Genomic DNA, 115,868 nt, shown 5'->3' with positions numbered 1-115,868 from the left:
TGCGCTTCATTCTGCCTTCCACCAACATTAGCGTGTACGTGACAGTGGAAACTAAGCGATCGGAGAGGCTGCACAGTGACTGGCGCTGAGTGGTCGGTATATTTCTCAGAACTCTTATTGTTTGTCAAAAGGCAGAAGTGGCAATTTACAGCAGGACCAATAAAGTCCGTCTCATCTGATGGGATGGGGCCAATGCCCTTGTGTCATCCACCTTGTTAAATGATGGACGCTCACAGATGTGAAAGCTGAGGCGTTTTATTATAAAGAAAGCAGAAGACGATTCACAGGCCACCACTGGTCTCCCCCTAATAAATAGAGGCTGTAAATACACTTCTATATACAATGCAGGAACAATTTCACAACCTATTTTCAAATCGGTTTGTAGGAACACTGTTTCAACAAGGATGTTAAATTAATTCTATGCTCAAGAAAAGCTGTAAATTGGTTTTACTTCACAAGATGGGACTTTTTTTAAACTGGCTTAGAATCTATCAAACTATGAACACAACATAGTGAATGCATAACCTACAACTACCACACTTTTCACTCCACCAACAATCTATATTCTCAACTAATCTTCCATTCGGTCTTCTCCTGTCCATGATAGTCTCTCATCTGTCTTCATACAGTCTCCTCCACGATGAACTCAATGGTCTGCTGCGGCGACTGGCCCGTCCCCACCATGGTGATTTCATTTCCATCCATGGTGATAGTGGGCAGGATGACAACCTGTGAAGTTCCTGCCATGCCGAGCTGATCAGCCGGGATCATGACCGTCTCGGTTCCTCCTTCGCCCCCCTGCAGTAAGTAGATGGTTTGCACTGAACCAGAATCAACCTCCCCTGTGGCGGCCAGAGAAGAAAGAACCTTGGCCCCCTCCAGCACCTTCTGGACCTGGGCGGCCTCAGCGGCTTGCGCTGCCTCCTCCACGGTTTCCAAAGGCACGTCTCCGTGTTGCCGCATGTGTTTATCCAGGTTTGAGCGAGAGCGGAAGGCAGCTACGCAATGGGGACAGGAATAGGGCTTCTCACCACTGTGGGTGCGGGCGTGCTCAGTGAGACGCGCAGCCACGCTGAAAGTCTTGCCACAAAGCCAGCAGCAGAAAGGCCGCAGGCCACTGTGGATGCGCTCGTGGTCCCGCAGATGGGGCAGCTGGCGGAAACGCTTGCCACATGTGGTGCACTGGTGGAGAGAATTGGGATATGGGAAAAGGGGAAAGTGCAAAAAATATGAGAACGATAAAAGGTTGGCAGGAAAGTGCAGTTTTGTTCACAACAGTGCCAGTGCACAAACTCGACTGCAATTAATATTTTCAGAGACCTCTCTTTATGTTTTTTCTGCAGATGCAGCACTTCGTGCGGGGATAGAGGAAGAGCAGCAGAGAGAAGAGGATATGGGGAAAGACAGAGAGGGGAAAAGATACAGTGCAATAAACAACAATTTGTAAATTGTCAATAAATCTGCCGATGAATTTCAGAAATTAATCGATTGCTTGTCAAGAAAGCATCAGAAAATTGTTTAAATAATGTCCATTACAAAGTCCTTGAGATCAAGTTAAATACTTCAGATGTCATGGCAACTATCATTTACATTTAAGAAGCTGCAACCAAATTTTTGCTTGATAGATGACTTTCAACAAATGATTTTTAAAATACCATTATGTTGATCAACTAATAATCAACAATGGAAAACAAATGAGCAATAAAAACAAAGTGATTTCCAATCAATGTCCTGCAGCCCTGTTTAGTTGTAGTTCATATCTGCCCTCAGATTAGAACAAACAAAGCAGACACTTGATTAAACCTGACACACAACAAAATACTTTGACTCCCAACAGAGATGCTCAGATTGAAAGTGTAATTTCTGCACTTTCTCTGTGAAATAGAGTTTAGTCATATTTACCTTTCCTGTTGAGACTGAACTGACTGTGTTTATGATTTAAATTAAATTCCTTCCTATTACTGCCTCATAGTTTGAGCACCTCTGCTCCTTGAACCTCAATCTTTAGCATGGCTGGCAGATATAGCTCAAAGCAAAGCCACAAACATTAAATCAATTTCTGCAGCCCTACGTGCTGTGATGGGCTTGGGTGGGTCTATAGTTGATGTCCTGCCTCGTCACCAGAGCAGCAGAGAGAGGGAGAGAGTCCGAGAATAGTAACAGGCACAGAGGGGAGCTGACAGGCCCTAACTCAGCCCTGCCATTAATCACAGGTACACAGGGAGGAAAGAAACACCCATAGGACACACACTGCACAAATGGCCATGGTCCGGAACCAGAGAAATGGCCACAGCTATGAACGGGTGTGATCATGGGGGTGTGAGAAAATACAGGTGTTAGCTTGGTGTAAAAAGGACAAAATCCAATTCTGAGGACGGAGGAAAAACTCTCGTTAATGCGAGCACACACACCATCCTGTTTCTTACCTCAAACGGCCTTTCATCAGTGTGTGTCCTCATGTGAACAGTGAAGGTGGAATTGTAGGCAAATTCTTTTTGGCAAATCTGACAGCGGAAGCGGGGTCGGTTTTTGGACTTGCTGAGTGTTCCCTGGAAATGCGCCAGCACATGCTCCTCCAGGGCAAAGTTGGAGGTAAATCGGCGGCGGCAAGGCCTCACTGGGCATTTGAGCGGTGTCTGGCCCGTGTGGGACAACCGATGGAGGTCAAGGCCCTCTTGGGTCATGCAACGGTGACCACATAGGTCACACTCGAGCTGCGGGAGAAATAAAGACAGTAAGAAAAACAGGAAGATGGAGAGTGGAGTGGGGGAGTTAATGAAAGGAGAAAAGGTTGGTGTCTTTATGATCTAATTGTGACGTAACCATAAGGTCGCTGTTGGACTGGAGACCTTTCTTCAACTGGCCACTATCAGTCCAACCACCAACCATTGCTGACATAATCACACTGGTGAGTAATGTTTGATAACCTGTAATCCATGAAAACTGGCGTTTGTTAAAGCACACCTCTTTTTGAAATGAACAAATTGGCAGCGATAACATATTCTATTAAATAGTCAATGTTCATAACCACTCGCTGTGTTTGGTCGATTTCTTAAATTTGATTTATGAATTAAAGTTTGATGAATCACCAATCGATAGCCAACTAAAGATGGCTTAATTGTAATTTATTCACTGCTCTGGTTTGAGAAAGATCAAAATCAGTCCAATCACTCTACTCTACTCGCTTTATTCTCAACAAAACATGTAGTCACGTCATATTTTTCTATCTTTGGCTCTCTAAATTTGAAGTTGAAAAGGAAAACAGGCGTTGAAAACAGAAAAGTGACCATGTGTGTTGCTGACCTGTCCAGTGCAGCGTCCACGGCCCTGACCCCGTCCGCGGCCAGCATTCCTCTCCTCCTCTGTGGTCGGACAACGCTGCAGGTGGATCTCCAGAACCGACTGGTTCACAAACTGGGACAAGCAGTGAGGACACGACGCTGGCTGCTTGTCTGTAAGGGAGCAGAGTCAGGATCGAGACAGATGGTTGTATTATCTCCTCCATTTCACAAGGATTAGAGTTGGAAAAATGAAACAGATCTAAAATGTCTGTCTAAAGATTACTAATCTAACATCACAATACTGAGTGAAGTTAAGAAAGAAAACTTTGACATTTGTGTTCATACAATTTGATCTTGTTCCATCATAAGACAGATGAGTAGCCTTGTTTGCCTTGGCAGAGGTATGAGCTCTACTGAGTTTCATTCTATTTGTTTTTAGAACCAATTTTACCTTAAAAACATGAACACTCACAAAAGTCTGCTGACAAAGGTCTTTAAATGAATCCCAAAAAATTATTCATCATGAAAGATTTCAAAAGCAAAAGTGTGAATCATTTCCTGGTTGTTGCTTTTCAAGAGACATGATTTGCTGTTTTTGTAAAATAATGACTTTTGAAAATGTAACCTTGGGCTCTTGGCAATTTTTATGTTTTTTCACTGTCAATATTATCATTGACAGAAATCAATTATGCATAGATCCACAACTGTTATTTGGAGTTATTATATAATTTGGTTGGTCACATTCTTAGTTAACTGATTAGTTGTTTACTCCATGAGTCATTTTCTTGTCCAACCAACATTTCAAAACCACAAAATATTAACTTTAAAGTGAAATTAAAAAACAACTCTCAACTGTGACCACAGACGCGGCACATGTTGGGTCATTTTTGCTTGAAGGGATTTAAACCATTAATTGTTTGTCCAATAATTTTCTGTCACACTAATCAGTTCATCCATTTATCTTTTCAGCTCTGATCAGCCGGTGGATCAGTTGTATTTTGGCAAAGCAAACCTGGGTCAATCTTGAAAACCTGGCTGGGAAATCGCTGACACTGATGGTTCATCAGTATGTCCAGAGGTCGTCATGCCAACATCCTGCAATCTGCTAACCATCTGTGCCGTCTATCCCAGTGGGGGCGATCCACTCTACTCCCCATTGGGACCCTCTAATTAAACCTTTAATAAAGACAATCTCAGCCTATGGCCCTGGACTGATCAATGGATCAATCTCTTCAATCATCTCTCTCAGAGGAGCCACGTACCTCCGACCCCTGATGCACGCTGACTCTTCAGGCTTAAAGAATGCGGTTGCCGTGCCAACGCCCCCCCCTGATTAAGATGAAGTGTCAACATGTTGACCTAATTCATTTACCTCCACCTTCCTCTTCCATTCCACATGGGAGACAGATCAATGGAAAGTCATTGACCTAATGCATCAGAGGAACAATGTACACATAACTTGGAAGTATGTTTGGAAATAAGCAAGGAAGGCCACCCAGGCGAGCTGGTGACGGCATTTATCGCCAACTTTGCATCAATCAATAGTAGTTCACGGCAGGTTGTTCTGATATGAGCACCATATCTAATTAGTTTCCATAACAATGAGGCAAATGGGATTGCATCAGATTCCTTGATATGTTCATCACAATCTGTAACCTTGAACGCAGTGACACGTTCCTCAGAGAGAAGCAGATGAAAGACACAAAACAAGAAATAGTCACACGGCCAAGGAATGTGACTTAAAAACATCATTCATCCCACATAAGTCTCTTATCTTTAAGTTGCTCCTGCTGAACATCAAAGTACGGGGATGATAGATATATGCCGGGCTGAGCCCTGAAATCTCACCTTGATGAGTGAGCGAGTGCAGATCAAGATCTTTCCTGCGTGTGAAGGCCTGTCCACATTCTGGGCAAGGGAACGGGTGGCTGGTGTGGAACAGTCTATTTAAAACAAATAAAAATACATTTATGCACAAACACAAGAAAGATAATTTAACCATACACCTCTACAAATGCTTTATGCAACTATACATTTATATTTTAAAGCTGAAATTATAATGAAAAACAGGCCCAGATGGAAGAGAAGCAAAAAGCATGCCTCAGAAGTACTCAGGGATTACTGTGGGCGATGTACAATAACATACATATTTAATCAAATGACAATTAAACATAAACCCCAATATACCAAGATTTAAAATGTCCTTAATTAAAGACACATAATAAACCTAAATAAACGGGTGGAAAAAGGTCATGTTTTGGTTTTAAGCTGCTGCCCTGAATGTGACTTGTAGGCGGATTTCTAGAGAATATGTGCTTAGCTGTGCTTCAGGTTAAATAAGGGGTATTAGCTGAGTGTATAAGGGCTGGAGATAAAAGAACAGCAGTAAACTGGGAGGAGTCAGAGTGGAGACTATATTTATCCATTGCATAACGTTACGCTCAATACAACCTTAGGGGAGGAGAGAAGTGTTATGGTGTATTCACCTAATGCTGCATTAGACCTGCTTTCACAGCACGGTGAAAAAAAGAAAACATTGGTTCTTTGGCAGTTTCTAATAATCGGAACAAACACGAATTATGTAGAATGCTTCACTAAATGCTGAATTGTATAGTGTATGTATTATATATCATATCATACTAATACAGGCACTGTTGTAGCAAAATACCTCGTCACACAAGTCACTTAAAGTAAAGCAGAAGGCTAGAGATGATGTGCAAGGACATCTCAAGGCCCGTGTGAGAGTCCAGGCTATTTCTATTCCCTGTTAAATAGACAATTGAAATCAATATTTCAGAGACAGCTGACCCTGAGACAACTGAGAGAATTAAAATTTCTGTCAGGGTTACCTCTACTTCCAGCCAGATGTTCTATAATGAGTAGGGCTGGTGCTGTACGTACAGTATTAGTAGGTAGATAGGTGGGTAGATATACACTGTCTGTACAGTATAAGTACTACACATCGGCTGACACTGACTGGAGCTTAAACAAGTTGTTCATTTTGAGGTTGCAGCTTCTCAAATTTAAAAGACGCTTCTAAATAAACAAAACGAACCTAACTCAAGCCCTTCTACAGCAGATGAGCAACATATGAGCAAACACAATCTCCTCATGAGGACTGTGACATTAAAAACTAATTATCTTTGGAGGTTTTAAAAAAATAAATTCTACGGATGTCTTCTTGTGATGAACATATTCCTCTATTTTCTGACATTTTATAGATAATAAAAAATATAATGGGAAGAATGAACCATAACGTTTTAATGATTCCTGCTTTTTCCTTCTACATCAGAAATGGTCTAACCAGTTAAAGCTTGACCCTGATTATTAACACACATTATCGCTTTCAACTGATGTTTTATTTCGCACCCATGTGTTAACCTTGGTGAACTCGGTAGGACACGACCAGGCTCTTCCAACTTCCTGTGTTGTGATTGTATCTTAATTTCCTGGACCTCTGTCTGTCAATCATATGTAGCTGAGGCTCAAGGGCACCCAGACATCTCAGTTAGTGTGTGTGCTATGCAGCTTAAAGCTCTTGCTCAGTAGTCCGACACGGCTCAGCTACCACAGCTCCTAACAAAGGTGGGTTATCTAAATCCTGCCCGGAGATCTGTTAGGGTTCTGTTATTCTTTTGTATTTACACAACAAAAAGGGCTTGAAATTAAATACTGACAATCGTCTGACAAGTTTATGTCATTTCAACCCACACCAGCTTAAAAATTATGTTATTACTTGTGATCGTTGAGCTGCTCCTCCGTGTTGAACCGTGAGGGGCAGTTAGGACACGAGAAGAGACGAGGAGTGCCCTCGTTGTCCACAGTACACATCTGCATTGAAGGACACAGTCAAGGTCAATACAAAATTCACAGCAGATTATCTAAAAAGACATCATAACTATATGAACATGAAATTCAATGTTGTTAATAAATTATCTTTCTTTCACTTATTTCAGAAGAGCAATGCCAACCAACCAATTGACTTTTTCCCATATAAATATTATATTCATTACAATTGTGCCAAGTACAAAATGGTAGGAAGTGTACCGGTTTTCGTCCACGCCTGCGCCGAAGGTGTGTTGATGTGTGGATGCGTTGGTGTCTCTTTAGGGTGGCTGCCTGGGAGAAGTTTTTGCCACAGCGGTCGCAGCTGTAGGGCTTGTGGCCCGTGTGGCTCATGCTGTGGCGCAGCAGGCTCTGGGAGTTAGTGAAGGCCTTCGAGCACAACTTCAAAACAAGAATAATCAGAATTAGTGCAATGGATATACTTACAGCTCTATTAAGCACCTAGTACATTTTCATATGATTACATTTGATAAATTTGTAACTTTTCAAAGCAATTTCCACTAGGTGCAGAGACACTGGAGAGCCTGTCAAATATAATGAGGTTGGAGGCTGAAACTGTGTCTGCCTCCTCTTCAAAGCATTACATCATCTTGTCAATGTCAACTGCACAACATAAATGACATTTACCTCAAAGCAAATTATCTCTCAGTCTCAAGAAAGGACACATTTTGATTAATTTCGATTGGCACCTTGCACGTGAAGAGCTTTTCTCCAGTGTGGCTGTACACATGTGTGCGGAGGAAGACACGCCGGGTGAAGGTCTTGCCACAGTAAGGGCAAACATGGGGTAATGGTGTCCGGGACCAATCCTGCAGCAGCTTTGCAGGTGGAGGTTGGTTGGTTTTGTCCGAGTCTTCTACAGTGTTGTCCGAGTTATCCTCTTTAACGCCTGAAACCTTGTTTTCTGACAACAACAAAAAAGTGCATCAAGATCAGAGCACCCCACGATAAATGCTGTATGTTTTCAAAATGGGCAAAAGACATTCCACTTACCTTTGACTGCATAACCACCCCTCAGGGTCCTGTAAATGGGCCTACGTCTCTTAGGACTAGGTGAAACAGAATCACCAACAGAGGCAGACGGGGAAAGCAGCCGCTTTGAGGTCTGTGGGGTATCCTGAGTATTAGTTGCGGCTGTTTCATCGCCAGTTTCCGCTCCATCCGCCACCTCTGTCCCTGATGTGAGGCTATGTTCTCTGCGGTGATACAGGTACTTGGTGGTGTTCATGAAGGTAATGCCACAATGGGTGCAACTGTGTAGTGGCCCATTCAGGTTGTGCTTCTGCTTTCGATGGGCAGCCAGTCCTCCCTCATCGCTGAAGCTCTGCCCACACTCAGTGCACAGAAACAACTCAGGCTGAGGGAAAGGGGAGGAGACGCTGGTGGAGGGTAGAGTGACATCTTGCCCCTGCTCATCCGTCCCATTGTTCTGGGTACATATTTCTAGTGTTGGTTTCGCTTCAGGAATTACTATCATCTCTTCCTCACCTTTCTGTTTGTGTTGCTTTCGGTGGTAAAGAAAGAGTGTAGTGTTGAGAAAGCTTTCCCCGCACACAGAGCAGCGGTGGAGAGCTTCCTCAAAGCCGTGTTGGGTCCTGCGGTGGGCCACTAGTTCAGACACCAGGCCAAAGCATGAGCCGCAGTCAACACACAGGAGAACGGGTTCAGGTTTAGGCTTTTTGTTTGCGCCTCTCCTCTTGGGAGACCAATCCTCTACATTAGCGGTCGAAGACGCCGCTTCAGAAGGAGGAGGATCCGAGCTGTGAGCGGTTATCTCTGTAAAAACAGATGTACAGGTCTCTGTGACCTGCTCGATCTCTTCCTGTGATTCTGGTTTTAGGTTGGGAGAAGAACCATCTGGATCTAAATTTAAAGCGGTGCTCTGATCTAGGAAGGTCTCTGCCTCAGGTGTTAAATCAGGTTTTAACTCGGAGGCAGTCTGCTGACATGTCCCTTCTTTACGGTGTTGTTGCCAAAATTCCAGGCTATTGAAAAGCTCATCACAGTCCCCACATTGGTAGAGGATCCTAGGCTGGTCTGCTGTCACTGTTGCATCAGCTGCAGTCTGGCTGAGTTCACTTTTATCAATTTGAACAGAGGATGGTCCTTCTTGGACTTGAATCTGTTGAAGTGAAACTGTCCTTGATACATTTAATAGCTTTTGCTGCAAAGAGAAGGGAGGAAAGAGGAAAAACAGGGATTAGCTTCAATTTCTCTATGCAAAAATAAAACAACTCGGTAATATTAATCAAATACCTGTTAAGTCACTTCCACCTGCTGTGTTTTTCTTTAATTTTATCCTATCTGGCAGATAGGGAATGAGAATTGAGTGCCGGGGTACTGAGGTCAATTAGAGCAGCGTGTGTTTAGAGCCAAGGTTCCTCTGAGAGCTCCCGACTGCCAAGATAAGGCCTCAGACTGGATGATAACTATCAAAGGTTGAATGGGGTTTTACATTTGCTACTTTTATCCATTGGTATGATAAAAATTGAACGTCAAGGTCATGGTATAAGACAACTGAAACTGCATCAGACAACTGTTCAATGGGTTCAACTTGCTCTTGTGCTGTTGCTTTGCAAGCTGTGTTGGAAGGAAATCAAGAGTGGGGGTGGCAACCAAAACAGTTGAACCCAACAAACTTAAGACATTTGAAGGTCAGTCACAGTAAGGGAATACGGTTCGTTCTCAAATGTAGCTAGCACTAAGAAAGAGAGAGAGTTGGACCGTTTAGCAAATCAATCGCTTCTCACTCAGCCGTCAGTAACGGAGAAACTGCGACCACAGATGCCCCACAGCGGGGACAGAAACAAACCAAAAGACATCAGCAAAGATAATTTGATTCGTAAGCCTTGATCACAGTCCGTTGTCTTGTGTGGGAGTCAAAAGATTAAAAACACTCTAGTCATACTTGGATCTATGCTACACTCTACCAGAGTATAAATAACGAGTGATGTAAGCCTGTCACGTTTATATCAAACAATGTAGACACATGTCGACAGTTGTACATATAAATTCTGATTTGAATGGAGCAACTGTAATGTGACCCAATTTCCCCTTGAGGCTCAATTGAGTATTTCTGAAAATAAAATCTGTGATCCGTATCGGCCGATGCTCCTGCTAGCCCCATAAATCCTGCTCGGAGCACCCTTACACAAGACAGTGAAAGTTAAAGAGTGTGGTATTGTCCCGTTTAAGAAGCGGGATTTTTGACATATGTGATGAGTGCACGCGCTTTGTGTTTTTTACTGACTTGACAGCTTTTGTGCAAAGCTCAGACAAAATCCGGCTTCCCGTCTACCCGACACTATCATGACCTCTCTCTGCATTGTTGAGGCTTAAGTGGTAGATAATACCCTACACAAAAAAACACAACCACACACAATGAATAGTTTACACAAGTGCGGCAACAAGGCCCCAACTCTGTCCTGAAAGCTTTGTCTATTCTGCCCATTCCCCACTTTTGTATACAAATTTAAAATCATGAATAAAAAATATGATTAGCTACATTTTTAAAAACTAAGACAACTAAAGGATTTAAGCTTTCAAGCAGGACCTATCATTCATGGAGAGCTTGTAATGCTGCCATATGTGGAGTGCATACTTTTAGTATACTGATAAAGAAATCTGGAGATGTAGCAGCTGAGTCACACATTGGTCCAAAGAGGAAATGAAGGAGTGAATTTGTGAGCACTCTGCTGCAATTTGAGACATAACCAGCCATTGTTTTCCATCAGTGCCACATAATGTCCCAAAAAATCATAATACACTGGCTAATGAAATGGGGATGTTTGCAATAAACCAGCTTATGGCAAAGCAATGGCCCAGAAGCCATATATAAGGGTAATGTTTACCAAGCTGATTCATACAGGAGAAGGCCAATGAGCGATACATCAGGAGAAAAGCTGTCACTGACTGATTTCTCATGTTTCTCTTCTGGCTTGCGACTCAAGATGCAATCAGTCTGTCATGAGAGTCACGGTGCTTTATGGATGGGTGTGGAAGACTGAGAGGGATGATGTCTAGGCACAAGCTCAGACAGCCGTGCCCTACTGCCAGACAGGGGGCAATGACTGCTTTTAACCCGGGGGGCTTTCAGAAGTGGTCATGAGAGAGGCAAAAGAAAATATGTCAAAGTTAAACAGAATAAGTCGCCACATTATTCAACTTTCAAACTCTGCAATTCAGATAGCATCTTCAAAGAGCTCTGAATTAATAGAGCTCAGCATTTCGATGAAATGCATCCCAAAATAATAGATTCCAAAACAGGACACGCATTGTAAGAAAAACACTGAACACGATGCATTATGGAAACATCCACAGGCTTCTCGAATGCACTATGAGTCAAACAATAGAAATGCAAATAGATTAACATACTGAAGTATACATTCAGTAGACAGAGGGAATATGCAGGCAAATGACAAGTTGTAGACCTCACCCAAAAAGGGCAACAGGGTAACCCCATCACAGAGAGACAAAACATTTTTCCTATCCTCATGAAAACAAATTGTTCCCCAGTACTGAAGCATGAGGAACAATCCGGTGATTCAGCTGGATAACATGTAAATGTGGTGTTCTGGACGTCAGTTTACCCTTGGACCTTTATCTGGGGTGTTTCCTACCACTAAAAGACTTAGCCGTAGCATCTAAGCATATGTGTGCAGCACCTAAACCAACAAAACGATTAAAACTATGCTGAGGCTTCTCTACTACCCTGGAGAGAAAGAAACATACTGCAGTGTGTTCCCATTAATTCTCTAGACTGTGGCGGCCAGCCATATTCTAATTTGTTCCACCTCAGTTTCATAATGAACGGGGAAAAAATGTAACACTTCTCATAGTAACATAAAAGATCTCTAACTTGACGTGTTTTGTTCTGTTGCTGCATCACATAGCAGCACTATTTGCCTTATGATGGCTTGCACAATGGTCTTTAACGTTTTTACCATCCATGTCAGACCACATAGTTTCAGCTGAAGTTATGCGCATACCTGCAAGTAGCATTCAAGACTGTTCTCTCTTTCATGCATGAACCTTCACTCTTAAGCCTGTGTGCCTGTCATTCAGAATTTGTTGCTCGCAAGAGAGACCTTCATGAGTACACATACCGCCATAGATTGAATTAATTCTGTGGGAAACGCTGGTACTGGCTTCAGCAAAGGACATTTCTTTTCAGAGACGTTGGTAAAAAACTGGGCATCAATTTAACAGGACTAAAGAATTACATGTTGAACCATTACATTCATTATTTCTTTCTGAATAGATCCAAGTGTTGCATTATGGATTGCTTGTAGCCGTATTATGTTGCTAGGCTACTGAGTTTTTTCAGGTCAGTTTAGTGTCTGTCAAAGCTAATCAGCCTTAAAAGCGTTTGGATAGTCCAGTTTAAAGCGCAGGAGTTTCTGAAGGCGGCTGCAACATGTTCTGCTGCCACAGATCAGATAAATGAATGACGAGTGAACACAAGTTCTTAGGGTCACCTGATGTCTTTTCTGCAAAAATCAACCAAGGAGAAAATCTGAGAAAAAAGCCAGGAATTACACCTGTGATAGATGATGAATTCAAAAAGACCTAATTGTGAGATATGTTCAATTTCAGAGAAAATAACAGTGTGAGAGAGGAATTGACTCACTACACTAACTCAGTCAGCTGATCAGAGGTCACGGTGACAGTGAGCTGTCCAACTGAACAAAGATTTTGGAAAGTAGCCAAACACTGCTATGGTGTCAGATGGTTGTGGGAAGATTAGACAATTGCAGTTCAAAGCCATTCACTGAATTATTTTTTACTAATGTTATTTTGTTTGGCGCACAGTACATTCACTCACAGAAATGTGCTTCAGGACACAGCACTCACTCAGACATGGGAATCTGTTTAGGACTTTGTTCACTTAATTAGTAAAGTGAAGATCACTTTATTGATTGCTGATGTCGGAGTGTAGAGTGACAACAACTAACTGTTGTGTTTTTACAAGAATTATGATAGTGGGAAAAAAAGGAAATTTTCACAATGACGCCAAATCAAAAGGCAGGACTTACTTGTATCTCAGTACATTCATAACAGAGTTCAATCACGTACTATTTTCCTGTGACAGAGATGCCAGTTACACACACTGCGCTCTGCGCCAGAGGAGTTTTGTTAATCTGTTTTTGATAATTAGAATGTCTGGCTACTATTTCCCATTTAAATCAATGTTCACAGCAGCCCCACAGGTGTGTGATGATGTGTGAACCCTCATGCTCTATTGTTTTTTTTCACATGTAAAAATAAACCCCTAGTTATTAAAATTGTTTTGTTGGTGTTGTTTAATCTGTCACAGACACAGTTATTGGTCTGTAAACAAGCATCACCTATTAGTGAGAAAATAAATTTAGAGTCAACATCCAAACAGTGTATATGATATATGCCAGTTGAGAGCTTATTCAAAATATAAAATACACTCTGTCACATACTCTGAAACATAAAGCCAGATTAAAACAGCGTATGATCCACAATCAATCTACTTTTAGCACTGCCACAGTTTTTCCCATTCCACCTGTTTGCCTCACTAGTGACTCATTACTGATAGATGAAGTTCTAATGTGTTATTTTGTCATTACACTAGACAGAAAGTAAGCCCAGGTTGCACTTAGAAAAACACTGATGGCTGCACTTCCACTGTCTACTTAGTGTGATTAGAGTTCTGATAAATGAACAAGTAAGATGAGTTGGTGATCAATATGTGTCTGTATAGGTGGGAGTGCAAATAGGAAAAGGGAAAGATTAAAAGGTGATGTAAAGATTTCCACATCTTAATTAGAAATAGTCTATTTGTTTCCGTTGTTTATATTATCTTTTTAACAAAGTTTTAGTTTGGGTTCCTTACCTGGTAAAATAAAGATTGAAGTGATGCATGTCAGCATAAAAAGTCAGTAACGATCACAGTCTAATCAAAAAGAAACTATATATATATATATATATATATATAAATACACTGCAACACTTTGAAATGCATCAGTAAACTATTACAAACAACTTAATGTTCTGGTGAGTGCTCTGATGAAAATCACCATTACTATGATGAGCAGAAGAACATTGTCAATTTATGACTTATAAATTGTCGTCTCCATTTCATTTCCCATGTATAATTCAGAGGCTTTTATTCAATCACACAGCTGGCCATTTCAGGCCCGACCATCATAATATTGATTTTTTTCCCCCCGCCCAGTTCTATTTTTGGACTCAAAACATACCTGGTAAAAATGAAAGATTGTTGACTGTGCCAGTATTTACCTGAGCCTGTAGCACTGGAATAGTGACAGAGGTGGCTCCAGATGTGTTTGCCTGATCTTCTTCAGGGGTACATGTCAACTGGTGCTTGAGAACCTCTTCCAGAGTGTCGAACTCCTGGTAGCAGGGGAAGCACATGTACACTGACGAAGTCTCCATGGCTGCCAGGGGGGAGGGGAGAAATCAAAAACATTTCATAAGAGACGCAGCAATGCAAATGTGTTTCAGGTAAAAAAGGTGCAACAGTTCACAAAACTTAGCATGCTCTGAATATGAAAGTATGACCACAACGTGAGGCTTATACAGATGCCTTGCCCACCAGTGCATTACATTGAAGTTAGGTTGTGAACATTGCCCTCTCCTGATGAAAAGAAGTGCCTGCATATATTAAGATGACAACAGCTTGGACTCAAGTGCCAGGAGGCTAACTCTGGGGTTGCCAAGATGACTCACCACGCTATGAGCCCGGACAGATTGTAATTTTTGAGCTCATGCTTCTGCTAAAAGTTTTCAACAATCCATCCTACTCACTAGATAAGAATAACCAATCTTACGGCATCATTCACCGGCAAAGCTCTGTTATGAAAGAGGAACCGTACGAATCAAAGAAACATGCATCAGCATATTTGAAAAATATGATAGTAATTACAATTTTAGTTTAGCAGCAATGAATTTAACTTACAGACTAAGGACGGTGATAGTCTACATTTTGCTTATTGTTGAGAAAACCAACAACGCAATGTGAATAAGGCTGTGGAAGGTGGTTTTCTAAGAGTCTGTAGCACTCTGCAACACACTCATTTATTCCTACTTAAGATATAAATGGGTCACATGATTTTTAAAAAGGGCAACTAATATCCTATATTAGCTGATAATGTGTTACCAACAGTGGAGTAAATTGTGTATTTAATGCTTCTTTGCTGCAGATGTGATTTAGAGAGTATTTATAGCAGGACAATTATTGTTGGATCAACCTGAAAAACTACAGTAACCCTATTTGTTGTAATGTATTAACATCTCACTAAGTGCAACAGTGTGACCCCCTGATGTGTTTAATCTGTGTTCGTAGAACAATGAAGGTCTGTGACACAACGGAATACGCTTTACAAGGCTGATGCTTCACAGACATTACTCCTTTGTCAAATCGATTCATTGTAGAGCCGCAACTACCAACTGCTCTCATTATTGATTGATGTGCAGATCACTTATCTGGGTTAATTGTTTTATCCAACATGCTGAAAATAGGGTCATAATTATCCACAGACCCAGGTGACGTCAAAATGTCAATCCAGACTACAAAAATATTCAGTTTACTTTCACTTTCTCGTTATTTAGAATCTGGAAACAGCAATATTTAGTTTTGTATAAAAACTAATAACACAAGTATTCAGTTATAAAAATAGTTTCTGGATTTAGGCTTGGGGTTTTAGAGAGGTTGTGACTCAACTGATGATAATTTTGGAGGATGTAATTGTCCTGTTGAACAGTATTATATTATACAAAGAGACTTAGCCACCCCTGGTTCACATGAATAGGGTTATTATAAATAGAGAGGCCTGTCCGTGTAAGCACTCAACAATTCAACAGCGGCACAAGCTTAAATGTAAAATAGGCATCCAAGTCGAAAAGCTTTTTCAAAAGCAAATCCTGAAAATTACACTCATAACAAATACCTGTCTTATCTGTTAAATCTCTATTGTCATCTTCTGCTGCCAGCAGCACTTTGTCCCCACCAGGTTACAACTCTGTGGAATAAATGCATGATGAGAATGTAATCTAAAAACGGCTGGATTTCCAAAATGCATCATCTATTAATGAAATTCAAAATCTGCCAAAGAATGTGGTCCAGTGGACTACACTGAATAAAAAACAAGTGTTAAACTCCTCGTATCACCGCTCGGAGGTCACACTAAGCCAGATACATTCACAGAAGCATCTCTTCTCTCCGCTCTGGCTCTGAATCCAGACTGTGGTTTTTTTTTTTTGTCCCTAAAATCTGAGCTTTTCCAAAACAGCCGCCCAAAGTGTGAAATCTGAAAACACCAGCTTGGCATTTTAGTGTGTACAGGAAAAACGTGGCTTTGGAGAAACTCCATTATATTGATGACCAAACAGATGGTGGCGGTAGTTAGGCACTTCAATGCTTTATTGGAATAAATCTGGAAATAAAAATAGTGTTCTCATTACTAGGCCATTTCCAGTCAAGAGAATTACCCATTTTGGTATTTTAAGTGAACATAGCCAATTGCTGAAACTCCTGGTGTGGACACATGTCGTTTTAGCACGAGAGCAGCATTAGAGAGTTTAGCTGGATTAATGTGGATGTAGCCTCAGGCCATTTCACTGCTGCTGCTGTGTTTTAAAAGATGAATGTTCCCTGTCACACATTAATCTCTCTGGCTCCACTGGATTAACATGGAGGGCTCTGCTCTTTATTTAACCATCTCTATAATGAATTGCACAATTGCATGTCCATTGACAATAGCTTTTTTAAAATGCCCTGTTAATCACACGACTCGGACAGAGCTGATTGTCATATGCTCATGTTCCATCTCAGGATCCCTCAGCTCAAAGTGCGCTGACCCTGCTCTGTCAAATGGCTGTCAGGTGAAAGCATGACACTGCAAAGTGTGGACGGGTCAGACGAGGCCGAATTACAAACATCCAACCCCAGTCACGATCTGCGTCTACCTGCGAGCACCGGCGGAAGTGACTCCCCTCAAAACAACGTGATTTCTAATTAATATTTCTGCGCCACGAATGTTAATCCATGACATGCAAAATGGAGGATGACCTAACGCTAGCCGGCACACTGTGTTTACTGCAGGGGGGGGCGACCTGACTCATGAGTGGACAAGTGTCATGTTAGTCAGCATCGTCTTCAGCCTCCTCGTCTTTAGCCCGAGGTCTGACCCGCACTGGAATGAACGACAGCTGCTCCGTTAGCCGTTAGCAGCCAGCTAGCTGTTATCTCTGACCATTACAGCCTTGCTAACATAGCCATCTTTTTTTCCTAGCGACAAATGCTAACGTGTCCGCGGCGTGGTAGCTTAGCTCCGTCGCTAGCTCGAAAAGCTAACACAACGACCGTGGGAGCATCCCTCGATTGAAGCCGCCTCCGCCGGGTTAGCTTGTGTCTACACCCGGTTTACCACTTGGGCCAGTCGTGCTTACTTTCTTCTGCCAAGGAGAAGAAGAAGAAAAGACCCAAGAAGGCGGGCGGGATACGCTTCTTCGGTGGTATAATGGCGGCGACAGACTTAAGTTCGTATTATCTGTCTCCCCCCGTTGAAATACTCCATACATTGATACCAGCGTCTCGTGTCTCGAGGAAAACGCCGCATTCGTGTGAAATAAGTGAAATTTAATGAGAAAAACTCACCTCGCGCGGACGTTTGTTCGTTTGAGGAAACAGCAGAACAACTTCTGGGTTTCCTGCATGTTTGGGAGGCCCGCTCTGATTGGCTGCACCGGTCACTTCCTGGACCAATAGGAGTCAAGTACACATTCCACTAGAGGAGTTTGTACCGGAAAAACGCGCGAGAGCTGCAGCAGTGAGATCAGAAAGTAAAACTACAATACTGTGTGTTTTTATACTTTACTGTCATAATAAACTGCAGCAGTGAGATCAGAACGTAAATCTGTAATACTGTGTGTTTTTATACTTTACTGTCATAATAAACTGCAGCAGTGAGATCAGACAGTAAAACTGTAGTACTGTGTGTTTTTATACTTTACTGTCATAATAAACTGCAGCAGTGAGATCAGAACGTAAATCTGTAATACTGTGTGTTTTTATACTTTACTGTCATAATAAACTACAGCAGTGAGATCAGAAAGTAAAACTACAATACTGTGTGTTTTTATACTTTACTGTCATAATAAACTGCAGCAGTGAGATCAGAAAGTAAAACTGCAATACTGTGTGTTTTTATACTTTACTGTCATAATAAACTGCAGCAGTGAGATCAGAACGTAAAACTGTAATACTGTGTGTTTTTACACTTTACTGTCATAATAAACTGCAGCAGTGAGATCAGAACGTAAATCTGTAATACTGTGTGTTTTTATACTTTACTGTCATAATAAACTGCAGCAGTGAGGTCAGAACGTAAAACTGTAATACCTTGTGTTTTTATACTTTCCGATAATAAACTACAGCAGTGAGGTCCGAACGTAAAACTGTAATACTGTGTTTCTATATTTTACTGTAATAATAAACTGCAGCAGTGAGATCAGACAGTAAAACTGTAGTACTGTGTGTTTTTATACTTTACTGTCATAATAAACAGCAGCAGTGAGATCAGAACGTAAAACTGTAATACTGTGTGTTTTTATACTTTACTGTCATAATAAACTGCAGCAGTGAGGTCAGAACGTAAAACTGTAATACCTTGTGTTTTTATACTTTCCGATAATAATAAACTACAGCAGTGAGGTCCGAACGTAAAACTGTAATACTGTGTTTTTATATTTTACTGTAATAATAAACTGCAGCAGTGAGATTAGAACGTAAAACTGTAATACTGTGTGTTTTTATAGGATGTTACAAGAAAGATATGTAACAGTTTATTAGGCCTATTTGTACTGTTTTTGAACCATTATTCTTCTTTCAGCCACATTTTATGCCACAAAGACATTTTCAGCAGGACTCTCAGCTTGACTTCAGAATGGAGTTTCAGTTTTTGAAGTGTCCCATATGACTTCCCTTGAATACCCATCTACAAAGTATAACTCCTATCAGATGTCTGAGAACAGGCGGCTGAATGGTGCTTCTCCATTGTGCCACCACCAACTATTATATTCAGAGGTCAGTGCAAGTATAGACTGGCCCACCCCACTCATTTCTGAGAATTACAAAGTGCCCGGCTGTGCCCCACTGACTCATTGGAAAGATGAGCGGCTCCTCCAGACTGCTTAACGTGACTCCAAATGGTATTAAAGAGCCGGCCGGGCGTTCAGCCAGAGGGGCCGCAGCCACTCAAGCTCCACAGAAAGTGTACAATCTGAAAACACAGCGGAATAACATTACTCAACCTTGACATATCATATCACCATGATGAAGTCCTCGCAGACATGTTCTTCATTGAAGGTTGCGGTTCAGAGACTGCAGGTCCCCGGAGAGGACGCCTGTGTTGTCACGCGGCATTGATTACTCAGGATCTCTACATGCACCTTCTTCCTCTTCTTCATTTCTCTTCCTCTCATCTACTTCCTCTGTTGCTGTGACATTTGCTCGGGTCCTCTCGTTCTTCAAATTTGCAGTTGTTGTGAGCAGGTGGAAAAAAAGGTTAATGATCATGAATGAAAAAAGAGAAACAATCTCACTGTAAGGTCCGTTAAGCAGCTGATTTTTATTTTGGGTCTTTTAGAGATTATGAGAATATACCTCAGGCTTCTTATGAATTATATATTTTTCAACACTTGCACTCGATATTCATCTTTGCTATAGTTCCCCCTAAAATGAAAAAAGGACATTATGAAACTCTAACATCTATTTATCCCACTAGGGTTTGGTTACCTCAGTCAGTTTTTAGCCCTGTCTGTTGATTTGTTTGTCAGAGGAACTACTGGGCAGATATTTTAATGCAGAATCCAGGAATTTCTTTTTTAATGTTGTAAGATTATTTGACATTTTCTCTCAGATTTTCCAGGGAATAATTGATGGATCAAGATGAACAAATCAGGCATTTTTAGGGAACAGATGTTTATAGGTGTGTGCATTTTGGTGCAGCTTGATTGTATTTGAGAGAACTAGGCCCCCGGCAGAATATGCCCTCTTCTGAGTGCCATCCTAATACATACAAAATATATTCAGTTTTAAATATGTAACTGAACATTTCTGGATGACCATGAACATTGGATTATCTTTAAAGACTGACAATGTCCAATTTCTATTCACAATTCACATCATATTCTTTTTAGACACTCATCCATCTAATATGTCTGCTTTGGTTGAAATGGTCATAATGACTCATCAAATTATTTCAAAATTCATAATAGGTTTGCAAAGTTTTCCCTCGTGTGTCATGCAAAATTTTATGTAAAATGTCTCCCTTATGCCAATCACATATTTTAAGTGAAAAAAGGACAAAAGTCCAGCAAAGAAGAATTTCAAATTCCAAAATTAAAAGTAGTTCACGAATCAATGAAAATGTGTGGGTGGAATTTAAATGTGCTGTTCATACAGGACAACCTGAAATAACTAAGAATTTGAAGAACTAAATGTGTTTTCAAGAGATAATGGAAATTCATCCAATTGATATGTCCTGCTACAATTTTTAAATGAATGAAATACAACTTAAATGTATTTCATTAATTATATTTGAAGTATTTTCAATATTTGAAGTGTTTTACTTTTTGTTTGTAGAGGTTACGATGCGTTACAAGGGACTTTGGGGGCCTCAGCCACAGGGGACCTAAGCCAAACTGATCCCTACACCACCCCCCACCCCACTGCTAAAATCACAAAGCTTTTGGCAGAGAATGTGGAATGGGGCCTCGTCAGGTGGTTTCAAACCATGATGTCGTTGCAGTGTCGTACCGATCATAGAATTTAAAGGAGTTCTCACAAACTTGTCATCGCTATGGTGTAATTTAATCTCACCGAATTCTCTAGGGCCCCCCCCTCAGCTCGGGGGCCTCAGGCAATTGCTTGCTTTTCCTACCCTGTTGCAATACCCTTGTTTACTTACACTATATTTATCAATAAAACATGTAATTTGCCCGGGGCTGCTCAATGTGAAAAATTTAAAGGAAGCCGAAGCAGGATCTGTACTCGCTGTGCAGGTACACTTTGGGATAGTTATCAGGAGCTGTGGGACTCTTCAGCACATTTCCTTCATTGCCTTCTTTATAGGCAGCACTAGATCAATTGAAAGCAAGCTCTAGGTAAAGCTAAGTTATTGATCTTTAAAGGACGTAAACTGACATTTTGGTAACTAAGATTATTTCAAGAAAATGAAACAAGCCAGCGGCTGAAGCTGTTCATGCAGGAGGAAAATAAAAGCTATTACTAAAGGTAGCTGGAAAGTTGAGAATTGATCATATTGGACCAGGTCATACGAGGATAAAGCTGAGCTGAACCTGAGGGGCAGGCTTCAGGTAACCAACAAGATTTAGTTAAAGTGCCGGGCAGCCAAGGTTCTGCCAGAGCCTATAAATATTTTCTACTGAACACAGAGAAAGACGAAAGACGAAAGTTCATGGACACCCTGAGACTTCATTAAATCCTGCTCTTCTTCTGCAGCAGCGAACAGCAGCTTCTCCTCTGAATGAGAAATCACCAGCGCTCTGAGACAGTTTGTGTGGGAGAAACTTTCTTGGTCCTTGTTAAGGCAGCAGCGAAGAAACTCGGCCATGTTTGAGATGTGTGAGCTGAAAGTCATGGAGCCAAATGAGACATGAATTCAATCTAATGCTCGGACACTTTGGAATAAAGCGAGCGAGACTTGACGTAGAGTGTTACTGAACGAAACAGTACAAATACCAGCGTGTTAGATGTTCATGTACCCACGTCAAACTGTGGAAGATCTCATCAGTCAAGGTCAAAAACATTTTCACTGACATTTGCGATAGCGCGGTTCCCATAACAACGGTTCTGATTTCATCATTCTCCAACTGGTCCTTCCCAGAGTTCACCGCTCCAGCCGACTCCACCGCCGAGCACACAGAGCGCCTGGCTTCATCCATTCCTTCATGAAAAGGTTTCACACAATCCTGAAGCTGATCCCAGGACTGATAAGCAAGTTTATAATGTTCTGCACATTCAAAATTACACCCAGTGAATTGATATCAGTATGAACGATAACACTGGGAGAAACTGGGTTAAGGTAAAGTACAACAGAGTAAGAAGAAACAGCTCTTCTTCAAGAAAAGATAAATGACTCCGCTCCCACCGGCTGAAAACAAACATTTGTTCTGAGCCTCATCACACCTCTGTTTATGGTGATATATGACTGAAAACAGATCGCACCCTGCCAGCAAGAGAGTCGCCAGCATGAGGAGGAAACTGCAGGAATCAGTCATTTGCACTCCACCTTCTGAAGGATGGCTGTTGTTTTCAGCCGGAATCACACAACAATATATCAAGGCACCTTTGTCCCAACTCACTAACATGAAGCAGTCAAATGCTTTACTTACATAAAAGTACCAATACCATCATGTGAATGTGTTTATTAAATCCTGTTATATGAATCTCTACTGGATTCCTGCCTGGACTTAGAGATGCTGTGTGGTTCTTTGACTGCGTCAATGTGTCTCAAGATCAGTTAAGGTTAAACCCTCGTAAAGTGTCCTAATATTCTACTTAGTATCCTCAAAAACATCTATTAAATTAGGACAACCCTGCATTTTTGAGAGCATTTGCCCATTTTATCTGATTGTTATTCCATTCATGTTTTTATCATTATAACCTGAAGCAGAATTTGGTTAATTTAATTTGACATTCTCTTCCTTTGTAAGCTCAGGATAAGTGAGATGTAATTAAACACGCTGTTATACTATCATTTTGACTTGTAAACCTTGATGCGATCATGTAAACACGGCTCAATTATTCCGGTATGATTCAATCATGAATGTAACACAGGGACAGTTTCATCACTTTATTAATGAGTTTAATTATTTATACCAACAAACAAAAACTGTCTCTCTCCCTTCATCCCTCACTGTTCATCATCTCCTTTATCCAACCATTCTGTTCCCAACAAGGACATTCCCCCCCCCCTTCAGACAAGGATGATAAAAGAGCAGGGTCACAGCAAATTAAAAACTAAGTGTGACAGATCCGACAATGGAGACAAAAATAAAATAAAATAGCTCATTGAGTCAGCTCTTCATTTAGGAAAATATAGAGAACAATGTTCATGGTTTGCCAACACATACACGCACACACACAAATACTCCAACACTCACCAAGTATCTGTGAAACATACATACCATTAACAGGACGAACCTGTTGCATTCGTGCGACACAGTGAGGGAAAACAAGACAGTCAGACACAGGAGATGATACATGTCAATGGACGATTCATTTTTCTCCTCCACACACACACACACACACACGCACACGGTGATCGACGCTCCCTCCTAACACCACAACCCCCTCCGTTCAGAGGTTTGTAACATTCCCTTCACATTGAAGTTAAGTGAAAACTTCCAAGTTCCATCTGTTGACTAACATGTGCAGCTATAGACACACTGATTGAACACCTCACTCCAACATCTGGATCTGTGTACAGTATCTTGGATGTCAAATTGTTTTGCATGTGACATTGCTGGACTAAAAATTGGATAAAAACAAACAAAAAAAGAATATCAAAAAAACCAAATCCCTTAATTTTTACCACCTCAGAGGAAAAGAAAAGATTCCCCCACTCCCACCCCCTCAAAAAACACAATACAATAAATAAAACACTTATGACAACATTTATGGGGGTAAAAGGGGAAAATATGACGAGAGAAATGGAGGGAGAGAGAATAAAAATGAAACATTTTGTTCTGTTTTTCCCCTCGTGAACCAGGGACTGAAATGAAATCGTATTTACAGACTGCGACTGAGGATAAACAGTCCGGCTGCGGCTGCGCCGGTCTACTAGAGAAAAAAAAATTACAAGAACAATATAATAACAATAATAACAAAAATAATAAAATAAAAGGTACTTGATATTTACAGTTTAGCAGTGAAAAAAAGGAGGAGAAAAGAGGGGAAGCAGAAGGCAAAGGGTGAGGGTGAGGAGGAATCAGGGGGAGGCTCCAAAAGCTGTTGGGTTTCTGGGGTTTGAGCAACATTTCTGGTCAGATTATTACCGTGATTAGTGGAAGTAATATAACGTGGTCAACATGGGTTGAACATGCACATTTGCGTGGCAGAAGAAAGAAAGTAGTCCGTGCCAACGGTGGACCATTCGGCTGCGTGGATGAGTCGAGATCAGCTCCTCTCATCAGTACAGAACAAGAAGAAGACGATATGAGCGTCGCAGGCTGTTTGGGAAGGGACGAAGAGGGTTTCAACAAATCTCTCACACACACACAGCAAAACAACTAAATCCTCCTCCTGCTCACACAGTCATTGTCTACACAAGCTGAAATAACAATGACGAACCAGGTGAGCAGTGAACACAGACAGTATTCTCCCTGTACCTTCTACACCTGATGCCTTTCTTCAACGTAATCAAGCCGATATGAAACTTAACACCGTAAGAGTGACACAATAAATTAGGTGACTATTCACGCTACAGTGCTAGGCGACTGTGTTTATGACACTTAAAACATTGAGACTTGTGTTTTAGATGAAAGCGGAGCCCCACACCAACTCCCTCTGTGTGACGTAATGCTCACTGCTGGACAGTCCACATTACTCCCCCCTTTGCTTCCCCTCTGCTCCCGGTGGAGATGTGCAATACTCACTTGAGAGTCGACATGAAACGCAGGGTTTCCAGCTTAACCAATGACAACATGAGCTTATACAAAAGAAACTGAAGATGTGCACTCTGCTCGCATAAAGCTCCCACTCATTCACATAAAAAAAGACAGTTGAGGAGCCAATATTCAAAAAGAAACAGTAAGACGGGCTGCGGTGCCCTGCTATAATAAAATTTAAAACCACCTCTCATCTAAAATGACATGGACAAAAATCAGCCAATATGTTCCGTCTGGTATCAAACTGGGAGATTAAAAATAAATTTGTCACATTTGTGAACTGATAATATTTGAGTAGAGTTCAGGGTAGAAAATGACAGAACAGCTACTCGTCTACAAGTCTGACATTTTTCAACCCTGCTAAGATGATTGTCAATATCAGTCAGGCCTTACACACGGCCCTCATTCTCTACTCCAAAGCCAGTCACGACCCCATCCAGTGGCACCACGGCCACACTTAAAATGAGCTAATACAAATAAAAAAAAGAGCAAAAAAGGGATAAAAGTCAACTGTCAATTATAATACAGATAATCCACACATGTACAACCTTCCTCCTCATCTCCCAAACATCCCAACCAATGTAATGTGTGTTTATTCTAATAGGCCAGACAAGGACTGAGAACAGCAGCTTTTATTAAGCGTGGCTACTTAACTGTCCTTAAAACAACGCATATCGTCCTAAAGCTCGCAGCAGCCATGGATATCTCCTTCTATTGGAAATGGATAACATTCAGGGTAAATAGCAACGCAGGGTGTTGATGTGGGTCTGTATAGTTTTTTTTTTTGTATTTGAAGGGTTTGGAGCCAGGACGAAAGTTGAGAGGGAGAGGAGCAGAGATGAGAAAAGGAAAACGGGGGAAGACAAAAAAAAGAAAGGATGGCAGAGGGATGGATGCTCAGGTGCTGTTGTTGATGGATCCAGGTGCTGAGCTGGGCTGGGCGGTACTGTCTGGGACACTGCCCTCTGCAGGGATAGAGGGGGAATAACAATTGTCACAGTTACAGTCACAGGAAGAGTTCAGTCAAGTATTTTGATAAATAATTAAGTTGTCATTGTTTGAAACTATCCATAATGTGATAACAAGGTGTTTCTGAAGTCTTTTTTAACTGGGCTAAATGTAATACATGTATAATACAGTACATATAGGTTGGATTCTAAAAATAGGTCAGGGTTAGACTGGCAATAAGGTTTATTCAGCTCAGCAACAAAAAAAGATATTGCATTTTAAAATCAAAATTTCTAATACCAGAAACAATAGAGCCACTTCTCAGTATCAAAGAAAACTGTAGCATCAAAAAGAATGCTGATTCATTTTTTACAGCCAAACATACCATGTGAGGCAGGCGATGTCTGTGCACGAGCGTGAGGAGGAATGAGTGTGGAGTTCAACTGGGGCTGAATAGACAGCTCTGCGAGAGCAGAAAAGTAAATACTTAATTACACATAAAACACTACAGGTGAAATGGCATGACATGTGAAGGTAATCAAAAGTTAAAAAGGAGAAAATAAGCATGCAGTCAAATGAAATGGGGGCAAACTGACCAACAGGACTGAAGTTGAAGAGCAGCGGCAGTTCTCGTCCGCTGGGCAGACGGGTGTTGGGCTGGCGCAGCTCGTCAAAGAAGGCGTGTGCACATGCCTCCAGAGGAGAGAGTCTAGTCACTGGCGTGTATTCCAGCAGTCGAGAGCAGAGGGCAATGGCCTCTGGTGGAGTACGAGGCTTAAACACCTGAAGGGAGAGAAAGACAGATATTTAGGGTTCACTACTGATACCCGGAGAAAAGTTAGTCCTACCAGGAATAAAAGATTTTATAGAAACATTTATTTATGCGAAAAGCTCTATTCCTGCAAAAATGTGAGTCGTCCAAGTCTACAACCATCAAATTTTGGTTTTGTACAACCTAAGTGGCATATTTTCCCATTCATTGAAGAACAAAAAAGCTGTTTCAGAGACACATAAATACTAGAATCTCACACAGACAGCATGTGGTTAACTGCTGTCTGGCATTAATGTATTCCAGAAGTAGAAACATACCTTTGTCCAAGGGTGTGCTTTGATTTGTGGGAATTTGAACTCTGTGTAGTTCGGGTTCATCTCCCGGATTTGCTCCCTTGTTGGTGTCCCCAGAACCTGACAAACGAGGGTAAAAATCAATATTCATTCATATTAATCACAAGTAGGGGAATGTCCTCTGTGTCTGTGCACAAACAGGGAGGAGGACAGGTTGTCAGTGCAGCTGATAACCAAAATATCATGTTGTCATAATGTCTCCATTTAAAAACACTATAAAAACACATTTCAGAATACATGTTTAGTTGTCAGGTGGGATTTGCTAAACCAAGCTCAGAAAGGATTTTTAATTCTTAAAAACACAGTTTTTTTATTTTAAAAATCTACACTAACAGCAATATTGAATGGTCAAACTCTGCTTAAACTAGCGTAAACTCCAAACTTAAAACCACTTCCTGTGCCATCATTTGGCTTTCCTCCAGTTTGCAGCATCCTCACTGTACCTTGATGATCTCTACTAGCTGGTCCACACCACTATCCCCGGGGAAGATGGGCTGGCCCAGCAGCAGCTCAGCCAGCACGCAGCCCGCCGACCAGATGTCGATGTTGGACGTGTAGTCGGTGGCACCAAAGATGAGCTCTGGGGCACGATAGTACCGTGAGCAGATATAGGACACATTGGGCTCCCCGCGCACTAGCTGCTTAGCACTAGAAGGTGGTGGGTGGGAGATGAAGCAGAAAAAAAAAGGAGTGTCAGTCAACATAAACGTTTCATTTCTCCATGCGTTTGTTTCACAAAACTGCAGCATGTAAGCGAACAAGACAGGGAGGGAGGGAGGTAAGACTGTTTGACGGATACAAGTCAGGACTGAGAAACAGATGGCAACGCAAACAGACAGCAAAATACACATGCATGCGGATAGACAGACAGTTAACACAATGCAAAGAGTGATGGAGACAGACAGACATGTCCAGAGGCAGTGTCAGCTACTGACCTGCCAAAGTCACAGAGTTTGAGGATGGCCGTCTCCGGGTCCACCAGGAGGTTCTGGGGCTTGATGTCTCTGTGACACACACCCTGGGAATGGATATAAGCCAGACTGCGGAACAGCTGGTACATGTACACCTGGGGGGGGACAGGGAGGGTTGGCATGATGCCCGTCAGTGTTTAACAACAGAATCATACACATATTCTAAGATGAAGCCCAACTATTGTCATTCCCCCTGATCTCCTGCTTACTCAGGTGTCCTATCTCCAATGCTTTATCAGGATTTGTGCATAGTTTATTTTCAATTTCTATTATGTAATTTCAACATAATGCAAGCCAAATTAAAAGGATGATGGAAAATTAGCAGGGGCAAATATCCTAGTATTATCGAATGTTTCCAGTACTGTCCAGCTGTATGATACATTACAGTGATTCCTAATTAAATGAATTCAGCCTGGGCAGAAATTGGATGGATGGTTTAACTAATTAATAGTGACAGTGTTGACAATGTGACTGTCTGAAACTCCACAGAAGTGACTTAGCAGCCTCCTGCATCGCAATCCAATGTCACAACACTTTTAGTTTATAGATGTAAATCTCTTGACAGCCTGCAATCACACACAATAACACTTTAACTTAGAAGGCAATAGAAAATACTAAAGAATATTGAAGTTTCATGATTACATTTAATATTTTCTAAGATTAATAGCTCCACCTTCTTTTTTGGGAATCCAATGTTTAACTTGTAGTTGCCCTGTCAATTAACTGCACAGTATAAATCCTGGTATGTTTTTGTGACCTCAAATGACCTGAGCTAAGCTTGAGGCCAACAAAGCTGTTTTCAGACCTAAATTCCTGAAAATAACCTGAAAATTTGGTTTGAACATTCTCCAGACTTTTCCTTTCACAAGGGTGAAAAGTGATCCCTGCAGACGAGTAACCATCCTCATCCAACCCGTTTGACATTTGTCTACACATTCTACTCTGCAGTCATTTGATGTGTGTGTGGAATTCAGATGGTAAGTGTCTTCATATGAAATCACTGTCATCATCACCATTATTACCCACAGGATGCAGTGACAGCAGGATGGTCACAGATTACAAAATCATTAAAGACAAGATGGCTGAGGGAGGATGGTCAAAAAGGGAGGCAGAGATAGAGAGAGAGAAATAAGAGGAGAGGGGTGAGGGTGAGGGTGACAATGGTGAAAACTTGAGACCCAGACATGCTGTGATGAAAGTGTGTCGCTGAAGGAAGGAGAGATGACAGAGGAGAAAGAAAATGGGAGAAATCAGTCTGCATCTCAAAGCCACAGGGGAGCAGCAGGCTGAGGAAGGGAAATGGGCCATGAGACAGCTATAATGTCCTCTGTGCTGCTACAGACAGTAAACAAACAAACACTCTCCCTAAAATGAGCACCCTTTTAGACAGGGAACCAAGTGTATTGCAAACACATTAATTCCCATGGGGCTATCTTTTCCTTTCTGCTTTTGTAATCCTTAAACAGTGAATTGTCTGTGAAATACAAACAGGGAAATACTTGGTTGGTCATTACATGGAGATGATTATTGGAAAAAAAGACTTTACTTTCCGTTCCCACCAAATTTCAGCAAACATTTGCTCAAATAACTGATGACATTAAATCCAAAAGACTGAAATAAAATATTCAAAGCTAACCTATTTTTATATCTGACACATGAGACAGAAAATTACCAGTTAGTCATGAAAACCAGCAACTAAGTATGAATTTAAAAAAGGTACAAATGAGGCCCATTAATCAAAATCAAAATATCAACTATACAGCATGTCGGAGCTGCAGATTATGACTTTAAGTCTATTTGTTTATCTTCTGCGTGTTGTTACCATCGCAGCACATGATGCTGTTTGGCAGAGTGGATGTCAGGGTTTCACAAAAAAAAAAACTAATGCAGCATTTAAAGTTACAGCTAAAGATGCATTAATCCCACATCACTGCCAAAATGAGATAAAGTCAACTTCATTTGCAGCTTTGAGATAAACAGACTGGGATGAAACATGATCTCTACCAAAATTGTGATCATAACAAGTAGAATTTAGATTGACCAGACAGTAATTGCTAAAAGGATGTAGTGTAGTTTTAACCTCTTGATACAGACAGAAATGAAGAGTGTGATGCCTGAATAACTGGACTTGATTTAACATTTATTTAGTAGTGTGATGAAGACAGTGAAGAGAAAACATCCAGCTGTGTGTGTATGTGCTTAGTGTCTACTCACCTTAACATAGATGATGGGGATGGTCGTCTTGGCCTTGTTGAAGTGCCGAGCCACCCTGTACACTGTCTCTGGGACGAAGTCCAGCACCAGATTCAAATACACTTCATCTTTCTGGAAAGGACGACAAATGGAAGAACAAGGATTGTATGGTTAGAAGTGGAAAGTGGCATCTAAATCCATTCCAGACAATAAATACCACAACCACTGCTATGAGCATGACCTGCTCAACAAACCAGTCTGAAAGATATGCTGGATTAGATATGCAATAAGTGAGTAAACAAAAAAATATTACTATAGCCATAAGCAGCAATTAACTATAATAAGAAATTAAATATTTAGTTTAGGCTTTGCACAAATTATCTTAACTAAATATTTGCTACAAACAACGACTAATTAAACTGTTGCATTAGGGCTCATTCATATTACACTTGAGCTTTATAAGCAATGAAACGCATCCATCATTAAGAATGTAAACATGATTGATAAGCCTCCTGTTGCAAAGGGGAGAATATTTAGGCTCGCTGACACCAACGCAGTATTTTACTCATAAACCATCAAATCTTTCATTATAAAAAAAGATACATGAATTTCTACCCTTGAAAGAGGTGAATTTTAAATGAATTTGTCATCCAGGGATTCTATGGCAATGAAAATTATGTGCTATGCCTGCTATGTCAGATAGAATGTAGTGCATGTCAAGGTGCATCATTTGCATATAAAGACCCATCGTGTTCAGAGGAACTCAAGGACTCAAATATTTAGTTTCTAAAGCATACCGATCAGAATTTAGGGACCAAAAGGTAATACTGCTTGTCAGTGTTTCACAAATTCATCAGCTCTTGTATTTGGTTCTCAGGTTTTAAGTGAGACAATAAATAAACCTTTCTTTTCTCAAGATTAGATTATATAGCTAGTGTTTCTAGCTAATAAAATCACACTTAGGGTAAAACCACAAAAATAACCGGAGACGTATAATTAAAACTGTGAATTCATGCTACAATAAAGACCAAGTTCTACTAGTCTTGAACATGTCTATTACTCATCCTTGATGCATGCACTACATAAATGGCAGGGCGTGGTGGCTGTGTTTCTTCCGGGAACTTGATTCCTAAAAGACAAAAGTCAGAGCATACACACCTTCTCGCCACTGGAGTAGAAGAAGTAACGTAGCCTCACAATATTGCAGTGGTCCAACTTCCTCATTATTTGCAGCTCCCTATTCTACAATGAAGAAAGGTAAAATGGAAGAACAATACAGAATGTGAATTGTGCAAAACATGTATATGACAAAGTTAATCCAGGACAGTTACTGGAGTTGTTCATATTCTAATCCAGGCAGGGAAAGAGTAGTGTTTATAATAAAATAAAATAAGCTTTTTTTTCACTGTAATTATCAACAGTATTTAAACAAACCTTAAACCTCTTGTCTTGGAGAACTTTCTTAATTGCCACCATCTCCTGGCTGTCGATGAGGCGAGCTTGGTAGACCACGCCAAAGGAGCCATTTCCTATAACCTTTATGTCTGTGTAGGACACTTCCTGAGGGCGATCGGGGCCCTGGCCCGGTGTAGCTACCACCGTCGTCACTTTGCCACTGTCTCCTATGGATAAAAGCACAAATACACCTTGTTAGAGAGATAAAGATTCATCCTCATCACCTGCTTCAGTTTCCCTTTAAACCAACGTCACTTATGAAGCTACATGTCAAGCAGCTCTCCCGCCATCTTTTCTCCCTTCTTTGAATGGTTGTGACCGACGTGGTGCCTCCATAGACACACTACACAGGCTGGTAATGAGCTCCTGAAACCTTTCACAACACTATCTTTTGCTCCCACGGGCAAAACTAGAAGGAAACCAGGGTTTTTGCCTCGCCGGAAATTAGGTGGCGGTGTACCAGGCCTGGGGCCGACAAAGCTCCACTGCCCCAGGCAGAGCGCACGATGCCGGGGCACGGACCCGGGGACCCACAACGCCGCAGACACCCAGGGAGCCCTGCACAGTGTTCATTTTGGTTCTTTTCATACATGTTTGGACTGAAAAAACAGTTATGTTTTCTCAGCTCAGTCAGATTCACGCACTGTCAACCGATTTAAGATAGAGAGAGAGAAAAGAGAGAAGCAGCGGTGTCAGTGTGCGCGCGCGCCGTTACCTTTCCCTCAAGTTCTGGTACTCACAATTCTCTATGCAGGTAAAACCTTGGAAACCCTTTCCTACTGGAGACATGGATATGATGCAGGTCAACTTGGGTTTAACTAGAGCTTGACCCACACTGTCTTAAAGTTAATAAATCGTTAACAGTCTACAACTGTTTTCCAAACATATCACAGCTAAACTACAATATCACTAATATAATTACAGAATAAATGAACCAATAAAAATTATTTTAGTTCCCCCTGAAGCAAACTCCTTTGCTTCACTTACTTTAATCTCAATTAACTCAATGTCCCAATTCCAATAATAAACATAACCCCCCAGGACGAGTTGATACAGTCCCTGTTGGAGAATCAGCAAAGCAAATGATTTTGTTTGGTGCATTTATTTTGGTATTATTACATTATCGTTTAACAGTTTATTTGTATATTGTGAATAGGATATTGTAATAAAAAATCTACAAACACTAGAATCAACACAAGCAGATGAAAATGTGTTTGTGTGAGATGAAACGTTCGGGTAAGAATCACCTGCCGTGATGTTGTGATCCAAACCTAAACTTGCCCAACAGTGTCACTGTCAGGCCAATGTTTGACCTTGGAAATCAAGCAGTGAGATGCTCGAGATCTAGCAGTCAATGACAGCTCGAGTTAGGGTCAAGTAACTGCTCAGTGTTTTCCCTGCGTGCACGTGTTGGGTCACGACTGATTTGACAAATCAGCACCAGAAGCAATGACACTGGGATGGGAAGAACATCCGAAAAGAGGCCTGTTGCCAAAAGGCTTGTCAGAGCCTGTGATAAAAAATTGCGTGGACAATAGCACACCCAGAAGTGCTACCATTTCCTGGGCTTGCTCACTTCGCCTGTCTCAACAGGACCCCTCCTGATCTCTAGTTGGTCTCGGGTCTCAAAATGGAGTCAGACAATTACTAAGAAAACGAAGGCAGAAATTAGGCTTCGTTACGCACTGTTTCCGTCTGTATAATTATCTGCAGTAATATTTGGTTATTCAATAAATTCTAAATTAGATGAGTATCTGCAATTTATCCTCAATGTCATTTGAAAACTATTCTTTTCTGTTTTGGCTGTTTTTCACCAACAACTTTGTCAAGGTTAAAAGTAAACAGCAGCCGACAGCGTATCCACATGATTGGCCTAGATCTGATCTCTACCCTGAGGTCAGCAGGAAATATTTAGCCATTGAGATCAGCCACTGTGTGGTTCCTTTAAATTCGTGTATTGTAGCCCCACAATACACTGCTCCTCTGTTTCCTTTTAGCGTCACTTTCACACACTTTTTAAACAATTTAGGACAGAGGGGAGCAAATTAAATATGAAGCAGCTGTGGCATGATAGTCCCCTGAATAATGAATACACAGATGAGCACTCCGCCCAGCTGTCAGTGAATGGCTTTGGTTTCCGATACTTCAGTGCATGATGACTAAGAGGAAAAGGATGAGCAAAGTGACTTTCGTCGCACCCACACTCAAGTAATTAGCTTGAAGCTTGTTTGCAAGTGTAAAGACTAAGTGCACTTTTAACTTGATACAACGATCAGCAATTGCTGGATGAATTACAACTACTGGTTTACACCTTCAATGGCCAGTGGGAATTATAACAGCACCATGACTGATTTACACAGGGTTTAGCTGTTAACCCAGTCACCACACATTTGCCCAAGGTCTGAACAATGTAAAAAAATTATATCAATATAAAAGTATTTATATCAGGCGATATTAATAATTATCACAATAATGTCACATTAATATTTATTTTAGGTTTTAAGACTGAGTTTTGGCTCCAGAGGCAAGGTTGTGGTATTTCAATTGACCTAATCACAGTAAATCAGTCGGGACCCTATGAAACACTTGAATGAGGATTGGACACGTCTGAAGTGGGGGACGCTGGATTAGTATTGGTGCATCCCTCCCTTGATCATTTAGTATGCTGCTAATAATACAGGTGTGCGTCTGTGGGTTCAAGGACTGTAGCCTGGTTGGAGGTGACTGATACAACAGGATGCAATGACGTGTTATAAACCCAGAGTTAAGTAAAATAAATTATTATATTTGAAATGGCGAGAGATATAAGGTCAAACCAGTGACTTCAACGTGTTCTCTCGTGCACTGGAACAAAAACTAACAGGCAATAGCACCAAGTATTGATAACCCAAGCAATGAAAGATACTTGCTCAGACTTATTGTTTGATCAGACCGTTTCTGATTTTAGACATTATTTTGGTTAAGAGTTGTTTTCGACTACATTTAAAATTTGAGAGGTAGGAAAGAATGTGCATCTGCCAAATGTAATCACTTTACATCTGTCATGACGCCATCCCTAAGCCTTTGATCAGCCAAAATGGATAGATATTCCCCCCCCTTACAGTCACTCTCAGCTCGTCCGTCAACTCCTCTTCTCAGTGATTACATACCGTTATTCAGTATTGCTGAAGATGACATTTAGTTGTTCTCACTGACATGTTTTGTTTACGGTGTCAAACAACTGAATGAGCATCAAGTACTAGTGATTTAATCCAGGCTTTCAATGCTACCTGTTAAGGAGGAACAGTTATTCCTTCACTGCTGCACTAAAACCATTGATCAAATCACCATTATATGCTGACAAGTGGTTTAACAACGGTGAATAGAGGTTAATGGCCACATTTGTATTGTGTGACTGGTAGTATTGGCAGAATCACAAAGTGTAGATTTAGCAGATAGTAGCCTTCAATGCAACAACTTAGGTTTACCTGAAGGGCAATACAAATTGAAGAGGTTTTGGAGAGCTTATTTTTGGGTGTGAAACTGTTTGGTTTATTTAGACAAAAGGTACAGATAGAGAGACACTTTCTATTTGAACCAGGCTGGGGCTGTGATGACTGTTGTTCACTGTAAATGGGACATAGCTTTGCAGCCTTGTGAGCTCGACAGACACAAAGCAGCCAGCTACACAACAAGGGAAAGTGGAGAAAGCTTGACTTTTTATTATTGCAAATTTGTCAGTCAATTATTTATGATGCGCCTTTAAGGAATAACTGAAACATAAAAGAGGTAAAAGGCACTTCGAACGAAAACCATGGACCTTGTTGATGCTTCTTGCAGCAGCAGATGCGTAAAAGATCTATTATTCAGTTACAGTAGAGTATGTATATATAGTATTTGCTCAAAACAACACAGCCCCAGATCTACAGATTCATGGAAGGCCAGATTTTATGTACTGGCCCCTACTTTAAATCCATGTATACATACACGGTCATGCAGTGTCTATTTTGTGTAAAACAGCAGGTTTGTTTGGGTTCCTGTAGGGTCCCGGCACCTATGTCACAAAAACAATGCTCTCGGTGAGTTCAGCAGAAAGTGAAGACTCAGGGCCCGGTCACACATATGCAAATAGGCAATGACGGTTCTGACGAACCTTCCTTCATGATTCAAAGTGAAGAAAAGAGTGAGGAGGCGGATAAAATATTTGCTTCCTGTGGCGAGGCAAATCTCAGTGCAGCTTGGCATCGCATTCAACTTCGGTGAACTTTGAGACCTGCGATATTCGCTTCGCATATGTGACTGTGCCCTTAGAGGAAAAGTCATCATGCATGTAAAAGCAGCAAATGTGAATGAACCAAATGACTTGGTGAAGATCTGCAGATCGGCTGCCGTACAACTTCTGTGAAGACTTAAAACACAACAGCTTGGTTCAGCTTTAATCTTCACGTGCGTTAATTTTCTCTGAGTCATCAAACTTCGTATGGACTTCTTATCAATTCTTGAACAACTCAGGTTATGGTTTCTTGTTATGAGGTTGTTCTGTGACATAGGAGCCATTTCCTGCAGTCTCTTGCAGACTGTCGCTCTGCACACCTCTGTTAGACCCCTACAGATCTTCAACCGACTGCTGCTGCTGCTGCAAAGCGACACGACCCCTGTGCATTCTGCATGTTCTTGTCATCACACCACCAAAACCAACTAGAGAGACTTTACAATTGTTTCCACAACACTCAGCCAAAAGCTTCCCACTTCCCTGATATCTAAAGATTTCCCATGATGAGCTTATGTATGAGATCAGCTGCCTGTGGTGACCTTATGTATGCATAGGTGTATGGGTCCAGGGAAGCAGTTAGATAACATAAATGTAGGGTCAACATCTGCTGGTTAATAAGCAGCTTGAACTTGGACATTTGGGGAATTTGTCATTTTTAGTGAATTTCCACGTATTCAGGCCAGATCTTTACCAAACTCTGGTACGAGTGATAAGTGCAGGATCAGACTGGAGAGAGGACGACGCCTTTAAACATATACCTGATCATTTTCAGCCTGCTCTTTACAAGCGTTAGCAAGCTAGCTAGCTCCCACATTTGATATTAATGACGGATACATTAGAGCGCCTGCTAACACTAGCCCTCTTCTTGGGTTACAGTCCAGTAATAGTGGTTTGGTGATGACGGAAAAAAATGGCACATCGTTATTTAATAACCGGCAACACATCAGCGGTTAGGTTGTTGGTTGGCCACCGGCAGCTAACGATAGCATTAGCTGTGCGATAAAAGCCCTTGATCCCAATGGTTCCTTAATGAAAAAACACAGCTAGCGTTAGCCGGGCAGCTAGCTCAAGTTAGCTAACCAGCTAAGGTTAGCACCGCGACAAAGATCGACATTAAAGCAAACTCGGGCACATTTCTTCCAGAATAGCGCACGACCCGAACCCCCGTATCCGCACGGACCACCGGGCGTATCGTAGAAATGCCAAATAAATACTCACTGGGCAGTTTCAAATTGCCAAAGCTCGTCGAGCTGCTCCCAGTGGCTTGTGGAGCCCCAGTTTTTCCTGTCGAGCTTCCCCCGGCTACTGCTGATCCGGCGCCGGCTGCAGCGGATCCGGGAGCTCCGGGAGGCTCAGCGAATGAGCTGGCCCTGGCCCGCCCGCTGCCGCTCATATTTGTGACAACTAAAGCCGGGGCAAGGTTGAGCGTTAGTAGCGACCAGGCCCACACAGACTGGAGCTCTATCTATATGTCTTCTAATGCTTCATACAAATAAAAACTACACTTACAGCGTTCTGTACGGGCTGCCCGTCTCCCCCTTTCTTCCTCTGTACAGCGATGATGGTGGGGGACTGGGGAGTTGACGCACGACGACGTAGCGCTCGCAAGGGTTGACGGGAAACTGAGTTGTTGAGAGTCCACCTTACAGTACCAAAATAACTCTCAGTGTATTGTGCAGCTAGTTTAAAGGGATAGTTCACCCCAAAAAATTAAAATTCACTCATCATTGTGGCTTGAGTCCACAAAACACTTTAGGAGTTTCAACAGCGTTGCAGCCAAATCCAACACAACTGAAGTAACTGGTGACCCCTTCTTCAAACGGAAAAAAAACAGCAGATAAAAACATAAAATGCCTCCATACTGTTCCTATGGTGTCAGCCAAGTGTCCATAAGCCCCGATGTTCAAATTCCACTCGAATTTGGCGTCATTTACACCATGTTTTTGGCCTTTAAATTAAATATTTTCTAGAATTGATCATGCTTTTACTCTGAAATGGAAAGTATCTTGCTTGGACACAGAAACAATGTCGAACCAGATCAATCTACCTGATCAATCTTATCAGGCTTTTGGTCCATTTTTGAAATTTTCAATATATGTAAACACTCCACTTCCTGATCTGCTTAATGCAATGAAAAAAAGCTTATGTATTATTTTATATTTCTATTTCATACATTATGGATAGAAAATACGTCAAAATGTGTAATAATTGTACTCTATGTTTATGTTTGTCTTTCAGTTTGGCTATTGGCATGTAACCAACATAATATTCACAGGGTCATATATTATAAGCTATATATACATACTATATATACTATATGTAGATATACTATTTATAAGCATAAATACTTCAGGCATCCACATAAGCACACGACTTACAATACAAATGTTGTTTTCACACTTTATTTCTATATATTTTTACACCAATAGATAGATAGATAGGTATGCCTTGGAAAGGTACCTGTGTACAATGACAAGAAATAACATGAATAATAATTTAAAAAACTACAACTCCCATCAGTAAAGCACAGTCTATGACTGACAGCGAGCCCGTCCAATCACAGCATCTGAAATGTTGAAACTACCGCATTGGGCGGTGCTTCACAGCACAAGAATGGAGGCAATCGGCGGGCAAACGTTTCTCTACACGTTTTGAAATGTGATCGTCCGAGGACTCTGTTCACTTTTTTAATTTCCCTGTGACGGAGGGTGACGAGGGACCGAGAGAAGACCCAGGCCCGCGGGAGGCGACCGCACGAGGGATTGGAACAACGACAGCGGCCCGAGAGGTAAGGGGGAAAGAAGGGCCCGCCGTCGTAGCCGGAAAGCTACGGGTAAAAGTGTGTAGCGCCGCCTGACGGACCGCCCGACGAACCGGGCAGCCGCTGTCAGGAAACCGCGGTGTCGGGAAAAGGTCTGCAGTATCTGAGGGAGCGCCGCCAACAGCTCTCCATACGCCATCACACTGTGGACTAAGAAGTGGATCCCATCTGAGGGGAGAAGCCACACTCATGTAGTTGGTGTGGAGCAGGGGTCGTGTCGGGAGCAGGGGAGGGCCTTCATCCAGCTAACGCCTGGAAATGACGTTTGTCCTGGGGCTTGTTCCATCATTTCTCTGTGTAAACACCGACATATTTGAGTCCTTTTTCATTGTAAACACACGACGTGCTGCCGCTGCTCTGTGTCACGTGTTGTCACTTTCATGTTGTCTCCACCACAGGTGAGATCTCACACCGGAGCCCTGGATGGAAACAAGCAGATCAGTCATATGACACAACAGTGGAGTTTCACTTCAGCACTCACCGACCTCATCACCTGTCACAGATCCTCCTCCATGACACGCCCGCAGTCCCCATAGGACCCCCCCACACACACACACATCATGGAGGAGCAGCAGGAGGAGTCGGAGGGCGTTTACGTGGAGCACCAGTACATGTGCAGCGAGTGCCACCAGCTCTTCAACACCCTGGACGATGTGCTGATCCACCAGCAGATCCACACTGGCTCCGAGGGAGAAGTGGATGTGGAGTTGAGTGAGGCCATGATGGGGCAGACCCAGCACTACCAGTGTCTGGAGTGTGGGAGCCTCCTGGTGAACCCGGAGGAGCTGCTGCGGCACCAGGAGATGCACATGAGGGAGGCTGGGTTGGAGATGGAGCACCAAGGTGACATTGGTTTCCGTGAGTTTTGAATGAGTTTAAGAAATTGGGAGTGGGAGAGGTGTTGATCATGTACTACTCTGTGGAAGTGAATGGATGTGATCTGTTTGTGCAAAATACTATGTAGAGCACGTCCCTCCAGCAAGGCCCAACACATCCAGATCTTTATCCAGATCTTTATCCAGATCTGCACACACCCATGCATATCACCTCAGATTTTCTTGAATTATTCTCTGAGAAATCAACTAAAATGTTTAAATCTCACACTGTTGAAGAAAGTGTTCCTGGATCTGCTGCATCATTCCATCAAGTTTCGTGTGAATCCCTCCCAATAGTTTTGGTGCCATTGTGCTTAAAACCAAAAAACAACCAACCAATGAACAAACGGACGGGGGTGAAAACATAACCTCCTGGGTGGAGGTAATAATACAGTCGTATAAAAGGAAACAAACAGTTCTCAGTGACGCTACCTACAGACTCCTTATACTGTTTTACTCCATAGCCAGGTTGTTGGTTCAGAATAAATCTTATTTTTAAAGTGGACATTTGGCCTCTGGTCATTAAGAACCAACTCACTCTGTGTGTTTGTGTCCGTCAGAGCTGTGCGAGGTCATGGAGACGGAGGAAGGCGGGTCAGAGGCCCAGGGGTCGGGGCCGGTTCAGTACCAGTGTCTGGACTGTCTGGCTCTGTTCGAGTCCCCTGAGACCTGGTTGGAGCACCGGCGGACGCACAGCAGGAGCAGCACACACAGCAACGCAGAGCCCACGGTGAGCAGACGGACACAGTGTTAAAAGACTAATCCGTTTTTTATTGTTTTCAATTATCAGGTAATAAATCAAAATAATATGTAATTTAATAACTGATTTTGCAGTTGCAGTTTTGCAATTGCAGTTCTCATTAGGGTGGAAGCGGCTGAACATAATATGAAATTGATGTTCTTGCTCTTACACCATGTAATTATGCACAGAGATGGATGAAGCAGGAACCTTGAGCAGAAGATCACATCCTCTTACGATGTTTCGTTGTTGATCATCAGCTGAATTGTAATTTTATTTTTGATTCAAATCTCACACTGTAGAGTAGCAAGTTACACATCTGAAATGAAAGCTGTTAGACCATGTTACAGTGGCTCCCTGTTTGTTTTAGTGAAAACCTTCAAGGCGTCCTGGTCATGTTTTAGACTTGATCCCATATGAACCTTGACATCTCAGGCAGAGGTCTTCTTTCAAATCCAGATTCCAGGCTGGAAAAAAAAGCTCCTTCCTGAATTTGTCTGAGTTGTTTTTAAACTTGAAATTGTTTTATTTATCAACAGCTTAATTTACACTGGTAGAAGTACCTGAGAAAGAGCTTCTTGATTTAATCTGACATATTATCTTATTTGAATTAGTTGTTCTTATCTATTGATCACAGCAGTAATTTACCAGGACATAGTTTACACTGTGCTGAGTCATTCATGTGTGTGTAAACAGTTTCTGGTCATATTTTTGTATAAATCCAAAGCGAGCACTTCAGGGAAATCTCTCCTTGATGGTTTCACTGTTAGAAAAATATTCCTAAAATTTGAAATTAGGCTCTCACAACTGTTTCTGATATTGAATTCATGAATCTTTGGTGATGACCACGTTCTGTAGACTATTCAAATTGCAGCACTATCAAAATGTATTTGAGTGACTCTGATTTGGGTTGTGGTGCTGAGATTATACCTGAATGTGTTTGTCATGATCAAACCACAGACATCCATTCTTCAAAGCGCCGGATAATCTACTAGAATAAATGAGTTTTAAATTGTTTAAGCAACTTTGCTGTTCTAAAACTGCAATTATCTGACATCACTTATTTATTTAGTAACATTGCATCAACGTTTTGTTGCCCTTGTAAACAGGAGTATGTGCTGCAGCCTGATGGCACCGTCACTCCACTGACCAGTATGCAGAATTATGTGCTGAGTGAGCAGCAGGCTGGGGAGATCTTGGCCCAGGTACTTTGGTTCGTAAACATTTCACAACAGATGCATGGATAGTTTCACAGTCTTGAGTTACTCTCTGTACATTGTTCTGTGTATTTACCAGGTACTCGCTCAGCAGCAGCTGCAGCAACAACAGAGGAAACGTCATTCTGTGTCTAAATCTGCTGCACCCTCCCGCTTCGCCCTGCTCCCCCCCGTGACGGCGACCCCCGGCTCCGCCACCATGCATCTGCAGATTCTCACGGCTCAAGTCCTGGCTGACAACTCCACTGCTACCAGCCAGCGGCGCTCCAAGCTGCCCGCTCTGCTGCCCGCTGTGGGCCGAGGCACCTCCGCAAAGCTGGGAGTCCTGGAGAACGGCGTCCAGAGACTGGAGTTGAGGTTGGCCCCCGCCGTGCAGGAGCTGCAGCAGCAAGCTGAGGTGTTAGTCATCCACCCTTACGAGTGCTCAGAGTGCTCCCTGCTATTCCAAACTCCAGAGGATTTCCTCCAGCACCAGGGGGAGCACTTCCTGGGCCAGGACAAGGAGAGCGGAGAGTCCGGGGTCATGAGTGGCTTCGAGGAGGTGCGAGGGAGGGAGGAGGCCACAGAGAAGGTGGAGGACATGAGGATCAGAGTGGCAGAGAAGAGAGATGCCTGCTGGACCAAACCTCAACAGTGTGAGCTCTGCCACCGCACCTTCACCTCAATCAACCGGCTGGCCGCTCACAAGCGTGTGCACGAGCAGGGCACGCACGAGTGCCCAGAGTGCGGGAAAGTGTTCAAGAAGGTGACATCGCTGCAGACGCACATGCGAACACACTCTGGTGTGGCCAGGTACTTATGTGTAGACTGTGGCAATGGCTACACCACTGAGATGACTCTAATCATGCACAGGTAAGTGGCTCGGACAGCGTCACATCCCAGATAATAATGAACGGCCGACTAACTCGACCTTTTGATTTTTTTCTGTTGCACCTTTTCTTGCAGGAAGTCCCACACGGCAGACCCACTGCACAAGTGTCAGTTCTGCAACAAAACCTTCACCAACATGACCAAATACCTCTACCACCGTCGAACCCACCTCAACCGGGACACTTCTGGCACACCTGCCACTGCCTCTATGGTAGGACAGTAACACCTGGGCCACACTGGGTGCAGCGTGTGACGGCCGCGTCGCTGATCTGCTGCATCTCGTGCGCGTCTGTTGTTCATACGGGGAGTGCGTCTGCTGCGGCTCCGCGATGTGAGGTTTCTGGTATGACTACTGAATTTCCTCGAATAAAAGAAGTCCTATGAACTCAACTAAATGCAAGGACTCAACAGTATGAAGCCGCGCATCTTCTGGCTTTTACTTTGAAATGTGTACAGGAAGTGTTTCAAATATTTGAGACATATTCAACAGATAGACATTAAAAATGTGGTGGAAGCTCGTTCTCGCTTTCACTTAGAAAGAATTTGAGACCCCGACTCACGAGAGGAGCACTGCGGCTCCTCGCAGGCAATCTGGCCGCTTTAACCTGATAATATGGTCGCCAAAATGAAAAGCAAAACGTTCCGCGACACACGCACGTCACTCACGCATCCAGTGTGGCCCCGGTAAGAATATCCAAAACCTCACGTTATATTGGTGTAACATATGATTGTTGTCGTATTTAGCTCTCAGCTCCAAGAAGAGCGTCTCGTTCTGCCCTTGCCATCCTAGAGCGAGCAAGAGAAAAGAGAAATTCTCACACTACAAAAACCAGCCTGCTGGCCCCTCTCACAGAAGAAGAGATGGAAAATCTGGAAGAAAATCCAGAACAAAGTTCTCAGACAGAAGTGGAAGGAGATGAAGTGGAGAAAAAGGCAGAGGACAACATCATGGAGGCCCCCCCCCCACTTGAAGATAACAATGATGTGCCCGAGCAGGTGGAGGATGCCACCAAGTCTGATTTAGCTACAGACCCGGTTTCTCTGGATGACACCGATGCCGGCATCCCGTCGAGCTCCACTGGCTCAACAGAAGCTGCCTCTGCTGAGTCATCAGAGAAAGGGCCTTTTTCTTGCCGTTCCTGCAGTAAGACCTTTCCCTCCCAGCTGCAGTTAGTTCAGCACCGACACAAGTCCCATGTCACCGAGCGCAGCTTTGTCTGTGGAATCTGTGGCAAGTCCTTTAAGAAGCAGATCCACGTACGCAACCACATCCGGACACACACGGGCGAGAAGCCCTTTCAGTGCTCCGACTGCGGAAAAACCTTCTCATCTCTAGCCAATCTGATGAGGCACAACCTCATCCACTCTGGAGTGCGCCCGTACCGCTGTGATGTTTGCCACCGCTCCTTCTCACAGTCCTCCAACCTCCGTCAGCACAGCCTGCTGCACTCCAACGCTGCCACTCTGTGCTGCCCGGACTGCCCCGCCACCTTTCGCTGGCCCACCAAGTTAGCAGCACATCGCTACACCCAGCACCCCGGGTCTCCAGCCCCCTTCTCCTGTTCTCACTGTGGGGCTGGCTTCCTGAGCAGGAGGCAACGAGACAACCACTGTCTGGAGCAGCACCCCACCCTGGTGCAGGCTGCTGCAGGGAGAGAAGTAGACAAGGAGACACACAACCAATCACAGCTGGCCAGAGACCTGAGCTCAGAGCCATCCACCTCCGCAGAATCAGGGGATTCAACCAGTTATGTGCGGGGGGGTCTAGATTGCAACATTTGTGGGAAGAAGCTCAACTCTCCTGCCAATCTGCGACTTCACAGACTGAGCCACCTTGCCTTAGGCCCCGGGCGGCCGCGGTCCACACCAGGGAAGCGGCCTAAAGCTCACCAGTGTCCCATCTGTGGTAAACAGTTCGTGTCTTCCTCCGGAGTCGCACTTCACCAGCGGGTCCACACCGGCGAGCGCCCGTTTCCCTGCCAAGTGTGCGGCAAGCGCTTCCGTCAGAACACGCACCTGCGAGAGCACCTGCGCACACACTCGGGTGAACGTCCCTTCCGCTGCGAGGTGTGCGGAAAGGGTTTCATCCAGAGCATGCACCTGGCTGAGCACCGGCGAACGCACACGGGCGAGCGGCCGCATGTTTGTGCGCTGTGTGGCAAAGCCTTCAAGACCTTCTCCAACCTGAGGAACCACAAAAAGACCCACGCCAGGCAGCAGAGGCTGGACGAGGAGGCTGCTGCTCAGGCTGCCATGGAGACCGGCTCCGCTGTGACAGTGGTGGACGCTTCAGCAGTGGAGCTCGCCAACAGGCAGCCTCAGCTCATCCAGATCCAAGCCTCAGATCTTCAGCAGGTCTGAACTGATTTGAACTCATTACAGAAAATACACAAAACTGTTTTCAGCCCTGCATTAAAGGACAAACTCGGTTAATCATAGTGTAAAACTTTAATAAACTATTGCTGAAAGAACAAGATGACATTTAATCATCACATGTACATTTTATTGTGTACCTGTTGTTTGCGGTTAGTTGAAACTTATTCTGAGTTCTGTTTCCCCCTCTCAGACACAAGGAACTCCTACCATCATGTGTAACGAGTTTGGGGAAACCATCGCCATCATTGAGACGAGCGAGGGTGGAGCGCTGCCTCTGGAGCAGGCCTTGGAGATCTATCACACGGCTCTGGAGAACGGCCTTGCCATGGACACGGTTGCTGTGGACGGACTCCAGCTCATCTGAGGACTAGTACCAGTCCGACAAACTCAACTCTATCCCTTTTGAGCTTTTGCTGAACTGATGAATCAAATGCTGGTCTTAATACCAACTGAAACAAAGGCTGACTGATTAATGTGAGATTGAGAGCTCAGTTCAAAATGCATGTTACGTTCAGCAAATACACCAAAGTTTGTCTATACTCCCCCGAAGCAGTGAGAGGGATCAGCTCTGAAATTATATAAATTAAAGAATATGGCATTCATTACGAATAAGGACCACAGGTTTGTGCCTCACGAAATTGGTATGATTTTATCATTAAATAAGATGTGACTTTTGTTTAAAGTTTTGGTCTAAGTATTCTGTTGTAAATAATTGAAATCAATAAATGTTTTTTCAAGATCAACATTTCCAGTCTGTTTACATTCATTTGAACACACCCAGTCAACACTGTAGAAATGATGTGAAGCTTGTTTTCATGAGGTAGATAAATACCTTCAGGAACAGGACAAAAATACAACTCTTGAACCACTCCCCTCTTTTTATGTCTACTTAAGGAAAACCCATTTCTCACATTTCCAGCAATAAAATCACTTTAATCGAACACCTATTTTTATTTGCATACTGAAAGATACAGATACAAACCTTAAATTATTCATATAAATTCCTCTCCTGCATACTGGAACAGCAAAACAAGGAGTATAACACAAAAACATTAATAGTCATATTTATTATTGTTTTTTCCATGTCATGTGTTTTTACCGTCTGTAATAGGTGTCTTAAAAGTCAACGTATGTTCCTTATCAATAATATAACGAGTCTACTGACTCTACAGTAATTATTTACAGCACAACCAAGTCTTGCACCGACACAACCAGTAGAAGGTCCTACCAGTTCTCTTTTTGATTCGTTACCCTCCTCTCACTTACTGCAGTTCATTCTCTCCACCTGTCTATGAAGGAGGTCTGGAGAGAGAAATAAAGTGACAAAGGGAAGGAAAGAGGTGGAGGAAGGGTGTGTACAAATGTTGAGGCTATAGAGCGTGGGACAGAGAGGCATACAAGGCTGTCTAAAACATACGGCTTATTACTGTTGAACGAATTTAAAGGTCTGCGTCGAGTTTGTCTTCCTCTTTGAAATGAACCATAAAAAATAACTGCACCACAGGTCCTTGCTGAGGCGAGAGGCCGGTCAAGGGAAGACTACAACGGAGGATAAGCATCCTTCACCTGTTTCCAGAAGTATTAAAAGAAAACTAGTACAAGAAATCAACAACCGGCAGAAATGAAGGAAATGTCTGCCAGCAATGTGAATAGAACCAAGGAGCAGGATCCACTATAATGATAGGAGGAATAACAATAACCATAAGAATAGTACGACAACAAACTGAATATGACCATGTTAAATACAAATCATTAAAAAAATTCATAAAACTGCTTGGCAATAGAGGGTTAAGGCTGTAGCAGCCGGACCTCTACAACAAAGAGCCAAGATGTGCCCGTTGATTCTAACCCACCTCCTTCCTTCATGGTTCACAAATGAGGCACAGGAATGCTCGCTTCCTTCTCCCTAGCATGTGCTCCGGGGTCGGTCGAGAGAAGGGAGGACTTGGCCAGACAGGTACTTGCAGGAATGATGGCACTGCCAGAAGCCCACTTAACGTTTGAGTCCATGTATCAGTCTGTCCTGTGTAGACCTCCCCTGAAGGTCCACGTGTGAACAGGAAAATGGGGGGAAAAGATCTTTCCAGGTCCGTAGCAACGAGTGCTCTTTGTCAAATCAAATGGTTTCAAGCTGTTGGAGGCCCAGCCCCCGAAAGTCAGCAGAAACAAGACACAGGCTTACAACTGTTAAGTCTACATACAGGTTGAACAGATACGTTACTGCTTCTACTCCCCTGACCCTATTAAAACAAATAACAAAACATAAAATGTCCTATTTTTATTTTTTTTTAACAGCTGACTTTCCACCACCTCTGAAAGGGCTAAGCAGATCTCCATCCAAAACAAGAACCCTTTCTTCCTTCGAGGCAAATGAGCGCAGCTGTACACAATGGTCCTTCGTTCACTGGCATCAATGGGAGCTTCCTCCAAGGTGGTTAATACAGAGTGCTAATTCAAGTGTGGGATGTAAGAGTTTGCCGGGTGTGTGTGTGTGTGTGTGTAAGTTTTTGTGCCACTAGGTTTTTCACTTGTCCTTTTTTTGGTACAAGGGTCACACATAAAAAAAAAAAAACTCCCAATGTTGCATAAAACACCTCTCACTCAAAAGATCATCTGAAGAGAATACAAAGGAAAAAAATGATCTCATCAGAGTAGAGCAAAACGTGGATTTGAAAAAAAAGGTGTGAAAGCGCGTAGGGGTGGAAATGTGTGACAGCAACAGTCACTGATTGGTCAATCTCAATGAGTCAACTTCCCTCATCTACAAGAGTCCTGCGAGTCACGAGGATCCTCTGGGCTCGCCTCTGTCCCTTGCTCCCCTTCTTCGTCCTGCAGGTCGCCTCCTCCTCCTCTCGCAGAGCCTTCTCCTGACTGAGAGCCGGAGGGTCCAGGGAGGGAGCCGGCGGAGTCAGGGAAGCCTAAGACAGAGGCATCGGAGGGGGTAGCCGTCTGCATGATCTTCTGCCGGACCTCCCTGATCTTCAGCTGTAGACAAACCTTGGTGGGAAAGATGTCCGAGTATCTTGTCTGGAAGGCTGCAGTGGCCTGAGCTGGAAGCAAAACAACAAAATGAATAAAAAAAAACTTGTGTCTGCAAGTGGAAGCTCACTCTGATCAATTGTGTTAACAGTACAGAGTGTGTTTTTGTTTTACCTGAGGGGAAGAAGCCCTGCTCCTGGAACAGCTGCATGACCAGTGCTCTCCTCTGGTCCAGCGTTCGACGCAGAGACGAGTACGGCACTTTGTCAAACTCCAGTTCTGTCAGGATGTCTTCTCCATCTGTGGCTGGGAGTGGGGACAAATAGGTGGAGTGGTTGAGACTCCGGGAATCTGGTTACAATGATGAACATGTTTGTTTATGTCTCTTCACAACAAATATCAGGCATATTTGATACAGTCCAACAGAAACAAATTCAGTTGAGAGCAAAATACTTTGCTACACTAGGGACTACACTAGAGCGTGAATTTCACGCTCACATTTTTTAGTAAAAAAATAATATTAATGTAATTATTTTATCATTATTTTTACTCATTGAAATAATCACTTTTGAAATCGCATGTAGGTCAAAGTAATTAAGAGAATCAATAAACCATCTTCAAGACACAAATGATTACAATTCAAACAACCCAGATCCCTTATTCTACATTACTATGACAAATCCTGCCCAGAACAAACATTTTAGAGAAACCAGAGTCTGAGTGTTAAACTCTTGTTTTTCTTTGGTGTGTTACCTGCTCTGTCAAAGGTGAAGATGTCTCCCTCACACTTGGCCGCACTTTTAGGTGTGTTGGGCTCGGAGCTGCAGCTGGAGCGCCGCCGGCTCTTTCTCTTAGGAGAGACTTGATCGTCAGTGGCTGAGTCCAAATCTAGGAGAACAAGCAGGAAGCAATCTTTAAAAAAATGACACAGGTACTTAAAAACCACTACACACAATGTGCAGCCTTCATCAAAGAGGGAACTAGAAATTCAACATTCAGAAAGTAGTTTTACTGATGAATTACACTAATATCACACATACAAAGAAACAGTAATTATCAGCAGAATTTAAATCTCCCCGTTTTTCAGGATCCATATCATATCAGATTATCATATTATCTAAAATCAATAAGCACTGGAGAGACAGTTCTACCTCTGCATTTATAAACACAGTGAAGATCTGCTTTTCTATACACTTACTCAATCATGACGAGTAACTGCAATGACCCAAAAGATCAGGGCTGCAACAGTTTTTTCATTATGAATTAATCTGCCTATTATTGTCTTGGTTGTTAGATTCATCTTTTAGTTTATGAAACATCAGAAAACACAGAAAATCTTAAAAAATAACTTATATAATATAGAAGTTTAAAGAAGTCATTCACACTATCATAAAATGCTCTTGAAACCTGTAGAGTTCTTTCTCTTGCGGCGGTAGCTGCCCAGAATGGCGCGGGGTGACGTGGCCAGACTCTGCAGGGTGGGTGAAGGCAGAACCTCCTCGGGGCGAAACTCTGGCAGCTCGGCAAAGCGCTCCTCAAAATACACCTCTGACAGCACCCTGCCACACCAACAAAGACACACACACACAAAACAAACAGTATATATACACTCTCCAACAATCATTTCTGCGACAATACGTACAAGATCCTCGAAGGTGTTAACTCACTTGTCCACAGAGTCAAAGGTCTTCTTCAGAGGAGGTGGACGGGCTTTGACCTTTTTGGGTGCGGGGCCTTCTTTTTCAGTCTGTGGGGGTGGTAGTACAGGTTCAGTGGCTGTTGGAGGAGGGAGAGGAGAGGAGGGGTGGGTCTCCTTCCATCCAGTCTGCATAGAAAGAAATATTTCATAGAAAAGTCACATAGATGTAACGTGATTGTGTTTGAGCTGAGAGTCAGTGTGTGATGCTCCTCTCACCTCTTTGGCGGTTGTGCTTTCCCTGATCCGTGAGTCAGACGAGTCCGCTGCACTGGAGCCGTCCAGGCCTCTGTCAGAGGATGGTGGCTCTTCGGCAGGATGTGTTGATTGAGGACCCGTCTGCCCCACCGGCTCGAGATCAAATGAGAAGTGACAGTTGGCTGCATCTTCCCGCTCCCTCTCCCTCTCTTTTTCCCGCTCTCGCTCCCTGTCCTTCTCCCGTTCTCTCTCTTTTCCTCTCCCTCCTCCTTCATAGCTGCCCACAGGAATGTTTGCCACGGTTGCCTTCACTTTCTGAGGGGCCCTGACTGGAAGCTGGGTTAGTTTGGATGTACCTGGAATGCTGCCTGCAAAGCAGAAAGAAATAATAAATAAATAAAATAAATTCACTACAAATTACAACCATGCCAGAATTAGTATTGGATAAAAATATATATGCAGCTGTACCAGGTATTTGGATTTGAAGTGAAGGACTGCAGGGCCTTATGGACACAGCTGAGCCACTGGGAGGTGCCACTGAGCTGCTATGGCTGGAGGTCTGCATCTGCCTCTCGAGCTGTCTGTCTGCATGTGTCAGCAGCTCAGCCTGTCTCTCAGCCTGCCGGTCAGCTTGTCGCTCTGCGGGTCTGTCTGGAGGCAGGTGCCGGTCTGCCTGTCTGTCTGGATGCGGGTGTGTAATTGTGACGGGGGAGGCTATGTGCTTGGGCAGGATGTGAGGGGAAGCGCTGGAAGGGCTGGAGACAGAGTAGACCACACTGGGGGGCATTGCTGTCATGGAGACCACCCCCATTGCCATGGTGACACTAGGTGACTGAGGGTAGATGGCGGTCACTATCTGCCCCCCGGAGCCGGAAGCAGGGGCTGACAAGGGGGGCTGTTGAGACTGAGTTGTGGCGATGAGTGGTGGCTGACCTGGATCAAGGAGACAAGAGGCCCAATATTATTTTCTTTTCTTTAACACTTACAGTGATAAGACACAAATAAATATCTTCTCCATTAGTAATTAACATAACAAATCTGTTCCTGTGATTGAGGTTTTAACAAGGTGTCAGGTGTGTGACTAGTCTTTCTGTCACAGTGTTGGGTCTATTCAAAATTACTCGTTAATAAATTAGCATGTAGTTAGATCAACCCCTCTATTTTATTTATTGCTGAATCAATATTTTTGCCACTTTCATTTTTAGTAATAGTAGTAATTGTAGTAGTAACACATTTTTTATTGTTCTCCATTTTAACTATAATGTTTAACGTGTTATTTATCCTTATTCTACTTCATTTATTTACAATTTACTTAACTATTACAAGTTTACTTATGTCATATATTTGTTGTGTATCTGCCTATTATCTTGAAGCACATCAAGTCTATAGTTGTCTATATAAATAAACTTGACTTGACTATAAACACTATATAACTGGTATCCCCTATATAAGTAAAAATCTGGATGTTGGTGCTGTATTAAATATTATGCGATCATATACACTGAGATTTTAATGAGCCTTGTATTTACATTGGTATCAAAATAACTATCTTCAACATTTGACAGGAGGCCAAATATATCTTTGTTGGAGAGCCAGATTTTTCCCAAAGGCCTTTCATTAAGCACATTTTATACAATACCTTCAAAGCAAACACTTCACATATAAAGAACAGAAGCTGTGAAGTCATCATTCAGAGGCACTGACCTGCAATCAGTGGCTGAACCAATGTCTGTCCAGGTTGTGCAATGGCTGTAAACCCAGGTGTTGCTAAGGACGAGGGAACATATGCAGATCCAGGCACTGGCATAGCTTGCTGGGAGGGAGAGGAGCCTGTTGTTGTGGAGACCAGAGGAAGAGTGGATGGGACCCCTGGAGTGGACTGGACATAGGTGATCCTGAACCGGAGCAGGAGAGGTGATTAGAGGAGAGAGAAAAATGAAGGCAGCAAAGAGAGATGGAGGAGGGAGAAGATGACGTTTTTGTAATGAAAAATGTCGAGAGGTGTAGTAGCAGTGACAGAAGGTGTTGGAGTACAATAACGAGGCAGAATAGAGAGGACGGGAACAGAGACATGATTAGAAAGAAAGAGGAGGACAAAAAGAGAAGTGCTGCAGTGGGGTCAGTGGGTGAGTGTACAGCACAGCGAGCAGCTCCCAATGACTAGTGCTATAGGTTCTGTGTGTGTGTGTGTGTGTGTGTGTGTGTGTGTGTGTGTGTGTGTGTGTGTGTGTGTGTGTGTGTGTGTGTGTGTGTGTGTGTGTGTGTGTGTGTGTGTGTGTGTGTGTGTGTGTGTGTGTGTGTGTGTGTGTGTGTGTGAGAGAAGCTGAGAGGTAGTGTGGGGGTGGCAGTCAGAGGCAAACTTGGGCCACCAGCGCCATGACTAACACATCTAGAATAGAGCTGCACCGCTACAGCTGCACCCCTGCTGGAGTTTTTGTTTCTCACATTGTCTGCTCGCTATGCTTTAAGAAGTCCGGACCACCGCCGCGACAACTTCCTGCTGTTTGGATTCATTAATGCCAACTAAACTCAGTCAAGTACCAGAATGTGGCTGAACTTAATCCATGAACCACAAAGAACAGACAACTGAGAGGGACTCCTGTTGAACAGCAATTAGCAAAAAGCTTCTATTATCTGTTTAAATTGACCTTTTTATTCCATTTAGAACCTCAGTAAAAAATGAAGTGACCCAGTTGAAAACGATTTGAAATGAGTGCTTTCTATTTTTGGACACACTTCATTAAAGATTGTTTCAAGGGAATTGTCAATATTTACTAGTTCTTTGGATAATCTAAACCATTCTGTTCTCTTATCTTATGACTGCACCTTACAAGTCAAGTTGCAGTTAACATCCACGTCTGTCCAGACTCATATGTAACAAAGGCTTGAAGGAATTTAACAAAAAAGGTAGTTAGAGTATTTAGTCATAATAAATGGATAAATTCTTCACTTATGGCCACTTAGACTCAAAGTTGACAGATTCCTAACAACACATTTATATGTGAATCTTTTGGCCAAATTTGAAGACTTTCACTCAAAGCAATCTTGATATATCACATTAAATAGTCCCCAAAAATATTGTGTGAAATCACAAGCAACCTTGACCTGAGACCCCAAGAATGAAATGACAGACAGATGCATGGACAACGTGAAAACACAATAAAAATTTAAGAGACATGAACTAACTATTTGGCTCAGTGCAGATCCAACTTTGCCCATGAGTTGAAATACTTTTTCTAAATGCAGAAGGGTTTATAGAACATGTACACAGGATAAGATAAACGCTGTAGCATAACCGTTATATTCTGAAGTGTTATGTACTTGTGTGTCTGTTAGTCAGGGCTGAGTCAACCTTTACTGGCACACTGTCATTTGTTAATAGCCCCGTTCAGACATTGGAGCTGTAAGAGTGTTTTGGGTTCATCTGTATTTCATCTGTCTGCCTAAAGGAGATAGCTTTTAAACATCGGACTCCATTATAGGATGTAATATGTGGACTTAAACATAAGTGTAATAAAGAGAGCTCTTGTGTCCAGACGTTAATGGAACTTGAAAACCCTTTTTCCTGCTCTTCGTCAGAACATAGCAAAACTGGAAAACAGAGGTCAGTAAGTAAATTTAGCTATTGAGGAAGACGAGCCAAAATACACACTGACTCATTAAACTCATTTTACCATTGACAGTTTATCCTCACTGCTCCTCACACAAGAGTAACTTTTATCCATTTCATTAGTCAGGATTACACACATGTATAAGACAAACTTGAGGCATCAAAGCTGTTACAGGGAGGTTTGTAAAAAGGAAAACAGATCTAGCTTAAATTCTGGCTTTCAACAAATTCATCATACACAGCCAATTTTGACTACTTGATTGAAAACATACCCGTACTGTTTTGTTTATTATGGAGTACCAAAGTAGTGTGTTTGTCTGTTGCTGGCTATCATATTTTTTTTAATTAGCACCAGATATGATAAGTGCAAAATGACAATTCCATAGTGGTGGTGTCGTAGGATAAAGAGCTAAAGGATCCATATTAATTCTCTCAGTGGAGTTTTTCTCACGTGTTTCCTACCTGGTGGATGCTGGTGGCAGGAGTACAGTCTGGGAGGGGGCTGATCCTGGAGCCATCACAGCAGCTGTGCCCATTGCTACAGGGAAGGGGCTGGCAGAGTGCACTGCCCCCCCCTGTTGGAGCTGGGACTGGACTACTGGCATTGGTGCAATCTGAATGATCTGCAGAGGCATCGAGAGAGAAAGCCATGAAGGAAGGACAAATACAAAAGTGTGAATAGGCAGTGTCAGTGATGAGCAATAATTTGAACAAAATGGACACAATTCTAAAGTACTCATGCCAGTGTTTCCAGTAAAGTGCTCACTGACCTTGCTTCCGGTCTGAGCGCCGTTCTGGACAGGAAGAGGCGGAGCCACAATGGGATACTGCTGGGCAGGGGCTGGTGCAGTCCGTACTGTTGCCATGGGAACAAGCATTTTACCCTGGAGCCCCGGAGACTGTGTTTGCACTGAGGCAAGTACAGAGAGAGAGAAAGGGGATGAGCATTTTATCAGGAGTCACCACAATAACCTATGTAATTGATTACCAATGTGCGCCTGAGGCATCGTCATGAGTGATGATTTAAAGCTCTCACCTCGGGGTCCAGGGCTGACCACTCCCATTGCAGGGCTGGACGTATATCCTGTCAGTGAACCTGTACCCTGCTGCTTTCCATTGGCCAGGGACATGTGTGTGGGTGGAGCTGTGGGCAGGTTGAAGATACTGGTTGGCTGGCTGAGCTGCTGAGGTGGACTCTTGGGGTTGGTGTTGGCAGGTAGAGTGGGCAGGATGTACTGAACTTGTGTGATGGCTTTACCCCCAGGGGGTGCCAGGGAGGAAGCAGGAAGGAACTGGGGCTGAAGCATGGGCACAGACAGGGGCCCATTGGTTTGGCTATGCAGAGCTGAAATAGTAGAGGTATGGGCCTGATGATGCAGGGAATGCGGGTGGGGGGAGGGGGTGATGAGCTGGACAGTGGGTTGAGCAGACAAAGCCCCTCCTAACACCAAATTAGTCACTACACCACCTGGGCCTATGCCTCCACCTACAGGATTAGGTGATGAAGAAGAGTAGTACCCACCCCCTGGTCCTGAACCAATCAGAAGGTGCGGCTGCTGATGGGGAGTCAGGGACCTCCTCTCCACCAGATGAGGGCTGGATGAAGAGCCTCCATCTCTGGGTTTACTGGCGATGGGGAGAGGTGTGCTGATAACAGGACGCATTACATTGGTCACCACCGTAGACGCCACCCTCACAGCGCCAATGCCCAGTAGTGGGTTCCCACCCAGTGAACCAACTGACGACAGATGCCCTCCAGCCGGAGAAGTGGAAATGACTGACTGGCCAGAAGAGAGGGACAGAGAGGAGGCTTGTATTCCTCTTCCTCCTCCCTCTCCCCCATATATGTCTTTACCCTCTCCTTCTCCTCTTTCCTTCCTCCTGTGATCTGAAAACCCACCCCCACCTGATCTCCCCTCATCATAACGCCTGCTGGTGGGGTAAGAGGACAGTGAGACACTCCTGACATGAGGTGTGTGGTGTGAGGAGGAGGATGACGCAGTGGAGCAGATGACTGGGGCAAAAACTCTCTGAGAAGAAAGGCAGATGGACAGAAAAATATTTAGAGCAAAGAAAGATACCATAGAAGGCAACAACTTTTAAATGACAAATTAATAATGTTACCTTTCGATCGCCTTCGTCTGCAGAACCATTATCACTGTCGCTGTCAGTCACCCGCTCCTTACACTTGAGGTCTATGGAAGTGCTAGGATAGGGGTCCTCTGTGAACAATAAAACATACACTAATGCTGCATTCATGCAATGTGTACATAGTGAGAAGAACAGGAACAAATATATCTCTAATAAACCAAATTATGAGTGGAGTAGGTCTGATTTCTCACCGATGACATCATCATCTCCCTCCTCCTCACAGATGACCATGCGCTCCTCGTCACTAGTCATGTCCTCACTGACCCCCCGCTGGGACTGCGGCAGGGGTGGGGCATGACTGGAAAACTGGCTGCCACCATCCCCACACATCTGAAATCATTAAATAAAAGACCTAATCAGATTCTTGATAACAGATTTAAGAGACTAGGATTTACTACTTGTTTGTATTTTCTTATTCATATGAAGCAAATTTGTTTGTGTTTTCGATATTTTGATATAAAATATAAAATGTACTAATTTAATATTACTGTCACGGTTGCCACACTGTTAAAATGTTGAAATCTTTGTAAAGAGCAAATCCATCTCGAAAAAAAAAAAAGTATGCTATAGCTGCAAGCTAAAAGGCTGTTTATCTCCAGCAGTGAAGACTGACACTATTTTGTTGTTTGCAAAATGGCAGATTGCATGTTACACAATCAACTTTCTAGGTCCACATGCTGATCTAATGTCTTCTTACCTGTGCCAGTTCTGCCAGAGCCTGTGTGTTACCCCTGTCATTCCGCTCCAGGCTGTGCATGGCACTTTGAGAGAAGGCTCGGGGTCGGGTTAGTTGGCCCACATGACCTTCTCCTGTACTCCTCTCAGCAACCAGACTTGGACCAACTCCCTTCAGCTCCACAGAATGGGGCTCTATTAGGAGGTGAGAGGAGGACTGTTAAAGGGCTGGAGAAAATAACGTTATTGTAAAAGTATACTGTGTGTGTGTGTGTGTTGGTCTAATCATGAAAGGTCATTGAAACTACCAACCTGTGGACTCAGACATGCTCCTCTCTCTGATATCTTTGCCCCCTGGGACTCCCCTGCCTTCGGAGCTGGACTTCTTCCTGTCTTTGTTGCACCACTTCCAGTCTGGGTGCGCCTTAAAGTGGGCCTCTTTTACCTGGGGGAAGTAGAGGGCACAAGAAGGAGGGCGTAAGTGGAAGTAGGGGGCAAAATATAGGACATTAAATATTGGTTAATTCAGAAGCATTTGTACCTGGAAAGCCAAATCATGGTACTTCTGTTTCTCCTTGGGTCCTAGGGCATACCACCATTCACCAAGAATCTTGCTGACTGTCCTGTTGTCCTGGTTTGGGTGCCGCTGGTGCACCAATGCTCGATGGCGCTTACTGAAAATCATGAATGCATTCATCGGTCGCCGGATGTGGTCCTTCTCCCTCTGAGAAAGTGAACAATAAAGACAGGCAGGCATTACATTACATATTTTACTCAAAGGAACATTGAGAATTTTGATGTTCTGGTAAAAGCAGTGGAAGAGCTACCTTTCCAGGGCTGCTCTTGTCTCCATCTTTGGGCAGCGCACTGAGGGACTGAGTGCGCCTCTTTACCGGTGATATAGCAAGAGGCGGTTCTGGTACAACTCCTGGAAGGAAGCTGAAAGGAGACAAGAAACCATCTGTGTTTATAACCTTCACTAGATATCAATACAAAACATGTAGCCTTCCACAAAAAACAGCTTTCTCTCTTTTACTCTTTAATATTAATAACTGAGCAGTTTTCTACTTCAAATCAGGTTTTACATACTGTCTATTGGATGTAGACATGGAGCACAAATAGTTCATCTCCCATGAGATACATCAGCAGATTCAGCAGATAGCTCATCCATTTCAATGGCTGACAGCCTGGCCACTTCCTTTCATATAGTGATAGAGCACAGAGATGGAATGCTTTTGTTCCCATCTGCTTTGTTCTGGCACTGAGCTCTTCTGCCCAAATTAGTGCGAGGATAGAGAAAATATCACACTCCCCAACTGTATGTGTGGGTACACAATGCCACACAGAAAATTATTATGATGGCTGCTTTGGACAAATACATAACTGCTCTTATATACTGAAAACACATGAGGGTGCATGTGCAGTGTCTGTATATGTTCATGTAACCTCATAGCTTTTCAAACAAAAACACTATATTAAAAAAAAACTGCACTAACAGATCATCAACATCACTCTCTGTCTCGCTGTCAGGCCTCTCCCTCTCTGCCTCTCCTTTCTCCTTCTCTGGAGGCGGCTCATCAGAGGAGGGGGGAGGTCGGGGCGGGGGACCTCTTTCAACAGTGGGAGGTGCCTCTGCAGGCTCCTGTGACAGCACTGCCACCCCCTGACATTCTGAGGAAAAACAACAAAGAGAGGCATACTTGTTTATGGGGAAAGAAAGCAATATTTTTTTACCCAAAACAGTATTAAATCTCCCAAAATATTACATAAAACTGATGGTGGGACATGTTCTACTGCCAGTAGGTCAGCAAAGATATTCAGTACCTGACTTCAGACTGGCTGCTTGGGGGTGGTTAACTGGATGCTGGCCCTCCCCTGGCAGAGAAGGAGCATCTGATTGGGTTGGGGCCAGGAAAGGGACCAATGAATGCCAGGGGAAGACTGGAACTGACCGGGGCTCTACATTGGTCCACACTGCAGAGGAAAACAGTATTATTTGTTATTAACAACCAGCACCATCTGAGGTCTATAACTTCCTGATCCCTGCTCAGATATCACATTCAAGAGAGTCTATTTCCTTATTTAGGGAATCAGGACCCTCAATGCATCACTCCCACATAAACTATTATTTACTCAAATCACAAGCTCTGATCATTTTTAAAACAAGTCTTATCAAGCATTCTTTTATTATCTCAAATTGATGGAAGCACAAATAAACAAATGAAAACGAAGACATAGCCTAGAGCCAGGCAGTGTGGAGTATACACAACTCACCAGGGACTATTTAACGTTGTATATACAAAGTAAATATTATTAATCACCAGGCAGAAAAGATCCATATCAGTTTTTGAGATCTATTGATCATTTCAGTACTACCACAGTAGGACACCTCCACCGACTTCAGTGGTTAAATAATCCAACAGCAGCAAATGTACCAAAGGACTCTTTGTTCTCAAAACACACTGGACAGAGACCAGAAGATGTTACATTTTGAAACCTCTTAAATGAATGAGAGGTCTGTTTAAGTGATATAATCTTTATTTCCATTATTGAAAACTTTCCAGCAATGGTATCGATCCCCTTTAGGTCCCCAAAAGCATTAAGTTGCTTCAACACTGAGGGATTGTTTTGTGATACGAGTAAACAATAATAACACACGTGTACAGTTTTGACAAAAAGGACAGTGTAGGTAAGTGACATGGACTAACCAAACATGCTTAATCCTTGGCGGAGATACTGAGGATTCTCTGATGAGAACATGGTGCAATGAAATCCTTGATGTTTCTCCAAAAAAAGATGCAGTGATATGTCCTTTAAAAAAATCTGTCCTCTACAACACACAGGGATCCAGGTAAGGCAACATGATTAATCCAAAAACCTCGAGCTGATATAAACTCACAGATGACGACAAGTGCTCAGAGGTGTCTGTATCCGTCTCATCCCTACAGGTTGCAGTCATCATTCACGATTATTACTGCATCACCCCGATGCACCATGAGGGTTTTAACATGTGGCATAAAGAGGCGTCCTTTCTTTATTCCAACGCGAATAAAAAATGAAATGTGTGTCAGGCAGACTCCGTATCGCAGAATGCCGCAATCTTACATCGCACTCGTTACAAAACACAAGACACCGGACACAATGTACAACAAACGATCCCAATAACACAGGAATCTCAAGCTAAATTTGTAATAACGAAACAGTGTTTAGACGACGCACTGACAAGATGATTATTATCGAAGGCAACGATCCTCCTCCCTTTGGTCTAATTACCCCCGATGCCCTCTCTCCCTGTTTGTTTACATTAGTACAGCAGCTTGGCAATGAGGGGGTTAACAGGGCCTCGAGCCCATCCACGGCCTGGATTAACACACGCGACCGGTAACTGCGCAGTGCTCCTGGGCCATGTCAAACCTTGGTCTGTGGTGAAAGGAGAGCTACAGGCAGGTGGGCTGGGCGGGTATCGAGGAGCTCATGAAGCATCGGAGTCGAACAGCTGAAGGGCAGCGGCAGGAGGGCACAGTATCGATCAGGCTGGACCGCACTGCAACAAGCAAATTGGGGCGATCACAGCCAAAGTGCTGCATCTAACTTGGTGGCGTGGCGGGGGAGTGGGTGGGGGTCTGGTTATTACATTAGAGTGCACACTGTGTGGTTATGAAACACAAGCTGAATCATATAATAAAGCACATTGGGTGTGATTTAACCGTCTCTTGCAACAACCGGAGCCTCAAGTGCACCGCTCCAAATTGGACCAACCTCTCGGGAACGCCCCTGGTCGTGCAGCACTCGCACACACACACAGGCAAAAGAAACGCAATTGTTCTCATGTCTCAACTACAAAAGCGTATTCACACGCACTGGCTGCCAAAATATTCCCACCAGGACTGTTTGACAAGTGCATTTCACCAAATGCTAACTTGTTTTCCCCCCTTTTCTTAACGCGGGATTTGAACCATGCACCTGCCAAGACGCAGAATCAACAATTAAAGGAAATCGATCAACTTAGGTTTGTCCCTGTTTACTACGCATAAGCAGATGTGGTTGACTGTAAATCTGGTGCATTCATCCATCACCCAGTGCTTATACACCAGGCTGCTTACCGAGGGAGCAAACACACACACACACGCGCTATCGTCCCTCCTACTAGCTTAAAGGGTTTTAGCTCATCCCAGTACAAAATAACATAAAACCACCAGCTTCCTTTTCCTACCTGGCCGATCTGACCACCAACCTGACGCTTAGCTAGCGACTGAGACGAGACTACAGCGCGGCGGCGAGGAACGCGAGCACGGTGCGGAGGACTCTTAGCTCCGGTCGGCGATAGAGGAGAAAATGGGGATAGATCGCAGTTCTCTGTTCTCCTCCTCCTCGGTCAAGCTCGTTAGGAAGCGGACTGGGTGAAGAAGATGCCCGAACACAGCACCCGACGCGGGGGTAATGGGGTTAAAGAAGCCGTCGGTGAGGTCCGTCCGTCCGCAGCAGCGGGTTAGCTAGCCGCAACTTGGTGCGGACTACATCGGCGCGCTCACAGCGTCCAGCCGCGGTGTCGCACCCGGAGTTATGCGCGTTGTTCGGCTCCACAAAACTCCTCGCACCGCATCTCCACAACTCCCGCTACCGAGTGTACTCCGGTGTTTTGGCCCGGTGGTCCCTCGCTGAGCCTCGGCCCTTTTCTTTCTCTTTCCCTCCCTCTTCCTCTTGTTGTAAACTGGGCTGCTTGCTGCCACCCCCCACCCCCCTTCCCCCTCTACTCTTCGCCCCCCCTCCTCCTCCTCCTCCTCGTCCTGTCAACCTCGCCCAGCCTCGTCCCGCCCTCCCTCCGCGCCTGCCGCTCGGCGATTGGCCAGCGAGGCCTCCCGTCACGAGCCCGCCGCGGACGCTCATTGGTCGGCGTGTGCGCTGGAATGCCAGTCATATGCAAATGTGTATGGGGGCGGGGGTGGCGCGAGCAGCTCCTCCTGTCAACACAAAAACTGAAGTTATCTCAAAAACGAACAGCTGATCGATACAAACCACACGTGACTTCACTGCGAATACACGAAAAACACAAGTTGGCCTTAAAGTACTACCTCAAAAGTGTGTATTTTTTGTGTTTCTTCAACTTAATCCCACCCCGGTTTTATGCCATAGGTGCAGGGCTCGTAGTAAACCGTGAATGACACATTAAAAGGACCAATGGAAAGCGGACACTCAGATGTAGGCCAACCAATGGCTTAACAGAAGTCAGATAAAATCCCTCCCCCTTACAAATGCTCAACATTCAATACCCGCAGAGACCATCCGATGCGGAGTGGCACTAGTGAGCTACCTGCAGATTCCCTGCCACGCTGCTTTTGGTCTCTGTGCAGTCTAGATGTTGATGAGGCCCTGAGGTCAAGATGACAGCGCACATCCACACCCATTACACCCATAGGAGTCTGCACGGTCATCCTGTCTGCTACGTGAGTGTTTTCACAAAGTTGTTCCAAGCAAGAGCAAACACTAGCTGGATTATATATCAGCAGTATTTCCACTTCTGAGAAGGATTAGAAACCTTTTCTCCGGTAATGCGATATATCTTCGCGTTTAGGGAGCGCTGCTGACAGTAGGGAGGCAAAGTGATGTCATTTTACCACCACAAAAAGCCCATTCAAATCCACAACTCTTTTTTTTCCATCTCTCCATCATGCAAATGCCTCCTTCAGAAAGAAGTTAAAATGTTTTGATGCAACACTGGTGTGGGGAGCAGAGAGAGAGAGAGAGAGAGAGAGAGAGAGAGAGAGAGAGAGAGAGAGAGAGAGAGAGAGAGAGAGAGAGAGAGAGAGAGACGCAGAACAGAAGAGAAGTCAACAACAGGAGAGTAGGGGTAGTCAGAAAAGAGAGGGAAAATGGGTGGAACAGGCAAAGAGTGGAGAGAAGGGTAAAAATAGACTGAGAGTCATTTTCAGCAGGAGAGGCCGGCGAGCAGGGAGGGAGGGATGTATGGAGGAGGGTAGTTAGGTGGGTGGGTGGGTGGGTGGAGAGAAAACAACTTATGAAAACAGAGCTTCTCTTAAAGGGAGGAAGGGTGTGGGGGGCCAGAGATGGGGGGGGACAGAGGCAGAGACAAAGGGAAAACATATAAAGATACTTATGTTGGGTAAGTATAACACAACTAAGACTCAAAGAGGGAGGACTGGCACATGTGATGTGGTTTCTCCTCATGCTGTAAGAGTCAAGAAGACATTCTCACCCAAAGTCATGAGACAAACACAAAACTGTCTGACTTAATTACTACTACAAGCCAGTAGTAACAAAAAGTGAACCCCTTCAGTCGGAGATTACAAACCTTAAAAGAACACATACACATTTGAATTGGGATCAGTGCAATCATACACCCACATTACAAGTGAGTTAACAAAGAAATGATCTGACATCTCAAACAAAAAGATTTCTTTGCTATGTGCCTGAGCTCCACCTCAATACGCCACTTAACTCTCACGTGCCCTTTCTCTATCTCAGCTGGCTGGCATCAGTGAAGCAACTTGCGTCATGTGAAAATATGGTGTGACTGTTTGTTCCTGTTTTTAAAGCCAGAGGGTTTTTAGGAAAGGGTTAAACTCTTAGGCATAAGTGACAAGGAGAAAGAGAGAGAGTAGGAGATTAAGGCAACTGCACCGAGCTCTCAACAAGTCAATCCAGCAAACCCAGCGTGTCGAGGGGAGGGAGTTGGACAACTTGGCAGAGAGGAAAAGAGGTTGAAAGAGGGCAGGGGTGGAGATGACGGATGACTGCGGCTGCTCAGTGGTTTCAACCACAGATAAACATTACAGTAATGAACTACTTCTGACCTATTATTCAGAGCAGATTAATAAGCTTTCCCTTTAGCTGTTTGAATACGCCTAAATTCTTGATTGACTTGCAAGCAATATACCCGTTTGTGTAAAATTATTATTGTCAGTTCAGTATGGTGGTCACGAAGTGCAAACCACAAAACACAACAATGCACCGGAAAAGGTAAGTTCCCACTATTGTCAAAGCTCGTCGCTGATTGGATTGACGCACTGTCCACATGTTTTAAGATGTTGTTGTGCTGGCTTTTTTGTCATGGTGCAGAGAAGGCGAGGTAGACACAAGATGATGGTGGGAAACCACCGATTTTTTTGCGCTTAGTCAGATAAAATAGAGATAAGTGGTGAAAACTGGCAAGAGTAAGAGAAAAGGTTTGGAAAAAAACAGTCGAAGAGAAATCCCTCCCCTAGCTGAGCTTAACTATCTCTCCCTGCTGCCTTGCTGGCAGTGCAGTATCTGTGTAGGTGTTCAGCAGCTTTCATTGGCTGTCTCCTCTTACAGGTTTCATGCTTTTAATGTGCGTATGAATGCACGTCTCTACCTCCCAATTAAATCTGTCAAACGCCATGTGACCTCACTCAAGAAACTTTTTCTTCTCCTCCCCCTCTGTTACCTATGCCTGCACAATGCAGAGCGGAGCACCGCCTTCACTCACTCTCACATGCGATCTCTCTCATCCCCCAATTCATCTTCCACCCCTGTGCTCCGTGTCTCTCCCTCCCACAACCCACCATTTGCTCCGTCCAATTATAACTCGATCCACAGTTCCTTTGCAGTTACCATAGCAACAGCTGTGTTGGGCACAGGTCCCCGTGTCGCTCGTGGTCACCAGGCTGCCACTGACCATCACTATCTATAAGCTTAACCAATCATTTTTACACAGCTTGAAACCCAGAGGAAGCACTTTGTGGGATCCAAAGAGGAGATTTTTAAGACTCTGGACCTGCCTTTGGCCTTGTTATGCTTTCATTTTAAGTTAAATGAAACTGGTACCTTTTATTTATCGTTCAATGTTGCAATAAGACATCGTGATTACTGAGTACGAAGAGGAATTAAACAGTAATTAATGGGTATCAGTCATCTCCATGATGCAATACACACTTTACAATCTGCGGGTTCATGAGCAGATTTAACTCTCTCTTCCCAACAGTGAATAATTACCATCCAGCAGAATACATCAAACACAAACTTGAGAGATTAGTGTTTGAAGATCCAGATCCCTCCACCCACTGTGGAGGAACTTGTAATGTATATGTTTGGCCATCTGGGGGCACTACTACTCTGCAGATAAATGGCTGAGAAACAGGCAGCTCGAGTAAACCAGTGCAAAGACTAAGGGAGTAGAGATGAAGAGAAAGTAAAAGAGGAGAGTGGGATGAAGGAGAGAAAAATAAATTCCTAGGCAAGATTCACTCCAAACTTTGGGATGTGAGGAACACGTGACAACTGTGATCTTCAGAACAATGAATGTGTGTTCGACGGAGACTCAGAAGAAGCTGAATCTTGTTCTAACTTCACATGCATGCAGTCAAAGTCTTGGAGCCTCCTAAGGACTAAGGAGTCCCTCTGCACCAGTGCATTTTGAGAATCTCCCTAACGTACGCTCTGCCCAATAGGAAACAGGATTATTGTTGCACATGACTTTTGTGGTAAGTCTTGAGGGCTTCACGTGTGCTTCGGTGCCAGTCTAGATGGCTGCGTGATCCAGATGTGGTTGTTGCCATGGCCAGGGAGGATATGCAGCGCTTTAAGCATTACGTAAAGCAGGGGCGGGAGGGAGTGGGGATGTTATTCCCGGGTATCCGTATCCGGGTAGACCAGGATGAAGAGAGGAGGGGAAGCAAAGCCACTGCAATGCGATGGAGCGAAGGGTTAAAACAAATCTGTCATAATGTTTTTGAAAGAAAATTTCAAAAAGAAGATGGAGGCAGACGAGAAAGCGGGGAGCAAAAAACGTATTCAAGTGCGAAATAACAGTGCAGAAAAGTGTATTCACGTGTACTTAAGAGAGTGTGACATGTTTACTCAGTGTTGCAAAAACTGCATGTTTGTGTGGGTGAGCGACATAGACTAAATTTGCAACTTTGGTTTCAATCATTTCTAACTGGGCAGCATCAACATATACGAGATGTATTGAAACATATTCTGTGTCTTTAAATGTTGACTGAAGGTAAAAAAAATTGCATATTATTTTCAGATGATATAGGTGTAGGATTAGATGCTCTGTTCAAGGATTAATCTCGCTAATATCAATGTGCTCACAGGCATGGTCCTGCAGAACAAAACAAGAGATGCTGAGCATGTATCACTATGTAGTCAAACAGAGAACGCATGAGTTTCTACTGAAACCAGTCAAACAAATGAAGGAATCATTTAGGACTTTCACAACGACAAAGTCATCAAAGTCCTCTATGAAAAGGACACAGTATGCACTTTCCTCACTAACTTCAGAGTGATGACAATGAAGAGTGCTACACTCTTATCTCACTGTAAAAAGGAAAATATGTTCTAAAAAAATGCTTGTGATGGGAGTTGTATTTTTCAAAATGGTCGTAAATATGAGTGTGTCACTGATATTTGACCTGGAGGAAATCCTCCGATTATAAAGTAACGATGAGTGAAACACCCAGGATGGAGTAAGAAAGAGCTACCAGTGGTGTGTCGGAGTGAAAACACATATGAACATGCGGAAGTTTGTACACACTCACATACACCTACACAAGCATGCAAGCACAGATGCATAAACACACACACACAAGGGGGTTGCCATTTCTATGATACATACAGGCTACACCAGTGTGATGTTTGCTTTGTTGCCATGGCAACAGACGTTTGGCGCTCACGCATCATATCCGGTAGTCAATGATTGACGCTTGGTTACTCTCTCTCACTTACACACACACACACACACACACACACACACACACACACACACACACACACACACACACACACACACACACACACACACACACACACACACACACACACACACACACACACACACACACACACACACACACAGAATGCAACATACACGTGACACCATGAAAACAGTCTCATCCTTCACCTTGTCGCTGCCTGATCTCTTCAACAGTTTTATTTTACAAGAAGTTGCAGCGAGAGCTTAAAAAAGATGTTTCATTTTCTATCGCATCAGCACGTCTCAGGTGGGGAAGCACATGCACACAGAGCACACATACGCAGGTTTGTCTGTAAAGTGTGCGGCCGTCAGCTGCGGCACTGAACTGAGCCAGGGGAATGTTGTCTGATTTCTGAGTGAATAAATGAAAAGTAAACCGCATATCAGTGTGTATCTGTTGGATTTTACTGTGTGTGTAACATAGACAAGAGCAGAGGAACTCACCAACTACATATTCCTGAACTGTATGAAATTTTATTTAACCTGTTCCATATTAGATGGTCTCTATTTTCTTTACATTTTAAATCAACACTTTACTATATGATCTATAAGGTGTTAGAACTATATTACTTTAAAACCTTACTTTATAAAAATAATTTTTACATATTATTTACTAATCTAATTTTTCGGTTTAAAAATAAGAATACAATTTTAAAGCCTGATATTCCAGAGAGATTTTCTTTTCCTTGAAAAGGTGCAATGTGTCATCACATGAGTTGATAAATCACTTTTTTTATGAGAATTTTTTTCTACCCTCATCGAATGTGTGAACCTTTTGGCATAAACATTATCAAATTTATACTGATAATGAACGTGTACGCTAAATAATATTATTTCAATTTATTACAAAGATGAACATATTTATCAAGAAGTGTCAATGTTATTTCAACTTTATTCCCATAGACCAGGGAGAATAACATTTTGCCAACATTTCTTGAACTATAATTTTAGAATAAAATATTGTGACGCAAACTATATCTAAAGTAATTTTAACAACAGTAATTCACCTTAAAATATTTACAGTTTACCGTCTGTTCATTTCTCACAAGCTGATATGAAAACACCAACACCTACACAAACGTACAAATCACAAACACTGCAAATGTGTAAATGCACAAACATACACGCACATGCACACACTGTGATTCTTACTTTCCCTTGTATTTCACACTCTCCTACGTCCATATGCAAGAACTCACACACACATGCTTTTTCTATCATCACAGAAAACACCCACATGTGCTCCTTACTCAAAGATCTTCAGAATAAATGTTCACAGGCAAGTGTGCATGCTCTCACACAAAAAGCTGCTATTCATTCATTCATTCAGCGTCTTTTCAGCTGCAAAAAAGAGAGGGGGGGTCTGAGGAGGGACCGTACACTCAAAACGACAGCCCTCCCTTTCTTGTCCACTTCTCTGTCACACTCAGAAAGTCCAAAGCACAAACACACAGAGAGCTGGTGAAGTGAATTATACCAACTGATATTATATGTCTATAGTATATATCAAAAAGTGAAAAGTGGGCTCTAATTTTCAGCTGATTATGAATTCTGTCTCTCACACATGAACACACACTATAGTACAATATATTCCCACACAGGAGCTTGAGAAACAAATACTTCACACACCCACTTGATACGCTGACACAATATATAGCTAAGACACACATTTCAAATCAACCCACCTATACTGGCCAAGAGTGCAGCTCACAGCTTGTTTCGATATATTTTCACTTTTCAACCAACACCTGTAGTGTGCATGACGATAATAGTTGCCCAGGTCAGGAAGTCTCACTCACACACACACACACACACACACACACACACACACACACACACACACACACACACACACACACACACACACACACACACACACACACACACACACACACACACACACACACATAGAATAAATACGTCGGTCAGAGTTTTTCCTAGAAATTAATTTAAGATTTAGATAAAACCTGCTTTTGAATTGTCCTTCTTCCTGTCTTTTTTTTTTTACCATCCTGTCTAAAGATATTCCTAATTCGCTTTCTGATCCAACCCCCATTTTTTCTATCTCTCTATCACACAAAAATAAACACAACTTGGTGGAAACAGTCCATACCTGGCCTACATATTGTAAATCTAGCCCACACGTTACATTACCACTTTTGCTTCTTCGTCTTAAAGTGTTAATTTCTCTCGTAGCTCCAGAGACAATATCAGGGCGTCTATAAGAACTTCTTTGGTAACACTGAATGTGCCTCCATTGCTTTCCTTCAAAGTGTTTATTTTCTCTTATTGAACTTTCCTTTCTATGATAAGTCCATGTGTCGTGTCTATGTGGTGTTGGACTGATTGCCACCACTCAGCCACAAAGTTTCTGTCTATAAGGACTGGGAATATAAGAGGTAGTCTCCGACATGGACAAAGCTAATCCTGCGTAACATACAGTCAAATCCCTATAGAAAATACAAAACACCAAAGCATGCATGCTCATGCATACATTTTCTCCTATTGCACTTTCTCTCTCTCTCTCTAACACACTCTCAGATGCATACACACACATACACCATCATATTTTTGCATTCATCTCATGTGTCCCTTTTCCTTTACAAATGAAATCCAAACCAACAAAGAATTAATTAATGCTTTTGTAATTCTGTCTTTCTAATAATAGCATTTGGCTCTTAAATATTGTATGATCCACGACAGAAAATATTCCTCTTCCACAAATCATCAGATAAACCCAACTCCCTTTGCTCTGAGTTACCGACATGAGCGGCACGGCTTATTCCCACTTTAATGTGAGCTGACGTGTGAATTTACTGATTGTTTTGTCATCAGCAGTGATTTCAATAAGACCAGACCTGACATGGTCAATCACAGGAGCCCGGTCCACAGCTTACGTGGGTCACATGACGAGCAGTTCAGTTGACAAGCGGACATGAGGACGGTGGACAGACGATTAGAGGAGGCCATATGGGACAACAGCATGTTGGCCAACAGGCGCTTCTTTCACAGGGCATCGACTCTCTCACACACACACGCGCGCGCGCACACACACATACACACATACACGTTGCGGCACATTCACGTGAATCCATCCCTCTTTCACTTTGAGTGTTATTTGTTCTTGGACAAGTTATACAGAATACATCATTATACATTAGTTTTATATATATTTTTGTTCAAAACAACCTTGATGAATGAATGATTGTTTGAATGAATGTTTGATTAGATTTATTTATTTGATGAACAAAATACAACAGATTTTATTAATGTTTTAGTTGGTTGATTTGATAATACAAAAAAAAAATAAGTGAAAAAAATCACTTTGTATTTAATATTACCAGGAAAATGTTGATTTAATATTAAAACCTCTATAAAGCTCTGTATTTTTCTCTATCTTTCTCAATCTGTGCATGTTTGCACATATGTGTGTGTGTGTGTGTGTGTGTGTGTGTGTGTGTGTGTGTGTGTGTGTGTGTGTGTGTGTGTGTGTGTGTGTGTGTGTGTGTGTGTGAGTATGTATAAAATAAAAAATGTTAAAACTTGTAAAGCTACATTTCGAGCCTTCTCATTTTTTATTATTAATGCCTTTTGCTGTAGCTTCAACTAAAGTCACGTAAATGAATATAATTTTTCTTCTCTCTCTCCAATGATATTTACTGTCAATACGTAGCTGCACTATCTTTGCATTTCTCTGTGGATTCTCAGTGTCTGAGGAAAATAATTGTTCCATTATATCCTTAAAAAATGCAAATTAAGCTACTAGATCAAGGCCTTTGAACAGAGTTTCCTCTGTCCATGCAAAAATGACAATGTGTGTGTCACTACAGGTCAAAGAGATAACAAACATATAGCAGTTATAAGGTTATACTAATAAAATTGAAATTAGTGAGTATATACTCTATGGATGACATGTAATTAAACTGCAAAAATAACCTGAAAGATATTTAATACACAGAAAAGGAAAAAAAATGTGTGGCTTCATGTGACTTCATGCCACACCAACAGAACTATTTAGTGTGGCACTATTTTTTTCATTTGCAAATATCGAGCTGGATTATATTAAAAGTGTAAAGAATGCTATACAGAGAGAGTCTAACTTCAAATAATTATTTGCTATTCTTAATTTTTATATACATTTTCAACATATTGTCTCTGAACAATAACCTATTAAAATCTATATTCTATTAAATTTAAAAAGTTGATTTCGATGTTGGATTTTTGCTTTATTTAATTATTTTTGTTTGGTTTAGTGATTGGAGAATATACCACTTTTACATTTAATAATACAATTGAATTGCACATAGGTCCTGTTTTGTGCTTTTCTTGAAATAACCGCAGTCCAATTCATAAATTTCCACGAAAGTTTCACCTCATTCCTTCAAAGTCACTGGCATCATGTACATAAATAGACCCATATGGACCAATCCTCACCTGTGCCAGGACGTCCCATGATGATTTCCTTTCGTGGGATGGGGTGAAGGCTTTGCGCTGGGAGGATCAAGGGCAGCAGTGCAGTGGGAGAAGGGTGACAGGGAACTGGCTGCTGGACCTCACCCCCAAATACCGTCCCCCTGTTCTCCTCTCGCTCCCCGGAGCTGTCTGTGATACTCGGAGCGGGAGCTGTGGCTGTTGTGCTGACAGTAACTGACAGAGCCTGCAGGGGGGTGGCAGGGGTGTCAGCGGTGGGCAGCGAGGAAGGTGTTGGGGACAAAAGCACCAGAGTTTGGGCTGGGCTTCGCAAAAGGACGGTGCCATTGGGTACTGTGGCTGTAGCAGCATTAATGGGGACGGGAATCTGGAGTCCAGAAATTGGCTGAGGGGTAAGGGGTGTTGGGTTAATGTCTTTAGATGAAGTGTGATCTGTCCCTCCCTCATTTCCACTTCCTCCTCTTCCTATGGGACATTCTGTAAATTTTGCCAGTGGGACTTCAGGATTCCTCACTATGACAGGGGAATCCCGCAAGGCCTGTTGGGATACAGGAACCAAGCGACGAGGCCCCCCGTCATGAGTGAGAGGAGAAGGAGGAGTTGGAGACACCAGCAGAGGAGGAGGGGAGACAGTAGTAGAGGGCTTACTGGAGGAGGGGGTGCTTACTCCCCTGGGTCGGGAGAAGGTGGGTGTGTGCGTGTGGGAATGTGAAGCTGGTGTCTGGGGGGACAACACCCTGAAAGAGTTTAGTTCCCCCTGGTCCAACTCAGTCTTGGGTGTGTAATCGTGGTGGTGTGAGGGAACGGGTGGAGGAGGAGGTGCATCTGGCTTTCGTTTGCTGGGGCTCATGGGGACCGTAAACGTCAGGTTACTGTGGAAGGAAGGCTGGATGCCTGAAGTGTGTCTCTCCCTTTCTGCTCCTCCAGCTGAGGTTGCTGCTTTGCTGCCCCCTCCCCCTCCTCCCCCCGTACCACTGGGTTGCCTGTGCCTCCGGTGTTGCAGAACTGGGGAGGCGGTAATCGGGGAGAAGTTGGCCGGCCTGAAGCCAAAAAGTGGGGAGGGTGAGGGAGAGAGGGCAGGGGAGAAGGGCGACTGGTTGGAGATGGGAGAAAAGGAAGGGGTGCCGGAGCGGGAGCTCCCTAACGATACAAGCATGGTGGCGGCCTCACACTCATCAAAATCAAAGCGTGAGGACAGTTCATGGGGGAGGATGGAAGGGAGGACCAGGCGGGGTCGGGAGTCTCCTCTGCTACTGGTCTCACTACTCTCTCTTGATGTGTCATCCCACTCAAACTCACTACTGGCTCTGCCTCGCAGGTCAGAGGGGGTGACGGTCCCTGAGCTGCTGCCTCCCCCCCTCTCTCCCCCTGCCGCCTCCATCTCTTTGGTCCTCATGGATAAGTGTCTGGAGCAGTATCCCCGACGCTGAGACTCCTTCATACAGCCCTCCCTGGAGCACAGCCTTCTCCACTGCTTACCATTGAACTTTTTACGGATACCATTTGGGGTACACACCACATCACCCTTCTTGTATTTTTGCTGTGCCAATGAGAGGGGAGTCCTGGAACGAGAGGAGGTAGAGGAGGACCCCCCACCAGAAGTGGGAGTAGGGGTCTGGGTGGGAGAGGTCTTGGTTGGAGGTAGGTTTGGAGTGCTGTTGTTCATTTCTGACCCCAGTAGGGCAGGGGAAGGGGGTGGCTGAGGACCAGCGAGGGGGGAGAGGTGTGGGGCTCCCAGACCCAGTACAACAGAGAGGTGGGGGGAGGAGGGAGGGTACCCACTGGACTTAGAGATGATGTTTCTCTGCTGAGACGTCCCAGCATGTGGCTTGGGACCAGCTGCGAGGCCCAAGTTAAAATGAGAAACCTCAACATCTTCTTCTGGAGTGTTGGGCTCTTTTTGTCTCTCTCTGTCGGAGAAGTTCCCTTCACCCTGATGAGGTGTGCTGGCTCCTGCACCAGAGGCCACAGTGGAAGAGCGGGGGGATGGATGTACGTTTACATAGGGATGCCCTCCTGCAACCCCTTCATGCGCAAGACCATGGCCTAATCTCGCTCCCCCTCCCAGCACCCCCATTCCAATACTCAACTGGCACACTTCCCTCTCTACCTCCATCTCCTCCATCCGCTCCCTCTCTTCCCTTTCCCTCTCCCGTTCTCTCTCTATCGCCTTCCCACCATCCAAATGTGGGACCTCCCAGGGAGTGGTGAGGAGTCTCAGGCTCTGTCGGGACACCCACACAGCTTTCCTTTTCTCTTTCTCCTCTGCCACCCCATCATTACCCAGAGTTTCTCTGTCCTCACTCAGGAGCACCTGGTAAGGAAATGAGACTCCGGGATGGGGGTCCACCTGAGTGACAATCCCCTGTCTGTACAGGAGAGGACCCCCATCCTCTCCAGCAAAGGGCACACACACTCGGGTCCCGACAGCCACGGGTGCCATGCCAGGTGGTGGGGCATCTAAAATGAAGTCCACAGTGGTGTCGGCCCCCGACAATGATGATGATGTCATCATGGATCCACCATGGAAAGGGAATTTAACAAAGGTGTCCTCTCCCTGGAGCTGGACTTCGACAGTACCTCCACTCACCCGACGCACCACCCCTGGCCTGAACAAAGGTGACGGGGAGCATGAGTCTCTCTCCTTAAGCCCTCTGTTCATTGCAGCCCCCACCCCACTCTCCATGGCCCTCTTTATCTGACGAGCCAGGACTCTCTGGTTCTTCATGCCTTTGGCCAGAGCCTCAGCCAGCCCCTTGTTAAGGCCAGCCTCTTCAGGGTGTGAGTTATGGGGGGGAGCTGGGATGTGGGAGGCTTTTTGATGAGGGCCAGGTCCTGTTGCTTCCATCGCATCCACGTCAGCTGAGTGCTCGCTGGCTGTATCAGTGGACGAGGAGCGCACTGAGTTAGGGGCCCCCTCTGACTCATTTTCACCAGCTTGAGGCTCTTTTTCCTGGGAGTCTGCTGTCCTGAGGGCCCTATCCTCCATGGGGACAAAATGGTTTTCTTCTGTAGCTTTACTATCCACAGTTAGCACTGATGGCTGATTACCTGAGCAATTATTACTTCTACTATTACTGCTATTAATAAAAGTATTATGGCTCCCAGCACTACTATTACTGCTAATCATGTTGTTAATACTACTTGTAGAGTTACTGTTAGTACTATGGATACTAACATAAATGCTCCTATTAATGCTATTATTACTAATAGTGTTATAACTCTTGGAGTTATTGTTGGGCGTATTCACATTATCATTAATTTTGCTGTTGATATTGCAGTAACTGTTGTGTATGAGTGCAGGGCTGGAGGTAGGAATGGTAGTCAGGGCATTTGCATTGTTAGCAAAGTGCTCATATGTGTATTTCTTCTTCGGGACACGAGCCTTAAATGTAGCCGTTTTCCTGCTGGAGACCGAGCCTATACTAGGGCTGTGATTAGTGATCGGAGGGGGAGTAGCTGTGGACAGTGGCGCTAGGGCAGAGGTAGGAAACACTAAAGTATCAGTGGACATGGTGCTCTTCGTGCCCACTGTCTTGTCTTGTTCTGTCTTTTCTACTGCTTTCTTTCCATCGGCTGATTCCACAGGTTTCCTCGGCTCGGTCAACTCCTCCCTCTTGCTGTTTGTGACTGGTGCTTCGTTTGACTTGATGGCTGTGGGCGGACTCTGTTTGCGTGCGGAGGGAGTGTTGGGTGTGTGCTGTGCGGTTTTGACGAGTGTCTCCCTCTTAACTCTTTTGGGGTCTTTCTCTTGGAGGGGCTGAGAGCCTCCCCTCCTTTTCCCCCCTCTGCCTCGAGTTAACGGCGGGGATCGTCCTCTGTGCTTCTTCATTGGTCTCATCTCTTCTTCACTGTTCACAAAGTGCTGTAGATTGTGCGTCGCTCCTCTTTTTCCCCACTTCTAAGGCACTCCTTGTAGTTTGTTTTGGCTCTCTCTCTCGTTTTCCGTCCTCTGTGCTGCAGTCTGAAAAGGAAGAGGGAGACGCAGAAGACAGGTGGTCATTTATTATCTTCATAATCAAAAATTGCTGAGAACAAGAATGATGTCATACCTGGAAGCGTGTATCTCTGCACTGGCTATCACACTGGCTCAATAAATGACATATGGTCTCATTCATGCTTCCATGTCTACAGAGTGCATGCACGTGTGTGTGTGTGTGTGCATGTCGGTAAATAAAAAAAAAATTGAAAATCTTAATTGAAAAATAGTTGTCCACCATTTTAAAACCTGACAACATTTTAAAAAATCTACCGCTTCATGAAAAAGAAAGACATAATTAATTTTCTTTAAAAAAAATATCAGTATTCTTATCAATATTAAAATTTCACAAAAGCATGAATAAACAGCAGGTTGATGTTGTGGTTATCATGAAATATTGATTAACTGAGACTGAGTTTTAAGAAGGAAAGAAAGACAGCAAGACAAAAAGACAGATAGAAAGAAAAAAAGGAAAAAAGAAAGACAGATAGAAAGAGAGAAAGATTCAAGGTCACTCACTACAATTTGTCTCAATCTGCCTTTAATGAGGCCTCCATCTCTTTAAATGCATGCAGAGACAAACATGCTTTCCCCTTATCTGTCTATGTAACACACAAACACACACACGCACACATACACACAAACACACAAACACACACACACACATGAGTCACATACTAAGGTCGCCTGATCTCTCCACTGTACTCCCTCCAGCTACTCCGACATGCGTCAGGGTAGCTTTCTCATGCTATGCATAATAGACTTGATACTCCGTGTTCAACGTGGGATTGCAACAACACAGCATTTATTTTGACTTCCATTGGGAGGAGAAGGGCTGGCAGTTGCGCGGGTGAGGTCAGCCTCCAACATAAGTGTAAAAGAGAGTGAGACAGAGAGGGAGAGGTTGAGAGAGGTAGGGGTATGCGGCTGTTTGGCTGTTTGTTCAAATAGGCTGTTCTTGTGTAGTCACTGGGAATTTCCACAGTCATTCTAGCACTCGCTGGCCCTCTCTCACTCTGTCTTTCCCAGCCGTCTTTTGTTTTTGTTTCTCACACTGACACACACACACACACACACACACACACACACACACACACACACACACACACACACACACACACACACACACACACATACACACAAACACACGCATTTATAAAAAATAAAAAAAAGACAATATAATTGGAATAATCTGCCTCGGTAAGATACGCCCAAAATGAGAGAAATTAAAAGGCTGGCACAGGATCAGGCACACTCACTGATGCAAGATTACAGGCTAAATACAATCACACACACACACACGCACACACACTTATGTGCACAAGTGTGCGGTTAGGCTCAGCAACTCACCAACACATGCAAATGCCTTCATTCCTACAACTCAAATACACTCAAACTAATTCGACACACATACTCTCACGTCGTGGCCTGCAGTCGCTGGAAAAGTTCATCTCTCTCACACACACACACACACACACACACACACACACACACACACACACACACACACACACACACACACACACACACACACACACACACACACACACACACACACACACACACACACACACACACACACACACACACACACACACACACAACTGCCTTTCCATCTTGACCTCTGCCCTCGAAACAAAATTTACTGCATTAACACACAACCAGGCTTTTGTTTTCATTACTAATCATCATTCTTAGCTCCTGTTTTTCTGTAGTTTATTATTACTGTTCCTGATGATTAAAGCACAATATTCATTTTCTTACCGATATTATTCAACTGATCTCTTCCATTGTAAATTCTGCCCACCCCCATACCTACTGTGATAATGATGTTTGGCATTTCATTGCATTGACACCATGTGTGTAGATTCACATCTGGAGTTTACCCACTGTGCTGTTACTGCGATGCTTCTTACAAATGCTGACATTTGACAAACTGGAATGGCACTCATGGCTCCACCAAGGCCCAACAGTCTCATTTAGGTCAATCAAGCTGCACCAGATTTCCCACACTCATAGAAATCAGTCTTCTAAATATGCCAGATTTTCTTTCATCAAGATCCATGAAATATTCAATGAATTGTTCCCTGGTGAAAATGTGGAAAAAATGACCAATCTCACAATGTTAAAGAAAGTGAAAGAAAATTCCTGGATCCTCCCCTTTTTCCAGATCCACTCCAAAATTGGATTCTTGGCCCATGTCCCATGCTTCCACCAAATTTCATGGAAATCTCTCCCATAGTTATTGCGTAACCTTGCTTACAAACGAACCAAACAACAAACAAATGGACAGTGACTCTCTCTGTATCTGTGCTGTGCTTATTAACTATTAACAGTCCGCTGTTGAAGATCATTTACTTCATCCTAAATATATGCGGATAAAAGATACAAATACACGATGCAAATGTTTTCTGATCTTTTCAGAGCAGTTTGACCTTTGAAAGCTTCCCTGTGAAATGAGTCACAAAATCAATCCAAAGTATCAGCCACACTTTTCATATTATTGCTAATAAGAAACTATATTTCAAAACCAATATTGCTCGGCAACCAAAGAGCAGACAAACATAAATTGAACCTCCACATATAGTAGCCTACAGTACTCACTCTCTGATTCCAGTATACGTGTGAATTATTTGTTCCAGCCAAAGCGAAAAAAGAAACTAAAACTCTGACTCCAGGAATGTGCACCCAGTACCAGGCCGAGTACCCCTTCATTAGAGAAGACACGGAGGCCTCGGCTTGGATCGTCGGTCCTGTGGAGCCGCTGGGAAAGACAGGAAGGAGTCAGGGCCACTTGGCCGACTGACTGGTTGGCTGAATGACTCGCGAGGATCTGATCTTAGCAAAGAAAAATGCATTGGTCATGCTCACAGCCTCCCCAAATGCTCCGGGCTTCGGCTGATAAGCCAGCGGCAGCAGGCATGTGTGTGTGTATTCATGTTCTGTAACTTTGAATGAACTGGACAGTGCAACACACTGTGAACAACATGCAGATACCCGAGGAGGCTCGGGATCAGACACTGACCTGCGTGTCTTTATTCTCAGAACTGAGTGCAGGTTTATAACCAAACTAAACAGATCTATTCATCGAAAACATTTTAACTACTCAACCACATGTGCTCATTTCTGAGTCCTTAGAAACACATGTTATATAGACAAGCAATAATCGTACCCACAGGATTTTATTAGAAATTCCGGACAAAATACCAAGATATATTCAACTAAATTACAGGGATAAGTTTATGAATTCATGCATGAAGCATCTATAATTGTGCTGTCAGTGCTGTCATATAATAAATGGCATAGGATTTTATCATTGCACATATAGTCCTAATGTGAGTCCATAATTCTTCCATTAAAAAAAAAATCACAAGCATTACAGTGTGTGCTCAACAAAATAGCCCTAATATGAATTTAACCGCAGACCTATGACTCTCAGTATATTGTTAGCTGCAATCCAGGATGTTGAGAGCTGGTTTAAACCATGTTGATCAAAAATTGGGAAAAAAGAGGAAACAAAATTGTTGAAAAATCCAGATTTTGCTCTGGGGTGAATCCAAAGCAGAGAGGCACACAGTCATAATTTTGGTAATTCAAGACGTCCACACATTCAAGAATTAGTGTCGGTTAAGAGCCAGACATTTGCTTTTCTGGTCGAAAGCTACAGTAAATCCTGAAGAGACAGATAATCGACGGCTAACGTCTCCATGGTGTTTGGACTGTACTCCTCCTTAAAAAAGCAAAAAGATGCTGTTTCGCCCAATAAACACGCAGCAGCACACAATGTGTCCCCTCAACACAGCATAGCAACATCAACTTTTACACACATACTAAATGCTCGAGTCGGAATTTACAGTGTATTCATGCATACACTGTTAAAGTCTCCCTTGGACTCATATATTGTCTCACACACATACACACACACAGTCATTGTGCCACAAACACTTCACCACACATACGCACGAGCTCTCACTGTGACCAGTATCAGTTTTGCATCACTGCAAAAAGGAGCATAAAAATTACATTTATCATTCTTGAATTTTGGAATTATAAATATCATTTTCATGCAAAAAGCATCTCAGGTTGATTTCTTAGCAAGGGTGCATGTATGTGCCAAAATCCCACCCACACATACATGAGCACAAAACAGTCATTCATAAGGAAATCTCATCTCAATGTCAACATTACAACAAGTTGTACAGTTTTTTATTACTGGACTGTACAACCCCTCTAATCCTCCACCTTGATGCCAGTGTATTCAGTCAGTCGTAGAAAATGTAGCCTTTGCCCCACCGCAACATGGCACAGGATGGGTGTGTGAGTGTGTGTGTGGGGGGGCATTTGAGCTGCCAATAGTGCACAAGGTATATGACTGTATACGGCTGTCTTTAGGTTGTACCTTGCTCAACGCTGCATTTGCACAAATGTCAATGTGAATGTGTACGTAGTTACCAGGCACACTGCAGCTCATCCCTCTCCTAAAAGCATTTTATGGGTGTCTGCATGGGCACAGGGCTGCAGTGATGAGGACAGGGATGGAGGGTGAAGAACGTGCAATGGCACAACACGGGTAGACAGGCAGTAGTACGGCAGCGATAGTGAAGTCTGCTGTGGCCCTCGTACACTCCAGCATGGCAGGGCGGCTTTGCCCTTAACTGGGTCACCAGGGAGCATGCTCATACATGAAACAGCTAAAAAATTTTAAAATAAATAGAACATGCTCTCTATTACACTCTTTGATTTGTGCTGTAGTGAGTGGGATATGATGATCGCACAGGCAACGTAACACAAGTGAAGGAAAATATTTTGTTGGGGTATTTTAGGTGCAGCAAGAGGGCGAGCTGAAGTGTGTATGTCTGAGCAATGAACAGTGTGCGCACTTTTATGAAGAGCAGCCATTGTGAGTTAGTATGAATACTGGCAGCTGCTTAGTGGATGGCATATTATTATATCAATAAAAAGAAAAACATTGAGGCCAGGAATTTGTGCATTCTGGCCCATATTGATCAGGAGGCTGGGGCATAGATCAGAGGTGGCTGCTCCTGTTTGGGACCAAATGGCAGAACTGCCAATGCCACATCAATGGCCAACAAGCTATGCAAAGATGCCTCCAACATCGGGGTTTGTCCTCTGCGTAAACTAGTGGAACAAACGAGAAAATCTTCATGACAGGGGAGAGACAATTTCCAGATGTCACAAAAAAGAAGCCTATCACTTAAAAAATGCACACAGGGAGAGGTATGACAGGAGTGTTTTCAAACTGCCCAGTCAGAGATGTCACTGATTGCAGTGCAGAAAAGTGTGTGTGTGTGATGGTGTGTGTGTGTTGGTGATGGGAACAGCCGAGAAAACACCGAATGCATCCCGGCTCCTCTGCGCCGATCTGTGCGAGTACTACGAGAAGCGCTGCACAATGTCAGAGGAGTATTATGACTGGAGGCAGACAGCCGGGCTGCTGCTCTGGACGGTGCTCGGTAACAAACAAAAACAACCGGTTTCAAGTGACGTTTTATAATCATCCACTTACACTACACGGGCCTATTTTTTTTCCCATTCTCCCCCGTTCAACGCTGTTTGGCATTCAAACATCCACCGGAGTCCGGGGAAGCGTCTATAACCGCGGCTGCACGGTGACACTCCGCCTGTAGGATTTTTACAAACTTGGGGGGGAAAGCAGGGATATTCAGGGATCCGCTCTAGTAAGCAGCTCAGTAACGTTAGTAGTAGTAGTGGTGGTTGTAGTAGTCGTAGTACGCAACGGTAGCAGAGTACTAGTCCCCACATAAGGACACCGTCCGCCTCAGCACAAGGAAACAAGCTCTCCTGATGTTTTCCTCCATTTTCCTTTTATAAACACATACTAACCTTGCGTAGCTGGTTCGTAAACATGTCGAAGCTGCGATGCTGCAAATGGGTCGATTTTTTTCTGCTTTTTTTTTTTTACTACGCTAGCGTAAAAAAAAAAAAAAACTCCACGGCGAAGGAAAAAGTGCTCAACAGTAACTGCGTGTTTGTGATTTCAGGTCGGAGCGTTCCTCCGTCGCGTGCGGAGACTGCGGGGAAACATTTGGGAAAGTTTTGCGGCTGTTACACCCGCACCCCTCCCCTCTCTCTCCCTCGGCGCTTCCTCGGCTCCTCGGCCGCGTCGCTCCGCTTCTCCGGACGAGGTCGGAACCAGCGGAACCACGGGCTGGCAGCTCGTCCGGGTCTCGTGCTAAAGGTGGAAATAGCTCCTCTGCTAACTTTAAGTTTCAACTCACCCGAAACAAGAGCTTTTCCCTTCGCCACGGGAGGATTCACAGTCTCATTCCGCAGCCGAGGAGGCTCGCACAACTCTCAGTAACATCCCCCGGCTGTCGGCGTTGACGTCCGTGCGTTGCAGCCTCACTCTTCACTTTTCCTCCGCAAAACATGTCTCTCCCCCCCGCAGCAGAAAGTCAAACACGGCTGTAGAAAACTATCGCTCTTCTTTTTCCCACTACAGTCACAAAATGGTGAATGAACCACTTACAGCTGGGCGAGCCGACCAATCAGAGGTTGCTGACAGGTACAGTAGCCAATGGGCGGCGGCGCCACGGACCGAGGGGCGTGGCGGGCTGTCAAAGTGCGGCTGACGGACGTGCGCGCGCAGCCAATGGCGGCGCGTATGCGGTGTCCTGTCCCAAAGTTTACAGTAGCCAATGAGAGCGCTGGGAACCATAGGAACAGCACGGGGGAGGGCCGAGAGGAGGGAGCTAACCCCCAGGAGCCAATAGAAAGGCACACATGCTGAGGAGGCGGGTGTTTGCCATGATTGACAGGTGCAGTGTCGCTGAGCGTGATAAAGCATCAGCTGCAGCTCGGTGTTTTAAACAGAACATTATGAGAACTGTGTAGACTCAGCCGGCTAACAGCTGTTAGCATGTAGCTACACTCAGTAACACAGGAGAGACACAGCCGCGGCGAGTCACACGTTTGATCCCGGAGCCGGAGCACGACTCCTCCGCGCCGCAGCCGGACACGCGCGGCCCCTCCGCTCCGTCTCTCTCTCCCTTTTTCTCTCAGCAACAGACGCTCGCTTTCACCGCCCTCAGCCAATCGCGGCGCAGCGCTCCCCGCTCGCTCTGACGTCGCCTGCGTCTCCGCCCCGCCCACTCCGCTGCGAGTGAACGGGACCGGTCTCCGCTGACGTCACCGCAGCGGCAGGCGATTGGGCGAGCAAGCGACGTCCCAAGACCAATGGGCGCGCGCGGCGGTGATGTCATCACGAGTGTTGCCACCAGCTGGACCGAGGGGGCGTGGTTTGGCGAACTCGGCTAACCCCGCGTTTGTAAGCGGCAGCGGTGATGGAGGAGGTGATGGAGGAGGTGATGGAGGCTGAGTCCTGAAAGATGGAGGAGATGTGCGTGTGCAGGTGCGTGTTGGGCGCGTGACAGGGCCTCATGCACACGTGATTACACACTGCACACACATATGCACCGTGACCTTTAACCCCTGCACAGAAGAAGTGGAGCCAAGCACCGTGCACACCATGAAGAGCCATAATAGTAAACATTACATAATCTCGTGTGTTCACCACACTCACGCTGAGACAGACGGCCACGCGGGGATCTGGTGGCAGCAGCGACCCCTGTCGGTGTGATCTGATCCTGATGCACGCACGCTGAGCTTGTGCGCAGTGATGGGAGAGAGGAGAGGCGTGGATCTAAAAACAGAGGGAAGCACTGATTGGTTGAAATGAGCTGTAGATATTGTTGAGAGTGTGTGTGTGTGTGTGTGTGTGTGTGTGTGTGTGTGTGTGTGTGTGTGTGTGTGTGTGTGTGTGTGTGTGTGGGTAGGTAGGGAAAGAGGGAGACAGACAGAGACAACGCTGGATGATCAAATGTTGATGTAGGGTGACATCTAGTTGTCATACCTCAGTACTGCGGCTGCAGGATTGTCAAAACATTGTGTGAACTGGGACTTTAATTCTCTGTTTGGTGTGTTGAATTATTTTTGAGGTCGACATCAACACATTTCTACACAGGCTTTAAAAAAAGGGTAAAACACAGTGGGAGCTATTCATATTTTAAAAAGCCCACAGGATAATGATTGAAATTGAAATGTGGTTGTTAGAGAGCTGAGGCCAGCCTCTGCACACAGGGACACATTTTACAGATTGAAATATGTGTTAGTGCTCTCTGGTGGACAAACACTGTTTCTGAGTTTAAAAAAAAGTTTGGCATTGCTTACTTATTATAAAATGCTGTTATAACAAGCTTGTATCAAGGAGGAGTCCAGGCCAATGTTATTTCTCCAGGAACCCAGAAACCAGCCATCGCTGAAAGATCAGCTGATTAATGGATTCATCCATTTACAGGAAGTCAGTGGGCAGCAGTTCCAATGACTGATTAACTATTAAAGTGCCAACAATTCACTGGAAAGATTGAAAAAAGGGATTTGTGTAACAGTAAACTCAACATTGTTTTGGTCTTTGACTGAGGGTCGGACACATTTTGGGCTTCAGGGAATAAAGACCATGTTCTATTTTCTGATATTTTATCCATCCATCCATTGTCGATACCACTTATCCTTTAAAAAAGTTGGATCGAATCCCAGCTGACATTGGGCGAGAGGCAGAGGACATCCTGGACCTAACCCCAATCTGTCAAAATGTCTTTTTATGTGGGAGGAATCTGAGGTACCCAAAGAAAACCCACAGGGACACAGGGAGATCATGCAAACTCCACACAGAAACCAGGGTTCAAACAAAGAACCTTCTTGCTGTGAGGCGAGAGTGCTGACCGCTGGTCCACTATGCCACTCCTGACAAGTTATATCATGAAGTGTGTCTGTGTGTCTGCAGTTGCTCCATAGTAGTGATATTAGGAACTGAAATACAACTTTTCTTAGGCTGTAATTAACATCATTTTCTTTCAAATTTCTCATTTGTAAAACATAAATAAGATTCTATATTCTAAATATTTTTCACATTTTGGTTTATCATGCTTTGGTTATCACACATGGCACCCCGATAACACGTTGGACAAAACAGGGTGAAGGTTTTCACCACCTTCTCTCGTCCTCAGCACAAGGAGTTTGACTGGTTGTAAAGTTCTAATGTCCTCACCTGACTCGTTGTAAAAGTTTAGGTTATAGGTGGAAAAAGTTTGTCCAAATCTTTAATAACTTTATTATAAATATATTCCTGCTTCCTCTGTTGTTCCCCCTTTGCTCCACTAGAGGATCAATAATCAATAAAGTCTCATCCCATCATCTTCAGTATTTTAGGTTTTCCGCTCTTTTCCTGTCATGCGTCCGCACCGACCACCCCTCCTTGTTAGCAGACCCCCCCCCTGTCTGTTTCCCCAGCTCTGCTCTCCCCCACTCCATGGGATTCCGACCTCTGACCTCCACCCCTCACCCCCTCTGTGTGCGCTCATCACTGGCCTGTCAGTCAAACACCCGAGACCCTCCTCTCCTGCTGGGCTCTGTCGTCGGCCCCCGGCCTCAGGTACAGACAGCAGCCGAGGACAACTGAGCGGAGGGAGAGGTGGAAGACGAAATGCTGTGACAGAGGAGATTGTTCATGTTTACACTTTGGCAACAGCAGTAAATGAGTTTGGATTAACGAGTCAGACGCTCAGCAGCAGCCTCGTCTTTGTTGTTCCCCCGTCCACTTGACTGTAAACTAACCATAACTCCACACAAAGCCAGCAGCAGAGATGTCTCACACTTTCAGAGTCTTAAAGCTCACAGTAGCATGACCTCTGACCTCCGACCCTCACCTCAGCCTCTCACCCAGCCCAGTCCGACCTCATCACACCCCATCAGAGGGGAATAAAAGCTTCTCAAAACGAGCGCTGTGCCGTCATGGAAATGCTGCGTTCCAATAAAACAATGAAAAGCAACAATCGAACAGCGATTGCGAGGGTTCAGAGAGGATTTAATATGTTGCACCGTGATGTCACACGGCCACTTTGAGTCCCTGTGTCTTCTGTGATCCCCCGACTTTTCCTCTTGTGCCACCGCGATACTGAAATTTGTGTTTGGGGGTAAAATGTCTCCACTTATGGAAGATTGCTTTTAAATTTGCTACAGATCCTGTGCACCTCTGCCAAGGAGGTTGTGTTTCCATTGCTGTTTGTCTGTCTGTCTGTCAGCAGGATTATGCAAAAATTACAGAACTGAATTTCTTGGAACTTGCTGGTAGGATGGAACATGGGACAAAAAAGACGTAATTTAATTTTGGACTGGATCTGCACCCAGAGGCGGATACAGAAATGTCTTTATCACATTCTTTAACATTGTGAGATAGGGCTTTTAGGTGCAGCTTGTTTGAAAGTAAGGGGACGGTTGGGACTTGGCGTATTCCTCTCATGGTGATTTTAAAATACTGGTGATCACTAAACCTACGGCCACCATCGGGTCACATTTTTTAAATTGTCCAGCACTTATGGTTTATGACCAATTATATGTAAAGCTGTTGACGTTCCCATCAGCCTGAAACTCTGCTTTGTGTTTAGTGTGAGTAGTTAACTTTTCTACTTGAGTAAAAGTAATTTAGTACTTGCTTTTAAATATATATATACATATATATATATATACAGTGCCTTGCATAAGTATTCAACCCCTTTGGACTTTTCTACATTTTGTCATGGTATAACCACAGATTAAAATTTATTTCATCGTGAGTTTATGTAATGGACCAACACAAAATAGTGCATCATTTGGAAGTGGGGGAAATATTACATGGATTTCACAATTATTTACAAATAAAAATCTGAAAAGTGTTGAGTGCATATGTATTCACCCCTTTACTGTGAAACCCTAACAAAGACTCTGCGACTAATTGCATTCACAAGTCACATTTGCAAGTCACATAATTAGTAAATAGGGTCCACCTGTCTGCAATTTAATCTCAGTATAAATACACCTGTTCTGTGACGGACTCAGAGTTTGTTGGAGATCATTACTGAACAAACAGCATCATGAAGACCAAGGAGCTCACCAAACAGGTCAGGGATAAAGTTGTGAGAAAGAAGTGAAGTTAGGTTATAAAAAATATCCAGAGCTTTGAACATCTCTCTGAGCACCATAAAATCCATCATCAGAAAATGGAAAGAATATGGCACAACCGCAAACCTACCAAGAGGAGGCCGTCCACCCAAACTGAAGAGTCGGACAAGGAGAAAATTAATCAGAGAAGCAACCAGGAGGCCCATGGTTACTCTGGAGGAGTTGCAGAGATCCACAGCTGAGGTGGGAGAATCTGTCCACAGGACAACTATTAGTCGTCTACTCCACAAATCTGGCCTTTATGGAAGAGTGGCAAGAAGAAAGCCATTGTTGAAAGGGATCCATAAAAATCCCGTTGGAGTTTGCCAGAAGCCATGTGGGAGACACAGCAAACATGTGGAAGAAGGTGCTCTGGTCAGATGAGACCAAAATTGAACTATTTGGCCTCAATGCAAAACGCTATGTGATGTGGCGAAAACCCAACACTGCCCATCACCCTGAGCACACCATCCCAACAGTGAAATATGGTGGTGGTAGCATCATGCTGTGGGGATGCTTCTCTTCAGCAGGTACAGGGAAACTGGTCAGAATAGAGGGAAAGATGGATGGAGCCAAATACAGGGAAATCCTTGAAGAAAATCTGATGCAGTCTGCAAAAGGCTTGAGACTGGGGCGGAGGTTCATCTTCCAGCAGGACAATGACCCTAAACATACAGCCAGAGCTACAAAGGAATGGTTTGGATTAAAGAATGTTAATGTCTTAAAATGGCCCAGTCAAAGCCCAGACCTCAATCCAATAGAGAATCTATGGCAAGACTTGAAGATTGCGGTTCACAGACGGTCTCCATCCAATCTGACTGAGCTTCATCTTTTTTGCCAAGAAGAATGGACAAACCTTTCCATCTCTAGATGTGCAAAGCTGGTAGAGACATACCCCAAAAGACTTGCAGCTGTAATTGCAGCGAAAGGGGTTCTACCAAGTATTGACACAGGGGGTGAATACTTATGCACCCAACAGATGTCAACTTTTTGTTCTCATTATTGTTTGTGTCACAATAAAATTTATTTTGCACCTCCAAAGTACTATGCATGTTTTGTTGATCAAACGGGAAAAAGTTTATTTAAGTCTATTTGAATTCCAGTTAGTAACAGTACATAATGGGAAAAAGTCCAAGGGGGGGGAATACTTATGCAAGGCACTGTATATATTTAAAGGTGGGGTCTGATGTTACCTGTCCACTCTGATTGGATCAATTCCCCTCTTGCTATTAATTACTTCAAAAAAAATAAATAAACCAATGTAAATATATATCACAATGCTTTGTAAAAGTATATTAGAGTAGAAAGTACAGGTATCTGCTGATATATGTTGTGGATTTAAAGTGAGAAGTACCAGAGCATAATTATAATTGAGTAAAGTACAGATACATGAAAACTGTACTGTACATACTTAGTTACATCCCACCCCTGAGTGTAGTAAACATGCTAACATGCTAAACGTAGACAGTTAACACAGTCTATCTGCTGAGCATCACTGAATCACGACGCCTGGTTTCTGCTTCTTCTGAGTCTTTACAACTTCATCTAATCGCATTTTGGTTTCTTCTTCTGCCGGCGGCTGAGGCAAACTCAACCTTACATAAGAGTCTGTGAATAGATTTGTACTTTCTTTCCACTGAACCTGTGCTCTCTTTACCTTGGGCTTTTAGGGATGGAGTGTGTGTCTGAAGGAGCGGAAGGGTTTGCGTAACTCAGGCCCTGCAAGGTCGAGGATTAAGGGGAGATCATCATGCCAAGAAAACTGCACTATCAAACCTGGAGATAAAACATGTTGGACTAAAAGAAACAGAAAAGAAACAAAGTATCTTAAATGTTTCTCTCATTCATAGACTGAAGCACGGACAGCTGCTGTATTCTCATGAAGTTTGGTCCGTGTCCCTGATAAATGGCTGAATAACATCGTAGCATCTTTACAGCCCAACAGAGGTGGTGCAGGACGCTGGCATCCTCGCAGGCTGCACTACAGAGAACAGTGGGCCCTTGTACTCGCTGCATTCTTGTTCACAGTAACTTTACACCACTCAGCTGTTCCTCAGGGTCCACGTCATGTCCCTGAGACGAAGACACGGCGCTCATGGACTCATGTCCTTGGACACAGATTCTTGTCTGTGATAGAGACGAGATGAAGAGCAGAGAGCGTTTTCAAATCAGGGATCTTCTTCATTAGTGTCCATCCTCTTATTAGTATTTAATATTTCATTGTATAACACAGGCTATAGTTTCATAACTGTTCATAAACAGTATATAACTGTACTATTGTACACATCAACACCAAATTATATGAGCATGTCTAAACACTGTAAACTCAATCTGTCAGAAAAAGATGTAAACTGTGAGAGTTCAAAAGTAGTAAAAAAGGCATAATAATAATAATAAAATAATAATAAAAATAATAATAAACTTAATTTATATGTCAACTTTTGACAATAAAAAGGAGCTTTATATTAAAATTAAGTCTTTAAGTTAAGGTATGGTGAATTTCAAAGTGGTGATATTTAATTTAAAAATATAAATAATATTCAATGGTAAAAATAAAAAAATAAACATTCCAATTTAAAGTTCCTGTAGAGTTTCTATGTTGAAGCCCGTACACGTGGTAACAAATAAAACATTTATAAAATATAGTTTCAAAACCACAAATAAGCAATGTGTAAATGTACTGTTAAATACTATAATACACTAAATTATATGAGTACGTCTATTATAAACTCAAAGTATTTGACAAAGAATAATATGTAAACTGTGATGGTTAAAAAGTAACCATAATAATAATAATGATGATAATAATAAACTTGATTTATATCTCACCTTTCAATAGTTAAAAGGTGCTTTAAATTAAAATTCAGTCTTTAAGTCAAGGTATGCTGAATTTCAAAGTGGTACAATTTTTTTAAAATATAATATTCAATGGGGATAACAAAAATTTGAATATGTAAAAAAGTTTGAACTATATTAAAAAACTGAACTCATCCAATAATGTACATTACATACGTTCCTTTGGGGTTTTATGTTAAAGCCAGTAGACGTGGTTACGAACCAATTAAATGAATGGAAAGAATCATCTCCAGCACTGAGACACAGTTGTTAAAACCAGCTCCCAATATGCAGTGAGCTGTTCCAACAACAGGGGGAGACAGCCAATGGGAAATGACAGAACAGAGGCAGCAAAGTAGACCAGTAGTTTCAGTGGTGTATTAAAAAAGTCAAGTTGGGCCCATTTCACTGGAGTGTTTTTTACTCGTTTCCCATCAGGTCAGTGAGTGATGTCTCTGTGATGAAAATCAATACGACATTTCTCTTTGGGCTCGTGTTGGTTGAACAGAGCGAGAGAGAGAGAGATTGACGGGAAGGAAGCAGAAAAAAGGAAATACGAGTGCAAGAGTTTCAAACAAACCACATCAATGCATGCACACACTTGTCTGTGCTCGTGTTGTGACACAGTGCAGTCGCTATGAAAGTGGCTCAGTCCTGTGTGGTGCAGCTTTTCTCTGTATGGTGGAGGATGTGGTGAACGTACTCGCAGCGAGGCCTCCTGTATTTCACCATAGCAGAAGTCTAAGAGAGGATGCAACAGGCCCGTGTGTGTGTGTGTGAAATTCACAAAGGCTTCTTGCCGTGCAGTGTGTGCACAATGCACAGGTTGAGGTTATGGAGAAGAGAGTCGGCTGTGAGCAAGTTTCTGCGAAAGCAGGTGCTCAGAGGAAGGGGGGGGATGTGGCTCAGGTGAGAGAGCGCAGTGGTTCCTGTGGTCTCTTTCTCTTTCTCTCTCTTCTGTGTGAATGGAGCATCTGGATGACTGATGTGTCACTAGTCGGGTCCATGAAGGTCAAACACACACACACACATGGTGTATGGTGACCCTCGCCAAGGTCAGAGCAGAGGTGTCACTCAGTGGAGCAAACTCCTCCGCCCTTCAATTCTGCATCAAATCCATCATGTGTTCCAATACCACAGAAGAAACATACAACATGTTGATTACCTACTGAATCCACATCATCTCAGCCACACATTGGTGGTAGTTACAGGTTTGTAGCCCTATTTGTTTCTAAAGTGGCTGAAGAAAGCTTCCCCCTCCCCCCCTCCACAACAAAACCACATTTAAAGCTGCTAAATCCGGATTTTGAATCTAATTGGCAACAATTTTCACACAATCAAGATATCAGTCCTCTAAGTGTCAGATTTCTTTTGTGAAGATCCATTTATTATTCCTCGGGAAACTCCCAGTAAAGAAAGTGATACATGGAATTCAGTAGAGCTCAAACCTCGACCAGGGCCTAATAGTCTCCTAATTCAATGGTTACAGGCATAGACTGTATATGAAGATGGAAAATGCTCCAAAGATTGACACACTGATGTTTGTTAAAATGTTTATTTTTCTGGTAAGTTTGGTGTTTATTAGTTGTTTGATGCTATACAATGGGCTGGAACGTCATGATTGACAGCTGAGCCTAACTTGTGATTGGTCCAGCGTGCAGCATAACTCCATCCCCCGATTGCTCCCCCTGCTCCAAATGTTCAAGATGGCAGTGGAGACACATTGTCCATCTTTATACACAGTCTATGGTTACTAAACATTTGATCATTTCCCAGTTTTCTATAACTAAAAACTAAAAACACCTCCTACAGTTGGTGACTCTGCTAAACGGCTCCTGTCTGTGGCGTGTTCACGAAAACTCAGCCACTAAGAGGATTTCCCTAAAATGTTGAACTTCTCCTTTTAAGATGATTAAGCTCAGTCCTGGAGACAATGTTTCCAAAAGCTCAAAGTAAAGTACAGCTCTCGTTTAATGTTGTTTGATTTTCATTGTAATTAATCGTAATCATTGAAATACCACGATGAGTCATATAACTGTCAGCTCGATGTTGACAAGACAAAGGGTCAGAGGTTAATCTCCTTGTTTACTCATAACCCGGTTATAGAACTCCACCGTCTGATTACATGTCATCTATAAATATGGATGTGTGAGTGAGAGACGGGCATAAACAAACACAGCAATGCTCAGATTGGGTTTTAACTGGTTTTAATTAACCCTGATTACAGCTTAATTACAAGTTTGGAAAAAAAAAAAAAAAACACGAAAGAAGTGGAGAAATTCAATGTTACATCATGGTATTAACTCTCATCTCTCCATCTGAGTGTTATGTAACTGCTCGGGGGAGACGAGGTGAAAGAAGAGACTGAAAGAGGGAGAAGATTTGACGTTTACACAGTAAAACAATACACATCTTTTTTCTTCTTTTAAAATGATAAAACCCCGACCCCCCCCCCAAAAATAAAAAATATACAAGAGATAGAGAGATAGAGAGAGACAGAGAGAGAGAGAGAGCAGTAACATTATAAAATAAAAATTACAATACATGACAAAAAAGATCAAATCACTTCCCCCTCTGCCCCTGAATAAAATCCTCCGCGCTGCTCGTTCCACTCATCCCCCCCGATGTTATTTCTCTGTCAGCATCAAAATTCATATTACACATTTTAGTTATATTACATTTGTAAAAATTAAAGACAGGAAAAAAAGATTTCTGCTTCAGGGGAGTGAAGGTTTGAAACAGGGAATGGAGTCTGGGAGGGTGGGGAGTGGGTTTCCACGTCATCTGACATGATGTACACAACATAAAAAACAACAGCTAACAGAACCATGGAATAATAATAATAATAATGCAAGGTGGAGAGGTAAATAACCAGATGACGACAAAAAGAACAACGACAATAATCAAGAGCAATATTGACATCAGAAAAAATAAAACGGAGCGACCTTTATCATTTTTGATGGAGAGTTGTCACCATATTGCTGTTTGTCTGTGGAGGTTGATTAGAATCAGACTCCAGTCAGTCGCTTCACCACGCTGCATCACGACGGAGTCACATCACGCCACAGTAAGCAGGAAGTCAGACAATGGCGGAAACGGGCCGAGGAGAAGAAAAAAAACGAAACAGAAAGAAGGAAAGAAAGAGTGCAGAGCAGGTAGACTGATGCCTCATCTGCTGCTGAGATATGAAACGTAGTAATAAGGCAGCTGTCAGTTCCAATACAGACACGGGACTTAGTGAGTGTGTGTGTGTGTGTGTGTGTGTGTGTGTGTGTGTGTGTGTGTGTGTGTGTGTGTGTGTGAGACACGCTCCAGTCCAGACCACAGGGGTCTGATGAGGAAATTTGATCAGCTCAGCTACACAGACCGCCTGGAGGCCATCTATCTCACAGCTCACTGCTATAGATCCGTCTTGTCGCTGGCCAGACAGGGACAGGCCTCTCTCTGGTCAACACAGCTCAGATAACCAATCAGACGCCTGGATGACCTGGCCGCAGAGACGAAAAGCTCCAGGATGTTACAACGATCACAAACACGATCGTGTGTGTGTGTGTGTGTGTGGGTGTGTGTGTGTGTGTGTGCATAGAACTGGGTGGAGGGTGTTTCAGGACAGGGCCTCACGTGTCAGACTTTTTTCCGGCTATCTTACAGTAATAATTAACACCCCCCCCCCAATGCACAGCTGCTGTGAACTTACAGTAACTGGCCTTGACGAAAAGACAGGATTACTGCTTCAATAATAACCCATGAGCTATATCTATCTCTGTCTTTCTCACACACACACACGCGGAGGCCTGGAGAGGCGGCCTGGGGCCGGGGCAGCTCAGGATGCTGAACTCCACTGTACAGAAAGAGCAGGGTGATGTGCGCTGAAAGAGAACTGTCCTTTTTTAAAATGCATTTCCTAGCTGGTGCGTCGGCCAGTGTGATTTTTTTTATCTCTGGCATATATGAAACAAATGTACAAGAAAACCCAGGACCCCCAACCCCCCTTGATTCTGCCCACCCACCCTCCATACTCTATAACTGAATGAGTGGGATGACACTGACCACTCGAAATTATCCACTTTAAAAATGTCATTAAAACGCTATGGTTCTTTTAAAATCTCACTTTTCTTCAATAGTCTCATTTATAATATATAAAGATATAGTCTGTGTGTTTGTTATTACAGCTCAGTTTGCACTTCTGTACACGCTATAAAAACAAGGCATAGAGAGGCAGTGTGTGTGTGTGTGTGTGTGTGTGTGTGTGTGTGTGTGTGTGTGTGTGTGTGTGTGTGTGTGTGTGTGTGGACCTGAGGATGGCGCCACTACAAGGAGGTGCTGGAGGTCCAGACATAGAGAGAGGGAGCATGTTTAAGAGCTAAAGGCAGTGCAGGGCATGTGTGTGTGTTCGTGTGTCGTGTGTTGCTGGTTTCATTTAACACTATGATTGTTAGAGGAGCTTTAGCTGGTGACTGAGGGAAACCGTTTTCAGTGTACACGCCATGTTAGGTGAGGTGAAGAAGGTTAGTTCAAAGTTATTGGGACCCCCTCGCAAATCCCTCCTCCCCACTGCTGCCTTCTTCCCCCTTGTGGTCCCCCTCAGCGTCTCGCCTCCTTTTCCATCTTCTGTCGTTTTCTGTGAGTGGAGTCATGATGTTTCTGCCGGTGGTCCGCAAGAGAAAGAGGGGCAGGACGGGAGAGAGACAGAAAGAAGGTTGTACAAAAGTCATAATCTCTGAGAGAGCAGTGTGCCAGAGATTCAAAGTGTGTGTGTGTCTGTGAGTTCTTATGGTCTTGCGTTGATGGGAACACTGTTTAGTGTCCATAGTCCCCAAGTCCCATTCACCGTTGGCTGTTTTTTTTTTTTTTTGTTATATTTTTTCGAGTGTGTGCATGAATCAAATAAACATACATCAATAGGCTTCCCTGAGTGGAGTGGGTCAGGTTTAAGAGTCAGTCGGACAACACCAACAGCCCCGCACTTCAGTCGTACACGTGCACACACACTTTTCCTTTTTGTCCTTGTGATCGGGCAGACTCAAAGACTCCTCCGCCACATCTTTGCTCTCTTCCATATCATTTCAGGGCGGTGGGTTTTAGATACAGGCACTTGTCAGAGTCCTGTTGTCTTGTAGGAAAAGTTTCATGGGAGGAGTGTGTGTGAGTTTGTGTTGCTGGGCTGTAAGGGAGTGTGTGTGTGTCCCCTGAGTGAAGTCTTGACTGGCTGCTGATCCTACTGGTCGGGGTCTGAAGGCAGGAGCCGTGCTACTGGGACAGGGCATCTGGAGCTTCATTGGCCAGGTGGGAGGTGAACTAGAGGCCAGGTTTCATGGAGGCAGCAGCCGTCTGATTTCAGCCCTGTTACAGTCACCGTGCCTGGGATGGCTGAGTATGAGCGAGTCCCTCCTCCCAAAGGATCTGTCCCAGAGGAGTCGTGATGCAGACAGTACATTGCTGCGGGTCTTTGAGGAGTTGGTTTTGAATGTGTGTGTCGGTCAAACTCTGCTCAGGAATCTAGTTTGTCAGTATGGGAGAGGGATTACAGAGGAACCATTTACATACTCCTGTGCTACTGGGACAGTAGTGTTAATGCTGGGATTCTCATCAGCAGTCCTTGTTCTCCAGCGACAGCTGTGCAGTGGCACGATGCAGCTCCGCGCTCACTCTCCTGTGTGAGGCCAACGGTGTGGCTAAAGAGCCCTCGTACGCCAGTGGGGGAGGACTGTCCCCTTCTCCGCTCCCTGTCCCGTCCTCCTCCATCTCCATCCGTCCATTACTTTGCCTCTCTCTTTCCCTCTCCTCCTCTGGTCGTACTTTCTTATCGTCCGACTCCTCCTGTGAGGCCTCCATACGCTGGTCTTCGCTCCAGCGCCTTTTGAAGCGCAGCTTCAGGGGGATGCACTTGGTCTGGGGAGATGAGCTCATCTGAGGTGGAGGCGTGCTGCTCTCCACTGGCTCGATGGGTTCAGTCTTGAGGGTGGGCACCACACGATGTGCAGAGTGTGAGTGCTGCGAGGTGAAAAAGGGCATCAGGCCAGGTGGAGGCGGAGCAGGGGCTTTGAAGACATCCTCGTCCAGGTCCTCATCATGGTGGTGTTGATGTAGGGGTGCGGCTGTGCCGTTAGCAAGGTGGTGGTGGTTGCGGTGGTCAGAGGCTCTTAAGTGACGAGTGGAGAAGAACTCGTCATCTCTTTCATCTGGGTCCTCATCACTAATGTCGGTCACCTCCACCTCTTCCTCTGACTCTATGTCAGAGATTGGCTCCACCTGGACAGTCAGGAAAGAAACGATTCAGATTACAATGAACACAAGAGGAAAACAGAAAATGGAAGAACTGATTGATAGTGAATCAGTGAATCACCAGCAATGTTTTAAGATATAGTGAATACGGCTGAAGCTGTGTTAAATATGTTTTTTTTTTTTTACTTTTTCAAGGTCTTGTGGTGATTCATATCTCACATTTTCCTTGCCTGGATTTACACAGATCAGAGTGTGTCTCACCTTTATCTTGGGAAGTCCGGCACTGTTTAGAGACTGCGTTGAAGAGGAGGCAGAGATGAGGCCTGAGCCGCTGGCTGAGCTCATGTCACTGCCAAACGACAGCGAGGACCCCAGACCCGAAGATCCTGAGGACAGAGAGCTCTGCCTGTGTTTGCTCTGGATTTGAGTGTCCCTCTGCTTCCTGCCCAGTGGCGGTGGCTGCAGCTTGAACTTGAAAGGAGACATGTGTGGAGGCTCCTCACCCAGATGGAGCGGGTGATGCATGGGATGGGAATGGGGGTGAGGGTGAGGGTGAGCAGAGTGAGGAGGATGCGGGTGGTGGTGGGTGGAGTGACCCAGAGACGGATGGTGGTGCCGCTCTCCTCCCCTCTCTCCTCCGCCTGCTGTCGCTGCTCTTTCCGCTCTCTCTGCCGCTCCTCTTTCTCCACTCAGACCAGACTTGTCGGCGGTGGGTCGGTGGGGCTGCGGGATAATGATGTTGGGGTACTGGAGGAAAGCTCTGGGGCTGAGGCCGTAGTTGTACACTGACTGGGTGTGGGCCTGCAAGTAGCGCTTCATGTCCTCTGGATTGAAGGAGAAGTGGGAGCCTAACATGGGGGACAAGGTGGGTGAAGGAGTGTAGGGCAGGTGAGATGTGGGGGTCATGGAGAGTGCAGGGGACAGAGGAGGGGCCAGGAGGCCGGCTCCTCCTGGCCCTGGCAGAGGGGATACAGGGAAGGGGGACAGGGGCTCTTGGTGCATACGGTGCCCTGTGTGGCCACGGGAGCCTGGGTGGCCGGCCGGGTTGCCTCCTCCGTACATTCGGAAGAGGGTCTCATGAGATAGACGAGGATGGATCATACTCCGGTAGCCTATTCCTATACCAGGTCCTCCTCCTCCTCCTCCGCTCACACCCCTCTCTCCTCTCTCCTCACCCGCTCCTGGGTTGCCGTCCTCAATCTCAGAGTTGACCGAGGTGCCGTCGCTGCAGTCGCTGACTGAGCCTCGTGCCATTCGTCGGGCCACAGAGCTGAACATGCCGCCGGGGCTGCGCAGGTCCTCATTGGGGGAGAGGACTTCAGAAGGTGTTGAAGGAGGAAAGCGGAAGTGGCTCCCTGCACCGGTGGGGACAGGAGGCGCGCTCTGAGGAACATTGCTTCCTGGAAATTTGGAGACAAGGAAGGGAGGAGGAGGGAAGAAAAGAAGAGGGGCAGAATACTGAGAAATAATATATAATGTTTGCTTGTCTACGTAATAATGTGGTCGAATTAGGAGGCACACACACACACAGCTTTAGACTGCTCAGGCTTACCAGTGGAGCCCATGTCGATGAAGGGGTAGTTGACTAAAACCAGCTTATTGAAGTTGAACTTGTAGGTGAACCTCTTGCCTTTAGTTTTATGGAGAATTCTCTTGTTGTAGTAGTATCTGGAAATGAGAATTTAACAATCACAATTAACAAAATTATTAAGAAAAGACACAGTGAAGAAAAATGTAAACACACTCAAGGCTAAGTAACTGGCTGCATGTAATCTTGTGCCAACATTTTAATTCAATTCAATTTTATTTGAATAGTGTCAATTCACAACATACATAATCGAACAGTCCCCTTATGAAGTCACATTTAAATCTGCTAGATCCCGGGTTTTTTTTTTGTTCTGAACCAAATTGCAACCACTCATATCAGTGCCCTAAATATGCCCCATTTTCATAGAGATCCAAGAATTGGGAAATTCCCAGTCCATCCATCCATTGTCTTCCACCTATCCAGGCTTGGGTCACTGAGATAGTGGGCAAAGTAAGGTATCCTAGACATCTCTCTCCCATGCCACACTTTACCGAGGCGTTTTCAGGTCAGATGGAATATGTAATCCCTCCAGTGAGTTCTGGTCTACCCTGTTGTCTCCTCCTGGTTCGCCGTGGTAAGCCTCCAAAGGAAGGCGCCCAAGAGGCCTCCTAACTAGAGGCCCAAACCACCTCAACTGTTCCCCTTTGTCGCGAAGGAGCAGCGCCTCTAGTCTGAGCTCTTTATGTCTGAACTCCTCACACTATCTAGAAGGCTGAGCTCAGCCACCCTTGGAGATAACTCATTTTGGCTGTTATTTGCAACCTCATTCTTTCAGTCACTACGAAATTCCCAAGTTAAAAAAAGTTTAAAAAGCCACATCTTGTAAAGTTTAAGAAATTTCCTCTCATTGTCTGGATTCACGCACAAAGTGAATGTGTTCGCAGAAGGCTCATTTCCCATTCTTTCATCAAGTTTGGTGGAAATCTGTTAATTAAGTCTTTGTGAATTCAAGCGGACAAACTAACAAACAAACCAATGGCGAAAACATAAACCTCCTTCGCAGTGTTTAAAATGCAAACTTCATTTTAAAGTATTGTTTTGCTCCTGCGGTCGTTGGGGACTATGACAGATGAACTCCTACACTCAAGCACGCGCTTTAATAAGCACAAGTCTTTCATCTGCACCCCCCTCTTTAGTAGTAGATATTACAGAGTGTTGTATGACATTTGCACAAAGCAGACCCACAAGAGGGGGGGGGTTTAGAGATAGCAAAAGACAGATAGATGAGAAGCAGTGGACGGACTGAGCTGTGGAGTAGCAGAGGGATGTTGTGTTGGGATAAACAAACAATTAAGAGATCAGGGGGGTCAACGTATGCAGTGTTACCAACAAGACCAAATGTTCAGCTATTTTGAGCCTGTGTGGATTGTGAGGGCACAGGGGTGTGTGAGCAGTTGTATGCACGTTTGACAGGTGTGTGTTGCTCTGTGTGGATTGTGTATGTGGACGTACCTTCACTAATCTGTTAAAAACGGGGTCAGGAATTAGTCTTTTAGGGTCTTTTCAGTTCAGATTTTTTGTCAGGTAAGTGTCATGCACAATCACACATCCTGTCTTTCATTTTGCTAGATTGACGCGTCTTCTTATGTAACACCGAAGCAAAGCCGCCAATAATTCACCCCATCTTTATCTGTTTATGTAATGACCATTCTCTCTCTTTTTTTCCAAGCTTTCCCTCGCTCTCTCTCTATCTATCTCTCTCTCTCTCTCGTGGCTACTGCCTACAGTACAAGGCTCCATTTTTATTAACCTTTGTCCAGCTACAGCTCTTTATGTAACATCTCTCTGCTTTCTTCCCCTGATCCAACATCCAATTTATGTAACCTCTAGATCCCTGGCTGAACAACCGTCACACAATAAGGGAGATGGAGCGAAGCAGAGAGGAGGAGATAAAGGGTAAGAAACAAACAGAAACACGAGTGTTTGTCCATCGGAGGGGGGGGGGAACTAGGCTTGAGTGCCATGCTCACCAAAACTGCTGTCTATCATTTCAACGTTAACCCCCCCCCCCGGCTATTAAACAGGAGATTTAAGCAGACTGCACTTTGCTCATCATGTCTGCATGCCTACCTGCTTTTAGAGCCACAGACTGTGCTCTCTCTTCCTCCAGCATGTGTCTGCTGGCACAAGTTAAGTGACGTGTGCTGGCAAAGATAGGGGCTTCAGGGTATGTAGGTAATTCCGAGTTAATCAGAGCCCATTGACTATCATTACACTGAATGGTAGTTATCCAGACAGCCGTGTGTGTGTGTGTGTGTGTGTGTGTGTGTGTGTGTGTGTGTGTGTGTGTGTGTGTGTGTGTGTCTGTTAGGCGGTGGGGAGGTGTCGCCCTTCACCCCCTCTTATTATGCTTATTACACAGACTTGTTGGGCCATTTTTTGCTCTGGGAACAGACTGTTGCTCTTTTTCACTTGTTCTCTTCAACCCTCCCCCTCTCCTCCCTTTATCCTACTGATACCTCTCCCTCTCCTCTCTCTCATCAATCCACCTCCCCCCTCTTTATACCCACTCACTCGTCCCCTGAGGCAATGGGAGAGGGTGAGAGACGAGGAGAGACAGAGGGAGACAGGACAGGCCCGCACTGTTGAAAACATTGTTTACGCCAGGCACAAAGCAGCATGTAATTTCTGCTCTAGGGGAGACACTCACAAGGGTCGGGGAAGGAGGGGGGGAGGAGCAGTTGAGATTGAGGGACGGATGGACGGAGACAGACAGGAAGTCAAGCAGAGTAAAAACCACAACAGAACTGTGATTGAATTAGCTGATGATAGAAAAGTCAATCAGCCGTGCTGTGGCCCACATGAGGGTCCGAGATACTGTAAAAATAGATTACAAGGGTAGAAAATAAACAAAATCCCATGTATCGTTGTAACAACAGTATTGTATGTTAATTAGCACAAACCATCATTGTAATCTGACTGGAGGAAAATGTACTTATTTTGCATATGCATATTACATATGTGTTACTAAAACCAATGCAGCCAAACTATGACGCCAACTGCAACATTGCTTTAGTCACTTATCGCTTGTTCACAAGCACCGTAAATAAGAAATCTACAAGGTAATTCTACTTAAACATACGTGACTTTGTGCCAAGCAACACATGTTTATTTGTATCTGTATTAATCGAGACCCCAAAAGCGTCATGTAACTCTTTACTTAACAACAGCGAACCATCCTGTAACAAATTCTTCATATTTTAAAAGTTTCCTCACTGAATGTGGGAGATAACGGATGGTTTTTAATTACTTTTAATGTCTTTTTAACTGATCTACAGTTCAGCATCACTCTTCAACTTGCTGGCTCTGATTCTGGCAATTGAAGTTGCAGCTACCAGTCAGTTACGCACATCTCACAGGAGTTTGTGCACTTTCAACAAGGTTGCATAAAGAAAGACGTTCAGAGTGAGGAGTGGTACCATTCTCCCTTTTCACTGAGCCATCAAACTAATTTTAATTTCATTTTAAGGTTCTGTTTTAAGGTAGAAAAGATGCATAGTGTTCCAGAAGTGTTGTGTTAGTGTGCATTGGTTTTGGATACGTCTACTTAATAAACTGGAAACTCACTGTATAAATACAAACACTAATAATATCACTGTACTGACACATCTGTCTGACCCTGGCTTGTGGCAGCCAACTCGTGGGGAGAGAAGCCAACCAAAATTCTGTGTGCGCTTGGCTTCACACACACACACACACACACGCACACCACACACACACACACACACACACACACACACGCTGAAACGCATAGTTGGAAGCAGACAACAACTTTGCGTAATCCAAGCCACGGCATCTGAGGCTGTGTTTAGAGCACATGGGCACCCATTCTTTCTGCGTGCCCCCTCCTGCGCCGTCATACAGGCAGACAGTCTTTGAAGAGCATTTGAACTCACTTCAAAAGAGAAGAAAGAGATTCTTTGAGTGCCTGTGTTTAGCTGCCCACCACACTCGTCTTACACACACGTACACACACAGACACACACACCTCTCATATCCTGACTCAACAACTGCCATATCCCATTCAGGCATACTGCAACACATGTGTGCCACCACACACCCGCAGAACGAATCATCCCATAAGATGCGGCTTTATCCAGCTCTGTTTAACCAAAAGAGTAGATTGAACAATCAATGGAAGCATGGATTTAGGCAAAGCCTTCAGGGAAACAGAGGGGAGGCTTTCTATCAACTCACTTGTAACCGTGTGTGATTCTAGGCCAGGAATTAAGGCTGCGATTACACAGACCTGCTGTGATCCAAAACATTATGATCAAAGCAGAGCGACGCAGCAGGAGCTCAATGGCAGTGAATGAACATACAGTCGACGTTTCAAAACAGACCTTCAGTCATTTACAGAAAAATATCACAGTATTTCTACAGTGTGTTATTTGACATCCTGTATACTGATGTCTTTTCCTCAAATAAACTCTTCTATTTGTTTATTTGAGCAAACCAGTTAATAGGACTCAAAGTAAAACCACTGTTCATTACATTTATCATTTGTAGATAGTATAATAGTCATTGCTCGCATTGGTTCAAGAGGACATGTCATAAGTTTGTCTTTCATGGAGGTTTGTCTACAACCTGCATGATCATCTTTGTTTCCCCATTTTACTTGTTTTTTCGCCAATGCTGTTTTCTAATATCTGAGCCTTTACGTTGTGGAGTAAAAGTTTAACGCAACTTCTACGAAGATTTTACCCAAGGTCTGAAACAGGAAAAATCTAAATGTCATAAAGCATTTGATGCAAATTGAACATCAAAAGATTATCATGACCAAAAACAATTAGTTGTTGGAAGTAAGCTGAAGATTTATTGTTCGACTAAATTTAATGAGTTCAAAAGTGAGCTTCAACTCTATGTACAATTCAACCTATAATACGATATCTGTGCTAGGTCACCAATCTATTTCAGTATCACTACACAAGTACAGCGCACACAAACATTAAAGAGGAATCGAACTAACCCACTTGTGTGTGCGTGCACTGCCTGTGCCTAGTCCATTGTTGGGCTGTAAATAGGCGCTGACTGTGACAGGAAGTCAGGATTACAATACTCCCCATGAGCCCCGTGTTTATTTTCTACCTCTTTCGTCAGCACTGGCTGTTACACACACACACACAAACACACACACACACACACACCAGCTGCTCACACTCAGGTGTGTGTGTGTGTGTGTGTGTGTGTGTGTAAATGTGTTAAAGTTGCACATGTAACAGTGCTTCGTTTAAAAGCCGAATTTAATGAGTTTACTGTCTCGAACAGGAAATACAATGTGTCTGATTTGGGATGTGGGCTTTGGGTACGATAAGGAAAGGTGTCACATGCTCTGTGTGTGTGTGTGTGTGTGTGTGTGTGTGTGTGTGTGTGTGTGTGTGTGTGTGTGTGTGTGTGTGTGTGTGTGTGTGTGTGTGTGTGTGTGTGTGTGTGTGTGTGTGTGTGGTGGGGTGGGGGTGGTATGTATGTGTGTTTGTGTGTGAAGAAGAGGATCTGGTCAGGGTCCGATTAGGCCAGTCACATGCTCTGTGGGTGCGAATATGTACTCGAGCACAATCTGGTGTGTGTTTGTGTAATGTAAGCGTGTGTGTGTGCGTGTGTGCGTGTGTGTGTGTCTCTACGTGTGCACAGCTCGTGTGCATCCCTCACTCACAGAAATAAAGGCCTCATTCAGTCAGGGACAATGACGTACACACAGGCTCGTGTACACTGAACACATACACGCTGCAGATAGAGACAAAGGAAAGTCAATGCACACCAGCATACGTTGAAAACACAAAGTCATACAGTGGTACTGTCCCTGGCTGCTCCCTCTGCACTTTCTCTTTAGCGCTGGGTGCTTCCACACAAAGCGTTGCTACAGAGAGAGGCCTTCTGACCTATAAACAGTCCTGGCCAGCGAGGTGAGTAACACTGTGTGCACATGCAGCACTATTTCCTGCTGCATGTTGTGTGGATGTGGTCAATGAGGTCACTTCTAAAAGTACATCAGAGAATTAGTGCAGCAGTTTAAAAATGGCAGCAGTATTTCAGAGCAAGAACAGAGCCGTGGCATCACACATTATCGTACATAATGTTATTTTTTTATTTATAGCATCACCATTCCTGGAAATTTTCAAGGGCCTTTCATTCTTTTTATGTGTTTTTCTGTGGTGGCAATATTCCAGCTGTGGCAGCCCATCACGGCTAAATGAAAGTTGGAAATGGAGCAAGGACTCCAAACATGTGTGCAAGCAAGCATGCACGGGCCAGAGTCTGTGTACAATGGTGCATTTGTGTATGTGAATGTGCACATGTGCCGTGTTTCTAATCTTTGCCAGCTGTGCTTGGCAGTCCCCCCTGACCTCTGACTGCCGCGCTGGAGCCAAGGTGGGCTGCAGTCTGTGAGGACCTGGGGGGGCCCTGGAGGTCCCCAGGAGCTGGGACCTCTTAGTGTGATTACACTCATTAAGCCAGCTCTCTGCAATGACTGATTGGCAACAGGCTTCATTTCCCCTACTTTGTCGATCGGCACAGGTCTCGTTTATGAGAGCAGGCTGCTGGTGCAGGGAGTCAGAGGAGCAGCTTTGCTGTATTTCCATAATGAGGGATCATGTTGTAGGACAAGCAGAGTTAAAGACTGTGTCCTTCCTATTATTAAATATGTCAGACACCTCTGAATATCCACGAAGGTGAGAACATAGTAATACTTGAAAAGCGCTGAATTCATTAGGGATCTAACACAATCCTGTCAAAAGCAAAAGACCTTAAAAATCTATTTTGTCTTTGCTTTTTATTATTTGCAATAAAAGAGAACAACAAACCCTAACACATGTACAGAGACACACTTGCACATAAACACACACTCACAAAGTGAGAGTGTAATCCTCTCGACAGGAGTGGGAATTTCACAGCGGCCGTGGGAGCGGGAGGCCGAGATGACGCATGGGCCGAGGCTGTGCCCCCTTAACGGAAAGCCACTGCGTCTGCACGTGTCTGAACACACAATACAGAGGTCTTCAAGGGAATTTCCACCATGTGCATGGCAGACAGGAAATAATAAGATCATGGAGGTAAAAATAATAATTACAAAGACTAAGTGATAAAAAAAAGAACACTTCAAAACAGCCATGCCTTTTCAAGTGTGTGAGCATGTGTGCGTGTGCTAATTGCCACATGCCGATTGTGGTCTCCATTATTAGCAGACTCCAGGTTTTCTCCACATGACGGGTGCGAGCTGGCCTGAAATCCAACAGTTTGCTCCATATGGGGATTGTAAATCATGCACATGTGTGTTTGTGTGCTGCTTTGATAACTTCATTAATCTTTAGTGTCATTAATCCTCTGACCACATTACTATTCATGTGGGTCTTGAGTAGCTGCGTTTCTCTCGTCTCTTGCAGTGAAGGTACCGACGACAGCTCTGGTGTCAAATCAGGTGACAACGCGATCGCGGGTACGTGCCTGTGTCTTGTTGCATTTGACCGTCCTGCTCGCTTCAAGTCTGAAGTCACTCTGGCCAATTTACAGGCACAGAGGGAGACGATGTGCCTGCAGGAGGATGGATGAGGACACAAGAGTTCCAGAGGGGAAACTCCTGTGTAGAAAACCTGTTGATAATCAGGCCCTAAAGCCGACCCATCAGAGGGCACTAAGACCCGCTATATATAAGCACTTAGTGCAGCCTAAGCTCCAAATCTGTTATAGCTCAAGAGGATGGCCATGTTATAAATAAACAGCCTGACCACAAGTATCCCCATCCACATTCTTTTTCTCTCTAATTCAGAAATTCTAAATCCGGACTCCAAGTCCAAATGTGTGTGTGTGTGTGTGTGTGTACATCCCATGGAGGCACACATTAGTAGTCCATGTTAATTCCCTCTGTTCCTAGGATCCCATCTGTAACAGACGTTATCTTAATCTCACCAGTGTAAATGAGCATACATAAGCCTTTCCGCTCCTAAATTAAGCAATTCAATGTATCTGTTGATGGCCTATGCGAATTTCTATAAAGTGCTTTGTCTGATCTTGGACCTGTTTAATGTGTAAATAGAATCCAGGGCTACAAGACACAAAGTGAAAGAGAGGCTGTGCTGAAAGAGTTCCCCAGGGATATTGTGATGTCCCTAATATTTAACTTTAATTTGCTGAGGGCAGTTATCACCTCCTTGGTGGAGGTTATGTGTTCATCCCACTCTGTTTGTTGTTGGTTTGTAAGCAGGATTACGCAAAAACTACAGGACGCATTTCCACGAAACTTGGCGGGAGGATTAAAAATAGGCCAAGACAGAACCCATTCACTTTTGGGGACAAAGGGGCGGATACAGGATTTTCTTTTTATCACTTTCTTGAATATTGCAGTTGTCTTTACCGATATCCGAGGCAATATTGCAAAGATCTTGAAATATATAGAGAACTACTGTCCATGAGTGTGGGCAATTTGGTGCAGCTTGATTGAATTAAAGGGGATTGTTGGGCCTTGGTGGAGGTATGCGCTCTACTGAGTGCCATCCTAGTTGTTCTAAGTACAGATTGTGTAAACCAGATACCGTGGTCCTATCCATCCATACAACACAAATGATAAACAGAACGCCTAACCATGATATTGCATAAGTCGTATTTTCACATGACATTAATGCCTGAGCTTGAATTTAGGCTAACTCCCAAACGTTTGCCAAATCACTGCTGTAACACGCTAATGAGCTTGGCTGTGCTGGCCAAATGTGTCAGTGTTGTAACTCCACTTAGAGCGTAACAGCAGCTAAACTTGTCCAGGTAAATACCACGTGAAGGCATGTGTCATGGGGTCAGTCTTGCAACAGTATTATAGACTTGGTTAAGTGCTATTAGTGCCCAGTAAGGCATGACTAATGGAATGCCTGGGTGAACCAGAGCCAGGGAGTCAAAGCTATGGGGTCTGTGGGTCTGAATGAAATGCTTCCAGCGGGTCAGTGCTGTAACTGGAATCAGCTGCCAGGGTCACAGGAGGTATTCTCAGTTGGGATTACAGAACATTTCTTTACAATGACTGTGTGGAGTTTTAACATCATTTACTAAACAGTTTCACCAGCACTAGTTTGACTACACACAAAAAAAAGATCAATCAACATGTGCAGACATCCTCTAAACTGTTGATCATCATATTAGTGGCATAAAATATGCCCACAAATATTTATAAAAACAAAATAAAGAGTGTCAAGTCTTTTAAGTCTGCCTCTTTAACAGCCTGGCAGGGGGCACCTAAAATATTCCTGCCAACACCCAACAATATTTTTAAAATCTTTATTTAAGCCTCATTGAGATTAAGGTTTCTTTTCCAAGAGAGAACAAGAAAAAAAATCACTAGAACACAATCAGAAAAACAGAATACAACTACATAACAAGAGGAACCAAAAACAACGATGAATTAAGAGAAATAGTTAAAAGAATCCTAAAAATCAAACTAAGTGTAATATTGAAGTCCTCTTTTTTCTCTCTGGGGGATTAAGGGGTAAAAACTGGTATTCTGAAGTCAGACGACCAGCTCCAATAGATTACTGCAAGCTCATTTATCAGGCCTGGTTTCAGAAGGGACCTGACCTATTTTCCTGAACCATGGCAGCTTCCTAAAGAAGCAGATTCATAAATATCTTTGAATCAGCTCTTAGTCTGGCCCTTAATCACTCAGTCATTTGTTTTATGACGTAGTTAGATTTATTCCTTCTACTTAATAACAAGACCCTCAGTTCAAAGTGCACTGTAGATTTATATTTGAATCTTGGCTCTGCTAAACAGAAAGTGTTTTCACCGCAAATAAAGGCTTTTTGAAAAATCGGTGGCAATTGCTGGTCTTCACGAATAGAGAAGTTAAAAAATAGAAACAAATGAATGAATTAGTAGACATTCTCACATACAGTTTGTCTGTTGTCATACCTCAGTGCCCTGCTCAGTTTATCGTAGTTCATTTGGGGTTTGCACTTCCTGGCGCCCCACAGTCGGGCCACCTCATCCGGGTCCTTGATGACAAACTCGCCGTAGTCCCCCTGCCAGGCGATGACATCGTGATACTCCTCCTTCCGGAGCAGCTCCAGGATGAAGTGCCACAGCTGGATCTGCCGGGACCCAGGGCTCGACTCGGGCTTGTAGGCCCATTCTGGGAAGGCGATCCCTGATACAGAGAGGGGAAGAGAGTGGGGGGTTAGTGTCAGGGCAGGAACAGCAAAGAACGGTGAACGGTGATGTGGAGAGCAAATTCATATTCATTAATTTGAAAACTCAGCTTTTTGAAAGATATTTGAACCAATGTGAGTCACTATGCAAAACTGCTGTACAGCAAAGAAATACAAAAGGCTGAGATACAGTTACAATTAGGAGTCAGCAGCTGTGGGTGTATCAGGTGAGTGGAGTCTATTCTATAAGAGCAACGAGGATGAGAGGTGTCTCGTCTAGTATAGATCACATATTGCACAACAGTGCAGCTCAGTCAAGCACAGGCTTGAGTGTCCTCAATCATATGTCACATTGCACATATAGTACTGTCTTCACCCCCCCCACACTTTTCTTTCATTCTCCAGTCAATCTTTGAGGAAGAAGAAGAGAAGAAATTAGGTAATGGACATCGCACACAATGACAGGAGAGGCGTCGTAGTACTGTATGTCCTGACCTGCAAGGACACTGCTGTATATTTAATTGTCTTGATCTTACAAGGCCGTCTGGGTGGCTAAAAAGTGTTGGCACCCTTATATCTCATTGAAACAAAGCTCCATTCTTCCTGAAAAGGGTTGAAATTAAAAGCTCCTTTGTCATGTTTACTGACATGTTTCTAGTTTATCACAGAATAAAACAAAGAATCTGTAAAAACAGCTGAATTCTTGCCCCTTAGAAGAGGTGGTAATAAATGGACTGAAGTGACATTTCAGGCAGACCTTTGCCTTCAATTACTATCATAGTTATCTTCAGTCGTGTCAGTCCTTTTTAAACACAGAGGAAATGTGTGTACAGCACTAAACATGGTCAAGAGAAAGTAGAGCTTTGTCTGAGGAGATAATGAAAATTATTGGCAAGCATGATGGTAGCAAAGGCTAGAATATCACTGCCAAGCAGCTTGAAGTTCCTGTGACCACAGTAGCTAATATTATTAGGAAACGTAAGGTCCATGGGTCGTAGCCATAACCTCTATGGACATGGATTGGAGATGGAGATGTGGAGATGAAAGCAACTGAGTGAGAAAGGAGTGAAAAAGGAGAGAACTCTGTCCCAGATCATCTCTCCTGATTGTCTTTTGTAAATGAAAGGTACGAACATGTAAACCACATTCCCCCCTCATTAGATCACCATCTCACCACAGAGAGTATTCACAGGAAACACACATGTTCACTGCAACACTAAAAGCTGTAGTGTTAGTGGGCTTTGTGGAACAGTCAGGCCCATGCAAAACCTTTCCACCTCTCCTCCACCTCTTTCCTCTCATGCAGTCACTCTTTCCTCCGACCAGAGGAAAACAGCACCGCCAGTCATCTCTCTAGTCTGTCCCTCCATCTCCCTCCACCCGCTGCTTGTAGGAAACGCAGAGTAAGCGGGGCAGACTGAGACCGTGGGCGTAGGTATATGACTGTTTGTGTGAGCATGTGTGCACCCAAATGTAAGTTTGAGAGCGTTTACGTGTTTGAAAATGTTTGTGCGAGTCTCCCACCAACATTCTGTTGCCTGGGTGGTCAAGAAAATTTAACACGACCGAGCAAAATAGAATATTACAGTGTAATGTTCAGCCAGATATAGACACAATAATCCTCAGAGCACTTATACACGCAGAAGGGAGGAGGTTCCAAAGTGTCATTGTACAGGATATTTAATGCCGAACAGTTCTGCTGATATTACTTTAAATAATGTAAAGCTTCCCATTACACTGAGTGCAGGAAAATATAACTAACCTGTCTGATGCAATGATGTACATTCATTTTTAATGAGGACGTTTTCACAACTGAAAGTCTGGACCAAACCAAGGTTCGTGTCATTGTTAATTCCATTGCTACTGTAATATCATAATGGGATTACCACCAGCAAAATGATTGTCCTTGTTGTCCAAACATCATATAATCTGAGGCAAAGACTACAAGCCATCCTACGGGCCACTTACGCTTCTTTCTCTTTTTCTATTATTTAATGCTGTCTCAACTTCCTGCAAGAGATCTGAAAGTCCAACCCATCCAAAAAAGTCGGATTCAATTTTGGTCCACTGGTCCGGACCATGGTCTGAATTGCCAATCATACTAGTATATTTTGATTCAGTCTAAATGGAAAAGTCTGAAGTCTCAGACCAAACAAGGCAGCTGTGTAAAGCCCCTAAAAGCTGCCTGACAGTTTTTGTTGTGCAAGTTGATTAAATTTTATACCTTCTTTATGGCTGCAGCAGTGTTATTTTGGATCCACATTTGTGCATCTGACCGACACACACAAAAGAATAAATATTGCAAACGGATAAACTTGAGAGAAATAATATATTACCAGGAAATTGTTTTACAATGAGCAGGGGTTACTAATTGTCGATTTACTTGGATAATTTAGCCATTACATCCTATTTTGAGAGGACATAGAAAGGCTAGCATGAGGGCCTGTGTCTTCCTGTGTGTAACTGCACAGCATACAAACAACAACAGAGGAAATGAGTTGGCTGGAGATTGGGAAACAAACAGGCCCAAATCATCAGATTATGGATGTGCAGGCCTGTCGATGGATTTACTGGATGACAGCCTGAGGCAGAGATAGATAGCCCTGATAATCTCTGCTGCACTAACCGGCTCTTACCATTTAGTCACTGTTGCGTAACACTGAATAATGTTGATAGCACATCTGCCAGAGACTGTATCTACGAATGTGCACACAAGTGTTTACTACAATCATTTATCGACATGTGTTATCTTCTTTTTTTGACTTTTACACTATATAAAAAGGACAGAGCAGGGGCAGGTTTAGCCATATTAAGGTTTCCGGTTCTTAGTTAAGAATAGGCTGAGAGGAAAGTTATCATCATATGTGTCTTCATACTAATTAAACGTGGGCTAATTCCTATTCTCAACCACTATTTCCTGATGGTTTTCCTCCACACTGATGTATCTGCGAGGCACGGCCAATGAGTCACTCAGTTGTCCAACCTACTCAGGAGGATTCAAAATGAAGATTTCTGAATATTAGTCAAACAATGTCGAGGATGCCTACACATTTTCCAATCTCCGAAATCCAGACGGGATTTTATCTGTGAATATAATGAACACAGCAGGTGGCAAACAACGGTCAACAAACAGGCTGTGCAGGCTACTTTATTGAAACTGCGGATTATTGTTCCTTTTAACAAACATCACAATGTGTGAAATGACCATGGGTGTAAAAACTGCATAAACTGTGTTGTCTTCATTTTGCGAAGCCTCTTTCCAGACGTGCATGTGTAGGTAGCGAGTTAGCATGAAAATGAAACAACACTCGGAATCATTTTATTTCCTTTTTCCCTTCCCGCCCTCCACCTCCTGTTTCTCTTTCGAACATTCAAACAAACACTTGTTGCGTGATCAAACCCTGAGTGAACTACACAGCCACAGAGCAACACACCAGGGGCTATCATCAACATACTGGCCTGGCTGAGCACGCTCCTCCAACAATAACACATCACCGCCTACACAAACACACTCCCACTGCAGAGGACAACACAATGTTTCCAGACACAGTGAACTGGTGGGGACTGTGTCATAGCAAATGACGCGTTTCCACTCAAGTCGGGAGGCGGTTGATCGAATCCCCAATCTGAGATGATTCAATGAGTAGTGCTGACCACTGACCGTCCACTGACCACTGCTGCCACAGAGCTCAGTGGTCGACAGTAGATGATTGTTTTGTACTCGGCGTCTGTTGTGTAACTGAGCTTTGGTTGTTCATTTACATACAGAAGAAACAGATTAAAACTGATTCTAAGTAGAGCCCAACTGATTTATTTCAGATAAAATAATGTATGTTTATTTTCTTAATTTAAATTATATATTTGGTTGTATTTGTGTTTTGTCTTTATAGTTATTTATAATAATGTTTATGGTTAAACTGTAAAATAACAAGCCTCAGTTACATTTCTTTGTCATAAGGGATTTGATAGACATCTTTAGAATCACAGAAAATGTTTTTAAATATACATATCGTATTAGTATAAATTGATATTTGAAATATCCCCCTACTTATTGGTATCAGCACGCAAAAATCCATAAAGGCCTAACTCTAATTTCACGCTTTCACGGTACCATATAGGGCGATACCGCCGAAAACTATCTAAATAAAAAGGTTCACATCAGCCAATATTGATGATTATCATTATTTATTTCGATTTTCTTCGTCAGATTTTTGCTCCTGAATGTTGTGGTTTTACAAATCTGACATAGATTAATATGTGTTAAACCGCCTCACTTAGCTTATACAATATATAGGCTATATATTGATATATATTAGAACTTTGTTATATTGATGACAGTTATACTGTGATAATTACTGATATTGTTTTATTAGCCAACATAACTTCTATTGTTTGAACAGACAGTAACATTGTGTGTGTAGGTCTGTAGAGATGCATCTGTAATGATCTTTTTGACTTTGGCGTGGACCACAGAGGTCATTACACACATCATATTTCAGGTCACTGAGTGAAACTGATACCTGGAGGACCAGCAGCAGCACTGTGTGTGTGCGCGCGCGCGTGCGTGTGTGTGTGCTTGGTGTGAATAAAGTCAAGAGGACAAGCTCTACCTGAAAAATGACGCACAATTCACTGTCACCAGCATCACTGTATATCAACGTGACCGTGGCGATAAATAGGCATAAGTATGGTGCACATGTGTGCGCGAACAGTACAGTACGTGCACACACATGTCAGGGTGTTGAGTGCTTTTTATCACTCATCAGTCAAAACCTTTACATCAAAGAGACCAAGTTGCATAGTTAACACGACAGCAACTTTTGTGGCCATGTGTGCGTGTGTGTGTGTGTGTGTGTGTGTGTGTGTGTGTGTGTGTGTGTGTGTGTGTGTGTGTGTGTGTGTGTGGTGTGTGTGTGTGTGTGTGGTTGTGTGTGTGTGTGTGTGTGTGTGTGTGTGTGTGAGATAGCTGATCCAGTGTGAGTCAGGACAGCTCGGCCTGGGTAGGACTATGGGTGGAGAGGACAAAGACACCTGTTCTTGTTCTCAGCATTCCTCTAAACATAATCCCCACCCTCTCACTAACACACACACTTACACACACACACTAACACATAGAGACACACTCAAACACACTCACTTTTGAAAGAGTTGTAGGGGGGATTTTAGCAATGAATTTTTGGGGAATATGTGTGTGTGAGCACACGAACTGTGTGAAACTGTGCATTTGGATAAAGATGAGAGGGGGAGACAGAAAGAGCGAGGATGAGCCTGAAGAGCAGGACCTAACCACCACCACCACACTTAACCTCTCTGACCTCGACTCTCCCTCTCTTTGGCTCCTTTCCTCCCTCACCCCCTTCCCTCCCAAGGGAGACACCAGATAGCCATTACAGCATGGATGTGCAGGCCTCACAATCACACACACACACACACACACACACACAGCATCAATAATGTAGAGACTGGTGTGGAGGGTTGACGATAGGGTGCGCCTAATCTCTGCCCTGGGACACTAAAGAGAGTGCAAGTGCGTCAAGAACTCTCTCTCTCTCCCTCTGTGTGTGTGTGTGTGTGTGTGTGTGTGTGTGTGTGTGTGTGTGTTTGGAGTTGGGACAAGTGAGGGGCAGGTGGTAGAAAGTGATGCAAGCGAAGAGGGGGAGGACGAAGAGAGGGAGGGAGTGAGGGAGTGAAAGAGAAGAAGGCAAGATGAGATGGGGTGAGCATTAGGACAAGTGAAGAACAGAGAGAAGAAAGTAGGAGAAAAGGAGACAGGGGAGGGAGATCGGGGAAACAAGAGTGGGAAGAGAAAGAAAGACGGACAATGGCAAGAGTGGGAGAGGAGAGAGGGGGTAGATGGATGGATGGAAGGAGGGAGGGAGGGAGGGAGGGAGGAAGGGAGGGAAGGAAGGAGGAGGAGGCGGGGTGGGATTAAGGGGGCGATGAGATCATAGCTCGTCTGGTAGTCTGTTGTCATCCAGTTCAGATTGCTTCCCCCCTCATCCTTCCCTCCATCCCCCCCCTCTCCCCTCCTCTCTAGGAGTGCGGATGCCTCTTTTCCTCTGTGTGATCTTGGTGGCAGGCCCCAAGCAGACTTCTACCACTGCTGCTATTCCAGCTATGTGCGCCGCTCGCCAGACCAACAATAACCTCCACTCTCTCTCACACCGCAAGAGGAGAAGGCGGGGGGGTCCGTGGAGATGAAAGCAACTGAGTGAGAAAAGAAAGAAAGAGGACAAGGACAATAGACTTGAGAAGATACAGAGAGATGAAGCTATGCAGTGAGGAGGTGGACACAGTGGTAGGCGATAGATAAAGTTGCACTCTGCCACTGTTTCACATCGAGTTCTTGTCCTCTTTCTTAAAGCCAATAACTAATTTAATCTGTTTATTTTGCTATCATCCTTAAATATGTCCTGTCTTCACCAGAGTTACTTACACTTCCACACGAGTGGAGATATGGTGAAGTAGCCTAGTAAGAGAATATTCATAATATAGAATTTTAGACTTCTTTAGACTTTTAAACTCCCTGCGGAAAACCCAGTATTACATTTTTTACCTGCTGTTCGTAACAGGCAAAAATATCCTCCAGTTTCAACTCCAGTTTTCTTTTTGGACTGATTGTTAGATAAAAACCCGCTAAATGAGAAAATGATCAGTGAATTCATGGAACTCTTCAGTTGCGGCTGCATCATCAACCTGGGACTGAGGTGTCGAGGGGAGCGAGGGCTGATGGGAAGAGGGCAGAGACAGACGGGCAGCCAGACAAAGTACTAGAGTGAGAAAAGAGATTCCCAGAGCTGTGAGTCCTACTCAGCGGCAAATCAACTGACAGGCCTGTGCCAAACTAACAGCGGAGTTGCAGACTCAGGGCTTTTACACGGGGGCAGGGCCTCTGAACAGCCATTAGCTTCAGTTGGCTGGCACAGCGCTACTTTAACTCAACTCAGCTTTAGCGTGGATGTGGGAAACGACCGGTGCAAGTGGGTGCGTGGGTGAGAGTGAGGTCAGCGCGAGCTCAGAGGGTCTGCAAACGCACTAAATATTGAGAGCCAGCCTGTATTTGCCTGTATTTCATGCACAAGTATGCACAGCTTCGTCTTTGTCACAGCCGCCTGGATCAGTGAAACTGCCCGGAGCGCTGCGCAGAGCGAGCAGAGCACAGAAGACAGAAACACAAGACCAGGAGTCGGAGGGGAGGGATGAGGGGATAATAAAAGAAAGAGTGAGCGTAGGGAGAGAAAGAGGGATTCTGCAGGAGGAGGAGGAGGAGGAGGAGGAGGAGGGTAATTAGAGCCTATACGTACGACTCCCAAAATGTCTGTACTCTTCCCACCATGTCCATTAAAAATCCAATAGGCCGGTAGAGGAAGATTAGAGAGTGAGAGACAGAGACACAAGACGGTGACACAAAAAAGTTGAGGACCAAGGACATTGACGGTCGGGAAAATCAATCATTTAGGAAGTGACCTTTAACTCAAAATGGTTTAGGTATTGGCTGGAACATGAAAATGTCCCAGTCATCTTAATGTCTTATATGTATAGTATAAGAGATAGGAAGGGATTTAACCATCGATGATATTTATGATCTACTAATGTAAATTCTCAATTCAGACGTAGTTATATAGTCCAAACCCCAAATATATCAATTTAGTATCATAAACAAACCAGTACATGCTGGCATCTGAAGGTCTTGAAGCTTTGCAGTTGAAATGCAATTTATTTATTTTTGGTAAGACTTTATAAACTTGTGCTGGGAACTGTTTGACTAAAAACTGAATTTTCTCCCCCAAAATCTAAGAGTGAGAAAAACGTTTCAGCGTGTTGCAGCGTGTTTAACTACAGCTCATGTCTGTCAACATGTCTGCTCAAAAACAAAGGGTGGAATCAGCTGCTCAAAGCCGTCACCAGAGAAAATGTCTGGAGGAGATGCAGATTAGGAGAAGAACTGTTGACTGTTGGGCTTAGAAGTTTCCATCTTGATTTTACACTGGCTCACGTCAGATTCTGTCGAACTAGACTTAGATGAGGTCGGCAAGTTGTCACACATTCGACAGGTTTGCCAAAGAAACGTGTGTTGTTGTGAATAATTTAGATTGAGACCAATTTGTCCTGGAGGAACTGTTCTTACAGGAGGTCGTGGTAACCCCTGCCTCACCTGTGTGCCAGGAGGGGTAAACGCACATCACACACAAAAACATGTATAAGCCTCCCAAGCTGCTCTACTATTCCTAGATGTCACCACATGCGGTCTACATTTTCTATAGGCTCTTACTAAGGGGCCGTATAGCTGCAGAAGAGAGAACCAGGGAAAGAGCAGGAGAGAAGAGAGTACTTTGTGGCCTTGGAGGGGCCAAAAATAGTAACACACACACACACACACACACACACACACACACACACACACACACACACACACACACACACACACACACACACACACACACACACACACACACACACACACACACACACACACACACACACACACACACACGTTATTGTTCAACAGTAGGAGAGCAAGTGAGAGAGTGAGCGAGAGCACACAACGTGGATGGTGAAAAGAGGGAAAGTACAGAAGTGCTGAAGGAGTAAGAGGAGAGAGAGATGAGAGCACAAGTGGGACAAAGAAGGAGAAGGACATGATGTAAGATTCGGTCTCTCGGCTCAGTGCTGTATAGCTCGCCTTCCAGTGAACAGACGCACGTCTTTTCCAGGAAATTGTAGGGGAGGAGCAAGAGAGGGAGGAAAAAAACAGAAAGGCCAGAGCGTCCATAGGGATCCTCCGCTGCAGACCTGCACATCCACTCCACAGGCTCCACTGTGAGACTGGAAAAGACTTGTTGTGTCCTAAGTATCCATCCGCTGACGCAAAGCTTGGTGTGGAAGGACGTGTGTTTCACGGTTGATTTTGAAAAAAATTAATGATAAACTTACAGTTGGTTTACCAACTCACATATCATTTTATTATGAAAGTAATTCATATCTCTGAACCATCCTTTCATATTCAGTGGTTTTGCATATTTACATCCACCAAGGAGGTTATATTTTCACAGTTGGTTTGTTTATTGGTTATTAAGTTGGTTTGTAAGCAAGATTACTTTCATTGATTTCAATATATAATGAAAAAAGTGAATTAGATGTTGAAAAACATAACAAGAAGTTGTACGTTTATTTTAAACAGCAGTGAAATACCTGAAAGTCGGAGAATCGATCTAAAACATATAGCATTGCTTGAAAATAATGGCAAATATATGGACTAAACTGTGCAAATCAACCGGGGCGTATTTAATAAGATTAAGAACACTAGATTAACCTCCCTCAATAAATATCACCGAAGAGGGGTCACCTGGTTTCTAAAAAGGCGGCGTTTATTGGTGTGACCTTGATTTTAGCCTGTGAGGACCCAATACTCTAGTACTTGAACTCACTATACAGGTCACACAAACCCACAAACACACACACCTATCCAGGAACCGGAAGAGAAGAAGAGCAAACGTCAGCAGCAGCCTCAAATGCATGTTGGACGAGCAGCACCCTGTGAACTAAACTACTGAGCTCTGTCCACACTACACACACGAAGCCTCAGGGCACTGCACCTGATCTGAAGCTCTCCCTGTGTAATCACACCCATAAACACGCCTGGTGGGAGTGTGTCTCTATGTGTGTGTGTGTGTTCCCCAGAGTGTGTTAAGAACAGCTAAATAATATTGTGTTTGAGAGACAAGTCCTGTTGCTCTCGGGCACTGTTAGGTATATTTACACTCACCAAAGTGACACACTGCTCCCAGGACATTCACCTCTCTCTTTAGAAATACACACACACACGCACACAATCGCATGTCCTTTTCACGTCTTATGCCATAATGGAAGTGAAACATTTTTAATTCACTGGGCTGAAATACAACTATTTTGCTATTAATTAATCTATTAATAATGAAGACTGAATATCTTTACATTTTGGAGTCCTG

The 115,868-nt window shown here is 43.8% G+C and overlaps 5 protein-coding genes across 14 annotated transcripts in view; 1 reads left to right on the top strand and 4 right to left on the bottom strand.

Annotated features, from left to right (window-relative positions):
- Positions 1 to 239: 239 nt before the first annotated feature.
- On the bottom strand, positions 240 to 17,890 carry znf574 (zinc finger protein 574). Of its 3 annotated transcripts, none has more exons than XM_035163806.2 (11): positions 17,776 to 17,890; positions 16,067 to 16,138; positions 14,397 to 14,554; positions 8,121 to 9,291; positions 7,817 to 8,031; positions 7,329 to 7,508; positions 7,018 to 7,112; positions 5,130 to 5,224; positions 3,304 to 3,452; positions 2,427 to 2,714; positions 240 to 1,182 (listed from the first exon to the last, which is right to left on the bottom strand). In XM_035163806.2, exons 3-11 carry the CDS (start codon positions 14,550 to 14,552, stop codon positions 622 to 624), a joined length of 2,910 nt encoding a protein of 969 aa, XP_035019697.1. In that variant the 5' UTR covers positions 14,553 to 14,554; positions 16,067 to 16,138; positions 17,776 to 17,890; the 3' UTR covers positions 240 to 621. The 3 variants fall into 3 exon arrangements, with proteins under 3 accessions (XP_035019697.1, XP_035019698.1, XP_035019699.1); XM_035163807.2 differs by lacking the exon at positions 17,776 to 17,890 and adding an exon at positions 17,568 to 17,737; XM_035163808.2 differs by lacking the exon at positions 16,067 to 16,138.
- A 5,092-nt stretch (positions 17,891 to 22,982) lies between these two features.
- On the bottom strand, positions 22,983 to 37,328 carry gsk3ab (glycogen synthase kinase 3 alpha b). Its single transcript, XM_035163732.2, has 11 exons — positions 37,266 to 37,328; positions 36,975 to 37,160; positions 31,484 to 31,671; positions 31,208 to 31,291; positions 30,071 to 30,181; positions 27,821 to 27,951; positions 27,329 to 27,533; positions 26,850 to 26,945; positions 26,357 to 26,543; positions 26,146 to 26,223; positions 22,983 to 25,777 (listed from the first exon to the last, which is right to left on the bottom strand). Exons 2-11 carry the CDS (start codon positions 37,147 to 37,149, stop codon positions 25,710 to 25,712), a joined length of 1,323 nt encoding a protein of 440 aa, XP_035019623.1. The 5' UTR covers positions 37,150 to 37,160; positions 37,266 to 37,328; the 3' UTR covers positions 22,983 to 25,709.
- A 1,006-nt stretch (positions 37,329 to 38,334) lies between these two features.
- On the top strand, positions 38,335 to 45,397 carry znf526 (zinc finger protein 526). 3 transcript variants are annotated; one of them, XM_035162593.2, is made up of 8 exons: positions 38,335 to 38,544; positions 38,976 to 39,420; positions 40,013 to 40,182; positions 41,301 to 41,396; positions 41,488 to 42,260; positions 42,354 to 42,489; positions 43,023 to 44,633; positions 44,845 to 45,397. In XM_035162593.2, exons 2-8 carry the CDS (start codon positions 39,138 to 39,140, stop codon positions 45,016 to 45,018), a joined length of 3,243 nt encoding a protein of 1,080 aa, XP_035018484.1. In that variant the 5' UTR covers positions 38,335 to 38,544; positions 38,976 to 39,137; the 3' UTR covers positions 45,019 to 45,397. The 3 variants fall into 3 exon arrangements, with proteins under 3 accessions (XP_035018484.1, XP_035018482.1, XP_035018483.1); XM_035162591.2 differs by having other exon boundaries at positions 38,976 to 39,435; XM_035162592.2 differs by lacking the exon at positions 38,335 to 38,544 and adding an exon at positions 38,551 to 38,874 and having other exon boundaries at positions 38,976 to 39,435.
- Positions 45,398 to 45,566: 169 nt separating this feature from the next.
- Positions 45,567 to 80,594, bottom strand: cicb (capicua transcriptional repressor b). Of its 6 annotated transcripts, XM_035162562.2 has the most exons (22): positions 80,370 to 80,594; positions 70,134 to 74,094; positions 57,788 to 57,937; positions 57,460 to 57,634; positions 56,791 to 56,902; positions 56,505 to 56,687; positions 56,276 to 56,408; positions 55,986 to 56,158; positions 55,480 to 55,618; positions 55,262 to 55,359; positions 54,660 to 55,167; positions 54,174 to 54,281; positions 53,908 to 54,047; positions 53,600 to 53,760; positions 51,232 to 51,422; positions 49,996 to 50,460; positions 49,549 to 49,895; positions 49,301 to 49,458; positions 49,041 to 49,201; positions 48,387 to 48,521; positions 47,808 to 47,984; positions 45,567 to 47,704 (listed from the first exon to the last, which is right to left on the bottom strand). In XM_035162562.2, the coding sequence occupies exons 2-22, from the start codon at positions 73,969 to 73,971 to the stop codon at positions 47,412 to 47,414; spliced, it is 7,845 nt and encodes a 2,614-aa protein (XP_035018453.2). In that variant the 5' UTR covers positions 73,972 to 74,094; positions 80,370 to 80,594; the 3' UTR covers positions 45,567 to 47,411. The 6 variants fall into 6 exon arrangements, with proteins under 6 accessions (XP_035018453.2, XP_035018447.2, XP_035018450.2 ...); XM_035162556.2 differs by having other exon boundaries at positions 54,174 to 55,167; XM_035162559.2 differs by having other exon boundaries at positions 47,808 to 47,939; positions 54,174 to 55,167.
- Positions 80,595 to 90,150: 9,556 nt separating this feature from the next.
- Positions 90,151 to 115,868, bottom strand: part of erfl3 (Ets2 repressor factor like 3) — a 46,499-nt gene continuing 20,781 nt past the window's right edge. The window contains exons 2-5 of the mRNA XM_035162626.2: positions 105,665 to 105,899; positions 95,738 to 95,853; positions 94,447 to 95,585; positions 90,151 to 94,212 (exon numbers count right to left, since the gene is read on the bottom strand). Of these exons, the coding sequence (XP_035018517.1) occupies positions 93,550 to 94,212; positions 94,447 to 95,585; positions 95,738 to 95,853; positions 105,665 to 105,899 (2,153 nt within the window). The 3' untranslated portion in view covers positions 90,151 to 93,549. The remainder of the gene's footprint in view (positions 94,213 to 94,446; positions 95,586 to 95,737; positions 95,854 to 105,664; positions 105,900 to 115,868) is intronic.

The sequence above is a fragment of the Hippoglossus stenolepis genome, chromosome 8 (genome assembly GCF_022539355.2).
Source record: "Hippoglossus stenolepis isolate QCI-W04-F060 chromosome 8, HSTE1.2, whole genome shotgun sequence".
NCBI lineage: Eukaryota > Metazoa > Chordata > Actinopteri > Pleuronectiformes > Pleuronectidae > Hippoglossus > Hippoglossus stenolepis.
Note: the sequence above shows the minus strand (reverse complement) of the source record. Positions and strands in the feature narration are given on the sequence as shown.

Coding starts and splice junctions, on each gene's coding strand:
- znf574 (XM_035163806.2), bottom strand. CDS start 14,552: ATGGAGACTTCGTCAGTGTACATGTGCTTCCCCTGCTACCAGGAGTTC. Junction 7,509..7,816: donor AAAAGCTCTTCACGTGCAAG/GTGCCAATCGAA, acceptor CTTGTTTTGAAG/TTGTGCTCGAAGGCCTTCAC. Junction 5,225..7,017: donor GAGCAGCTCAACGATCACAA/GTAATAACATAA, acceptor TGTTTTAAATAG/ACTGTTCCACACCAGCCACC.
- gsk3ab (XM_035163732.2), bottom strand. CDS start 37,149: ATGAGCGGCAGCGGGCGGGCCAGGGCCAGCTCATTCGCTGAGCCTCCC. Junction 31,672..36,974: donor TGGCAATTTGAAACTGCCCA/GTGAGTATTTAT, acceptor TTTTATCCATAG/GAGACAGTGGCAAAGTGACG. Junction 26,224..26,356: donor CTTCAACTTCAGTCCTGTTG/GTCAGTTTGCCC, acceptor CTGCTCTCGCAG/AGCTGTCTATTCAGCCCCAG.
- znf526 (XM_035162591.2), top strand. CDS start 39,138: ATGGAGGAGCAGCAGGAGGAGTCGGAGGGCGTTTACGTGGAGCACCAG. Junction 42,261..42,353: donor ATGACTCTAATCATGCACAG/GTAAGTGGCTCG, acceptor CTTTTCTTGCAG/GAAGTCCCACACGGCAGACC. Junction 44,634..44,844: donor AAGCCTCAGATCTTCAGCAG/GTCTGAACTGAT, acceptor TCCCCCTCTCAG/ACACAAGGAACTCCTACCAT.
- cicb (XM_035162556.2), bottom strand. CDS start 73,971: ATGAGACCAATGAAGAAGCACAGAGGACGATCCCCGCCGTTAACTCGA. Junction 57,635..57,787: donor AGCAGCCAGTCTGAAGTCAG/GTACTGAATATC, acceptor GTTTTTCCTCAG/AATGTCAGGGGGTGGCAGTG. Junction 47,705..47,807: donor GCAGGGCTTCTTCCCCTCAG/GTAAAACAAAAA, acceptor TTTTGCTTCCAG/CTCAGGCCACTGCAGCCTTC.